This window comes from Phyllostomus hastatus, unplaced genomic scaffold (genome assembly GCF_019186645.2).
Source record: "Phyllostomus hastatus isolate PE091 unplaced genomic scaffold, TTU_PhHast_1.1 phas_scaffold_129, whole genome shotgun sequence".
NCBI lineage: Eukaryota > Metazoa > Chordata > Mammalia > Chiroptera > Phyllostomidae > Phyllostomus > Phyllostomus hastatus.
This window is the reverse complement of record NW_025334009.1, coordinates 30,715,933-30,852,556: the sequence shown is the minus strand read 5'-3', so window position 1 is coordinate 30,852,556 and position 136,624 is coordinate 30,715,933. Positions and strand designations below refer to the sequence as shown.

At 51.1% G+C, this 136,624-nt stretch overlaps 1 protein-coding gene across 2 annotated transcripts; it reads left to right on the top strand.

Moving 5' to 3' along the window:
- Positions 1 to 47,331: 47,331 nt before the first annotated feature.
- SLCO2A1 (solute carrier organic anion transporter family member 2A1) lies at positions 47,332 to 124,196 on the top strand. Of its 2 annotated transcripts, none has more exons than XM_045857408.1 (14): positions 47,332 to 47,574; positions 84,136 to 84,273; positions 89,464 to 89,626; positions 104,321 to 104,548; positions 105,418 to 105,516; positions 106,983 to 107,119; positions 108,939 to 109,014; positions 109,514 to 109,678; positions 110,684 to 110,873; positions 112,591 to 112,756; positions 115,100 to 115,263; positions 118,692 to 118,756; positions 121,136 to 121,259; positions 122,185 to 124,196. In XM_045857408.1, exons 1-14 carry the CDS (start codon positions 47,362 to 47,364, stop codon positions 122,303 to 122,305), a joined length of 2,049 nt encoding a protein of 682 aa, XP_045713364.1. In that variant the 5' UTR covers positions 47,332 to 47,361; the 3' UTR covers positions 122,306 to 124,196. The 2 variants fall into 2 exon arrangements, with proteins under 2 accessions (XP_045713364.1, XP_045713365.1); XM_045857409.1 differs by lacking the exon at positions 47,332 to 47,574 and adding an exon at positions 48,579 to 49,037.
- Positions 124,197 to 136,624: the final 12,428 nt, after the last annotated feature.

Sequence of the window (136,624 nt, the reverse complement as noted above, 5' to 3'; positions counted from 1 at the left end):
GCTGCCTCATTGAAACAACCTTCCTCCTGGGCCTACCATGCTGTGGTTTGGGAGGTCTTACTGTCTTCAAGGTACCCTGCCTGGGGATCCTTTCCCCCACACCCCCAGCATTTGCGATCCTGTTAGAAGGTATGCCCAGAACAGTGGGATTGGCCTGGGGGGCCCCTGGGGTGCGAGTCCTTGGACACTTACACCACAGAATGGGTACCAGCAAGGGGACACTGCTCTCTCCAGCCTATGATTACGTCCTCTGAGCCGAGGGTCCCCCTTCTTTTGAGGTCTCTGGAAATCGAGGGAAAGCTTTCGCATTAGCTTTGAATCCCAGGTCTCACCAGTTGTACAATTCTGGACTAGTCCATTCGGCTTCCTTTCTATTTTAATATGTATTGATTGATTTAAAGAGAGAGAGGAAGGGGGACAGAGAGAGGAACATTGATTTGTTGTTCCACTTACTTATGCATTCACTGGCTGACCAGAGATCAAACCCACAACCTTGAAATATCACAACGATGCCCTAAACGGCAACTACCCGGCCAGGGTACGTTCACCATTCTGAGCCTCAGTTTCCTTGTTGGTAAAAGGTGAGTATAGTTCCTGGCGCTTGGGTGAGCGGGTACAGCAAACATTCCACAAGCTGGATTGGCCCTAGGAGAGGCTGGGAGGGTGGCTGCCCTGGTTGCCCTGAACCAGGGCTCCATGGTGCAGTGGGGGGAGCTTGGAGGGGGCACCTTTTAACCTCAGACAGCACGAGGCTCAGTTACCTGCTTTGCCACCAACCTACTGGCTATGCCTGCACTTTGTACAATTTCTGAAACTGTTTCCTCACCTCTGAAAGGGATGGTCACAGGCCTACTGCAAAGAGGTGCCAGAGGGCTCAATGAGCAGGTGTCTGTCAAGGCCTAGAGCTGGGGACACAAGTGCTGCCCATCTGGTGCTGGCGCACTAACACACCTGATGCCAGGTGAGGGGCAGGCTGCTGGCATGCAGCACAGGGAGCTCCTGTCCTTGCTCCTGCCAGCCTAGGGCTCGGCTCAGCGATTTCAGGGTCAGCGACTGGAGAGAAGCAGGAGGGGAGTGCCTTTTTTCTTTTGTGGCTAAAGCCTGCGTCCGAGAGAATATTGTGTGTAGGGGGTGGGTGCCAGGTGTCATAACCCTAGGAGATGCTCTGGGGGTCTTACAGGGATCCCTGAAATTGGCAGTGTCTGGCTGGGCCTGCGCCCCTCCTACAATTCTGATTGGCTCAGCACTGTGTCCTGTGACCACTCGCCTACTGCCTCTGGGTTCACCTCTAAGAATTATTTGCTTAACACTCTTGTTTAAAAGCCAATTAAAGACCTATTCAGAAGAGAACTGCTAACAGGGAGTGCAGCCCAGATGGGGAGCTCACCCTGCCATCACTGTTCACTGCTCCGCTGTTCCCTGTGAACCAACACATCATCCTTGTGGTTTTCCAGGGTGAGGGGCAGAAATCTGGGGCTGCTGCGTCTAGAGGGGCCTCTGATGCTGGGACAAACAGCGTATGCAATCCCACCCGAAGAACCTCAGGCGTTCTGTGAGAATGGCAGCTGAGATTACCCAGGGGCAGGACAGGAAGGCAGAAGCCAGGGGCAGGAATGCATGCATTGAGCTGTGTCCTGCACAGAGAGGCAGCCCCCAGAGCTATGTGGGGCTTTTTTTGCTGCTAGTATAATAGCATCTGACATCAGCTGAGGCCTGGGATGTGCTCAAGCCTGTGAATGATCTCACCTGGGCCCCCTGTCAGCCCCTCAAGTCAGCACTGACGATGTTCCCTCCTTCGTGGAAAGATTGGTTTGAGAGGTGAGGCGGGCTGTGAGAGGCGGAGGGACTCCACCTGGCTGTTGGAGCGGCCTCACTCCTACCTTGCCTACCTAAGCCTGTGTGTCTGGGGGTTTCCCTCTTCCTGTCGTCAGCACCTACAATGTCCAGCTGGCATTTTGACTGGACTAGTAGTGAATCTGTAGTTCAAATGGGGGAGAATGGACATCTTCACGATGTAGGGTCTCCCAGCCCATGAACCCGGGACAGCTCTTTGTTTCTCTAGGTTTTCTTTAGTTTCTCTCTTTTTTAAAAAAAGATTTTATTTATTTATTTTTAGAGAGGGAAGGGAGGGAGATAGAGAGAGAGAGAGAAACATCAATGTGCAGTTGCTGAGGGTTATGGCCTGCAACCCAGGCATGTACCCTGGCTGGGAATAGAACCTGCAACACTTTGGTTCACAGTCCATGCTCAATCCACTGAGCTACGCCAGCCAGGTAGTTTCTCTCTTTTTTAAAAAAGAAGGATTTTATTTATTTTATTTTTAGACAGAGGGGAAGAGAGGGAGAGAAACATCAGTGTGTGGTTGCCTGTCACGTGACCTCTACTGGGCACCTGACCTGCAAACCAGGCATGTGCCCTGACTGGGAATTGAACCAATGACCCTTTGGTTAGCAGGCCGGGTGCTCAATCCACTGAGCCACACCAGCTAGGGTGGTTTTCTTTAGTTTCTCTTAATAATATTTTGTGATTTTTAGTAAATAGGACTTGTATGTACATATTTTGTTAAATTTATTTCTAAATATTTCTTATTTCATAATACTATTATAATTGGTAATTTTCTTAAATTTTATGTTCCAATTCATTTCTGGTAATAGAAATAAAATAGATTTTTAAAAATGTTTAATTTATTTGTTTTTAGAGAGAGGGGAAGGGAGGGAGAAAGAGAGGGAGAGAAATATTGATGTGAGTGAGAAACATCGACTGTATTACCTCTTGTAGGTGCCCCTACCAGGGACTGAACCTGTAACCCAGGCATGTGCCCTGACCGGGAATTGAACCTGAAACCTTCCACTTTGTGGGACGACGCCCAACCAGCTGAGCCACACTAGTCAGGGTGAAATAAAATAGATTTTTGCGTATTGACCTTGTATCCTGTAACCTCTCTATAATTCTCTTATTGCTTCTATTCACTGTTTTTGGTAGATTTCCTTAGGGTTTTCAACATATATGAGCATGTCATCTGCACATAAATGCAGTTTTACTTCTCCCTTTCTAATCTTTATCCTTTTACTTCTCTTTTTTGCCTTATTGCCTCGGGTAGTAGTACTTCCAGTATTATGCTGAGTAGAAATGGTGAGAAATACAGCTTACAGTAATTATTGGCTTCTTTCTTACTTCCCTGCATCGTGCAGTTATTAGGTCACATTTATTCTTCCTTAGAAATACACCAGCAGTCTGATGACCTCTCATGCACTCCCTGGAGTGGGCTGGGTACATGCGTCTGCAGAGCCAGAAAGCCGGGCTCCAGTCTTGACTTCCCCAGTTACTGGCAGTGTGTATGTGGGCAGCTCACTAACCTCTCTGACTCAGTTTTCTGACTTACAAAAAGAGCGTGGTTATCACTCGTAGTTATAATCACACCTACTTTATTGTTTGTTGGTGTTGGTGAGGACCAAGCCCTGGCTCCTGGGAAGTGCACCTCAAATTTCTCTATTGAGTAGCCCCTAAGTGGTCTCACACTTCCAGCCCGTCAGCCTATTCCCAGTATCCAGATGGATCCCATTAAAAGCTAAGTCAGAACTTATCACTCTCCAGGTCAACACCCCATCCACCCACCCAACCACAGCGGTTCCCATTTCATTCAGAGTGAAAGTCAAAGGCTTTCCAATCGCTGTTAATCCTGGGGGTGGAGGTTTCTTGGAAGCCCCCACCTCGCTGCTCAGACTGCAAGGAGTGGACTGCAGGGTACGTGGTATCTCCACAGAGAGTTGGGTGCGGTTTCGGGGGCAGGCAAATGTGACTTCCCTTTCCCATCATGGAGTTGCCCTGCCCTCCAGGAAGTGGGTTCTTTTCCAGCCCGAGCTCCTGGTTTCCGCTTGAGGTAACAGGGTCTGGCCACTGCCACAGGCCAGTCTTAAACAAGCATGGGCACAAAGCCCATTTCCAAAGGCCAGACCAGCAAGCTGGGAAGAGGCCAGAGGGCTCAGCCTGCCTGGGAGCCAAGCTGGCTGACTTCTCGGTGAGAGTGGCATGTCTGGATGGTCCTGGGGTCAGAGCAGCACAGCGGCCGGTCCCTTTGCTTTGGAGGAAGAGAGGTGTCTGTCTGTCTGTGCCATCTGTGGGTCAGGGTCGAGCCTGGTGTTTGAATGTTCTCCCTCCATATTCGGGGCCCCAGAGGCTGTACTGGAAAGGCCCATGTGCTGGGTGCCAGGGACACAGTGGTGAATAAGACACAGCCCTCCCTCACAGCCCTCATCATTTAGAGGGGAGGCAGACACGTAAATGGCCAGTGGGCAAGGATTGGGGCAGCAAGAACTCGGGGGAGGGGCCCCACCTGATGCTGGGGATGCGGCAGGCAATCAGGGAAGCCTGCTGGGGGGAAGGTCACACCTAGTTTCTCAGGCATAAAAGTTGCACCAGTCTTCACTGATATAGTTAGGGATGGAGACGCAGAGGATTTCCTTTCCCACAGTTCTGATAAGACTAGTGCTGTGACCTACTTCTTACCACACCTGCACGGACGTCACCTGGCCACTCCATATGAGTCAGCATGGCTGGCTGGAAGACTGGCCCAGAGTTGTGGCACTCTCATCCCCCCTAGCCCAGCAGAGAGGAACAGGGTCCTGAGGGGCACTGGGTGTCCACTGTGCACCCCATGCTGGGCTGGCCCAGAGACATGTGGTCACTCATTGCTCGTCTGCAGCACTGCTCTGCAGGTCAGTATCATTACTTCCATTTCAGAGATGAGCAAACTGAGGGGTTGCATTTATCCCTGCGTTTTGTCTGTCCCTGGCCATACAGCTAGAGAGAGGCCAAGGCTGTATTTGCACAAAGATCTGTCAGCTTCCAAAAGGTGAGCCCTTCCCACAGAACTCAGGATCTATTTCCATGCCCTCGGATACTCCCAAGCACAGAACGGTGACACTGGCTGTCTCCCTCACACAGCCTCCGACATTGAAGTCTGAGCAGCTAGGGCTATAACTCAGAGAGCTGATGTAGGCAGATTCTTACTCAGCCTCAAGAGGAGATTTGGGTGGGCCAGTTCCTGCGACAGACAAAACTGGGGCGAGGTCTAGGCCCCTCACTGCCTGCCTGGCGCTGTCATTGGCCAGTCACAGGGGAGACAGGCAGACCCACCGAAGCCCCTGCCCCAAAGAGGCTGCCTCACTGCTGGTAATACACTCAGCCCCCCCCCCGCCCCCCCATTAAGGGCAGTTTCCTGGTCTCGAGGGAGCCCTTCCCTGGTGCTGGCAGTCAGGGGCTCTTATTAAATCCCTCACCTCAAAGCCCTGAGGCAGTCAGAATTCCTGTCCTTATTTTATAGAAGAAAAGGAGGCCCAGAGAGGTTAATTTTTCAAGGGCTCAGTGTCGGATTTGAAACCAAATTGACCCCAAGTCTGTGTTCTTACCCCTCAGCCTGGTTCCCCCTGCCCCCTCTCCCGTCCTCTGACACCATCAGGGGCTGGGGACACAGGTGCTCCAGAACGAACACTGCCCCACTCAGGGCTGTCCTCCGGGCAGCGGCCCTCTGCCCTGTGCCAGGCCAAGGAATCTGTGTGTAATCTTGGAGACAAGGACAGTTAGCAGGACACTGTGTTAAGGCAGGTGGCTAGGATGTCTCATGGCCAGAGGCCCTCCTGCCAGCCCGCCTTCTTACCACCTTTCCACATTTCTGCTCAAGAGAAGTTGGGAGCAGGGGCTGTTAGAGCTAGGCTAGGCTCCCCAGTCCTGAAAGCACAAGGTAATCCCCTGACCCAGGTCCCACCCCTTGCCTTTTTCCCACTATTCATTCACCTTCTGTCACTCAGGCCTCTGTGGCAGGTCCCCTGCTGTCGCTGCTGCAGCACAGGATTCAGGGGTGGGGCAGTGCAAGCGACGGGCCCTCAGGAACCCAGATAGCTGAGTGGATGCGGTGGGGCAGTGGGAGCAGGCCGCTCTGGCAGAGCCAGCGTGGGGTGCCAGTGTGTGTGTGTTTGCTAGTCTGACCCAGTGTCCCTGCCTTTGGCTGGCCCCTCTTCGATCTGACTCCCGGCTGAGGTCCCCATCTCTGCCCTACGGGGACCAGGGTGGGAGGCAAGGGGAGTGTTGGAGAAAGGCTAGGAGTGTGCGGGGCTCTACGTGCCTCTGAGGGAGGGGCGCTGGGGTTGCTGGACTCTCAGGGGTTTCCCGGGGACATGGTGACCCTGCAGACCTCAATCTTCCTCCTGTGCTCCCACTTCGAAAGTGGGAGTGGGGGCAGCTGAGAGGAGTTGAGGGTGGCAGAGCTTCTCCAGGGCACAGTTCTGCCAGCTTTCTCACCCACAGACCTTCCAGTGGGGCGGATTTCCTGTTTGATCACTCCTCCCCTTTGCAGGGGCCTGTGTCCTGGGAGACCTTCGTTTTTCTCACCCCTCCTGCTCCCATTGTGTGGCCAGCACACCTTCCTGGGCAGGAGCTTGGGTGCTGGGAGAGGGCTCCTGTGATCAGGAAGGTTTGGAAACACTGGGATGCTGACAGGGAGCTTCCTGCCGGTCACCTCGCTGAGCCCTGGTGAGGGTGCCCCAGGCTCTGTGCCCTGATGTGGGTGTCCAGGTCTATGCTCTGGTTCTGTCTGGCCCCTCACACGTCAAGTTCTGTTACATTTAAATAGAAGCCGTAAGCGGCAGGACAGTGTCATGGGCACTGAAGTTCAGCCAGAGTGTTTTCAGAATGAGTGAATCAGGAACTGCCTGGCCCCTCTCCCTCTTCCTGGCGCTGCTTGCCCCAGCACACTGATGGCCTCTGAATGGGGGCCTGCTGGCCACCTGCCAGACCCAACTTTTACTTCTGCGAGTCCTTGTAGACTGTGCCCTCTTTGGGGGAGATCTGAGCCTGTGCTTTTCCTTCTGCCACATGCTGTCACCCTCCACTCTGTCCCCTCCCAATCCACGTGCACCTCCTCATCCTTCTTCCTTCAAGGACAGCAGCCTGCAAAGGACGAGGGGCACTCAGGTAGTTCCAGCCTCACCAGCCCGCCCAGGAGGCCAGCAAGTTGCCGGACCTGATGTGGGTTTGTTGCTGAGTCCTTGGGAACACACAGGAGGCTGCCTTTCCCAGCAAGGGTGGCAAAGGAAGACCCATCCGGAGACCCAGAGGAGGAAAACTGAGGGTGGAGGGCTGGACCCATGCTGGTGAGGGGCTCAAAGATCACGGCCCTTCCCCATGGTCTGGGAGGACTAGGGCCACTTCCTTTTGAGCAAATGCATGGCAGGGTCAGGAGCCTGGCTCCTTCCCACACTGTGTCATATGGCAGTGCCTGCAGGCCAGGACACAGGAGCTGGAGAGAGAGGGGCAGAGAGAGAAAGGACCAACATGAGTAAGCTGGGCCCAGGGGGCCCCAAGGGCAGGATTCCGGTGCAGGCTGGGAGGCACAGTGAGGGCACCTAGTGGATTCAGAGAGGAGCTGGGACATCACCCGAGGGGCAGCCTCCTGCTGCCTGACTCCCAGCCCAGTGGGCTCTGGGCTTCTCAAGACTGTTTCCTCCCTTCCGCTATTCAAAAATCTGATGTCTTTCTCATGATTCACAGTCCTTTTACCTTCTCTTCATGCGAATGACTTCCAGAAAGTAAGTTGAAAGCAGATTGTTTACTTAGGTTTGGGTGTGGGACAAAATGTGTCCCGCACTTTGTTTGGGGTGAAATTCCACAGCCTTTATAAAATCAGCCTCATTTCAACAGGTTTCATTCCTTCTCCTCACATTTGATGGACTGTTCTAATCCTCTCAAATACATAATTATTCTATGTTTGGATTTCCTCAGCTGCATATTTAGGAAGCCCAGGAATAGTACCATGTTGCTTAAAAATACATGCATTTTTTTGCTATGGAAAATTTCAATCACACATGTAAAGAAAATAGTAAAACAAATACCCATGTGTCCACGAGCAGCTTTAATAATTCCTAACATGTGACAGGTCTGGTTTCATCTCCAGTCCCCACTCCCACTCCTGACCCATGTCATTTCATCTGTGAGTTCTCAACCTTTTTTCCTCAAAAACATAACCACGTGCTACTGTAACACCTAAAAGTTCACAAGTATTCCTTACTATCACCAAATATCCCACCACGTTTAAATCCCCCAGTTGCCTTTCATTAATGGCTTTTACAGATGGTTTGTTTAAATCAGGATCCCAAGACAGTTCACATATGGGTTGCATCTGGTTAACATGCCTCTAGTGCTCCTGTCCTAACCGGCAGCTCTGCCTCCCACTTTGTTTTCCCCTGGTCATTTCTTTACTGAAGAACCCAAGTCGTCTGTCCTGCAGAGTTGCCCATATTCTGGATTGGGTTGGCTGTGCCCTCTTGGGAACATCAGCATATTCTCCATTCCCTGCCTTGCCTGTGAATGGCAGTTAGAGCTGGAGGTTTAATCAAATTCATGGGCAATTTTCTATAAGAACATTTCATAGATGGTGTAATTTAATTCTTATCCCAGCAGGAGTCACACAATTGTTGTCACAAATCTGTTGTCTGTTTTTTGGGGAAACATTCCTGACAGAGTGATGCACCGTCAAATTTGCCATCAACATTTTAGCTAGTGGTTTTAAAAGACAGCCACTAATGACCATTATCCAGATTCCATATTACATTAAATTATGCAAAATGATGACTTTCAAATTTTACCCATCCCTTCTGAATTTATTCAAATTTTTCTCTAAAGAACTTTCCTACATCAACCATTGAGTTACCCTGAAATACAGTGTGTACAGAAACTGCAATAAATTCTTAAAAAACTTTTTTTTTACCAATTTCCAAACTAATAAGCTGGTATTCTAATAACTGCCCATGGTGACTGGTGAAATGATAGGTACCTGGGACCTTGGTTTCCTAAGAGCCACCAAGTGAGCCTGCCACACTTTCAGGGAGGTCAGCAGAAGACACACAACTCCTGGGTCTGAGACCAAAGACATTTACTCATCAAACAGCATGAACTTCATGTTCAGGTCAGTTCCCCTTGTTTCCCAAGTCCCTGGGTGGATGCTCCACATGCAGTGGGTTGCATCAGAGCTGAGAAACACAGAACTTTGAGGCTGAGGACTCACTGTTGTGCTGCAGGGAGACATTACTCAGACCTGAGGGGGAGTTTACTCTCTGCCAATGGAACACTGATAACGGGCCTGGGGGAAGAGAGGCCGGGGCCTCGTGTTCCTCACACTCCCCACGAGAGCACGTAAAGGTGCTGAGGACCATGGCCTGAATCCAATGGTTTCTGTCTTTGTATTATGTATGAACTCAGTTATTTTTATTTATTTCCTTCCTTCTGTTCCAAATCATTGATTTGAATCCCAGCTTCTTCCCCTTCACTATTGGTTCCCTGTGGATTTTTCTTTATTTCACTTAGTGTAGCTTTGATTCCTTCCCTTATGTTTTTGCCATACTCAGTACGTTCTCTCAGCATCCTGATCACCAGCGTTTTGAAATCTGCATCTGATAAGTTGTCTATCTCCATTTCTTTTTTTTTTTAAGATTTTATTTATTTATTTTTAGAGAGGGAAGGGAGGGAGAGAGAGAGAAACATCACTGCGCGGTTGCTGGGGGCCGTGGCCTGCAACCCAGGCATGTACCCTGACTGGGAATCGAACCTGCGACACTTTGGTTTGCAGCCCACGCTCAGTCCACTGAGCTATGCCAGCCAGGGCCTTCTCCATTTCATTTAGTTCTTTTTCTGGGCTTTTGTTCTGTTCTTTCATTTGGGCCATATTTCTCTGTCTCCCTCCAATTTGGCAGCCTCCCTGTGTTTGTTTCTGTGTATTAGGTAGAGCTGCTTTGACTCCCTGTCTTAGCGCACCTGTTACATCGTGTGGGGTGGAGCGCCCCTCAGCTGTTGCCCTGGTGGTGATTCCCAGAGTGGGTGGGTTTGCATATGTTCTAAGTCTGTGCAGGCCCCTTAATCAAACTCGCCTGCAAAACCAGCAGTTTCTCCCACCGCCATAAGCCCCATTGGTTTTTCCAACCAGAAATTGTGAGGTTTTATCATCCCAGCACTGAAATGCTGGGTTGTGTGGGGCTGGAATTGCTCACTTCCAAGGTGTGCCTTCCGATTTCTATCCACCACGCCCAAATGTGGGACTGACCACTCTGCTGCCACCACCACCACCACTTCACGCCACACCTTGTCCTCTCCTCCCTGACTCCCCATCTCCGCCCCTCCTGCCTGTCTGGATGAATTCGGCTTCTTGAAATCCTTGGTTGTTGGACTTCTATACAGTATGATTTTCTGGCAGTTCTGGGTGTTTGTTCTGTTTTGAGGTTAGTTGGGACTCTTCCTGTGGTTGTGTGAGGAGGAGAAACATGTCTCCCTACACCTCCATCTTGACCAGAAGTCAGATTGCTGTATTTTAAAGCCACTTTGATAATTCTTTGTATGGCTAAGCCACCAACTCGATATCCAGTTAGGTTCATTTTTTTTAAATTTTATGTTTTATTTTTTTCTGTGTGCATTTCTCCTGAATTAATTTTGTGTAAGTATTCTGTAAAACATCTGCATGATTCCAAGTCAAAGCTATAAAGTCAGGTAAGCTCAGAGAAATTCAGCATCCATTCTGTTCCCCTAAACCCTTTACCCTCCCTCTCCATACAGGAGGCCATTTGCATTTTCTCTTCAGCTGTTCCTGCTTTTGCTTTAAAAATATAGGCAAACATGAAATGTGAATATTTCTCAAGTCCTTATATATCAACACAAGATATTGTATTATACACATGATCCTGCACCTTGCCTTTTTTCATTTAACACTGTATTTTGTACCCGTAGATTATACTGTGTGTAGAAACTCTCCTTACTCCTTTTTATAGACACATAGCACTCCATTACACTGACATGCTGTGGCTTATTAAACCAGCCCCCAGTTGCTGAAAATGTGGATTTCCTGTCTTCTGCTGTTATAAGAGTGCCTCAGTAAATCATCTTGCAATATGTCATTTTTTAATTTTTGTTAGTATCTTAGAGGTAGATTCCTAGAAGTAGGATTGCTGAGTGAAGGCATAAACATGTAATTTTGCCAGATATGGCCAAGTCATTATCATTGAATATATTTAAAGAGTGATGTGGTTGTTTTATTTAAACTCAGATTATACACACACCCACACATATACATATATATACATATATACACACACTCATATATATGTGTGTATATATATACATATATATAGAGAGAGAGAGAGAGAAAGAGAGAGCAATTTAAGCATATGATAAAATACTTGAGCGATGCAGACCCCGGCTCGTGGGGTCTTCCACATTGTGGATGAGATACGAGACAAATTCACACGGACTACCGAGTCCTGTGGAGGGAAAGGGACAGCATGGCTTTTCTCTCAAGAGGAGCAAAATCTGCGGCCCCTGCCGGGACCGGCCTTTATTGGGTTTCCCCACCCATTACATGATGGTCCTCATTTACTATGCACAGGTTGGCTTTAGGTGGTTACCTTTTACAGAAGACAAAGGAGATGATGCCACCAATCACATCACAGAAGAAGGATATTTGCAAATGAAAAGGGAAAAGTAGTTGAACTGGTTACACTTGTCTTTGGAAGGTTCAGCATGGATTTTAGGAAGTTACTTTGCAGTAAACGTTTGCTGCCTCAATTCAGGGTGAGGGAGTTTTAGCAAAAGCAAGTCTCAAAGTGGCCTAGGCACATTGCAGGCCTGATTCCTCACGGGAGAACCTATCCGTGGGTCCTGTGCATCTGCAAGTGGGAGCTGGGCCCAGGCCACACAGAATGGTCTCCTACACTTTACAGTTTAATTTTGAGAAAGCACAAAGCTTTTCAAAAACATTTTAGGGTTTCCCGAGCAAAATTTTGAGACAGGTGGTGTAAGAGAGTATAGAATAACTGGTTTCCATTTGTGCTGCTCCTGCGTGAAAGGTGAAGTTTTGCTATCAGGTAGACCTGTGTCCCCTGCCCCCTCTCTGCTGGCTGAGTGACCCTGCACACATCTTCAATGTCTCTGCGACTCATGGGGAAGGCACTCTCGGATAGTGTGAGTGAGCTAAGGCATGAAAAGCCCCTGGCACAGAGCCTGGAGCAGGTGGACCACCATGTGGGAGAAGTTATAATTGCCTTGTTCTCGCCAAAACCTCACTGCCCCTCCCCATCCTCATGGGTCTGAGTGGAAGAGGCAGCTATGTTGGGGCTGAATGATCAGGCAGTAGGTTGAGCAACTTGTCCTAGTTTGCCCCGAACCTTTCTTGTTTTAGCTCTGAAAGTTCCATGCTCTGGGAAGCCCCTCGGTCCCAGGCAAACTGGGATAGTTGGTCACCCTCTTGGAAAGACAGGCGTGTGATGAGGGCCACAGGAACATCTGACGGAAGTTGGAGACAGCTCCACCCGACTGTTCTCAGAAGGCCACATGGCAGAACAGCCACAGTCACAGGGGGACCAGAAATGATTTGAAGTTAAAAGGGAGCCCTCACCTTGAAAAGCTGAACTGCCAGGGAAATGCAGGGGTACCTGGTTCCTTTCTTCTAGTCTGGGGCTGGGAATAGCTTTTCGTAAGGCCTTTAGATTTTGGGTATCGACTGTGACTGAAACCCCCCTTGCTTGCCCCAGAATGGCTGAGGTTAATACTTTCTTGCTAACAATAACAAGATGTATAGTTAGCCTACTCACTGTTATAGAAAGCAGTCCCATGAAACCATGTTTAGTCATCTCTAGTCACTGGGGTAAGTCATTGTTTAATATTGACCAAACAAGTGAGAACATTAGTAACTGACAGCCTGGGATTCAGGATTCCCTGCAGGAATTTTCATGCCAGATTTGTGTCATTTGGCTCCAATTATTTCAACATTTTCATAAAAGAAAAATGTCCTCCCATATTGCGGGATGCCCCAAGATTGCCAAGAAGTAGGCCCACTCAGCCGGAAAGTGAGGGAATGCGCCAGGACCCACTGACCCTCCTCTGCTGTTCTGGCTGCTGAGCCTCCCCAGGAGCACGGCCTGCCTCAGCTCTCTCACTGCTGCTGGGGCCAAGGAACAGTCTCAGGGCGGGGCGTGCCAGATACTCAGAGGTCTTAGCCCTGATGGACTTATAAATGAGTCATGCAACCAAATCTCGTTGATTGCCTCTGAAATTGTAATTTCATGTTCAGTATAGTTTACCAGTTCTTCAAGGGCACTCTGTCCTCGGGAAGGGCCTGCAGTCGCCTATGGCCCATTATTCACTCCCCTGCATCCTCTGATCTGACCACCATTCCATTCTTGACCGCTCCCCATTTTCAAGCACCTGATGTCCCATCATCTCTGTGGGAGATGTTTGGCCACTTGTGGTGGCCTGCCACCCAACAGTGTCCAGTAAAGTAAAGTGAGTGACACTTTCCCACCTTGGGCACCCCTAATAGGGCTCACCACAGGCCTGCGCAGGATGCCCACTCCCTGCCCAGTATCACCCAGGCGCAGCTGAGGTGGGCACCACTCCCTTGAAGGGTACTTCCTCTCCTGGGACCTTGATTCCCCAACAGAAACATTCAAGCAGTGAGCAAATATTTGGACTTCAGCCCCCTCCACCTGTGACTCTGGCAGAGGCTCAGGTGTGACCTGGCTCTCCAGGCCCCCCACCTCCCGGGCTCCCACGTGCCTTCCAGCCGGAGCTGGTGGTGTGCCTCGGCCTGCAGCACTTAGGTGCCTCAGTGGTGAGGAAGGTCTGTGGGCCACCACTCTTGGAAACTTGCTCATGAAGCAGTCTGGTTCCTCCGAGTCTAGGAATTTAAATTGTTTTGTATTAATTTTTTATTTTCATTAAGTAATATATGCATATATAAACCTGGAACAAAATTCAAAATGTGTATTAAACCCTGTGAAAATGAAGGCTGTGTCCCACTCTGGTCCCCAACCCCAGGCCAGCCCCGCCTTTGTTTCCTTCCAGAGGAATCTGCACATCCATTATTATGGTGACTTAACATCACAAACCGACTCCACCTACCTACACGCTATTCCTCCTATGAACATATCTCTTAGAGTCTCAGCGGTTCTGATGGGAGGAAGTAGCTGGGTGTTTTGTTGGTGAGAACAAGGACGCACTCAAAGGGACTTGTTTTAAGGTGGGAGGCTGACCTGCAGGGCTCTGCCACCAGGAGGTGGGGCAGCCTGTGAGTTTCCTTCCGGGTCTCCCAGTGCCATTGCTGGCCTGTTGTTGGGAGGAACAGTTTTAAAGTCCATTGCTCTATGTGTCATTCAAGCGTGTCTTCTCTGTGAGTGTGAGAGTGTGTGTGTGTAAGTGCAAAAATGCATGCGTGTGTGATGCTGTCTGCATGTGTATTTCTGACACCCTCACCTTGTGCACAGTGTGAGAGGGTGGGGAAATCAGGCCTCGTTGGCCTTCTGGCACCGAGTGCAGGGCCAGCAGCTGCTCCAGGGCATCTGACCATCTCTTCCTAGTCCCCCAGCACGAATCCTACACTTTAGCCAAGCTCAGCCATTGTTTCCCAGATTATCAGTGGTTGTTCAAGAAACAGTTTGTTGTTTCTTGTTGGATTTCGTTTCTTCTACCTGGAATATCCTCCCTGGTTCATTATCGCCTGTGGAAGGCATGAGCACGCGTTCTGGCCCTCCTTCTCTGGAATGCTTTCCCAGAGCTGCTGGACCTGCCAGAGGCCACTGAAGGTCTTCTTCTGTCTCACAGAGCACGGCCTGGACCCCAGCACTTACAGCAACCTTACCCTGACCCTAATCCCAACCCTGACATTGATGCCAGAGACACAACATTATCTGGGTGGCACCGTCCCACCCCGTCCTGATGGGTCCCATGGCACCTGGAGCCAGAGGGCCGGGACAAGCCTGGACCTTCACCCCCAGGTCTGCAGTCTTTCCATGGGATCCGTGCTCTCTGAGCTGGGAACCCTCAGCGGGTAATTTCTTTTTCTTGCTATCTCCTGGTTAGTCTTTTCTCTAAACTCCTGAGAAAGAAGGAGCTGGAGACCAATATGAGATTGGCCCTCAGATCCCCACCATGCACTCACGTGGCCTGACCCCATCAGCTGTGAGCAGAGGAGAGGGATCACAGCTGTCAGGAGCTGCCCTCTCGGCGCTCACTCATTTAACCACCACTCACTCAGCTTATTGATGGGGCTCCTTCCATGGGCTGCTGGGTGGTGGGGATAGAGCTGTGAACAACACCATGTCCAGGCCTGAGGACCTGATGTCCTAGGGAGGGAGACCAAGGATAAACAGATAAGCAATAAACATATAGCTAATGCGTCAGCAATGCTGTGAAGCAAACAGAGGCTGTGAGGGCGTGCAGTGGGGTGGACACTGCTGGTTTGTCGGGATGGTCAGGGAAGGCCTGTCTGGTGAAGGGGTCCAAGTGAGGAGGACTGTTTGGGAGCAGAGTGGGGGGTGGGGGCAGAGGGAGCAGCTGGGCTGTGCTGGGGGCCTTCAGGGGAGAGGAAGGGCCCAATGGGCTTGGGAGGAGGGAGTGAGGGGGCAGTCATAAGAGATGAGGTTCAAGGTAAGAGTGCTTGGGTTGGGGTGGAGCAGGCAGCAAATTGTTCAGGCCACAGAAAGGACTTTGGATTTTACTCTGTGTGTGCCGGGAAGGGTCCTCTGGACTCTGGAACATTCTAGAAGAGTGACAACATCAGAGTTACATTTTAAAATGACTGTTCTGCAGCTGTATAGAGAATGGGTTGTGGATGGGGCAGAGGCAGAAGCTGGGAGACCAGTGAGGAGCCCACAGCAATGACCCAGATAGGAGAAGATGATGCATGGGCTGGAGGAGCAGCCAGGCAGGTGATGGAGGTTAGCTGATTCTGGACCAATACCGAAGGAAGGAAGAGCCAGCAGGAAGTGTTGATGGATGAGGTGTGGGAAGTGTGAGAGGGAGAGAGGAACCCGTGGAACCCCAAGGTTTTTGTCACTGGCACCCGGAAAGTAGAGGCGGGGAAGGCAGTGGGAGAGGCAGCTGCTGAGATGTCAAGGTCGGACCCTAGGCGAACAGCCATATGTTGGTGGTGGTTAGAGACATAGGCCTGAGGAAAACCCGAAGTCTGGCTCCCATCCAGGGCCCACAGTGCAGTAGAGCCCCCACTGGTGTAGGGCACCTTGCAGGGCTGCTCTCATCCCCCTGACAGCCTGACCAAGCCTGTCCTGTCTTGGCAAGAACAGCATCCATAGCAAGTTGACCAGTTGTCATAGTTAGACCAAAATTCCCCAATCTGATACTAGACTCTGCTAGTTGGCTACTTTGCTAAGTGCTCACTTTGGTTATAAAGAAACAGCCCAGCTTCCATCCTCAACTGAAGAACATGAGGGATTCTGACACCCGCCATTGTTGTGGGAAATGGCCACACTGTGTCCTTCAAAACAGCAGAGCCCGCTAAAATGTAAACAGCACCCTTTCCCCTTGGGTGTCCTGGCTGGGACATCCCTCACCCCTCCCACTAGGTCTCTGCACATTGAATATCTTCTCCAAGGGGCGGCTCCTCCCCTGAAGTCAGAGGTCAGGGCTGAGCCCAGAGTTCCTGTAGCTCCCAGGCAGGACTGTGGCTTCCGGTGAGGAAGTGGGAGGGCCTTTGCAGGTCTCTCTGCAAGCCCGGGGAGCAGAGAGATCCTCAAGTGTCTGAGTCTCTGGACACTGTTGCTTGAGGCTTTGTTCTGGCCACTTAGCCATGCCTCCCAAGAGGCTGACCACTGCCTGGTGGGTGCTTCTGCCCTCCTCCTCAAAGAATCATGTCAGGGCTGTGGACCATGAAGGACGACGAGGACCCAGTAATCTGGAGGCCAACAGGTGTCCTCCAGTGGCCACTTCTGATTGGCAGGCTGCTGGACTCTGCAGGAATATAATGATATGGTGGCTACCATTTACTGAGGACTCACCATGCACCTGACACCATTTTAAACACTTGGCATGGACTACATCACCTAATTCTTACAGCTGCTACTAAGGTAGGTGATGATGTTGTTACCATTTTACAGTTGAGGAAATCTAGGCTTGCTGGAATTGGGCACTGGGCCTGAGGTCACGCAGTCTGGGACTGGTGGGGCCAGGGTGGAAGACTGTGCAACCCAATGGGACAGCCCTTGTGGGGATGGCTGCCCTGGGCAAGGTAGGAGAGTGCCAGCAAGCGGGGCATCAGCCATCTTGGCACCACAGCACAGAGGCCTTGAAAACACAGGAAAGCCAGCTCCAGGTTCAAGGGCGAATGGGGACAGTCCCTGCACTCGGGGAGCTTGTGTCCTAACAGAGCAAAGACCATGGGCTAAGCCCACCACCCTGACCAGTGCCCCGGCCCAGTCATTGTTCTATAATGTCCCCGCCATGGGCAAGAGTGAAGAAATGACTTCTGCTGGGATGCTAACAGTATGGGCTGAGCTACCTGCCTTTTGGGGCTTGGACGCTATAAAACCCTTCCGTATCTTGGTTAACTGTGAACTTGAGGGTGGGGGATGAATCATGGGTGCTATTGACTGTTTTGCTCACAGGCCAAGCATGGGGCCTGGCACATTGTAGGTGTCTGGTAAGACTCAACTGAATGACTAACGTAGATCATTGAGGGCAGGGGGCAGGGAGCTGCCATACCATCAGCATGGCCTCCCTGCACCTGGGTCACCTACGTGAGGCTGCTGAACGCACAGGTGGGTCCTGTTGATGACTCATCAGGGCCTGTCCCGTGTCCTTGGGAAGGGGTGGTACTTTTGCAATAATCCCCAGTGTTAGAAGCCACGGATGAATGTGCCTCTGAGCACCGGCCCAGAGCCCACCAATGAGGCTCTTAGAGGAGTGCATGGGAGGTGGGGGGGTGGGGGAGAGCCTCTGAAGATGGACAGGAAGGCTTGAGGCCCACTCCAGGCAGTGTTCAGACCAGACAGAAGACTTAGAGAGGGGAGTGTGCCTGCGATGTCCAGAGGCTCTTTCAAAGCAGCCAGTCTCCTGTGAACAGATGTTCAAGACTTTCTTAGGTGTGATGTGCCCAACCCGGCCAGGAACGGCAGGGCACACAGGGCCATGGCTCTCAGGACAGCCCAGCCTACCTTCCTGCCCTCCGAAGGGGTCAGGGAGAACTGCAGGCCTTAGGAGACATTGGGAATAAGTCTTGCTTTCATCCATGAATATTTAATGAGTGCCTACTTTGTCCATGCACGGAGCAGATCAAGCCCCTGCTTGCAGAGCCCACACACCAGAGTATGATAAATCCCCTTCCCCCGATACAGGGCAAAGGCTCACCAGAGGGGCTGTGTCTCTGCTGCAGCCGAGAGGGCGAGGGCTGCTGGGGAGACAGATGGGAATGGAGAGGCAGGCCGTCAGCAGCGCAGTGAGGCGCAGCCCAGCCAGCAGCTCACGGACTCTCTTCGCTACAGATTTTTGTTTTTAAAGAATCTTACCTGGAACCCTATATAAACAGCATTTTATTAAAATAACTTCATTTGATGCCTTCCTGATTGTGGCATTTACTTACTAAGTCAATGGTGAGATCAATAAGGCAGTTTTGATCAATATAATCACTTAAAATCCAGGGTTAGGGAAATCAGCCAGAGTCTTGTGCAACCTAGGTACCGAATGACTCCCCATGTGTCAGGGTTTCTTCCGCTCAGCGCTGTTAACATTTGGGGCCAGGTAGTTCGTTGTCATGGAGGCCTTTCCTGTGCATTGTAGGATGTCTAGCAACATCCTTGGTCTCTAGCCACTAAATACAAGTAGCAACATTCCCCTCAGTAGTGAGAACCAAAAATGTCTCCAGACATTGCCAGGTGCCCCTCGGGGCAGGGGGTGGAGGGTGGAAAAATTGCTCCAGCGGAGAGCCACTGCTGTCAGTTTTGATTGCAAAAGTACCTGCAATTGACAAGAGGGGCTTGTTTGTTTGTTTAATCAGCTCTCTTGACACTTCTAGGACCCCCTTTAAATTAAATACAAGTTTCACTGTAAGGTCTGCACAAAAAGCAAGTTAATGAAACCACCCAAGTTAATGTGCTGTTGGCAGTTCTCAATGTACTAAATTTGTATGTGTTCCATTTGTGTGGGTGTGCTGTTTTTATTAACAATTTTGAACAACAGTTAAATCTTCATATTAAAAGCATTCAAACCAAATGTTGGCAGACCCCCTAACCAGGGGTGTCCAACCCCATGGCCCACAGGCCCAATGCAGCCCAGGATGGCTGTGAATGCTGCCCAGCACAAAATCGTAAAATTACTCAAAACATTATGAGATTTTTTTGTGACTATGTGTTGCAGTGCATTTAATGTGGCCCAAGACAACTCTTCTCCCGTTGTGGTGCAGAGACGCCTCTGCTAGCCGTCTGGGAGGCAGGTCCGAAGACTCCAGGTTCAGCGGCTGTAAAGAGGCCGGAGCTGCTGCCGGTGCGGGCTGGGGGAAGGACAGGGTCACTGCAACTTCTTTCGCCCCAAAGACGCCGAGGTTTTGTCAGACAAAACCCGCAGGAGGCAGGGAGGGCACTCGGAGGACTGGGGGCCTCTCAAGACAGGACCCCGAGCTGGAGACAAGACAAAGAAGATGGACTTGAGGGGGGCGAACAGAAGGAAAAAGGGTCTGTTGCCCCATGCAGTTTTAAGAAAGGGCCCCGTAACCTTGGTGATGCAGGGCCAGGAGGTTAAACCCAGAATAATCATAATGAAAACAATCTGTTTGCACTATCTGATGCTTCCAGAAATTCCTGGGAGCAAGTCCAAGGTAGAGAATCCCAGCGGAAGTGCTGCTGGTTGGAACGGGGAGGGTGGCGGTGGATGAGGGGGCGGAGGAGGGCACCTTTCCCAGCTCCCCAGGGTAGGGGGTGCTGGCCACCCTGGGGGCAGTGGGGTGGGGGGCCCCGCAGGCTGCAGAGGCGACAGCTGGCTTTAATGTTCCAGAGAAAATCATTCTCCACTGGAATCAATTTGTTCTCCCTTCTCTGAAATCAGGAGCCAATCCCAAGGCCTGTTCCTGCAAAGTTGGGGTAAATACGGTGGGACAGCCGACCACAGGCCAGTACTCACCACACCCGTGGGATCAGTAATAGACACAGCAAAACATGGCAGAGGCCCTACCGAGGAACCGACAACTACCCATGGCCACGGTCTCAGCTTCTGGGGCAGTTCTGGAGGGAGCTGGGACACGCCCCCTGGAGTGCAGGGACCTGGCTTGCAGGGCACCCTGGGTCCCTTTCTCGCCTCCTTCACCGCAGTCACTTTGAGAAATCTCGTTCTTGTAACACGACTGACTGCTTTCCACTGTCAGCTTTGGGTGCCGAGAGAGACCTCAGTGATGTCTCAGTCCAGCTCCTCATTTAACAGACGGAGACTCTGAGGCCCAGCACCGTGTCTTTCCGAGGTTGTGGCCCAGTGTCTTGACCACCAGCTCAGTGCTCTCTGAAACCACCGCCTGCTTACTGCTGGGGGAGGGCGATTGGTCCAGAGTGTCCCAGCTTTACCCTCCACCCTGCCGTCTCTGATGCACACGTGTGTGTGTGTGTGTGTGTGTGTGCGCGCGCACATGTGCTCGCGCCCTGGTATGACTGAGAGAGTGAATATGGTGCCTAGACATCTGTAGACAGCTGACTACCACTGTATGGACAGACACTGTGTGACGCCTGGGACCAGGTATGGGCTGGAGAGGGGCTGTGTGCCAGGGTGAACGCTGAGACTCAGGCAGCCTTACATGGGACCCTGGAGAGTCCCTGGTGCTCTATGACCGGAGTGGTGCTGGGTAGGGGCCGGCTGGTCAGAGAAGGTGACCCAGGAAAGGTCCTCAAAGGACACTCAGAATGTCAGTTGCTAATGAGGGGCCTGGAAACATCCCTTCCCCCCGACACACACACACCACAGGAGGAATAAGGGCTGCGAGGTGAGAAAAGAGAAAAATTTGGTGAAGGTCGAACAGTCCATGTTGACTGTGGGGTAGGGTTTATTTGGGGAGCAAAAAGTCAGCTGCCAGACATTGATTGAACACCAACTGTGTGCAGAGGCTGTGCTAGGCACCAAAGACAAAGGTAGAAGAGTCTTGAGAGTTTTCCAAGCATCAGTTCCCTTCCTTTTTCCAGCACACTTGCAGGAGCCCTGCTCTGTGACGCACCCAGGGTTCTGAGAAGATGAGGCATGGCCCACGCCCTGGAGAACTCGCGGACCTCGGGCAGACACAAACGGCTGCCTGGGAGGGCACCTGCCTCATTCCAAATCCCTAACCCTGACTCCCACAGGCCCACCCCCAGGGGTCCTGAAGCCTGCATCCTTGAGCATCCCCCACCCCAGGGAGTGTCTGAACTCCCAGCATGTGCGTGTGCACTCCCTGTGCCCATGGAAGTTTCTCAGAGGACTCCTTGAAAGCCACCAGCCCTCTTGCAAACCCAAGCCTTGGTCTGACAGGAGAAACTTCAAAGCTCAGCCTGCCTGCAGGCAAGGACCCCGGGGCAGCTGCACCCACCCTCAGGGGTGCATAGGAGCTCTCCAGACCTTGCCTGGCTCATTCCTCTGTCCCCGCTGTGCCCCAGGGCAGAAGAGCCCCTGCTCAGCAAACTGCTGTTCCACACAGAAGGCTATCAGCAGTGAACCTCAGGATCTGCACCCACATCGCTGCCGGTGACGGGAGACTGATAAGAAAGAGTCTTGCCTCCCATTTGGAAAGCACCTTACATGTTCCCACCTCAAACCTCCCCTCTGGCGTTGGCAGAGAAGCTATGGTTTCCATTGTGTAGAGGAGGCCACTGAGGCTCAGAGAGGGCAAGTAGGAGTCTGGACTCCCCCTGAGGCGGTGGGCCCCCTTTGAGGTGGGTGGGCTCCCTCTGAGGCAGGTGGGTCCCCTCTGAGGCAGGTTCTCTCACAGGCTGAGGCCCTGCTTTGCAGCTTTCCTCACAGCCTCACCTTTTCCAGCGGGGGGAGGGGGACATCTCTCAGAGGACACATGTGCCCTGCTCCTTTGTGACAGGAGTGGTTTCCGAAACTAACTGTAAAGTTTCCTGGAAGGCGGTCCAGGGCCTGCGACTTCAAAGGCCATGCAGGGCCCTGCCCAGGAAGCACTGAGCCCACACTTCCCCAGGACGACCCATGACCCACGTGCTGACCCTGGCCTCAGGGACCTTCCTCTCCTCATTAGGGACCGATGCTGGGGTGGGTGGAGGATGCTCTGGGAAGAGCCCAAGCCCTTCTGGGAATCTTCCTAAGAGAAGTGGACACTCCTATGTGCCCAGCCCAGCGCCGGGCCCCACTCCCCCTTTGCCTTCAGCAGGGCACTGGCTCTGGAAAGAATGCATCTTACTTAGCTCTTGAGTCTTGCAGGAGGCAAAGGTCAGCACATTCCAGGGCTCAGCCTTTCCACCCCAGAGCAGACAGAAGGCCTCTATCTCCCCCTGAGCTGTGTCAGAAGCTGGTAGTGGACAGGTGTGGGGACCAGCAGCCTCCTCTCTACCAGGCAAAGTGCTTGCAGCTGCTGGCCTCAGCTGAGCAGGAACTGACCTGGGAGCCCCTTCCCCAAGGGTACAGTGAGGCCCCCGACCACTGCCTGTTCCCAATGCCTGGACCCCAGTCATTGAACTGGCTGGGGGAAGAGCTTGCTTCTCTGCTAGTGGACAGGACACACAGGTCTTGGTCCCGCCTCCCTCTCTGGACATCTCAAGTCATCCTGCTTGGTCTCCCTCAAGGCACACAGGCCTTCTCTGTTCCTCATAGCCTCTGCCCCACTCTCTCCTCGTTTCCCTGGGATGCCTTCATGGGCCCTGGGTGGCTGGTCCCTCCCTCATAGGTTTTGGCCCCTTTTCCCCCAGAGTGTTCCTCATGCTCAGGGTCAATGACCTGAGGTTGATCGATGAACCTTCCCTCTCCAGCCACAGGAAGGCTAGGACAGTGCCAGGCCAGATGCAGTAGGAGCCACTCTACTGTGTTACTGGGAAGTTGAATGTTTTAGCAAGATTGGGGTTTCCAGCAGGTGCCGCAGCGAGACCCTGCACACACCTGGAGTGGGAGGAGGCATGCAGGGCCCAGAGAAGGTCACATGGGACAGGTCAGGGCAGGGGAGCTTGTGGGGCCCACACAGAGTGCAGGCTGGGGTGGGGTGTCAAGGGCAGCGCTGGATGAGGAGCTCAGAGGGGCAGCTGGTCCAAACGGTAGGAAATGTCGTCCAATAGGTTTGACGGGAGAAGAGAGCGCTGTGGAGGGGACAGTGCCCAGCAGGGGACAGCCAAAGCCTCTGTGCAGTGTCAGCAAGGGTCTCCACCTTGCCGCAGAACTTCCTCCTTGTGGGGAGATGGCAGTGGGTTCAAGTCCGCTCCCCACCTTCCTCTGGAGACCCACTTTCCTCATCTGTAATGTGCGGACGACAGACCCAACTGTCAGGGTTACTGGGAGGCCAGCTGAGGGAAACGCCTTGGAAAGGTGAATCACACGTCATTGTGCTTTTTCCTTCCCTATAGAGTTGCAGGCCAGAAGGGAGGCCAGGGGGAACGGAGCCCTCCTGACCCATGGAGAGTGGTCATCGCTATCTGGGCAACTGCCGTTCAGCTGATGGTAAAAGGTTGCAGACTCTGTTCCTGTGACTCATGGCTCTGGGAAGAAAGCAGAAGCAGGCTCCTGAGAACTGTGCAGAGGTGGGGAGAGTTTCTCTTGTCCTCCCAGCCCTGTCATTCACAAGCATGCAGCAAGCTCTCCCAGGCACCGGGCACTGAGCAAATGCATGCAGACGCATGACACAGCTCTACCCTCCGCAGGCTCCCTCTCCAGGGCCCAGAGAGGCCCAGCCCTAAAGGAAAGCAGACTTGGGAGTGAGGCTATATTTTCTCGACAGCTGACCCTAGTGACATCTTAGTGTGGGAGAGCCAGGGCCTAGTCATCACTTCCACTTGCTTTCTGGAGATCCGGCCACTCCCTGGCTTTCAGGTCTGCATGTCTCCAGCCCAGACTCTCCAAAAATCCAGACTCCCACAGCCAGCTGCCCCCATCCTTTCCCACATGGCAACCAGTTGATGGCTTGTACGTCCAATCTGTCCACCGGTCGAGTCAGCTCTACCTTAAATAGATGCAGAAACGAATCGATAGTGGCGGAAAGCAGACCTGTGGTTGCCTGGAGTGTCGAGTGAGAGAGATGACAAAGGGACACCAGGACACTTCTGGAGGTGAAGGAAATGTTCAGTATCTCTACTGTGGAGAGGATTTGATGGGTGTGTATGTATGTCAGAACATCAAAGTGTACGCATTGTGTGCAGTTTAATGTACAGAATGGGATGCAACTCCCGCAAATAATAGGACGAGGAGAGTGAGTGCCTCCGTACTTGATTCAGGTGTGCAGCTGACCGAGGAAATCTTTTCTTCCCTCCTCGGAGGGAAATGCCTGGTGCCAAATGCCGTGAGTTTGGAAGAACGTTGCAGAGGAGCGAGGGGACCTGGTCTCAGCCCAGCTTGTTCCTTTCCTAGCGGGGGGCCATGGGCCACCGACTTCACCTCTCATACCACTGGTTTCTCATCTATGAAGTGAGACAAGGATACTGTAGACTTCAGGGAGTTGGAAGGGTTGAGGGAGAAAGCACGTGTGAACATCCTTGTGGGAATGCGGGGCTGCCTTTGTGGGTGGGGTGGCTCTTGCTGGCGGCTGGGATGCAGGGCGGCTGGTCCCGCATACGACCTTGCTCACACGGCAGGTGTTTGGGGTGAACTGTGTTCCCTGAAATTCACATGCCCAGCACACCACACAGCGCAATTATACCTGGAGACAGAGTCTTTAAAGTGGTAATTAAATCAAGCGACATCACTGCCCTGACCCACTGGTGTGGCTCAGTTGGTTGGGCATCATTCCTCAAATCAAAAGGCCACCAATTCGATTCCTGGTCAGGGTACATGCCCGGGTTGTGGGTTCAGTCCCTGGTCAGGGTGTGTATAGGAGACAACTGGTCAATATTTCTCTCTTACTCTTTCTCTTTCCCTTACCCTCTCTCTAAAAATAAATAAATGAAATCTTAACAAAAAAGAAAACAAAAAACCAATCAACTAACCAAATAAAACAATGTCATTAGTGTGGGCTCTAATTCTGTATGACTAGTGTCTTACAGTACTAGGAATTCGGGACGTACACACAGATAGAAGACGACACATCAAGGAGAGAGGCCCTGGAAGAATCCAACCCTGCCAACACCTTGATCTCAGACTCCCAGCCTCCAGAATTGTGAGAGCATGCATTTCAGTTGCTGAAGCCCAGCCGGCGGTGCTCTGTGACAGCAGCCCCTGGCAACAAGTGCGGTAGGTCTGGATGGGATTCAGTGAGCGGTAGCAGAAAGCCGAGAGCTGAGCTTGTCTGCTCCTCTCCTTCTCGGAACTCCTCCGGCCCACACATGCATGCACATGTATGTGCTCACATGCACACTTTGGCCCCAGACATCGGTCCTCCAGTGCCCTGTGTCCACCCCCTACCTCCCCGGGCCTTGGAGGTGTCTGGCTAGGTCCCTCAGCCTGAAAGTAGCTCAGGAGGAGTCCTGATAGCCCCTGGGGAACCATCTCTGGGCAGAGACCCTCAGGGACACACTCTGTTGAGGTTCCATGAGGAGGGGTTTCTGGAAGGGTCTTGGTCTCATTGAGATAGAAGATGCCGTCTCTGCTGGACTTTTTTTGTGTGTTTTTTTTTTCTTCTGTCAGTTGGAGGAGAGAAGACATCTATACCCTCTGGAACAGGCTGGACAAATGCCCAGGGCCCTGTGCCCAAACCCCTCTCCTGTCACACATTCTGGAGGTCCTGTCAGGGTGTGCCGGGCTGGCGGGGGCAGGGAGTGTTTGTGTCAGGAGGTTGCCTCCAAGGCACAGCAGCTCAGATTGCACCCCCCCCCACCAAACTTTGAGAGCTGGGGGCCCCAGAGCCACCAGGGACATCCTCACTCCTCTCCCTAGGGATGCCGACCACGGAGCCAGCTCGTTTCCAGATGCCCTTTGCTTGCACTGGGCTTTCTTAGTCATGAAATGCACTGGGGTCTGCTGGCCTCCCCCAGAGCCACCCCACCCTGTCCCCCTTTCAGGCCACTGTGCCCCCTTAACTGCTTCAGTTGACAATACAGGAGAATGGTCAGGGAAGTGAGACCCACACATCCATGCTGTGACCACTGACCCTCCCTGAAAAACTTCCATGTTGGGTATTGGGGCAGAAATCCTGTGAAACCATGGTAGAAAACCTCGTTTCTTTCTTCCGAAAAGAAAGGGAGAAGAAAATAAACAAAACACGTTTTTCTCGGCAAAACAAGGCCACCCACGCACGCTCCCCTTCCAACTCTAGGCCTGCCTGGCGAACTGAAAGCTGGCCGCGCTCCTGCAAGTGTCACCCTGCAGTAGTGTTGGAGGTGATCTCCTCGAGGGACCCACTGCCCACTTAGGAAAGGGGAGCTCGGGGTCCAGGCCAACAGTCCCCCAACCTGGCACATGCCCCACGCCAGCACACCTGGGGCCCGTGAGCAGAGGGGTCTGAATTCCAGCCCCACAGCCCGGCTCCCTGTTGCCTGCTCTGTTGAAGAACTGAAGGTCAGCTGCCCTTGGGCAACTTGGGGGACAGGCCCCGAAGGAACTAACTGTCCCCTCCAAGCCCAGGCCCCACAGTAGCTGCTGGCATGTGGGGTTTCAGATCCACAGGCAACCTGTTTGACCTTAGACTGGTGCTCAGAATTCAGACTGTAGCTTTGGGTGTGAATATTTGGTCTCGATCAAGCTCGTTCTGTGAAGGGATTTGGACTTTCACTCCTTCCTTCATGCTTCTCCATAAACATGGTTGTCTTCTAACAGAAGCTGGACAACACGCAGATGTCAAGGTCTGTGGCCTCTAATCTGTTTGTGCAAAGGGTCAAATGAAAATGGGCTTTTCCTGACAGTTCCAAGGGTGGATTAGCAGCCTGGGCTTGTGGGTGTTATAGGGCTGAGTGACCTTGAGACCCCATCTTCTGTTTCTCTGGCAGCAGGAAGGCCCCCCCGCCCTGCATGTCTGAGGAGTCCCCGAAGGCCCCTGAGTTTGGACTACCCTCGGCACCCCAAGCTGGGAAGTCCCAGGAGAAGGAAGCCACATGTGCCCTAGGTCTGCCCGCATTTGTGGCCAGTCCCATGAGGATGCCCAAGTTCACTGGAACCCACTGCCAGGGAATTTCCTTCTGCTTCACATTAAAGGGAAGGCACATAACTAATCAGGAATATATTTTAAATGCCTCTTTAAGGAGTTTCCTCATTGACACCACATATTAGCCCTCTTCGCCTCCTGCTTTGTTGCCTGTTCCAGTGGGATTTCAGAGTGATGTCCCAGGAATCAGAAAATCCTAATTTTTAAAAAATTCAATTATGCTTATTAGATGAATCTTACAAAGCCAGAAAATGAAAAATATGTTCAGTAATGCTTTCCAATAACAGCATTTGAAACCACACTGGAGATTCTGTAGTCAGTAGAGTGTCTGCCCCACCCACGGGGGCTCCTATATTGACCTACTGTGGCTGGCTGCCCCGGCTGCAGCTGTCTGTCCCACCCAAGGCAGCTGCTCGCTGGTGAGAAAGAAAGGAGCTGAGCGCACAGTCTAGCCAGCACTGTGCTCTCAGAGTGGATCCGCACTGGCTGGAAGAGAGGGAGAGGTGCTGCAGAGGTGTGGGGGAGTCATCGTGAGAGAATGGCAGATCCAGGGTGGGAGCCCCCGACGCCAAACTCAAGGGGCAACAGCATTGGCTTCGCCTTGGTAGAGCAGTTCTCGTGAGCTACATTTACACTGCGGGCTCTGCACTATCAGCTGCACTACTAGCTGTGGGGCTTCGGGCAAGGCACAAACCTCTCTAACCCTCCTCTGCCGCCTCCTCCAGTGGACAATGGTGAGAGCCTCTTCCATAGGGCTTTGAGCATCTCATGATGATGCACACAGAGCATCTGTCACAGGTGGGCCCAGGTAACCAGGTTCTTGGTGATCGTGGACAAAGAATTGAACCAAACACACAGAGTTTATAGCAGAAAGAGAGCAGATTTATTAAGCGATAGTACACTCCACAGAACATGAGAATGGGCCAACTCTGAGCAGAGACTGACCTCTGGGGCTGGAGGAATTCTGTTCTTATAGGGCAGATATTTCCTGGCTGGTTTGGTGGGGTTTTACTGTACACGTGCAAGTAGTTATATTACTTTGAAGCTACTGTGCATGTGGTCTCCCATGATTTTCCTTGATTAGCCACCGGGGAAGGGGGACCCACAATGTTAATTTATTATAATGCTATTATAATGAAGCAGGGGTTGTGTAGCATCTTCTGCGTAGATGCATTCATGAGTCACCATGAGTCAGTGCTTTTCCAGAAAGCGGGAATGACCAGTCTGAGAACAGGGTCTCTGTCCTGTATCCATGTTCTTTATCTTAGCCTTGGGGCATCTCCGGAGTTTCCTCCTTCCAGACTCTCTCCTGACTCACACCTAGCACCATGCCTGGGACCCAGGCAGGGCAAGCACTCAACAAACACTCACTGTCATCATTGTTAAGGCTGCCTTAGTACTAAATCTAAACCTGAGCCCTGACTGCAGGGCACTGCTGGGGTCCTGCCGATGTATCTCTGTCTGTCTGTCCTTTCTTCCTCTCTAATAAACAGCCATCACTCTACTAACATGAGTGTGTCTGTGTTTCTTGCAGCTTGGAAGAGCCTCTTTAACATGGAAATACAAAGAATTATGTCGATTTGCCAGAGCCCAGGAGGCCAGGATGCCTGGCTCCCCCAGCTCTGTGCATCAGACACGTGGGAGAAGCAGGGGGCAGGGGGTGGCTTGGTGGGCAGTGGGTCTCAGTGCCCGTTGGGTCAGTGCCAACAATGAAATGCAGTTATGGTGCCGCCCAGCTGGTGGAGAGAGGGCACCGATGTCCCAGTCCATCCAGAAAAGGAACAGCAGCACCCCAGGGGCCTCATGTCCATCAGCAGTGAGGCCATGCATCTCTGTGAGAGTGTGTGTGTGTGTGTGTGTGAACTGGGCATGAGAGTGGACAGGGATGGACAGGTGTGCTTGTGCAAGGATGGATGTGTGTAAGGGCAGGGCTGGACGGATGAGGGGTGGGCTGTCTTGTGCCTGGGAGAGCTGGACAGAGTGCCCTGAGTGTGTGTGCCTGAGGATGGGTAATGTGCACATGAGTGAGTGCAGTCCTGTGTGCAGAGGGACATGCGTGTGACTACATGTGTGTGTGGCAAATGTGTGAGGAAACAACCCTTTGCCTGCAGGGTCTTAGCTGGCCTCAGTGCTGAATGGGCGCGGCAGGCCCACTGACCCCCTGGCTGACAGGGCTGCAGTGACAGCCTTTCTGGAGCCTGCCACGTCCCAGGAACAAGAACCATGCAGGAATGAGGAAGTCTCAAAGGTTTCTGTGTGTTTTCATTTCAAAGGACACAAAGTAACCTTTGCATCTCACTTGGACTTGCTACTGCTTCTTTGTCCCTCCCCCAGGGAGGGGGAGAGGTAACTTTAACGTTTCTTCCAGTTGTTTTTACTTTCAAATTTCCTTGATTAAACACCGAGAAAGGCAAGGCAGCGGCAGTGGGATGTGCCACACAGGTGCCGTAGCGAGGTCCTTGGCTAAGGGCCATCCTGCACGGAGACTGTGGGCTCAGGAACCAGCCTTGGGTGCATACCAACCAATGGCTGCGAGAGGCCCACCCGACCGACCTGGCAGGGAGGCTGGGACTTCCCAGGGCACACCACACTGTGGCTCTCTGGGCCCTCTCACTTGTGCTGCTGAGACAACAGTGCCCAAGAGGCGGGGTTTGTCCAAAGTATCACAGAGACGAACACGGGAGCTGGGACCGGAGCCAGCTGTCAGGCCTGGTGTCGGTGGAGAACATCTGGCCGATTGGCCGACAGCAGGTAAAGGTGGGAGCTGACAGTCTGTGCCAGACAGTGTGGCTCCCCACACCTTTGTCTACCCATGCGACATTTTGGACATACTTATTACTAAAAAAATACTTGTTGTTTATTGGAAATTCACGTTGACCTGGGTGGGCATCCAGCATTTTATCTGGCAACCCTCACTGGGTGTGTGCTGTCCAGCGTCAGAGGCTCTGCAAGGAACCTGTAACTAGTAGTAAAGAACTGAGGACTGTCACTGACCGACAGGTGAGGACCGACTCGGCCTCTCCTGGAATCGTGCCTCTCTCTCAGGTTCTGCAACAGGAAATGCACACAGTCTCTGGCCAGTCTTACTGATGCCCAGACTCTCGGTGTCCTGGAGGTCACTTCAGTGCATTAGCTTATGTGGCAGTTACCAGCTGCATAGCGCTCCAGGCTTTCTGCCCTACCATTTCTTCTGCTTTTCTTTCTCTTCTGTGCTTATTGCTATGGGCTGAGTGTTTGTGTCTGCCTCAAAAGCACATGCGGAAACCTAACCCACAAAGGATGTGTTTTGGGACTGGTCATGAGGGTGGAGCCCTTGTGAATGAGATTAGCACCCTTCCAGAGGGGACACCAGAGAGCTCTCCTACCCCTTCCGCCAATGAGGACACAGCAAGAAGACAGCTGCCTGTGAAGCAGGAAGTGGGTCCTCACCAGGCACTCAATTTGCTGGTGCCCTGATCTGGAGTTTTCTGCCTCCAGAACTTCGAGGAAGACATTTCTGTGGTTTGTAAGCCAGCCAGGCTGAAGTATGTTGTTGTGTCAGCCCGAGTGGACTGGGACACTCATGAGTACATTTTTAGAAAGGACGAGGTAAGCCTGAAGATGAGAGTTTGGCAAGAACACCCAGCTTGACATTGAACTTGGGCAAGGACGATGCTGTGAACATCTTTGTGAGTGATTCCCACATAAGAGCAGAGCTGGACTTTGGTCTGACAATATCCAGGTTAATGACATCATCACGCATATCTGTAAATTAAGTAATAAATAAGGTTTCTTTACTCAGCCTTCAGTGGCACTTTGAAGCCCCATTAATAACTTGTGGGCTGGAGATACACAAACAAAACCAATGTGTATAGCAAAATTATTCAGTATTTGAAAACTTAGATTAATCTTGTTCATTTATCCTGCAAACGGTCACATTTGAGGCTGACTTGTTTACTCATCTGCTTGTGAAATGCTTTGGGACGATTGCTCCAAATATGATGCCTGCAGAACGCTCTACCCCACTGCCCTGCCCAGTGTCTGGGGATGTGTCAGCAGCTCGGTCTGCCCTGGGAGGGGACCACGGATTGCATTCCTGCCTGCTCCCCAGCTTGGAGTGCGGCCAGTAGCCACATTTCCCTTGACATGAGCCTTGGCTGATATCACTGGCTCACAAACCTGCTAGAACCTTGTGCTTCTCCTCATCAGTTTCCTGAGGCGCCAGGTCACAAGCTGGATAGATGTTGCAAACACTAGTGGGAAAGATCGGAGCCACACTGCCTTTTATTTGTGCAGACGAAGGGCCACGACGGGAGGGCAGCAGGCGGACCTGGCCTCAGCAGGCTGGATGAACAGACTTCCTGCCGGCTCTGCGCTCAGGGGCTCTGCTCCAAGAAGTCATTCTGACATCTGAGCCCAGAGAGGAGAACCTGGGCCTGTGACTTTGGGACACTCAGCCCGGCTGGACAGCACTGCCTGGCCCCACGCAGGCAGCATGAGCCATGTGTGCCCCACCTGGCTGGATGGGGGGAGGGGGCGGAGGGGACAACTCCCATCTCCTGGAGCAACACATGGGGGTTCTTCTGAAACCAGAAAAGCCAGCATTCATGCTGCCTGTCACTACCAGATCCAGTAAGCAGAGACAGGGATTGAACCTTTATGGGTGCTTTATTCGGATGGTCGACGATCTGAGAAGATGGCAGGTTTGTACCCTGATAGATTGTCTTAAATTCCATTTTAATCTGGCCGTTTTTATAAGGAGAAAAAGTGTGAGTAAGGGGATTGGAATTCAGGGAAAAAGTTAATCAGATAAAAAGCTGCAACATTCTTTCATCTGTGCCTTGGGCTGTGGTCTTTTTCTTGCCTTGGGTGGTGGGCGTCTCACCCTGGAGTACTCAGGGCGCCATCTTGACGGCTTGCAGTCCTCCTGGGGCACAAAGGTGGGACTGCTTATGGTCTCCTGGAGTCAGGGTGGGTCAGACCTTTGGTTCAGGAAACAATAGCTTTTTACATGCATTGATTGCCAAGCTTATTAGCTATTACCTGAAACTAAGGTTTTTCCAACATTTGAGTCCCCATCATTTCCACGGCCCAGGACCTGGGACAACATTGCTCAAAGAAAGGAGGAACACTTGGCGTGATTTTAGGTACACAAACTTGGCATTTTTGTAAGTAGTTATAACATTCTTTCAAATTTATTCAGAACTAGAAAAATGTGACCCGAACTCCACAACAATCGCTTGTTATGCCACGGCATGCTATAGAGCGATTCCTTTAAGTTCTGCCGCATCATCACATTACTTAGCCACTCTGAGCAGGTGATCGGCCTGCCCAGAGAGCCTGTGCCTTCCTTAAGTCAAGGGACTGTGCTGTGTCGCTGAAAACATGGCTTTGAGAGCCTGGCCAACAAGGCGAGTCAGCCCAAACAGAAGCAGAACTGTGAGAGGATCTCCCCCACTCTTGGCTCCATGAGGCAGGCTTGTTTTACATATTGGCGACTAAACCAGCTCTTTAAAAAAACTTTTTCATCTGCCTTTTATTGACCCCTGGCCCCCACTCATTGCTCTACTTTGTCCTTTAGGGCTCCTTTGAGGCCCCAAATCTTCTGAGGCTTGGGGCCCGGGGGCACCACTTGACAGGACATCACAAGGAGAGGGGCACCTGCCTTGTGGCTTCTGGAGCCTTAAATCTCCAAAGAAGGGGAGGCTGCCCTTACATCCAAGTGGGGGGCCATCAGAAGGTGAGGTGGGACCAGTGGCAGGAGGGCTGGGTTGGCTGGGTGGACAGGGAGCCCGTGGCCGGGGAATTTCACTTGTGCCTTGCTGAGCGAACACTCTATTGTTCCCAAGTGCAGGATGGAAGACGATTTGTTTTTTGTCCCATCCGAGAACTTTAAAAAGGGAAGAGTTAAAAGAAACAGGAAGAACTCAGTTTACATAAGAGTAGCTAGGATCTCGTAAGATCTTCTGGAATGCGCAGCTTATCTTGGAATAAATGCATTCATTTATTCAACAAATATTTATTGAGCATCTTTTGAGTGCCGAGCCACGATCCAGAACTGCTCTGTGGGCTTTGTGAATGTGTGGTTGTTTTGAATGATTGAATCAGATATGGGTCTCGGTAAGGAAGCCAGTATCCATTTTATTACAGTATTTACCAAAAAAAAAAATATTTTTAGCCTTCATCCAAAGAAATGCAACCCCTGCTCTGGCAGCTTCATATGTTCAAGAACACACACGCGTCAGCCCTCTGAAAATGAGCCCCCTTCTTCCTGTGCAGATATGATCGCCCTTGTAGACTGTGGGTAACAGGGCTGGCATTTGGCAGGGGGCTCCAGGTAAAGGCCCTTTATTTAGTCCTCAAGCAGACAGGGAGCAGAGAGGAAGGAGCTGGGTGGTTCTGAGGCTCTGCGCCTGGGGAGCGATGCTGGCCTCACTGCTGAGACTGTCCTCACACTTCTAGCTCAGCAAATGGGTTCACACCATTGCCTCTCAGGGGCTGGCATCTGCTCTGTGTGGATAGCGCTTTTGACTCTCAGCCCCAAATGGGGGTGCTGGGGAGGGAGTTCAAGGCTGCTAGAGGAAACTGAGAAAGAACTCCAAATGTAACTGGTAACATTCTTAGGCCTTTGCGGAAGCATGGCTTTGTGCTCTTTTAAAACACACATGGATGGGGCACAGAGAAAATGTAGCTGTCAAATAGGAACGTCTGGCCCTGGTCAGCTGGCTCAGTTGGTTGGAGCATGATCATCCTGTACACCAGAAGGTTGCCAGTTCAATCCCTGGTCAGGGCACATACCTAGGCTGAGGGTTTAATCCTCAGCTAGGGCACATACGGAGGCAATCGATTGATGTTTCTCACTCTCAAACTCTCCTTCTCTCCCTTCCTCCCTCTGTAAAATCAAGAAACATATCTTTGGGTGAAGATTTAAAAAAAATAAATAAGCTGAGGTTTTAATAAAAAAAAAAAGGAAGGTCTCCATCTAACCTGGGAGCAGGCAGAAGCCCCTCCAACGGCCTCCGTGCCACTGCCCTGCGCCGCGCACACCCCTGATGATTTTCTGCTCTCCAGCCATACAAACAATGACCAAGGGTAAGCCGGAAAATGAGCCAAGAGTGAGTTCAGGCACATGAGCAGGCCAATGGTTCGGGACTCGCCCTTGTCCCTGAGCCACGGTGGAGGGCCAAACCATCCCTCCAGCTCAGGGTGGAGCAGCCCACGTCTGTGAGAGCCCACTGAGGCACTTCCCTCTAAAACAGTGGTTTTCAAAGCGTGGTCACCAGGCCAGCAGCAGCATCACCTGGGAACTGTTAGAAACACAAATTCCCAGCCCCCTCATCCCCCACCCCCAGGCCCCCTGCCTGAGAAGCCTAGGGACCTGTTTCCAATGCACCCTCCCCTGTGACAGCCACTGTTCTACAAGGACAACTTGTGTCACCTACACATGAGGACACCAGATCCCAAGGTTCAGCGAGTGACCTGAAGCTCTGGATTTCCCCAGGGTGCTGCTGCTGCCTGCTGGCCTCTCTGTTTACCAACATTCCCAGAAGCTCCTCGGTGGTAAGAGAAGCCGAGCAGCAGAGGTGACTGGACCCTGAAACCTGCTCCTAGGGAGACCGCCTGGATCAGCTGTCTGTATGACCCGGGACGCTGTCAGGGACAGGTGGAAGAAGGAGGGCTTTGCAAGGTATACCAAGCTCAGGGAAGAGACAGATGGCCTGTTTGCTAGGGGTCTGAATCTTGTGTAATTGCCACAAGAGCTACATAGGATGTACTTGAGGTCTCAGACCCACTCAAGTGGAGAGAAGCAGCTGGAGCAGAGGATGTTCTGACAGCTTTCCCCCCTCTTCCATCATGGAGTCTGAATGGCTCCCCCCCCCGCCCCCATCCACTGTAGTGAAGCTGTCCTGTGGAGAGAGAATGACCCAGACTCACACCCCATGCAATCTGTGAAAGTTTACAAGGGTGTGAACACGTGGGCCTCACTAACTTCCGGGGGAAATGGGAACCTGAGGGAGACAGAAGGAGTTTTAAGAAGACAGAAGGGGAGGGGAGCGTTTGAGGGTAACATGAGGTGCAGAGAGGGGGCCATGTGGTCAGGTAAGGCCCATAGTGGGGAAACCGCAGTGTGGGCAGTGAGTCCCCACTCCTGACACCTAGCCTGGCTCCAGGAGGAGGAGTTATCTTAGTCTGGGACGCACTGTGCCATGAGCGTTATTGCAGCTGCTTGGCAGTGAAGAGTGTGCGGGTCTGGCGGAAGACTCAAAGATCTCTGGCTTGGAGTTGCTGGGGAGCGGAAGGGTGAGGAGGTCTGGAGAGAAGGGTGGATGCACTCAGCTCAACTGCAGGCATCTGGAAGATGCCCGGGTGAGAGGTGCAGAGGCCCCTGGGTGCAGGGCTTGGAGGGCAGAGAGGATCTAGGTTAGAGAGCATTGGTGTGGATCCCTAGCGGCCACAGGTGGTAGGGAGCTGAGGTGGTGGAGTGAGACACTGGATTGGAGCCCCAGAGCACTTGGTGTCCGAGGGGTGGCTGCTGCACCACGGGTGCTGTACTGATTCTCGGGCCGCAATGTGCAGCAGGAACATAGCGCCACGGCTGAGAACCAGGCGGTGTCGTGGCGGGAGAAGCCGGACGGTGGTGTGTAGACCTGGGAGAAGCAGCTAGGCTGTGGAGGGACAGCACCGTGAGCGGAACCCAGGTGTCCCGGGCACACAGGAACACAAACACGGCCCTCTGAGAGCTTGTCAAGGGCAATTCCGCCGGGACGGTGAAACCTTGAAGCCAGAGCGCAGTGGTTTGAGCCGTGAACGGTAAGGGAGAAAAACAGAAATGATCTAAGGAAGTTCGACCATAAAAGAGGACAAAGAACAGAGCAGTGGCAAGCGGAAGCCAAGGGGTGAAGAGTCTCTCTGTTATTACTGTGGGGGAACGTGGAAACGTAAGCAAATTTGCCGCAGGGAGAAGTTCGAAATAGAAAAAGAGTTGAAGGTGCCGGGGCGAGGGAGGAAATGTGAAGGAGCAAATGACTGCCCCCTAACGCAAAAGGGGGCGGACCCAGAGCACAGGCCAGGGTGTCGGTCACCCTCAGACAAGAAGAGAGACAGCTCCTCCAAGGACTTCTCTGGGTTCTGGGCTGAAAGGAAGTGGAAGCAGGTGGGGACAGACGGGTGGGAGAATCCAAGGCGTTAAAGCACTGAGTTTCCTCTGTGAAGGGCGAGGTTGGAATGGGCCCAGAGTAGCCTGCCTGCGTTCCAGAGGTGGAGCGGCTTCTGGGGGAGGAGGCAGAGGCCGATGTGACCAGTTGGTGAAGACCTCCAAAGTGGTGGAGGTCAAGGACTGAGGGTGTGGGGACGGGTGTGATCACGTGGTGTGGGTGGAGGCCGAGAGGAAGAGCTCTGGGTCAGAGCAGCAGCCTTGAAGGATGAGCAGAGGGACCCAGAGAGGGATGGATGACGGAAATGAGGAAGAGGCTGAGGGGACCTGAGCTGGATGCCTGAGCCTCACAAGAGGCAGGGCTCAAGGAGCCGAGGCATGGAAGCATCCTCAGGAACCCAGGAGGAAGTCCCCAGGCAGGCAGCCCACGCCCGCCCCACCCACTGCCCCATCCTGGGAGTTGGAGAAGGAGCAGCTCTGCTGAGGAGGGCACAGAGAGTGGGCCCTTGAGTGCTGCCATTCCAGCGGAGAGGTAGGTGGAAGGAGCAGAGGGGACAGAGGCTGAGGAGCTGGGGGATGGGGACAAGACCCAGGGCATCTCTGTACTCCAAGGTTGTGGGTTCGATCCCTGATCAGGGCACATATAAGAATCAACCAATGGATGCATGAATGGGTAGAAGGGCAAGTCAGTGTTTCTCTCTCTCTCTCTCTCTTCTTTCTCTCTCTCCCTGTCTAAAATTAATAAGTAAAAATTAAAAAAAAAAAAAGAAAAAGAAAACCCAGAGTTTCAGGTGGGCAGGGAGGGTCTAGTAGGCATAGGGCAGTGAGAGTGGTAGGTCTGGGAGGAAACTTGGAGCGGCCTGGGGGTGGAGGAGCTTGAGCCACGTCCCAGACCAGGATGGGGCCTGGCTGCGGGACTGGGTGGGCCCAGGCTGGAACCACAGGGCTCAAAGGCTCGGCAGGGCTAGCTGATGCTCTGCAAGCTCTGAGGCTGGGGAGGAGGCAGGTGCAGAGGGGCCCTATCCCATTTCCTGAGTTATGATGGGTACATCCCCCAATGAAGCCTTGCATGGCTACATTCTTGGTGCCCTCAATGCCCTCTTCCCTCTTTCAGCCTGGATAAGGCCCACCCATCTTAATGGAGGCCACACCCTCTCTACAAGCATTTCCCGATCATCCTGATACATAATTTTGTACGTATAGACTCAGATACATTTTGTGGGTCTTTTCTGATTATACACCAATCAAATATTTATCACATATGTTTTATGTGGATGTTACTATGTCAATACATGATGCATATTATAAATACATAAAAATAGAAATTAAAATTATGAGACAGAAAATAGCTCCAAATAGAAGTGGTGATGTATCCTGCCCACTGCCCTTGGGATGGTCCTGGACCCTGACCAGGGCACACCAGTTCCCCTTCCGGACTGCCGAGCTGTGTCATGAGCTGCCGCGGTATGCTGTTGTCTCATGTTGCCTCCGTGTCTGCTTTGTGAACAAGAATCAAGTCATGTGCACAGCAGGTGCTCAGTAAATATTTGTGAAAGGGGTAAATAAACAAGCCACCCAGGAATGTTTGGGAGTACAGGGAGTGTCCCAGCATGACCAATGGCAAGGTCTTTGGAATCCGATGGGTTGTATGTAGTTCAAGTTCCAACTCTGCCCCTCACTAGCCCCATGACAGAGGGCAAGTTCTTAGGCTCCCTGAACCTCAGTTTCCACCCCCACCCCCAGTGAAAGGGGCTCAATGACTGGGGCCCCCGCAGGCTGTTGTGAGGATGCAGCACACGGCACAGGAACTGTGTTCTCAGTGATTCTCAGTGAGGGGACCACCATGGAGCAGCAGCGCGTCCGCGCATGCGCCTGTCTGATGTGAGCGCTCCATGTAGCCGAGCGCCTACACGAGGGTAAGGCGTGAATGTGAGTTTCAGCAGAGGTCAAGTCCGGGCTGGACCAGGAGCGGCTTCCCTGCCACCCATCCAGACAAGGGATTGATTTGGTTTCTGTTCTGAAAATGGTACTCATGGAAAATCGCTATGTGACTGAGTGATTACTTTCTCCTTTTGTTTTTCATCAAGTTTATAATATTTGATTCATTATAAAGCAATATCTATCATAAAAATTAGAAAGATGTTGAAAAATAAGATTTAAAAAAAAACCCTCATATTTCCACCATGGAAAGATCATCTTTATTAACATTTGGGTATATTTTCTTTTAGTCTTTTTTAAAAAATAATTCTCACCCAAGAATATGCTTACTGATTTTACAGATAGAGAGAGAGAGAGAGATCAATGCAAGAGAGAAACCCTCACCGGGGATCAAACCCACAACCTGGGTATGTGCTCTGACTGGGAATTGCAACTTTTTGGTGAACAGAACAACATTCCAACCAACTGAGCCACTCAGCCAGGGCTATTTTCTTTTAGTTTTAAAAAATTCACCCTGGCTGATGTGGCTCAGTGGACTGATTGGCGGCCTATGAACTGAAAGGCTGCCGGTTCAATTCCTAGTCAGGGCACATGCCGGGGTCGCAGGCCAGGTTTCCGGTTGGAGGCCTTGTGAGAGGCAACTGATATCTCTCACACACTGATGTTTCTCTCCCTCTCTTTCTTCTTCCCTTCCCCTCTCTCTAAGAGTAAACTAATCAAACCTTTTTTAAAAAGTTTCTGCATATCAGCTTTTTGAAAAACATAATCATGAGTATTTTGTGTGTGTGTGTAATCTATAAATTTTTCTGATTTTTTTTTTACTTCATGACAAGCATTTTTCTCATCATCACACATTCTTCATGAGCATAATTTCCAGTGGCTGTTTACATGCATGAAGCTGTTTCTCCACGTGTTTTCAGAGCCCTCAGCCGCTCGGCCATCTCCCCGCAGTGCTGGGCAGTCCTGCCTGTGGCCTTGTGCCTTTGGGGCTTGACCCCAGCAATACGGCAGAAGTGCCTGCTCCACACGAGGGGCCCAGCAGAGGGACAAGGTCTGTGTTCTGAAGACCTGGGTGCCAGGCCGCACTAACCTCTCACAGGGGTGAGCCCCTGACCTCCCAGCTTCAGTTTCCCTTCCTCAGAACAGGGGTAATAACAACTTGGCCCACCTTGTATGACAGCTGTGAGATTCGGTGAGACCCTGGCTCCAAGGCCACCCTGGGAATTGCCTGGTGTTGTCCAAACCTTGGTCTATGGATGCATCGGAATTCTTCAGATGCCAGCTCTAAGGGGAGGAAATCCAGCTCAATGGAACTTAAACCATAAAGAGGATCTAGTGGCTTGTCGAATTGCCAAGTCCAGAGGCAGAGGCCCAAGGGGACCCAGAGCCTGAAGGACATAGGCACAGGTCTCCGCCCCACATTCCTGTCCCTTCAGTGGCCCCATCCTGGGGCAGAGTCTCCCTGAAAACTCCGGATCCCTGCACTGAAGGAGGTGCCCCCACCGCCACACGTTGTCCTCCTCACTGCTTCAGCAAAGGGCCCTCAGGGCCAGCCTGGCCCCGTGCCCCTCCCACTCTGGTGAGGTCGGCCCACCCAGCATCAGCACCTGAGAGCGGGGACATGGTATTGCAAAGGAAGGTCAGGTGCTTTCACCAGAAATGGTTCAGACTCAGGGCGGGGCCAATGGCAGACGTCCACCTCATGGACCATCACTCCTAACACTGGGGCCCGAGGTTCTCAGAGCTGGTGAGGCTGGGTACCCCTGGGAGTTTTTGTCTCTGCACACCGGTGTAAGAGAGCTTTGGTCTCCCCAGCCCCAGGTCCGAATACTCCCTAAGCACCTTCTTCAGCCTCCTCTCCTGCTGGCTGCATAGGCAAGCTGTGAACATTCTCTACATGAATCCCCAGCAGTGGGGCCACACCCCCAGGAGCTCCCTCCCTGCGACCCATGAACTGGGAGGAGGCCTGACTCCCAGTGACCTCATCAGGTGACTCAGCACATGGTGAACATGTCCTAGGGTGTGTTAGGGACCCCAGGCTCAGGGACCTACAGACCTTTTATAGGCCCCAAACTTTACATCTGAGAAAGCAGAGCTGATGTGGCTACCTGGGGGCGGGCACAGGTAGAGGACAGAGCTGAAGAACAGGTGATTATCAGAGTCCTCACTGGCTGCTGGGCTGGCCTGGGAGCTGGGGCAGTCCTGGCATCCTCCCCCAACCTTTGTTCAGTTGGGAAATAAGGTATGAAAGTCATAAGCCCCACCAGCCCCTCATACCTGAGCTGGGCAGAAGCAGGCTCCTCTGACAGCTGGGCCCCTGCTCGGTCCCCTGCAGGCAGCATCCAGCTCACTCACCTGTGTTTGCATTTGGTCCCTGCCCTGAAGTCGCACAATCCAGCTGATATGGGGTCAGTCCACACAGTGTGGGGAGGGTGTGTGCGCAGCAGGCAGGATGCTCGCTCCTCCTCCTCAGTTAGAGAGAAACAGGCCTCAGAATCCTCTTGGGAGCCAAGGAGTGGGTACCAAGGGTGCAAGGGACGAAAACAGAGAGTGGGAGTCCTTTCTGGTGAGGAAGCTGCAGACTAGAGCACGTAAAGGGGTGAGACACAAGACTGAGGAAAGAGGAGATTCTTCCAGAAGTGAGGGGCTGTGTCAGGTGGGAATGGGAGCCCAGGCCTAGATCCAGGACCAGGGAGAGGGCACGGGGCAGGATACAGGTGCCCCAGGGTGACCATCAGAGTAACACAAGCCATGGGGAGCTTTAGAAAACGGAGGAGATGCTCATGAACCTCCCTCACTAGGGCTTCCCTGAGCAGACCCTGCTATGGACAAGGAAAGGGAGAGGTGAGGGTGGGAGGGAGGGGCACCTCTGAGCAGGAAATGCCAAGAGGACTTTAAGGAAGTCTGTCTGTGGGGGCGGGGGTGTGTGTGTGTGTGTGTGTGTGTGTGTGTGTGTGCATGCTGCAGCCATGGACTTGGGCTCCCAGGAAACAGGGGCGGCACTCCAGGGCTGTGCACATAGAGGGCAGGAGAGAGGACAGCAGAGCCCGGGAGGAGGCCAAAGGGATCCTGCAGTTGCCCTCTGGATCCCCAGCTCCACCCCCGACATTATATGAGGGTGGGGCTCCAGCGAAGCTTGCTTAGGGATAAGTGTAGACTTGCTCCTGCTTTCTACCACTCTGTTGCACCCTTCATGCTTTCAATGACCTCTGGCCTGGGATGACAGGTGACAGCCCCCTGACCCCAGATTCAGCTTCCCTAGGTGGGGCTTGGATTAAGTGTCTCCTCAGGCCCACTAAGGGGAAGCACCTGGGGAGATGCCCTTACGTAGAAAGCAGGGCCTCCTAAGGAGAGAAGCAGGGACAGCTGAGGAGGGGACTGGGGACCACAAGGAAGCACTGTTGAACTTGAAGAAAACAACAGTAACGATGGTGACCGTTACCGAGGACTTGGAGTCCAATTCTCTCCTCACACAGTTCTAAGAGGCGACTGCTGCCCAGAGAGGTTAAGTGACTTGCCCTAGGTCGCACAGCTAGTAACCTAGAGCAGGGAGAGAACAAGAGGAGAACCCCCACTGGACCATGAAGTCCAGTGCCTTGATTATGCAGGTGAGGAATCCAGCTCTCTCTAGAAAGGGGCCCATACAAGGCCTCCAACCTACAGTACTGGGGGCTGAGTTCCTTCTCCAGAACTAGGGGTAGAGGACACAGGTTTGGACCAAGGCAGCCACACCCCATGGCATCCTTGGGTCAGCTCCTAGTTGGCTGTCTGAGCTCCAGGGCTTTGTCTAGGTTACTGGGGTCAAGGGAGACTTCAGTGCCTGGGTAGACTCTACAGCTGGAATAGTCACACCGATCCCCCTGGGGTGCTGGTCTCCCTCTACAGGTACACAGAGGGGTGTCACAGGTGAGGAAGAAGAGACCGAAGAGGTGTAAATTCAGCATAAGGAATAACTATCACAGAGGACACTTTCTGGAGGCATTCAGATTACACTGCTGGCAATCAGTTGTGAGGCAAAGAACTTTTGCAAAAAGTTACCTATCAGGCCACTATTTGTTCAATGCAGGGATGAGAGACTTCTCCAACGTTCAGTATGAGCAGAGGTTTGAATAGCTGCTGGTTGCTCATGAAGCCATTCAGAGAGATATGGATGCACCCGCCTCAACATGGAACAATGCTTATTGTAAAAGAGTAGGAGATGAGCGGTATGCTATGATTTTTTTTTAAAGATGTGATTATGGGAAAGAATTAGAAAAAAATAGAAAATCGAAATAGTGATCTGGAGTAATGAGTGAACTGAATATTTTCTCTCTCCTAGGAGAGTTAAAAAACACAGTTTAAGCATTTTTGAAAGAGTATAAAGATTGCCCTGACTGGTGTGGCTCAGTGGATTGAGTGCCAGCCTGCAAACCAAAGGGTCGCCGGTTTGATTCCCAGTTTGATGCCTGGGTTGTGGGCCAGGTCCCTAAAGTGGGGCATGCAAGAGGCCACCACACATTGATGTTTCTCTCCTTCTCTTTCCCTCTCCCTTCCCCTCTCTAAAAATAAATAAATAAATAAATTTTTAAAGAGTATAAAGATTAACAAAGTTGAAAAACAAACATCATGGCAAAGAGACCAAGTGCTGATTTTCTGTTTACTTGGCAACATCCAGATGACAGGATCCAGAGGGACCCAGGCCTGCACGTGGCCAAGGACAACAACTCAGGGGCTCACTGAGTGTGTGTTGCGTGACCCCAGCAGGACCTGGAGGCGGAGGCGAAGTCCGAGCTCTGATTATCAAGAGGGTTGGTGATGAGCTCGAGATGACCTGAACGGGGTGGGTGGAGTGCAGGGGACTGAGCCAGGCTGGGGCCCCCTGCCCACAGGGAGGAGGCCACTGAGACAGCAGATGTGGGAGAGGTGCAGGGCCAGGCCTGCTGGGGGTTCATTTTCCTACCCCTGCTCACCTCCTGCCAAAGCTGTGAGTGGCATCCACTGGGCGGGACGTGAAGCTGGGGCAGGACAGCCAGGCCTTGAGTAGTCTTTCCTGGAGGAAAATGGAAATCTCATCGCTGTGCACCCTGCCCTGTGCCATTGGGGGACCCCAGGTAACATGCAGGGGGACCAGAGTCCCAGGAGACAGGACACCCTGGTGCCCCTCCCTCCCCTCACAGCATCCTCTCAGGGCAGAAGGGGCAAAGTCAGCCTCAGGCCCTGAGAGGGAGGCGTGGAGGGATAAGGGCGTGTGGCGGATGCTGCAGGGGTGGCACGTGCACAGTAGAGAAGAGCAGGATGGAGAGTGGTTTTGAAGCTGGCGCCAGGAGTACCCAGTGGCCCAAGCTCAGGCGCTCATTTAGGGCTGGGTGTGGTGCTGGCAGCAGAGGTTCCAGGGCCCAGGGGTGGGCACCAAGGTGGGCCTCAGACCCCCCAAGGGTCATCCTGTGGATGGGATTGGACTGGGCCTGCCTGAGGCTGCGGCTCAGGCTCTGGGAAACAAGAGCCCCAGGCGCGAGGCTCTGCACCTGGCTGCAGGGGTTTGAGTCCTGGCTCTGCCACTTACTACCAATGTGGCCTTCAGCAAGTTATTTTAGCCTCTGTGTGCCCCAGGTGCTCCAAATGGAAAATGGCACTAACACAAGTCACCCTTTTCCTTGGGTTGCTTTGAGGATTAAACTCACCGACACTGCAGCAGTCCCAGGCACAGATCGTCAGCATTGTGTGTTTGTTAAGCATAAACTAGTGACCAGGGCAGCCCACAGGGACAGCCTGCTGCCCCCACTCCCCATGGACAGTGGCACAGTGGTGGAGCCCTTGCCTGCTGAGAGGCCCTCCACCTGGCAGCAGTAACAGTCACTGCGGGACCCCTCATACCTGCTGGGGCACAAGGACCCAGGAGGCCAGAGTTAATCCATGATGACATTCAAGTATCCAAAGTGCCAACAGACCAGCACCAGCTGCTTCAGGACTGGAGAGTGTGGCCCATGGACTGCTAAACACACCCAGGGGCCATGGGCAGCCACCAGTCAGGACAGGCTGATGAAGAGAGGTGGGGTGGGGGTGGTCAGAGGAGATGAGCCTGGAAACACAGGCAGTGGATGGGCGGAGAGTGATGGAGACAGCAATGGCCTGGAGGCCTCAGGACAACAAGGCCTCCCCCAGTCCCTGGGTCTTTCTGGCATTCATTTCAGCTCATTTCTACTTTCCTAAACATTTTTAAGCCACAGGATATGCTGGGCCAAATGATGGACACAAGGAGGATTAACACAGAACTTGGTCCCAAGGAGCTCACCTCTGAGCCGAAGGAGAGAGAAAGGGTTGGTCCCGCCTGGCACCACAGCAGTGGCCAGCCCTCGGAGGTGGACATTAACATCTCCACCTTAAAAAGGACTGAGGACCCGAGAGGTTAAGCAAGCCACCTCAGGAGACACAGCTGACGTGAAGGGTGATCCGAATCCCCTGTCTGACCAGAAGGTCTGTGTACTCAGCCGCTTCACATATTGTCTGCACCATGACCTGTGATAATAAAGGGAAGAGCCCTGAGCCTGTTCACTCACCTGTAAAACGGAAACAATGACCTCCGGGTCCTGAGTGACAAGGGATAATGTGTATAACAGGTCTGTACCAGTGCAAGACATGTTTCTACACTTGTGAAGGGGCCAAAACAGGTAGTCACAGGAGCTGCTCTGGAAGAGCAGACACCAAGCACTATGAGGCAGCAGCCCAGGCAGGGCGAGCAGCGAGCACAAGCCTGGAGGTGTGAGCTGTGCGGGGACCAAGAAAGCCAGGGACAGTTTGGCAGAGAGGACAGCCTGAAGCTGCCCAGCTCCTCCCTCTCGTCCTCCTTCCCTCCGCAGCACCTGGGAAGTGGCTGGTGGCTTTCTCCTTTCCAGTTCCTCTTCCACCCCTTTATCTGGGCGTCTGCACACATCACCTGTGGGATACTCTTGCCAAGGTCCTCAGTGCCAGCCTGTCGCCAGCCCAGGGGTCATCCTCAGGTCTCATCTTACCTCCCCAGCAACCTACCTGTGTTCTTGGGACCTCCTTCTCTTTGAAACACCACCCCTGGGCTGCTATACCTCCCTCCACGGTGGACTCTCCCCTCCGTCTCCTTTGCTGGCTCCATCCCCTGTGCCACCCCGGATATTGCTGTGGCTGGTCCTGGATCTATTTCTTGTCAACACATTCTCACTGGCAGATCCATCCATTCTCAAGGCTTACTCATCGCCTCTGTAGGGGGTGTCCCAGTTGCTACCTCTAGCCCAGTGGTCGCCTGAGCCCTGGATCCCCACACACCTGCCTTGCATGTACCCCAGGCAGTCTGAACTCAAAGTGAGCCCAGGGGACTCAGTGCATTCCCCCCATAGCTGCTGCTCCTTCTGGGCTCCTTCTGCCAGGGGTTGGCCTCACCCGTGCAGCTTGCCCAAGACAGATCCTGGGAATCATCCCTAATGTATCCCTCACTAACACCTGGATGTCCTCTCCTTTCAACATCTCAGCACCTTTCTCTCCTTCCCTGCTGCACAACAGGTGTCATTTTAGCTCCTGGGTTTCCTTCCACAGACTGCCCCTTTGCACTCTTATCCAAATGCCAGAGAGGTGTCTGTGAAATGCAAATCTGACCAGGTCACCCCCATTCAGAAGCCTTTAATGGCTCTCCTTGCTTTTCGAAATAAGACATACACTTCATAGCATGACACTCGGTATTCCAGCCTCTTCACTGCACACCTTCCCACTGTCCCTGGGTCTCATGCTCCAGCCAGATTGAAACCATGGAGAAGACTTGCCTTCACCACATTCCTCCTAATCCTCTAGTCCTTAGGGCTCAGTATGAGAGTCACCTCCTCCAGGAAGCCTTCCTGCTACCCCAGGATGAGGCAGGGCTGCTTTGTGCACAACAGCTCTCTTCCTACACTGCACTGATGCTTTCCCTTCTCACTTCCCATATGAGACCATGCCGTCTTTGAAGTCAGGGATTGTCCTTGCGGTTTGTTTTTCTACGGTGCTAAGAAATATTTGCTGAAATCAAAGGATCTGGGAAGGGTTTTGGAAGCAGACCCTGAGGTGCCTTTAGGGAAATGGGTACTCCATGTGAAGACGCTGAAAGTCAAAAACACAATATACTTTCTTCCTTTTCTCCTAACAGAGATGCAGGGTTTTTTGTTGTTGTTGTTCGGGAGGCAGAAGTAGCGTTAACTGCATTCCTTAGCCTCCTTTGCACAGGGTAGCCACGTGACCCAGTGTGGGCCAACAAGACTTAGTGAAAAGTAGCTAAGCATGTTTGGGGGAGAGCTGCTTCCCTGATGTAAGCACAGGCCTTTCCTATATTTCCTGTCTTTCATTTCCTTCCTGGAGTGAGGAGAGGAGGCTGGAGGTGGAACAGCCATCTTGGGATGATGAGCCAGCCTTGAGGATGAGAGCCACACACCAAGGAATCCTGCAGGGGCCTCGGTCATGGCCACTCTAGACTAGCTACTAGCAGGCTTCTTATTATGAGAGGCAAATAAATCTCACTGAAGCCACTTTGCTTAGGTTTCCATTACATTTAGCTGAACTCCACCCAGTAAAATAAAGGCAGGTGAAGGCAGATAACCACCTGCAAGCATTTCGGCATTGGCCCTTCCTTTGAAGAAGATGCTGGTCCTGACAGTGAGAGGAGGGCAAAGTTAATGGAGCAGGATGAGTTGAGGGTTGGAGAAGCTGCGCCTGCCTGGGATTCCATCAGAGGGCCCTGGCAAGGCTTCAGGGTTTGAGAAACAGGCTTTGGTCAACGGCAGCCCTAATGTGCCTGTGACCTTGGCCTTCTTTCTTCTCTGCTTGGTTTCACTTGTGAAATGAGGCTGCTGGAATAGATAACTTTTCAAAGGGCACAGGGCTCAAGTCTGGGTTTTAGAGTCAGACAAAGCTGGGTTCAAGTTCCAGCTCCATCACTTAGTAGCTATGTGGTCTAGTCTTCCTGGCACTTTTTTAAGTTGACCTACATAGCACCATCACCTGTGAAATCCAGACGGCAATAGCACCTGTAATTTTGGGGTGAGTGCTGGGTTCTGTGGAGTCACACGGACGTGGATGTTCAGCAGAATGCCTGGCACAATCCACCGGGGATGTCACAGCTCAGTGCTCAGTACACTTTGAGTGCTCCATCGTGGCAGTTGTCCTTGTGTTCCAAGTTTTCTAAGAGGGCAGAGTGGTGACCTGGAGTTTCACGCCTGCCCTGGCTCTCGGGCTGACGCCGGGCTCAGGAAAGCCTCTCCGGATGGCCTGTGCTCTGTGGTGGGTGAAGTGGCCAGAGGCTGCCCACTGGCCCATGGCTTTTCCTTCGGCACTGCATGCTGTTGTGTCCAGGGCCCTAGGACCACAGGACACGACAGCATGGTGGATGGGAGATAGGAGAAGCCCCAGGACACAGGACAGCCCAAACCAGGCCCAGGAAGGCATCAGGTGTTGGGTAGAAAAAGAAACCTACGTAGTCCATCCATCCTGCGGCCTTCGTTGTAACCAACACTTCCTGGTATTGATGGTGAGCTCGCTGGTGCTTTTCCTGCAAGTAGGGTGGGCTTGCCAAGCTTGGCTTTGCAGGGGACTACGGGAATTAGGGGAGCTGGAAAAATACCCCTGCCACTGGCTTCCTTACTGCAGCTGCTTTTAATAGAACTTTCTTATTTTTCTCTTGAAAAGCCTCACCTATCTCTTTGACACACTGAGAATCCTGGTGGGAAAAAAATCTTGGGGGAAAAAATAAAGCCGCTGCTCTACGCCAGCCCTGAAAAGGAGGTCAGTGGGGTGCGTCCGTTTGCTTGGTCACCCCCTCTCCCCATCTCCCGCGCAGCACTCCAGGCCAGCCCGGCAGAGCTGATTCTTGACAGCGTCTGCAGTTTACCTTGGCTCCGGTCCACTGAGTCTGGCCCAGCCCGGGGCGGCCCCCACTTCTCCACCTTGTTACCGGCCCCCCTCGCCAGCGCAAAGAACAGTTTAAATATAAATCAGTCCTTGACACAAACAGAACCTCGGCGAGCCTCAGAGCCATCACCGGAACTGAGTGAGAGTCCAGGTTCTCTTTCGGCAAGTGCAAACAAGCAGAGACTGGCTCAGTAAATCTCTCCGAGTGCATCGGGAGGGGCGCGGGGGCTCCCCTCTCCTCCAGAAACCGCGGCTCGCCTCCAACACCCCCGACTCCCGTTGGCCCCTCCGGAACCCCTCTGTCCTTCTCTGGCTTCCTCCTGCCCCCATAGCCCTGCGGACCCCTTCTTTGGTCCCCTTCGGTCTCGCGCCAGTGTGTTCCCTCCTGCACCAACCCCCGCCCCGCCAGTCCCACCGGGGGACCCCACCCATCCTCCTACAGCCTCCTGCCCCTCCAGCCACTATCTCCCCCCACCCCACCCCGGCCCGCCACACCCCCAACCTCCTCCCCGCGGGCGGGACCTTCACCAGAGGCGATCAAGCCTCGCGGGTCCCAGCAGAGCTCCTGGAGCAGAGACGGAATCCCCGGCCGGAGCGAAGCCCAGCCAGGCGGTCCGCGGCGTCACACCTGTCCCAGCGGTGGCAGCCGCGGGGCGGGGCGGGGGCTCACAGAGCCTTTGACAAGCTAGGAGAAGGAGGAGGGAGAGCGCGTTTCATCGTAGGCGGCGCCAGCAGCCGCGGCGGCCACTTATAAAACTTCTAGGCGCGCACCCTCTGGCTCAGTCTCGGCTCTGCGGAACTCCTCAGGCCACCGCAGTCACGCACGCCACCCCTCCGCCGGGCCGCACCAGCCCGACTCCCGGCTCTTGCTCTACTGGCCTCCCGCCCCGGGTCCTGCCGCCAACGCCCTAACCAGACCGGACAGGACGCCGCCCCACGCCACCGCTGTCTTTCGATCCCGCCACAGCCCCGCCGTTGCCCCCCACCATGGGGCTCTTGCCCGAGCTTGGTGCGCGACAGGGCAGCGGCGCCTCCTCGGGCCCAGCCGGTCGCTGTCCCCGCTCTATCTTCAGCAACATTAAGGTGAGCGGAGAACCGGACACCGTCCGGACCCGAGCAGCGCCGGGCGCACCTTTCCTGGAGCCCAGGAGGCTGTGGATGCGCCCAGGACTCCCCGCTCCAACTTGGGTGCCGCGCTCCGGGATGCATCCCCCGGATCTGGCACGGCGGGCGAGGGGACGCCTGGACAGGCGAACGCGTGCGGGGGTGTGTGTGTGTGCGTGTCGTACAGGACAGTCAAGTACCTGCTTATCAGGAAAACTCTATTCAGATCTTAGCACCAGCCCAGGGAGTTGTTCTGTTCTTTGATTGAAAAAGAACGTCTCGTGGAGCACTTTTCGAGACCTCTTGCAGGCAGTTACTTCCCAAGTGGGGTGTGCTTGGAGGCGCACGCCCTACCGGGGAAGGCTGTGGTCCCTCCCAAACGGAGGAGGTGAGGGCCCAGCTCATCTGTGGTGGGCATGGGAGGGGATGTTCTCCTTCCTCGGGCTTTTCTCTCCCCAGGAGCAGCAGCATGGGGGCTCCGCTACCTCCCTGCCTGCAATGTTCAGAATTCCCCCAGGATGGCTCTCAGTCCCATGCATTCGGGCCAGCTTTCCAGGTCCGGACATGGCCCCAGGCAAGCGGTGGGTTCTGACAGTCTGTTCGGTGAGGGCTAGACGAGTTCCAGGGAGTGGGTGAAGGCCGGGGTGGAGCAGCTGCGTGGTGAGGACAGTTTCTTCTCCAGGGGTCAGAAATGCTGTCCACTCCATCATGTGTCTAGGAGGACTCGAAAAGGTTGAGTCCGCCCTCAGGGTCTTTTGCCTGTTCTGGCTGGTCAAAGCAAGTGAGAACGCCCCTGCTGAGGGGGCAAAGCCGGTGAGAGTGTGGGAGGTTGCAGAGCCCACATCAGGGCTCCTCGGGGTCAGGGTGGGGATCGTGGGGCAGGGCAGGTGTTTCAGACAACCATACAATCAGATGGGGCTAAGTAGAGCCTCCAGTAGGGCAACGGTGGGGGAACCCAGATGTGAGCATCCAACAGAAAGGGATCTGGAGGTCACAGTGGATCTCACCTACCATGTTCTGCTGTGTACAGTGCACAATTTTTGCCCAAATTTTGAGGGAAAATAAGGATGTGCATTACAGTATATGTGGGTATAATAAATTCATATTCCTGTGTATAATGCACACAGAAATGTGGGTGCGCGTTATATATGGCAAAATACGGTATACGCTTATATTGTTGGCAGTGGACCAGGATCCTCATTCCTGCTTCTGCTGTCTCCCCACACAACAATATATACAGGCTGAACTGATGCCATGGTTGGATATAAATAAGACACACAAATTTTGAGATTATTTAAGATAATCCTCAGATGTCCTCACCTTTGGCCAGACTTGGAGAAGAACGCTGTGTGTGGTTTTGATCCCACCATTTAAAAGAGTCTTGGAGAAGTTTCAACAGAGAGGGGCGGAAATTTTGGTGTTTACAACTTAGGAGATGGGAGGAAATGGTGGGGGAAATGGTTGGGTGGTCTGAAAAGAGAGGGTCTCAGGAGGGAGCCAGGGTGGGGGCAACTTCCACTATTTCCATGCTTAGACCCTCCCCGAGTCCCTAAAAAAATGCATGTGTAGCAGCAGTTTCTTTGAAGACCTGTAAGAATAAGACAATTTCTCACGTGCTGATGCTTTAGCCACGCATGCCTGGGGCCTGGACCCAGGCCAATTGGCCTCCTAAAGTCTCATACCAGCTGAAAGTTTTTCTTCACTCTAAAACCCAGATTTTCTTAATTATTGCCTCTGTTGATCCATTGTAATTCTAAGAGTTTGACAAAGACTTCATTTGGCTTCCTGTAACAGTCTGAGACCAAGTACAAGGTTGGATAATCTTAAGGCAAATATAGGGCCTGGAATGTCATTGGTTGAACTTACTGGAAGCCTGTTCTTCCAGGGGATGCTACTGGCCATCTAGGGGCTTTGCTGTTTGATGGGAGATTTTGTCCTCTCTGTGAGAGGTTGGGTGGCCTCCCTGCACCCTCCCAGTGGGGTACGTGTGACATGTGATATATGTGACATGGGGTGGGGGAGAACAGGGGTACCCATCCATTTCCTAGGTTCCTTGTTGCTGGGACAGGTGCACCATTTACTTTGTGACATTTCTGCAAACCCCCACACACTGTATGGTTTAGGGCAGGGGTGTCGAACTCATTTTCACCGGGGCCACATCAGCCTTGTGGTTGCCTTCAAAGGGCCGAATGTAATTTTAGGACTGTATAATGTAACTACTCCTCAACTAGAGGCAAGGAGCTTGGCGCTGCCGCTGGGTAAGAAACAAGGAGGAGGGCCCGATTCAGCCCACAGGCCTTGTGTTTGCCACCTGTGCCCTAAAGGCTGTGCACCCTGGCCCTCACCACCACACAGTGCACTCAGCTCCAGGTTGGCACTTGGGGACACCATGGCTATGCCTGTTTCCAGTGGTCAGGGCTCTCTCCAGGCCTGGCAACCCACACAGCCCGGCCACGACCAGGGCACTGCAGGGGCTGTAGTGTGGCTGCTCCCAGTTGCTAACAGGCTCCTACCTCTCCTTCTTCATAACTCCTCATCTAAGGAGCCCAGCTGCTGTCACTCTCAGGGTGAGTTTTTCTGCCTTCTTCTGCAGGAGTAAACACAACGGCAGCTAGTTTAGAGACAGCCTGTTGTCTCTGGCTTTGCAGGATTCTTAAAAAGTAGGGGGCCTGCTCACCAGTCACTGTCAGAGACAGCGTTCGGTGTCCAGAGCTCTAAAACTCTAAATTAAAAATGGGTTCATTCAACAATTACTGGGGCGGTGGTTGAGGGGGGCGAGGTAGGAAGGAGCCTTTGTGGCTAATTCATCCTGGCAGCCTCACAAAGATCTGTTTCTGCTTAAAGTGAAACTTCTGGGGCCAAACTGAGGTTATCTTGTGAAAGGAGTGGCTGACTGATGACCGCTGCCCAAATTTCAGGCACTGACACACCCAGGGCCCCAGTGGAGTGAAACAGTGTATAGCCAGTGAGTAAGAGAACATCCTGTGGAGGCGGAGGAAGGGACAGGGAATAGCAGTGGGATGAGAAGGAGAGATGAATCTGGCCTGAGTGGCCCTGGTGACCTCTGACCTGGGAGGGAAAATGAAGGAGGGGTACTTGTCCCTGGCCTGTGGCCTTAGCTTCCTGAGGTCCCTGAGGCCCAACCAGGGGCTTACCCTCCCAGTTTCCAGAGGAAAGCGCTATATCCCAGCAACCTGTAATGTGTGCTCAGGAAAACAGACTGAACAGGATGCTCAGGGCCAAAGAATTTCTTAAGTGAGCCCATGGGGTAAGACATGCCCTCTCCCCATCAGGGGTGGTTTCTCTGACTCTGAGGACGGCATTTGTTCTGTTTTCCTGGCATGTGTCCCAGCCTTGCCCCATTTGAGGGGGTACAATGGGAGAACAATGGGAATGGATGGGGTGGGGGCCACTGGTCACTCGGACCCCTTCCTCCTGTCAATGCTCCAGGACTTTCTTAGCTTTAATTTCTCTCCTGGTGATGAATTTGTGACCTATACTGCCACAGAACAAATACCACAGGTAGCTCATTCCATCTCTCTGATCATTGTCTTTTGCCTGTGACAGTGACTACTCTTCTTTCCACTCTGGGAGGCCCAGATGCTGGGATGTTGGGATGGGGTGTGGGTTCCCCTCACCTTCTTCTGTTCTGCTTGGGGGATAGGTTCTGGTCCACACACAGGAAGATGGGTGGCCCCCCAGTGCAGGCCTCACCCCCTCCTTGTTCTCCGTCTCTCTGGTTTTGACCGCCTCCTGCCTGTATTTTACCCGCTCTCTGTCTGTGGAGGCGCTGGCCTGCAGGGAGCCCCAGTTATGTGCCAAAGCCCGAGAGATAGTAATGGCGGAGCTGAGAAGCCAGGGCTGCGCCTGGGCGAGTGGGCCCACCACAGGACCTTGTGTGGGGCTGGGCTAGTTCGGCCCTCATTCTGCTTTATAAGTTCCCTGACATGTCCCTGGGCACTGCGCTCTCTGTTTCTGTTGAAGAAGGTGTGGAGAAGTAGCTGTGTGCATTTGCACATGTCTTTACCCCACAGGCCCAGGACAGGTGTGTTGTCACTGAGGTGCTTGGTCTCCTTATGAGGGACCATGGGGGAAAGCTGGGTTCTTAGTACCAGGCAAAGCTTAATTTATTTCTGAGTTTTTTAAAAATTTATTTTGAAACAATTATAGATTCACAGGGAAAATCGTACTGAGAGGTCCTGTGTACCTTTCACCCAGTTTCTCCCAATGGTTCCATCTTGTAAAACTACAGGACAGGGCCGAGAGCAGGAAGAAGACATTGCTATAAAGTGTATCTAGAGCTCCATGCCATTTTATCAAATGTGTAGCTTCATGGACCCACCAGCCCACCACTTCAAGACACAGAACTATTCCATTGCCACAGAGATCTCCTTTATCGTCACACCCGTCCCCTTTTGGCTGCTAGTCCCAATGCCTCGCAGCAACTCATCTGTTCTCCATGACTGTAATTTTGTCATTTGGAGAATGTTTTATAAATGGAATCACACAGTGTATGACCTTCTGGGGTTGGTTTTTTAAATTCAGCACAAGGTCTTGAGGTCTGCCCAGGTCGCTACATGCATCCACCATTTGTTCCTTTTCGTTGCTGGGTAGTTTCCCATGGCACGGACCTGCCGTGATTTGTCTAGCCAATCACCTGTGCAAGGACATCTGGGTTGTTTCCAGCTGGGGGCTGTTACAGATAAAGCTGCTAGGAACGGTTGTGACAGGTTTTTGTGGGGACATACATTCTCATGTCTTTGGTGTGAATGTCTGGGAGTGCATTTGCTGGGTCCCAGGTAGCTGCATGTTGATTTCTTGTTGGAGACACTGGCAGACGATTTCCAGAGTGGCCGTACCACTGTACATTTCCCCAGCAATGTACGAGAGATGCAGTTCCTCTATATGCTTGCCGGCATTTGGTGGTGTCACTACTTTTTATTTTAGTTATTCTAATAGGTGTGTAGTAACTTCTCATCATGGTCTTAATTTATATTTCCCTAATGGCTAGGGATGTGGAACATCTTTTCATGTATTTATTTGCCATGTGCATATTCTTTTATTGAAATGTCTGCTCATATTACTTTATTCATTTTTAATTAGATTTTTTAAACTATTGTTTTGAGAGTTCTCTACACTCATAAGTCCTTTGTTGGGCATGTAGTTGACAAATATTTTCTCCGGTAGCTTTTCATCCTCTTAAGATCTTTCAAAGAGAAAAAGGTTTTGATGCTGATAAAGTCTAACTCACCATTTTTAAATATTCTGGATCCTGCTTTTGGTGCAATGTATAAGAACTCTTCACTGAACCCTAAACCCCTGAAAGTTTTCTTATTTTGCATTGAAATCTGTGATTCACTTTGAGTTAATTTTTGTAGAAGTGTGAGGTTTAGGTCAAAGTTAATTTTTTTTTTTTTGCAGAGAGGGGCTATGGTTATCCAATTACTCCTGCACCATTTGTTGCAAAGACCAACCATTTTCTACTGAATTGCCTTTGCAGCTTGGTTGAAAATCAGCTGGCCTCACTTATTTGGGCCTGCTCTGGGTTTTCCATTCTGCTCCACTGATGTCTGTGTGTATCTCTGCAATGCCACACTGTCTTGATTACTGTAGCTGTATGGCAAGTCTTGAAATCAGATAAAAGCTTGATTTTTATTCTGCAGTGTTATATGTTTATCTTGTACATGCCAAGTTTTATAAGCCATTCAATTTCCCTTCTACTGTACTTTGCCTTTTAGGAAGATTTAAGGACAGATTTACAGCTCGCTTTTAATAATTGGATGGGAGTTTACACCTAATGTGTGTTCCAGCTTTTCTTCTGAACTTTGCTTAATGGTTATCTTTTCCTTTGAACTTGATTTTTTAAAAAGATTTTATTTATTTATTTTTAGAGAGAAGAAAGGGAGGGAGACAGAGAGGGAGAGAAACATCAATGTGTGGTTTGCCTCTCACATGCCCCCCACTGGGGCCCTGGCCCAAAACCCAGGCGTGTGCCCTGACTGGGAATTGAACCAGGTTCAATCTACTGAGCCACACCAGCCAAGGCTGAACTTGATTTTTAAGTTCCTAACTTGATTTTTATGTTCCTAAACTACAATATAACAGCCCACAAAGGAGGTATCAGCATCTCCATTTAAAGCAGAATTTTCCATCCGAAACCTTTTCGCTCCCCAGATCTCTTCTTCCCGTGAGTGCAGAGTGCCAGTCAGTTCTGTAATCTCTAGCCCGGTGGGGTGGGGAAACCTTTGGGCCTGATCTCAGTGATCCCTGAGGTCCTTTCAAGTTCTCAGATTCTCATCTCATCGCTGTTCTGTTGCTGATTGAGATGAGAATAGGAGCAGGGCCATCTTGGTCTGGGCTTAGCTGGGAGATCTGCCTGCTGTGAAACCTGGCGAAAGCAGAAGGTGCTGCCTGCCAGGTTGTCTTGGACCAGCCCCCAGCTCTCGCTCTCGGTTTGAGGGCCTGGATTCCCTGGGTGTGTCTCACTGTTTGGGATGGATTGAAGTTGACCAGGGGTGGGGGAAGAAACCCAGGCAGGGCCCAACAGACTCCCCTGCAGGCCTGAAGGGTGGGATGATGTCACCCAGGGGGCAGCCCTCTTTCCCAGCAGAGCTGTCTTCCTGCCCTCTTCCCCCTGTTGCATGGAAATGTTAGGGATGCCCAAGGGGAGACCCTGAAGGCTCTGACACAGCACCAGCACAAGACTTGTGACCTTTGGGACACAGTCTGGTCAGCACTGGCACTGAGCCCCACAGGGCTGTTGCCTCCACCTCTAGAAATGTGGGCAAACTCACCCTTTCCTGCAGACTCAGCATGCACCTGAGTCCTCCCTGAACCTGGAGGCCTGATGACAAGCCTCACCGTGTTTACCCAAACATCAGGAACACCTATTTATTTATGTTCTGAGCAGGGCTCTGCCCCACATGCCCTTAGGAGCTGTGGCCGAGAGCACACAGCCTCGGTGAAAATGCCAAATGCCGGTGTCTGGGCAGAGCCAGTGTGGTCAGACGGCCCACATGACGCCCTGAATCCTGGAAGGGGGTGAACCAGTGTCCACACAGGGGCAGGGCAAGGGGAGGAAGCGAGTGTCTGGAGGTGTGGCCTGATGAACCGTGACTATGACATTTCTGTGATAGTTTGTTTTATTTTTGCTTTCCAATTATTTTATTGTATTTTGTTTCTATTTTTATTGTGTTTTTTTCCATTACCATTTACCCCGCCCCCCATACTCTCTTCTACCTCCACACTCTCCCCCCTACAATCACCACACTGTTGTCCATGTCCACGAGTCCACGAGTCTTTTCGCTCAATTCCTTCCACCCCCAACACCCCCACCCCACTGCTGTCAGCCTGCTCTCCGTCTATGAGTTTGTCTCTGTTTTGCTTGTTAGTTCTGTTCTTGATAGTTTCTGTTTTATCTTAAAATTAAATGAATGTTATAGTTTTCCCACAATATCTATATGCTTCCAAGTAGTATGTTGTCTTTCCCCTCAAATCTTGGCGTAACACCAATGCTCCAGGAGGCTGTCATGTGTAGCTTGTGGCTCCCAGATGCGGCTCCCAGGTGGAGCATACCCATTTTGGGAAACACATCACAAGCAGACTCACGTGAGAACTAGTTTGTCCGGTTAGTTCTCCCAGCCAGCTTGTTGGGTGCAGAGGGGACGGGTACCCAGAAAGTTTAAATGGGACAGATGCAGGGCGTGGATGTCAGATAAGTCCTGGGCTGGGCCCCTTGGGACACCCCAGGTCAAGAGTGTCCTAGAGAATGCAGTGAAGCCCCTGTGGGCCTGGGGGGAGGGGAAGGGATGGGTAGGAGGGACAGCAGGGATCTAGAGTCACATTTGTCCTGCCACCCACTGAAGAGATTTGCAAGATTGCAAGGTAGGATTAAACTGACCACTTTCTGAATCTGTTTTACAAGTCATTCCTGCCTGCTGCCTCAGGCCTTTTCGAAATCGTTCTGCTTTGCCTGTGAGTCACAGTGCCTTAGAAGTGGTGGCAGCTGAGCGTTGGTGCTGCAGCCCCGGGCCTCCCTCGTGCATATACCTTTACTGAGTGTTTCCATGTGAGGCTCTTTACCAGGTGTCACTGTTGCCACATCACAAGCAGGCTCCCTCAGAGGCTTCCAGGCTTCCAAGAAATAATTGCCTCTAAGTCCCCTGCTCCCCTGTGCGACCAGCTGCCGAGATTTGCCCAGGACTGAAGGAAGGGTTCCTGGGACCTAGGACTTTGAGAACTGGGAAAGTTCTGGGCAGATTGGGATGCATGAGTCACCCTACTGCCTCCTTTCCTGTGACATTTTACCAGAATGGAATGCCACCCTCTGACCATGGGGTGGGGGAGGCCCCCAAGGGGGGGGGGCGCTTCCCAAGAGCTGAGAGCGACAGAGCAGCAGGGCCCGTTTCTCCCTCTCGTCTGTGTGGGTGGGGAAGGCCTCCTGCCCTGTTCTGCCTTCATTGCCCGTCATGACTTTCATGACAGTCTAAACTTTTATCTAGAATCTATGCAAATGATGAGAAAACTGAGCTATAGAAAGGGGGTACTCGCTGGCTTATAGAATGATTGAATTTTAAAACTGAAAGTGACTAGAAAGCATGTCTGCTCAAAGAAGCAGGAATCCTCTGCCTACATAGCCCCTGTGACGGGGAGCTCACCACATCCCAAGGCAGGCCCAGCAGCTAACTGGTAGCACCACAGGCTTTAACCAAGTCTTCCCTGTGCTGAGCTGAAATCTGCCCTTGATCTTGCATGGAAATCCCCCAGTGTGAAGCTGGCAGAACCCCCATTTCTGGTCATTCTCCTCCCTGTTTCTCGTAGAAAGCAGTCTCCCTGTTCCCACACACTCCTGTAACTGAGGAGCTGCTCAGCAGGGTTGAAAGGAAAAGCCACCCTTCTCTAAAAGCTGAAACCAAGCCCTGAAGGTGGGTGTTACTGAGGGGTAGGTATGGTCCGGGACCTCTATTGTCCCAGAGCACAGAACTTTCTTAGCTCCTTCTGATCACTGCCAGGAGCTTGGCTGTCACTCACGAGGAGACCCCAGGCTCAGGGTTTCCTAGGACAGAGGAGACCACCCTTCGAGCCCTGCAAGTTTGTTCCATCCTCATGGGCTCCAAGGCCGGCTCCCACCCCACCTCTCACATGCTTCCTCCCTGCCTCCATCTCTGTCTGTTCTCACTGCCCAGCTCTCACTTTGCCCTGACGTGGGGAGCTTCATGGAGTGTCCCCACCAAGCAGGAAGAGCCCCAGACAGGCCGCCGAGTCCACCCTCAGCTAGATGACATCTCTCTGAAGGAAATAAAGGGGCTTGCTGGGGAGACCACGTGCTTGGACTTCATCAGTAGAGGGCCCAACAGAGACCCTTACAGAGGGATCTGATTAATGCTAGAACATACATACCTGTGGATGCAGCCCCAGCACTGCACCCCGCACGTCTGACTCATCCCAGGCTGGAGGGGCCAAATGTGTGCAGAGCCAGCCTTGTCCGTGGAGCCACCTTCACCCCTGGACCTTGTCACTGACTTGTGAAGAGAGCCTGCAGGGCCTTGTCCTCCCCTCCTCACTAGCACATTGCTCTTGCTGTAGGGAGGTGGACCTCCTGGCCTTGCTGCAGTTCAAGCCTCCTTCTTAATACTGTGTCCCAGGAAAGCCTGGGCCCCCGATCAACCTGGGAATTTAACAAATACACGTATAAAGTTAACAAGGAGCAGAGGCAGGCATTCATCAAGCCTGTTTGATTGCCTTAAAGTTACACACACTCTGAAATCCCACCCTCAGCATCAATACATATTTAGCGGCAATTAGGATTTTCTGAGCAATCATCACAGAGATGGATGCATTTCATTAGGACACATGTATGGTAACTATATGGGGGCATATGGATATTTAGTTATGAATGCAAATGCGTTTAGGGATACCCATTATGTGCCAAATTTAGTGAAGTAGTAAGTGGACAAGATTAGGTCCTTTCAGAAATGCCATCTGACTAAACCCTACCTGCAGTGCTAAGAGGTATATATTGTCCACGTTTTGCAGCAGAGGAGATTGGGGGGCAGCCCATGGGAATTGCCACCTTGCACAGTGACACAGTGAGGGCTTGTGGACTCTGTCTTAAGACTCCTCTATGGCCGCTGCCTACATCCCAGCACAAATCCCAGCTGAACCCCAGCCAGCTGAGCCAGAGCTTTGCAACTTCAGTCCTTCATGCTGACAGACACGGGTGGGGCTGCTTCTTTATCTTTACCATTTTATTTTCCCCAGCCAGAGTTTGGCCACGGTAGCTTGAAAGCCTTTGCTCCTCGGGTTTCCTCGCTGGCTGCATGTTCCCTCACCCATGGCCACAGGCTGGACCAATGCTCCAGCTGTACAGCACACAAGCATTGGGCCCAGGGACCGGTGTGGGGTGAGGACCACAGTCAACTGGCTTAGAAACACCTCCTGGAAGAATAAAGGGAAACTCAGTCAGCTGAGCAATGTTTGATCATGTGACTCCTTCACTCAGAAACGTAGAATGAGGACACGGCTTGCATATCTAACAGCTGGAGAGCCAGTAAATAGACCCTGGGGCATCCATCAGGGGAATATTTAATTACAAGTCATTTCTAAAAGTTTTATTGAGAAACGTTCAAACTTGCAGGCAGGATTTATTCTATAATATTAAGTAGAGGTGGCAGGATGGACAACATATGTAGAGATTATCCATTTTTTTTTAATTTATTGATTTGAGAGAGAGACATCAATTTGTTGTTCCACTTATTTATGCATTCATTGGTTGCTTCCTGTATGTGCCCTAACTGGATATCGAACCTGCAACTTTGGTGTATCAGGACAATGCTCTGACCATCTGAGATACCTGGCCAGGGTGAGATGATCCAAATTCTTAAGAAGGCTTGAAGAAAGTATACCGAAATGAAGATAGTTCTTTGTTTTAGAAGTCTGTAGTTTTGTGTTTCTTCTTTGTGACTTTCCATGTTTTCCATTTTTCTACCACAAACATGTCCTGTATTTAGAATTAGAAAAAACTACCAGTTAATGTCTGTGGCCACCCCTGCACCCCCCTTTGCTGGGTGCAGTGAGATAGCTCATTGTGGCAAGAGAAATGCCATGTAAAGCAGGAGGTGGCTGGTCTCCAGGTCCCTGAGGATGATGGACCAAGGATGCAGCCAGGATGGCAGCCACAGGGATGGGGTGTCTGGAAGAGCCATTCCTGCAGTGCCTGTCATGGTCCCCACTGCCCTGATACACAGGGTCCAGCAGAAGTAAGGCCTGCTTGAATGAGGTTGGTAGGGTAATGATATGGGTGTAATAATTTATAGTTTTAATTTGAATGTTTCATCTAAAATGCTGTATGGTGTGCTTGAGTGTGATATTGTTATGTTATAGAATTACATGCTTATGATTTTGTAATAAAAGACTTTATAATAAAAAGGGGGGGCATTATTCATACTGGACCCTGTATATTATCGCATTTGAGCTTATGGCTCCGCAGCAATGGAGGGAAAGTCAGATCACAATACTGTAACTCCTAAAGAGAGGTGACACTATGGAACATTTTCTCTTCTGGAAACAGTGAGAGGTGTTTGTGTCCAGGAAGCCCTTTCTGCTCTTCTGGTGCCCTCTCCCAGGGCTGGCTCAGAGTTTGGGAATCCAGACCAAAGCTCTGGCCAAACATCTCAGGGAAATGGGTGTATCTGACTGGCTTTGTGCCATTAGGGGGAGGCAGTGTGGACAGAGGCTGGGACAGGATCTGCTAAATGCCACTTGGGGTCTGGCGCTGAGCCTAGAGTTTAGCACCTGGGAGAAGGTGGGGACATCCCTGGGTGGGCTTTCACCCAGCCACTTGGTGAGCTTTGATTGGCCACCCACTGTTTGCAAGACAGTGCTCTGCTTGTGTTGTAAACAGGTTTTGAACTCCGAGGCCAGGAATGGTGTCAGAACGTCTGCATGAGACGCATCCACTTGTCCCCTCATTCACAATGGCCTGTGATTATTGATCACCTACCATCAGCCATTGGAGGTACAGTAATGAACAGAACAGAACAGAATGGGCCATGAGAGATATATGAGGACTGTCCAGAAAAAGTCCAACCATTGCTAATACGTATGACCTCTGCATAGGGTACACAACCACAAATCAGACTAGGTTTCTATCTTCCAAAGGTTCCAGTTAGTTGGGATAAGATGAATCTCAAAAAACTATAGTGAGCTATGGTCTCCATCAACATGACAGGTTCCCATAGCATGGGACCCTCCTACCACAAATACCTAGGAATGTTATGGAAAACAGAACACCAACAGATATTTAAATACATAGCTGAGCTTGAAAGAAAGAGAGTGAAAGCTTTAGGTGTAAGAAATGCAGAATGAGTTGAACACCAAAACAGTGGGTGCACCAGCTGACTCTGCAGCAGGGGTTGGGCTGGGGGTGGAATGTGTGTGGTGTGACTGGACCAGTAAAGAAACCCTGAGGAAACTCCTGGTGCATAAACCTGGGCCCCTTGGTGAGAAGGGAACTAATGAAAGTCTGCCCACCGCCCCAGGGACAGCAAAGAGGCTTATCTCTAATGGGACCTCTGGATGAAATAATTCCTTTGGGAAATCAAAACCCTAAGTCTGTGCCATATGGCAATGGAAACAGGATTTGTCCTATGCATGTGGTATGGGAATCTCTAAGCAAATAAATTAGCATAAACCATTGTTTCTAGGCTGGTGATAACGTTGTGCCATCTGGTAAACACCAGAGTAGAACCACACCGGAGGGATACTTCCACAATCCAGTCTAACTGGAATCCCCAAGAGAAGACAATGCCCATGGAAGAGGAGCTTACACGGTTACACAAGAAGGTCTTGGCCAGGTAGCTTAGTTGGTTGGAGCATTGTCCCTTTATGCCAAGCTTGTGGGTTTGATCCACTGTCAAGGCACATACAAGAAACAACCAATGAATTCATAAATAAGTGGAACAACAAATTAATGTCTTTCTCTCTCTTTCTCTCTCTCTCTCTCCTCTCCTTTCCTCTTCACTAAGATCAATTTTTAAAAAGTTATCAAAGGAAACAATGCACCTTAAGCAAAAAGCAGCAGATATACAATGAGGAAGATTAGCACTGCAAGATTTTGAGATAATGGAACATTCTAAAGAGATTATAAAAATACATTAAAATGTTTAAAGAGGTACAAGAAGAAAGATAACACCAGGAAAGAACAAATGCTAGGAAAAAGGAATAGGCAGATTTGAGAAAGACATGAGAATTCCAATAATAAAAAATACTGACGTAGAAAATAAAAACTCAGCAAATGGTTAAATAGCAGATTTGAAATCCTTAATCTCATCTACACTAACTGATAATTAGTGTGTGGAAGATAGGGTTGAAGAAGTCTCACTGAAGGCAGCACAGGAAAATAAAGAAGCAGGAACTGTGAAAGAAGGGTTAAGAGATATTTAGACAGTAAGGACCAAGTCTAAGGTGAGTCTGGAATGAGTGAGAATAGAATGAATATATGATAGGTAGTATTGGAAAAATTGTAGAGAATTTCCAGAATTCGCAAAACATATGGTACCTTGATCTAAAGACGGCACAATAAGTTCTGACGGGAATTTGCCCCCACAGCACACCTACACATCTTACACTGAAGCCAAAGAACAGAAAACTTTTCATATCCACTAAATAAATTATAGCTTACTTGTAAGAATCAATAACTAGACCAACAAGAGGCTTCTCAATATAAATCATAGATACTAGAAAATAATGGAATAATTTTCAAAATGCTAAGAGAAAATTACAACCAAATTGAAATTTTATAACTAAATATTTAATTCAAGAGGACAAAACAGAGATTTTTATACCAAGACAGAGAATTTAGTTATTGTGAATCCTCACTAAAACTATTAAAAGGTAAAATTCACAATGTAAGAAATCAAACACAGAAGGAAAGGGTAGGATGAAAAAAGTGGTAGTAATTATTGATCACAGATAGAAGGAATATTGACTGGTGAAGGGCAAAAAATATGGAAAGGAAGATTGGAGTTAAAATCTGAAGTCCTAGGTTTGTTTGGGAGGAAAGTGGAAGAATTCATTAACTTTAGTCTTTGTTAAGTCAATTATATCTGTGAAAATGTATGGGTAATCATTAAGAAAAAATACATGGACTTTATACCTTCCAAAGACGAAGGTAAAAAGTAGAGACCTAATTAAACTAACAGAAGTCTGGAACAGAGCAAATACAAGGCAAAAAACAAACAAAAAATGTCATGACAAGTAGAAGCATAATAAAATGAAGTAGATCTGTATTTCTCAGAAATCACAACACATGAAAATGGACTACTCTTACCATTTCAAAGCTAGAGAATCTCAGGCTGGATAATGAAGGAGGGGGAGAGATAGGGGGAGAGAGATAGAATGTGGTTATATGCTCTTTAAAAAAAAAGTTGAAAATCAAAGGACAAAAGAAGATATATCAGGAGAATGCCAACTAAAGAAAGATTTGTCTACCTTAACAGAAGAATGTTTCTAGAATATATAAAGATCTCTTGATAATCAATAAGAAAAAGATAAGAAACACATTAAAAAATATATGAAGGATTTGGGCAGGTGGACTGGAATGTCAACTGGGCTCTGTCTACCCTCTCTACTTTTCTCTGGATGTCACTGTTATTCTCTTCCTTTGTAAAACTTTGTCTTTTCCATGGCTCAGACATGCTCAACAACCAGCATACCTGCTGCCCTTCCAATGTGAAACAATCCTGGGGCAGGATTCTGATTGGTCATGTGCCCCTTTCTGAGGGGTTTGCTTTTCCTGACAGAGTGGGAAGGGTGTGTTTCTGGAACCATGTGATTGAGTAGGAGCCCTTCTTTAAAACAAGGGGGAGTACTATTCTCAAGGCTGAGAAGACAAGGCAATTGAGACTTCCTATGGAGAGGGAAAGAACAGACTCGAGATACCAGAAAGGAGGAGGTGTGGTCCTGCTGAGGGAAAAGAGTCAGCCTGAATGAGGGCATCAGTAGTGGGGAAGAAGGGAGGGCTTGGTATGATCCAGAGTTTGTATTACTCTTCTATTGCTGCTATAAGAATTCACCATCAATTTAGTGGCTTAAAACAACATGAATTTACTATTTTATAGTTCTGGAGGACTGAAGACCTAACATTGAAGTGTTGGTAGGGCCGTGCTTTTTTTTGGAAGCTTTAGTGGAGAATCTGTGTCCCTCCCTGCCTTTCCTAACTGCTAGAGCCCCCCACATCCCTTGGTCCATGGCACTTTCCTCCATCCTCAAAGTCAACAGCTTACCAACCTGAAATCTCTTTTCCTCTTACCTCTTTTTTTCTTAATGACACTCCTGCCTACATCTTATAAGGACCTTTGTGATTACATTGGGCACACTCAGCTGATCCAGGATAACCTACCTATTCTAGAGCCTTAATTTAATCACATCTGCAAAGTCTTTTTAGCCACATAAGGCAACGTATTTACATGTCATGAGTATTAGGACATGGACATTGGGGAGGCCATTATTGGGTCAACTTCAGGGGCCAATCAAACCAGAGCCAATAGAAAACACACACACACAGCACAGATGTATATGTATAGACATTAAGAGATTTATTACAAGGAATTAACACATAATTGTGGGGGATGGATAAGCAAATCCAAATTTCACAGGGCAGGCGGTCAGGAAAGGATGATCACAGTCACGGGCTGAGGCTGCTGTCCACGGTATCTCTTGCTCTCTCTCCTCTCTCTGTTCTGCTTCTAAGGCCTTCTGATTGATTGAATGTGGCCCATGCAGATTTTCTAGGATAATGTTCCTTACTTAAAGTCAAGTGATTATACATATTTTTAAATTACATCTGTAAACTCCTTCCACAGCAACACCTGAATGAGTCTGGCTGAATAATTGGTGACTCATCAAGAGCATTGTCCCAGGTTCAAAGGACAGTAACAAGCAGGACTAGTATGGGACAAAAAGTGGCAGCAGTTGATGGAGAGCCCCAAGAGGAGTGTACACCAATGGGCAATAGGAAACCCCAGAAGGAGTGGTGCAAAGATCAGAGGGGCTCTGCTGATGTCACTGATGGGAGGAGGGTGTGTTTAGAGGTGAGCTTCTGCTAGGAAGCCTGGAATAGGGCATTCCTTCTAATCCTTCCCAGAGTCTGCAGATCCCATGGCAAGGGTCTGCTGCCCTCCTGTACATGGCTCAGATGCCCAGCATGTCATCAGTGTCCATGTGCCCCTTCCTTATGTTGTCTTCCAGTATTGTTCTGTGACCTGAACAGTATTGTTCTGCTGCTGAGAGGTCACATGCCCCTGGGCTACAGACATGAATTTACAGTGGTGTTGGGAAGGTGAGTGAGCTCACGTCTGCTGCTCCTAGAGCTGCAGCTGGTAGTCGGTAAGTACTTGTTTAGCTAATCTTTCCTATCTAAATCATCTTATTGATGATTTCATGTGGGAGTCTCAAACCCTGCAGGTATAAATCCCAGTCAAAACCAGCCAGGTATGAATGATGAAACCACATCCCCTTGCACTTGCCTTTAAGAGCTCTAGGTGGGGCAGTGTGGAGTGCTCAGAGGAGCTGGGAGGTAGATGGAGGTGCACAGCAGGGCTAGTGGGGGCCTCGCAGCCAACCCTGACAGTACAGCCAGATGCTCACTGAGCAAGAAGACCCTGTGCCCAGAATCAGTAGATGGTCAAGGGAGAGCAGAGATTGTCTTAGTTTTACCTCTTTACTTTGGGCTAAAGCTTGGGCCTTGTCTCCAGGAAAGGGATGTCTGGAAGGAAGGATTAGGTTGGAGTTTAAGAAAACCTACTTGAGCCTAAGAATAGTTCCCAGTGTCATCTCCATGCCTGCAACATCAGCATCACAAGAGAACTTGTTAGAAATGCAGATTCTTGGGTCCCATTCAATCCAAAACTGGAGAGAGGGCCAGCCCTCTGTTTCAGCAAACCCTGTAGGTAATGCCGATGCACCCTGAAGCCTGAGCACCTCTGCTCTGAGGCAAGTCATGTATCTGGATACTGATTCACATGCAGAGATCACTGAAGTGGCTGTGATATCCTTGTCCCCAAGACATTCATTAAAGTTGGGAGATAATCATCATACTGAAATGGTTCCAAGGGAATGGAGTCACTCATGTGAAGCTGTAACTGATGGAAGAACTTTGGGGAGCATCCTTAATTGGCCAGTGAAGACCTCCTGGAGCTTCCTGCTGTGTGTGGATTGGGGCCAAGTCAAGGGCTGTGAACCTCAGGCTCCGGAGCCCTGCCTCTGGCCTGGAGGAAGGAGGATGGGGAGGATGTGGAGAACAGAACCTTCTCAGCCAGGAGGAGCCCTGAGGGCCACATGTTAGAATTCAGGGAATTTCTGGGGTTCTCTAGGCACACAGGCTTGCTGGGCTAGGCTGAGTTCCATGTCAGTCATTTTTTCCCCAGGTAGCCTGGTGATGGCAGATGTGCTCAGAGGGTGAAGTCAGTGGTGTTCTTGCTACTGATATTTATAGCTTAAGTGAAATAGTGTAGGTAAACAGGGGATTTGAGAAGTTGGCTTGCTTTCCCCCTTGCCTCCACTCCTCCCCTCATTTCCTGTGTCTAGACTGAACATACCATGCTCATAGAAGACCTTGGCATCCAGAATGACCCCTCCCAGCATTAGGAGAAATCACTGTGGCCCACTCCCCTTGTGGCTCCCTGCGGTCCTTGGCTGTAGGGAGTGCCAGAGGGTGTGGGTACCAGAGAAGGAAGTACCAGTTGCTTTTATCTCCACATAGCTTTCTGGTGGAAAAGCGGCTAACATACCTTTCCTGACCTCCTGTCTTGACCTCTCGGTGTCCTTTCCTCGGTCACCCCAACCTGGGGCTTGAGGAACTGTTTCCAGGGAAGGCTTTGGGCATTTTCTGCAGGCATTTCCAACTGAAGCCCTCTCTTCTCTCTACCTGAAGACTGGGTCCCACTCAATTTCCTTACCTTTCCCCATCCAGGCCCTGCAAATGTTCCTCCCTCTCCCCTCCTTCTCATTCTTCTGAGGAGTGGAAGGGGGAGGAAGGCAGACAGAGGGGAGGAGAGAGGGACCACCTTGGGAGATGCATAGGAAAGTCAAAGACATGAAGCTACAGAAGGTGCAGCCCTTTGTACAGAAAAGACCAGAAATGAGTTGCAATGATGGAGAGAGTAGAGTTGAAATAGAGGCTGGCCAGGGATGACCAGAGAAGACCAAGCATGTGGCCTGACCACCTGCATCCTTACGCATCCTAGTCAGCATCCTTGCTGACTAGGCCGCCCACACTGGGGCAAGGGTGGGTGAACTCCATGGGCAGACTGCTACCTATCAAAAGACTAGACAGAAGACTCCACGTGGACCAAAACATGTCTGTCATTTGAAATCAAACAGACTCCAGATCCTTCTTTCACATCAGCGTCAGACATCCCAGAGAACCTTGTCAGAGTCCCCTTTGTCCTCCTGATTCTTCTGCAGACTCAGTGGGCAAAGTTCCACTGGCATCCCCCTCAGGCTCCACTTCAGGCTCCCTCTTCGAGAGGCTGCCTGCAGCTGCACCAGAAGCTAAGAAGGCAGGAGGCTCTGACCTCAGGGAGCAGGATCAGATGGGAACAGAGATAAAGTGGTAAGACGTCACCTCACAGCTGCAGTCTTGCTCAAGGAGTGCCAACATTGGGTGGAGCCCAAAGGGGATTTATTTCCAGGCCCCAGATGCAGCTTGTGAGTCACTATTTTAATTTGAGGATTGGTCCTTGGATTCTGTATGGTCCTTTCTTCCTGGACACCTGCTGCTTAGCCTGAAACGCAGGAGTGGCTCCCTGGGTATTCCCTTGGGTCTTCTCCAGCTCATAGTCTAACTTTGCCTCCCACCACTCACCCTGCTCCCCTCTGTCGATTGAGTTCATGCTTCCTTTACCTTGCTCTTCAGATGCTCACTCACCATCCCCCACCTCTCCTCAATCATCAAATCATTATCTTCTCCAGAGCTTCTCTCCAGCCACTGGTCAGAGGCTCCTTCTACTTCCTTCCAAGACCTTTCATTGACCTTTCTGCCTCTGGTCTGTCTTCTCTTTCCTCTATCTCTCACCCTGGTACAGAATGACCTTTCTGAAAAATGTTCAGTGTGCATTATCACTGCTCAGAAATCTTCAGTGATGAATACACAGAGACAGTGTTCTCTTACTCCCCAAGCCTCTTTCTTGAGGTGGTTTTCTCCTCTCACGTAGCCGAAACTTTCTTAGACTGCCCAGACCACTTTTTGAGCCCTAATCATACTTGTGTTTTTCCATTCTTCATCTTGTCTCCAGGGCCAAGGATGACCCCTTCTTCCCTTTATACTTTCTGACATTCCCCTCATCCTCAAAAACCCAGCCCCAGCCTCACTTTCTCCAGGGCCCTGTTCCTCACCCTCTTAACGTCTTGGTGCCTCTAGCACAGTACTGTATTGCTGCCCCACCATCTGCCATGTGACCTCAAGAGTCGCTACTGCTATGGTGTACATGCACCTCATCTATAACACACTGCCTCCACGGGCTCTAGCCTGTTTGGCCCTTGGTCTCCTCTGGAACGTGCTTGGCCCATAATGATATTTAATAAGTATCTGCTTATGACATTATTTTAAATGTTTCTTTTGGGCAAAATTAGCAATAATGCACCCCTCCCCATCACCACATATACATCACCCTCAGGAAAATCTGTGAAAGTTTGCAGGCCAAGGGAATTATAAATTGTGTCTGCACCTTCACTAGAGAAGTGTGTTATTTCAGCTGTCACTGGGAAACACAGCATCCAGTGAAGAATAAGTCTTGAGTTGTGTGGTTTGAATGAAGTGATGTCTTCAGAAGTAGACCCCCGTGTAACTATGACTGCCCTGGAATCACAAGCGTGACAGCATTGGAGACAGAGGCCCACAGGTTCCTGTGGGAATGTGCCGGCAAGGGAGTGGCCTAGATAAGGGACTGAGAAGCTTTCCTGGAGAAGTCATGTTCAAACAGGACTCAAGAGAGGAGTCAGAGTTAGGCAGTGAGGCAGGGGAGAGGGCAGGAGAGGGGGCAGAGGGCAGTATGCACGAGGAGTGGGAACCTAGTTGAAGAGGCTTATATTCAAGGAATAGACCCAAGTTCAGTGTGACTGGGCTGCAGCTGTCTCCCTGAGGCAGCCATGCAAAATAAGGTGCTCTTATGGATAGGTATGCTGGTGGGCACAGGCTTAGCATGAATCCTTAAAAGTCTAGAAAAGCAAATCTGTCTAGAGCCTTGACCTTTATAAAGTCTAGAAAAATTGTTGAGGAGACAGTCTCTGGCCTGTGGAGAAATACCGGTAGAGGGACTCTGATACTTGTGAGAATTTGCCATCAGCCAAGAAGGCAGAGAATTCTGCACAATAGCTTTGAAAGTCCGGAGGGGAAATAATTACAGCTTATGGAGAGAAGAAGGAAGACCCCTTCCTTTCATGTGGGCTTCCCGTAACTATGTGGCTCATGCAGAGCAGAGGTCTATGCATTTGGGGAAAATTCTCATGGAACTTGAGCATCAGGGCCCTCCAGCTGAGGATAGAAGGCAGAAGAGCCTGGGAATGAGGAAAGGGGACCCCCAGGGTGGGGAGTGGAGCCCAAAGGTGAGACAGATCAAGGGTGGGAAGAGGAAATGGGTGACCCACACAGGAGGCCTTGGCTGTCACGGTGTGTGTCCACAGTGAACAATGAATGAGTAATGGAGAAATTAGGAAAGTAACTTGGACTTGAACAATTAAAAAACTAAAGCAACCTGCTTCCTCAGTCACCTGGAGAGCAGGAGCGAGCAGGAGCTGGAGGAAGAAATGTGGTGGGCCCAGGAAAGGCAAAGCAGGTTTCTGGTAGGATCGGCCGAGGATGTCTGGGCCAGAGGGACAGGATTCTGTTACGAACTAAACTGAGGGGATGAGGACCAAGCAGATCCCAGAGCATGTCCCTTGTGCCTCCAGTGATTGCCAGAAATCCTTGGTGCTCCTTGGCTTGTAGACACCTCTCTCCATTCTCTGCCTCCATTGTCCAGTATTTCTCCGTATCCAAATTTCCTCTTCTTCTTCTTCTTTTTTTTTTTTTTTGGTCCTTGCCCAAGGGTATGTTTATTGATTTGAGAAAGAGAGGTGGGGGTCGGGGGGGGGGTGGAGCATTGACGTGAGAGAGAAACATCAATCAGTTGCCTTTCGTACATGCCCTGACCAGGGATCAAACCCACAACCTAGATATGTGTCCTGACTGGGAATCAAACCTGCAGCCTTTTGGGGTCTAGGACGATGCTCCAACTCAGGGAAAATTTCCTCTTCTTATGAGGACACCTGTCATTGGACTAGGGCCTACTCTATTCCAGTATGACCTCTCCTCAATTTCATTACCTCTGTAAATGCCCTTTTTCCAAATAAGATTACATTCATAGGCACCAGGTGCTAGGCCTTCAACTTACCTTTTTGGAAGAACACAGTTCAACATAATATCCACCACAGATGCTGGGCAGCGTAGGTGGGAGGGAATGTCCTCAGCCTTTTGCTCTAGTTCCAGGGACAGCGGGAGTAAGGTGGGAAGAGGCATGACATCAGGCATGGGGACCATAACAGAGCGCTGCTGGGGGACCGCCTGCAGGGCTGGAAGGGAGGGGGGCTTGTGGGAGGTGAAGTGGAGGTACACGGGGCCTTGTGGAGATACATATCTTGGCTTCCCTGCCCAGAGTCATTTAAAGTAATATAATCTTTGAGTCCATATTCTTGGCATTTTGACTATTGTCAGTCAGTGAGGAAACAGAGACAACCAAGTTACATGTACCTTCTACAACCAGCAGGAGGTCAAGTGGTAGAATCTGGAGCTGAGCTCTTAGCTTACAGTTGGGGAGGGCATTTCGTTCTCGTAAGTTATCTGATAAGAAAGAGATTTGAATGTTGCTTTGTGACATCCTTCCATCTACCACCAGAAAAACAGAGGGAGGGAATAATCACAGAAGTACACCCCTAGGTAGGGCCAGTCTGCTCTGTTGCAGGATGGGGTCCCCCCACCCTGAACATCTTATCCTGGCTGCCAAGGGCCTGCTCTACCCAGAACCAAGTCTTTAGGGGACTGCCATTGCTTTTGGGACGATGAGGTCTTGGGAGGGAGCGGGTGTCTGTGAGAACAGTCCATGGTTGTGAGTCCCAGGTCCCTTGGCAGGCAAGGGAACGCCGAGGTGATGGGGATGGTGTGTGAGAATGTTCCCAGGCAGGGGAAGGTTTCTCTGCCAGTGACAGGCGTGGTACAGGAAAAACCCCCGCCCCCACAGTGAGCACACGTGCTGGGAATGGCGGGCTGAGCACACCTGTCTGTTGCACGTGTGTGCAATTCCAGAATGCTGTAGCCTTAGGGGGCCCTCTGACACCATAGCCATGAGCAGGGACAGTGTCGACAATAAGCAGGCCCATCACTGTGTGGCCAGAGTCGAGGCTGACAAGCATCCATGTGTGTCTGTGCCCTGACCTCTCATGGTAAGCAGCCTGCTCACCCTCCTCTCAAGTGTCTGCTGCTTTTGATTCTATTGTAGGTGCTTGGGACTTTGTTCTCAGCCCTCCACTGTGGCTCTGACCGGGCTGGGTGGGCTGTGGTTTATGAGACACTCGGGAGGAGCCTGGGAGAGGGAGTGGAGTGGTCCACTGCTGCTGAGGCCAGGCTGTGAGTGGGTGGGAACAGGCTGCTGAGCCGGGGCTTGCCCTGGGGAGGCCTCCTTCCTCGTCCGGCAGGACCCCCGCGTGTTCCCTCCTCAGTCTTCTTGCTGGCAGTGCCATGCAAATGCCCAGATGTCCTGCCTCGTGACTCCTCAGAATGAGTCTCCAGCCTCCTCTGCTAAAGAACCAACATGGACCCAGGGTTTCACTTCTCCCAATGGAGATATTTGGGAGCTCTGATGTGGAGCAGGCCTTGGGCATGGTTCTGACGGACATGAAGGAATTGACAAGGCTTTGCTGAGTAGTTCGCTAGCCTGTAGAACTTGGTGGGGGGAGGGGACAATAAATGAATGCAGAAGAAGGGGGAAATGACCCATTTCTACAAGGACTCTACAGTCCACTTTGGTAACTTTACATCTGCTTACTCACGGGTGACTAAGTAACCGTCGGTGCTGCTGTTTTCCTTTCGCACTGATTTGTTCGACAACAAATATTTGCCCAGCAGATTGCCTCTTCCTCATAAAGCAGCAGCTGCACTTCTGCCGTCGTCTCCCTCGTCCACCCTGCAGGCCGACTAGACAGGCACCTGTCGGGTGCCAAGATTGCTGCACTCAGGGTGGTATAATTGCAGTCTGGGCTTGATGCCCTGAAGGAACAATAGAGGACGTGTAACAGGAAGGACTTTCTTTGCCACCAGAAAGATGGGTGGGTAGAAGCTGTCCAAGGAACGGGCAGGAGTGAAGGTGGAGAGGATAGCCCCACCCCCAAAGGCTCTGAGGCCACACAGCTCTCACATGGCCATGCGTTTTCCCCTCAGATACAAACTCCAGCTGCTCATCAGCACAGATGAATGCAGGCGGCTTAGTGCCCGAGAAGAGGCCAATGAAGGTGGGAGCCCGGGGGGAGCCAAAGAGGCTCGGGCTGGAGCAGGAGGGCCCTGGAGGTGGGGATGCCCTGCCTGGTTTCCACCTGAGGTGGTGGGAGTTCACTGGAGGGCATTTTACAAGGTCAGGACAGGCCCTGGTCTCCGTTCTCAAAAGATGGCGCTGACGTGCTCTGAGCTTCCATAAAGTGAGAAACAGGCGAACTAACCTGTGTGGCTAGAATTCAGGAGAGGTGTTACCCTGCAAGTGGGCGGTGACTGAGAAGGGCACTGGGGGGCTTCGGGGAAGCTGGGAATGTGCTATTTCTTGATCTGAGTACTGGTCCCTCAGGTGGCCCCGGTCTGTGAAATGTTATCTAGCTGTGTCTGTAGGATTTTTGTGTGAACGTTGTATTTACAGATTTTTAAAAGATTGCTCTGGCTGCTGGTTACAGAACAGATTGGAGAGAAGAAGGGAAATTAGGGAAAAGGCAGGAACCTGTGATGGTGGCCAGGTGGGACCTGACCACAACCTGGGCACAGTAGAGATGGAGAGCACAGGGTGGATTCGAGGCTTGGTTTGGAGGGTGCAGCACCCACCAGTGCAAGAACTGGAACTGGGGAGACCATGCAGGGTAATGGTGATGGCTTGGGGCAGGAGTTTCAGAAACTGATCAGGAGTTGAAATTGTGGGATGGAGTTTACTGCAAGGCCTGGGGTGGAGGATGGTGGTCTGCACTCTGGCTATGGGCCACGGCTCCAGCGTGCCCCTCCCCCCCCCGCCAGGATGACCCCCTGTGTGGATGAGTAGGACACCCAGAGCAGGAGTGTGTAGAGAAATAGGCAAAAGGCCCAAGGACAGACCTGGACACCATCTGCATCCTGTGGGGAGAGAAAAAAGGGCTCCCACAAGGGTTTCTAAGAAGGAGCAGCCAGAGAGAGCAAGAACACTGGGAAGGCAAGTGACATCACTGATGGGGAGGGGGAACAGAGTGTCACATGCCGCCGCCCCTGGGTAAAATGATTGTGGGAGAGCCCATCAATCAGGCAGTTATAACTGGCCATCCTGGTGAAGACAATTTCTGTGATACCTCCTTCCCCAGCTCTCTTGAGATTGGGCAGCAGGGTGGAACAGAATGAGCATCTTATTTGGAGTCGGTTGCTGCTATCATTTACCAACTGTGTAATGTGAGACAGTTTTGTAAGCTTCCCTGAAGTCTCTTCATCCATAAACAAAAGGAATTACCAGATACTACCTCTCCAAATGGTATATGGATTAATTTTATGCAACAAATATTTGTTGAACATTTTATGTGTCAGATAGTCAGAAGGTACAGGATGACTAAGACTGACAAATGAGGAAACAGAAATTAATACACAAAAAAACAAATGAGATATGTGGAGAAAATACTCAGCCCCTCAGTATTTCCCTGGGCCATGAACCTGCCTTCTCAGACAATGGAGTCCCTCCGTCTTGGCTGGCTTCCTGGGCGTTGGCTCCCGGGGTCCTGGCTCTTCCGATAGGACGTGCCCAATCCCTACTTTCTCTCCATAAAACTAGCTTCCCCTTCCTTGAGTAGGGGAAGCAAAGGGTATAATCTCCAAACCCTTCAGGGAGGTGAAAGAAAATATTAACATCCCATCTTGTAACTGCAAAGACTTGGGAGAATATAAAATACATGAGGTTTCCATATTAACACAGTCTGAATGTTCTTTCCCTGCCAAAGCAGCTCCCCAATGGTACCTTATTACAGCCTAACAAATTACTCTTGTGACAACTTCCAAAAAAGACACATAGCACTTGTCCTCTGTGAAGGATGCTTCTCTGATTTCAGAGAAAGAAATGGCTTTGGGATTTTCAGAAGAAGTGTTTAGACACATGCTTACAAAAATGTCAACGATGAGTTTGTTTTGAAGTTTTTATTTTTCTGGGAAACCTTGGGCACCAGGCTTCCAGCTAATAAGATAAATTTGTCTAGGCTTATGGGCCCATGTTCCATTTCTTCCAGAACCTTTTTTTAAATCTATGACTTTCTGAAGATCAGACCACAGGTCTTGGTCGCCTCAGACCATCGGCTGCCCTGGGCTCCTCTGTTTCATCCTCAGGTCGGCCCAGACATCTGCCTTCGCCATCTCCAGGGCTGAAGTCAGGCACCACGGAGGAGGAAACAACAATAGAAAACAAACAGGACAGACATGCTGCGGGGTTACTGGGATAAGGAGCTAGAAAGCTCGCCTGCTTCCTTTTATGTGTCCTGTGTCCCTTCCAACGAGGACACCGCACTGGAAATCCGCGTGTTTCTTTATAGATGGTTCTGATCTTTCTACTTCTAAGGGCCCCTAGGACTCTGTCTCAGCCAAGGCCTTTTCTAATTCATAATGCAAAATGTGCATGCACTAAATAACAATAAAATCTACAGAATTGTGGAGATTGGGACTTCCATGTGAGATATATATATAAGTATATATACATATTTTATCCTCACCTGAGGACATTTTTTTTCATTGTTTTAGAGAGAAAGGAAGGGAGAGATAGAAACATCGATGTGAGAGAGAAGCATTGACTGGTTGCCTCCTGTACATACTCCGACCAGGGATTGTATGTGTCTGGACTGGGAATGGAACCCCACAGCCTAGGTATATGCCCTGACCGGAACCGAGCCCATGACCTTTCACTTACGGGATGATGCTCCAACCAACTGAGCCACCAGCCAGGGTTTCAGGTGATATTTTATCTAATGGCTGAAAGATCCTGGTTTAATCCAATTTATTTGGGACCTGGCTCCAAAGACATGCCTTGGCCAGGACCCCACGGGCTGTGTGAAGGGCGGGAGAGAGCCCACTTCAGCGTGGTGCTCCTCGGAGCCCGTGGTGGTTTCCTGTGGACTCCAGACCTTCTCAAAGCAGCTGTCACAGGCCTTAACGAGTGGCCTTTCTCGGTCTTATTAGGAGAACCCTGACAGCAGTCAGGTGGCTCTGTGGACAGCAGGGGCTAACAACGGGGCACTGGAGGGAAAAGTTAAGCTGGGCAGTGAGAACTGTCAGGGTCAGCCTCCACTGACCTCCCTCCTAGTTCTAACTCTCCAACTGCCTTCTTCAGGAACAGTGAAGCTGTGATGGAAATCTATGCTTTTCTTTTCTTTTCTTTTCAGAGTGTTCTGACTTTTATACCTCCCAGGCCCTGCCCTCCAGGACCTATCTTATCAAAGGCTTTTACTAGTTTATAATGATATTAATAATATTGAGACACCTATTATTATTGTTGCTATGAATACCACCAACTTTGACTCTAGGCTGGCTATTTTGAATCTTGAACTTTATCTTGCTCAGGCATTCTTCCTGCATGGGAACATATTTGATTTCCTGAATCACTTCTTAAAAGAGATGTCCTCCTTTGGCACCCCAGGCTGTGATTTCAGTCCAAAGTCACACCCTGCAGAAAGTACCGGAGGGTAAGCTGACTGGCTGGTTGAAGGAGGCCTTCCTTCCAGGACGCATCTGAATCTTTCTTTTCTTCTTCTTTTGGCAGGACAGGGGAAAAGGGTCCCCCTCTTCCCTGCAGCTCTGAGGGGCATCGCTGGTGGGCCTCCAAGGAGCCAACCCAGCCATTTCCCTGCCCCTTTCAAATGCCTGCCTCTCTGAGGTCATTGGGAAACTGCCAGGAGTCACCCTTTCTGAGTTCCCTTTGCCTCCATTACATCGGGGCGTCTTGAGCACCAAACTTCCCCTCCCAGTTTGTACCCATTTGGTGACCTGCCAACCAGGACTGAGAATGGGCTATGGGGGTAGAGATACTGAAAAATAGAAATGTAAGTGGAGAGAGGTAGACCCAACACCACCCTGGCCATGTGCTTTCCCTTGGAGACACACCAACCACTTTGGAAGATTCAAGTAAAATAAATGAGTTATCAGGATGCATGAGTGTGGTGGGACGGGGCAGGAAGGAGGGTGGGCTTGTGTCCACTTTTTGGTTTGACTACTTAGTCCGCTGACAAGTGTGTGCTACTGTTTCCCTCCCCACTGGAAAAGTGAGGACAGAATCATTAATTTATTTGCTAGACTTAGCATCAGGAAATAAATTGGGTTTATAATTCAAGGTGACAAGCTTAGCACATATTTGTCTTCCCTTATCTCCAACACCCTCATTAGAATGAAAGTATTCAGAGTTAAAACGTGGTGAAAACCAGTAACAGAAAAAAGAAAGGGAGAGAGGGTATTGAGTGAGTGAAAAGTCATCTGGTGAGGGTGTGTGCACCCAGGAGGGGAAGTCTGCTCCTCTGGCTCCCAGCTGGCTTGCCACCAAATGAAGCCATACAATCATGACACAGATACTGATAGAATGATTAAAAGTCGGGAGCAGTAGGGAGAGGGGTGGGAAGTGCAAGAACAAGTAGCCTAAATCTTCCTCTGTAATAATGGCTTCAGTCTCAAGGGATGAATGAAGAAATTGCAGAGCAAGCATTTTGCTTTGAGATGTGTGCAGATAACCAATAGAAACACTGAACACAGAGGTGGTCGTCCCAGTACTTTTGGTGGGCTTGATCTGAGAACAGGGCTGAGTCTCGTCATGCTAAGCTCTTTCCTATGACTCAATTTTTAAGACATATGCCTGTAATACATTGGTGGGGAAGAAAATGAAACAGTGAAACTAAGTGTGAGTGGATTTATGATTACTAAGGAGGGATTCCAGCTGACTGTGAGAAGAAGCTTCTGAATGCCAAGTGTTGCTCAAATTGAGTTGTCAGCGTAGCTGTGCTGTTCCGGGGTTTCCCACAAGATAAGCATGCCTTGGAGATGTTCCTGCCTGTCTAGGGTGCAGTCAGCTCCAGCCTAGAGAGAGAAGGAATGAAAAACTCTGGGGCCAGATTTTGACTCCCAGAGGCTGGCAACACTAAAGCAAGAAAGAGGCGCTTGGAGTCTCCTCCCTCACTCAGAGAACTGCAGTGACCCTCTGCACCCAGTACACACGAGACACTCCTGCATTGCTGGAGAAGGTGACAGTCAGGTTTCACTGTGCTCTTTCTTCTTCTCTCTCTCTTTCTCCCTCTTTCCTTTTCTTTCCTCCCTCCATCCCTTCCTTCCTCTTTCCCTTCCTACCTATTTTTTTCTTCCTTCCTTCTTTCTGAAGAATAGTTCCATTTACATTGCTGACAGATGTCATTTATGGATAGAAGCAGTTGTTCCAAGCTAAGAGGTCACAGCCTATGTCACAGTCCAGCCCCATCTCTTGCTTGTGAATGGTTTTCTCTGGACTCCTGGGATCTCTAGTGTGTTAAATGATCTCAGACCTCACATTCTAGTGGACAGAAGGCATCATGTGACTTTTCTAGAGTTTTACCTTCCCCAAGATGCATGTGGACACAATCAGCATTGGGTGACTGCAGAATCAGTGGTTAAGGAGTTAATAACCCTATGGGGATCACATTTCAGAATTTCTGCCCAGTGTCCCTATCACCATGATTACATCCCTTGGGCCATGGTTCCAATGTTTAGTTTGGAAAGAGGACCATAAACGTCTAGAGCAGAGGAAACCAGGTCTGCACTCTGACACGTCTTATCCACCCTGAGCTGGGACAGTTTCCATTCTTGTCCTATGGTTCCCCCTTTATGGTACTGTTCACGTCTCTGAACCTTCACTTGGCCTCTCAGCATCTGCTCAGCCTTTCTTAGCTCTTTGGCACAGGTGGAGAAAAGATTTCTCTTTATTAGAAGAAGGATCTTTATGACCACTCCAATTTCCCTGCCTCCTTCCTCTCCAGATTTCCTCTTCGTGCTCCTAGGTTTGAGGAAAGATGGAGCTGTGTGCCCGAGCATTTAAAGTCTTAGAGCTTCCCGCCCAACCTGGCTTGTAGGAGTGCTCTCTCCCAGCTTCTGTCTACAGCGTGTGCCTACAGACGTGGAGCTTTAATACACACAGATGCACACACACAAACTTAGATATTGACATGGTTCAGATCCTTTCAAAGTGGGCCCTTTGGATAAACAAATGTATTCCAATGACATTGCCAATGCTCCTAATATTCTTTTTTGTTAGACCTGTGAAATTCCCTTCAAAGCCTCAGAACATTATGTTGAATACCTTCATGGTTGCAAATCTTTTTAAAATTAACTTTTCATTAGATTGACTTTTTCAAGGTAGTGTTTACATACAATAAAGTGCACAGATTTTAAATGATTTGTGGGCTTGGACAAATGTATACACCTGTGTAAATATCACCACAATCAAAATATAAAATATTTCTACCACTCCAGAAAGTCCCTTCAGGCATAATACAAATCTTTAACTTTTTAGTTTGGGTTTAGAAATATCCAAAAATAAGTTAGGGTGGAGCCAAGTCAATAAGCGGGCAGCTAACTTGACGACAGCTGTTTTGTGCCTTGTAAATTCCTTGGCTCATAGACTGGTAGAAGGCCACACTGAAGGGGGAATTCATAAATGAATGAGGGCAGATCATTGGAACCAACAGCCACTCTGAGGGTGCATATTCTGGAGCAAGTGTTCATCAGTTTGCATATTTAAAGACACATTTCATTCATCTGATAATAGCTGAGCCCCAATTTCAGACGAGGCATCCAACGGGGAGGTGGCATCCTAAAATGCGTATTGTCTTTCCTCCATGAAGTCTACACCCCAGTGAGGGGAGAAGTCAAAGACTGAGAAATCAAATGCATGATGTAATTGTAGTAAGCAATAGTGCTCTCAAAAAAGAAGTAGAGTGAGGAGATAGAAAATGATGCTGTGCTATTTTAAAGAAGATGATACGGCCCACGTAATATATCTTTATTTTCTTTTTCTTTTGTGAAGAAATCGCAAGACTCAGATTCTACCATAAGCTGCTTTCTAAAAGGGACTTGATATCTTTCCCTAAAGTATATTTTGCAGAATACTAGTCATATATATTTTTTCATAAAATATATGAATATTTTTAATGTGTATATGTTCCATGGTTAAAGTATGGAGAAATTTGGATAAAACGAATTTAAGCAGGTCTTTACTGGAGGTTTCCTCGGAGTCTTTAATATGCAAACACGAATTATAAATATTCATGTGGGAAGATGATAATATGCAAACTTTTCCAAAGTTTTTTCTCCTGGGAATCCATTCAACTCAGAGAATCTCAAGCAGGTGGTATTCTGGGTACATATTGTGGGAACTTCTGTTCTAGATTTCTCATGCCACAGGAGACTTGAAAATCTCAGAGAGGCTCAGTTACTTGGGCAAGAGGAGGCAGTGGAAGAACTTAATAAATATCCTTCCAGTAAGAGGGCAGGAAGGGTACCAGGTGCTTTAGTCACATTCTCTTGTGCAGGCCTCACAACAGCAGTGAGAACAGGTGTTATCATAGCTCTGTTTACCGGGGAAACCACCATCTGAGAGGACAAATATGTAGCCGAAAGTAAGGATTTCCACCTAATAGGTTTGTTTGACTTCAAAACCCAGACTATCAAAACCCTTAACACTATACTGTCTAAATGATGGTGGATGGCAGGGTGCAACCCAGCCAGCAAACCTTTTCCTTCTCCCACCATTCCACCTACATACACTCTTAAACCCCATGGTCTCTGGGGGTGGATTTCTGGTTTTGCTTTGTGTCAGGAGTTTGCCGCTTCACCTCATGCTGGCCCTGGATCAGGTACTCCATAAGTTTGAGCAGCCTGAGTCACAGTCCCAGGGTCCCATCCACATAAGCTCAGTAGTCAGTAGGTGGAGTCACATGGCTCTGATGACCCTGAGTGACCCTGGCCAGAGAGCTCTGTGGGAACTGTCTGTTCACCTCTTTCTCTTTTCCTGGCATTTTTCTCCCTGCCCACCCCTCTCTTATAGCTGTGTATCTCGCTCCCCTCAACCTGTTGAATCCATTGGAAACAGGAGACTCAGATATGTGCCAGCACTTCTGCCAGGGCACCTGAAAGGCACCCAGACCTAATGGGGCCACGGTGGCTAACGCTGGCTGTGAGGCTGGTTCTGTGAAGGGGTGTGGGATGTCGAAAGGTGCCAGCTGACTCTAGGTGGAGTCTTCCACCTAGTATTTGTGGGGAGAAAATGGGGAATTTCTTTGTTTACTGGAAAGAGCAAAGGCATATCTTTCAGGAAAAGATCTGAGACAGTTTTTTTTTTCCTTCCACTGTCTTCACCTTCCTCTCATGAGACTGCTGGGGAATTTGGTAGAGATTAGTCACTCCTGTTAATTCATTACTGATTTAGTTAGAGGAAAGGCCTTCCCAGGCCTTTTCACTTGAGCTTCGCGCCCAGAAATTCGGGTGTTCCAAAACTGTCCTCCCTCACCATGTATCTGCCACTTCCTGGACCCCTGTCTCCATGCATGGCCCTGCCCCTTCCTGGCCCTCAGGTTGGAGCACTGGCCCTTTCCTTCCACCTTGAATCAGTGACACTGGCTGGTGCGGCTCAGTGGAGTGAGCACCGGCCTGCAAACCAAAAGGTCGCCAGTCCTATTCCCAGTCAAGGCACATGCCTGGGTTGTGGGCCAAGTCCCCAGTAGGGGGTGCATGGGAAGCAACCACACATTGATGTTTCTCTCCTTTTCTTTCTCCTTCCCTTCCCTCTGTCTAAAAATAAATAAAATTGAATCAGGGACAGCATTGTCAACTCAACCTCTGCAAGAGCCCCCTGTGGGCTCTCTTCCCAAATTCCTATTGTCCCAGCCTTTGGTCCAACCCTCACTGTCTCTCCCCCAGGCTGTTACGATAGCCCTCACTCCTCTGCTGAATGCTTACCTTAGTGCCAGCCATGTGCCAGGTTGCCTCTGTGCAGAAGTCAGCATCAGGGTGCTTGGATTTTTGTAAGCAGCCTTAAACTAGACACATAACTGAGCCCCATGCTGGGCAAAAGGACCCCTTAAGGGCAAGGAAGGGTTATCCAGACAAATAAGGGGAAGATGATTCTGTGCAGATTGTGAGCAAATACACAGGCAGTGAATGCATGCTGTGGGGAACTTGAGTAGTATGACCTTGAAAAAGTTTGAAGGGCAAGGTGTGTGGCAACAAGTGTTGCAGCTATGTAGTGCTGTGTGACAAAGCAACCCCAAACCTAAAACAATGACAGCATTGCCCTGGCTGGGTGACTCAGTTGGTCGGAACATCATTCCATACACCAAAAGGCTGTGAGTTCCATTCCTGGTCAGGGCACATACCTAGGTTGCAGTTCGGTTCCCAGTCAGGGTGCATACAGGATGCAAACAATCAGGGTGCAAACAATCGATGTTTCTCTCTCACATTGATGTTTTTTATTCCCCCTCTCTCTCGCTTCCTCTTATTCTAAAATTCATAAACATATCTTCAGGTGAGGAGTTTAAAAAAAACAATGATGGCATTTAGTTTGCTCACTAATCTGTCATCTATCCAAGGCTTAGTGAGGATAGCTTATGTCTGCTCCACTTGGCTTTGAAGGCTGGGGCTGGAATCCTCCAAGGGCTCACTCAGTAACATGATACTGGCTGCAGGCTGAAACTAGCTGGAGTTGTTGGCTGGAACGCCAGCCCTGGGCCCCTCCATGAGCAGGAGAGACTGGGCTTCCTTACAATGTGATGTCTGTGTTCTAAGGGTCCCAAGAGAGAAAGAGCCAGGAGGATTTTCTGTCGACTTTCAGGACTTAGCTTCGGAGGTCACACAACATCGTGTCTGCTTCATTTTCTTCATTTAGAAGCAAGTAGCTAAGACTGGCCATATTGAAGGGGAGGGAACAGAGACCCCACCTTTTGATGAATGAATGTCATTGTCACATCATAAGGGGTGTATGTGGGGCAGAGGATAATAGTGTAGCCATCTTTGTAAAATACAATTAGCCACTACAGAGTATGGAGCCAGACAGAGTCTGGCAAGGTCTAGGACCTGTAATGTCTTGGATACCATGCCAAGGGCGTTAGTTTTTACTTTGTAGGAAGTGGGAGCCAGTGAGAGGTATTAATTTATGTGTCACCTGCTCATAGTTTGTATCTGAGAAAGCTCTGTCTGGAGTGGGGGGTGGAAGGGTGGTGGGGCAGACAGGAGATGGGTGAGAGGCTATTGTAGTAAACTAGTGGGGGAGAAGAGGGCCTGAGGCAAGAAATAGCTGTGGAGATGAAGGGAAAGTCAAGACTGGAAGACACCAAGAAGAAATCACAGGGCTTAGCAATGGCGCCACATGCCAGGGGTGGAGGAACAGGGGCATCTAGGATTCCCAGTTTCTGGCTTGGGGACTGAGCGAAGTGATGGGGGATGAAGGAAGAACAGGAGAGGTTTGTGAGGGAGGATGAGGAGCCCTATTTGGGAAGCCATTAGTCTGAGGGGTCTGAGAGTGTTTGCATGGGCACATCCAGCAGACAGAGTGTGTGGGCATTACCCTTTGAGGGATGGCAAGACATCTAAGATCTGAATGGATTTGGCCTGGACCAGAGACTCAGGGCTTGAGCATGCTCAGATGCCCGGTGGCCATGGCAAACAATCAGGCCTGGACAGACCCCGTCATTCTCCCCCTCACTATCTGTTGGGAGCCCCAGGCTGGCCTCACAGAGGCTCTGCCCTGGATGGTGGAAGAGGGAATGTCAGCTCTGATCCCACAGCCCAGAGCAGGGCCCCTGCAGAGGGTGCAGGATTAGCTTTGCAAAGAAACAGAAATGAAGGTGGCACCCCAGTTGCTCTCCTGAGATGCCAGCCATTCAATTAAGAAAAGAACTTTGGCAAACTATGAAACGTAACAACACCCCACCCTTTTTGAAAGAAAAGTGCAGTCTCCAGAAGGGGCACCTTCCAAGGGGCTCAGGGATGTATAACTCCTGGGTCTGAACCTGCTGTGTCCCAGCCCAACAGCTGAGAACCCAGCGGGCCCAGAGCTCAACAAGGAGCTGATTCCAGATGCCGCAAACTCCTTTCCTCCCTCCCTGCTGTGTATCTGCCCCCATCACCCACAGAATTCACATTTACTCACCCCACATGACAGGGTGTCTGGGGAAGGATGGATTGCAGACACCCTGGCCGGGGCCTTCCTTAGGCCTTTTCACTCAGCCAGGGCAGGAACCAACAACCGACACAATCACCCGTATCCCTGACAAGAGGTGATAACAAGCTTGGGGACACTCATTAAAACCAGGTGATTTGGGAACCCATCCTGGTGAGTCATTGAGTATTAGGGGTGGGCCTTGGTGGGTAGGTGTTGCTGGAGGTCAGAGAATGGAGAACAGGTCAAAGGAGTGGAACAACGAGGCCCGGGGACTGCTAGTGCCCTGGGAGTGACTTGGACAGGAGGGAGGACACAGCAGCAGCCCTCGGGGCACCGGGGTGTTGACAGAAAACAAGTCAAGAATGTGGCTGATTAGTCAGGCCTTTCCCAGGGGTGCTTCTCCAACCCTGTGGTTTACTGGGTCATTTATGGCAAGAGTGTTAAGAACGCCAGGAATGGTGGAAATGGAGGGCTGATGACGCACTGAGTGACTCCCAGTGAAACCACGTTGGCATTTCACCCTCAGAACCACCTGATACAATCAGCATTCCCAAGCAACAGATGAGAAAACAGAATGGAAGGTCCCAGTGGCCAGCCAGGGCTCACTGTCCAGGTGTCTCCCCCAGGTGTTCGTGCTCTGTCATGGGCTCCTGCAGCTGTGCCAGCTCCTGTACAGCGCCTACTTCAAGAGCAGCCTCACCACCATTGAGAAGCGCTTCGGCCTCTCCAGTTCTTCCTCAGGTCTCATTTCCAGCTTGAATGAGGTAAGCAGGATGTTCCAGTACATCTGACCCCACTCGTGCACCCCGGTTATAGGGTCTGGGAGGGGGTCCAGGAAAAACAGAGGAGTGGGGATCTGGGAGAGACACATGGGGAAAGGCAACAGCCAGATGCAATGGGCATGGTGAAAGAAGCTGCATTTCCTGAGGCTTTCTGACACTGGGCACTGAGCTGAGAGCCTCAGGTGGCTCCAGGGAAAGAGATGAGGTTCCCAGGCCCAGCTCCTCTCTTCCCTTTCCACGAGATCCACTGCTCTGGGATGGAGGCATGGGCCTCCCTATCCCTGACCTGGGCCTCCTTGCCACAGCCCTGTGGCAGGTGCCCTGCTTGCTCCTCTCACCTGACACACGAGGGCACTGGGACTGCGCCAGTGTGCAGGGCTGTTGCCTCCAAACTCTGAGCTCCTAATTGAGTTGTGTGACCACCCACAAGTGCATGTGACCTCTGCCCATTCCCAGTCTGGGAGGAGATGAGCCCAGCATGCAGCTGGGGAAGCAGCACCAAGCCCAGCAGCTCCTGTCTTATGAGCGTCACAGGAGCCAGAGCTGCTCAATGGCCTTGACCCCCAAGAAGGTCAGATCTCTCTGACCTCCCAGCAATGTGGGTTTCACACTGTCCTTCAGCGACTGCACATCGAAGTTAGAGAAGGTAGATTGGGTCGGAGAGGTTGAGGGTGGGAGGTCAGAGGGCAGGGTCTCTAGGAGTCACTGGAAGCTGGTGAGAAAGAGGCATGGGAGGCAGCAGAGGCTCCAGGCAAGGAGATGGTGTTCCCAGGCCCAGCTTCTCTTCACGAGGCACACTGTTCTGGGGTGGAGGCAGTGGCCTACCCACCCTGGGAGCCCAGTTGTTTCTTTGGAACACAGTTAGATCTTCTCTTGACTTAGTGAATTCAGGTATTAATTTAGATGTAGTAATTTATAGACTGGGGCTCTCTAAATGACTTCTAATATGGAGCTATGAAGAAGGCAGGCTGTGCCCTCATACCCCCTCCAACCACCGCCTCCCAATGTCCCCATCCCCCTGCCTGCTCCCAGCTGGTGTTGCTCCTTTGCCCTTCACCCCTTGGGGATGCTTCCCTTGTGCCAGATCCCCTGCAGTCCTAGGAGGAGGGATTTCTTCACAGTCATGTTTTCCAGACAAGGAAATGTGCCTCGGAAAGCCCAAGTGCCCCTCCCAGGTCAGCCACATGTGTGTACACGGTGCAGCCAGGATCTGAGCACAGACTGTCTGGCGGCCACGTGCTGAGGCCTCCCTCTGGACCCCTAACCTGACTCTCCTACCACCACTCCCGATCTGAGCCCACAGACCTTGTCTTCCAAACACATTGCTGGAATCTCTACTGGTACCCTTCTCTGCATGCACTCCCCACCATGGGCTATTCCCCCACTCCAGTGATATACATGTACCTGTGCGCATACAGCCTTGTGGTCAATCCTGATGGCCTAATGGGCTCACGCCCCTCCTCTGAACCCCCCAGGCCTACGTGTATGCCTTCACTGCATTCTGTGTGTGTGTGTGTGTGTGTGTGTGTGTGTGTGTGAGCACGCATGTGTCTCTGTCTCTCAGGGTGTGTGTCTGGAGCTCCAAGATCCAGTACTGGGTCTTCCCCTCCATGTAGGTTGTGCTGTCCTACAGAACAGGGGCCTGGCACCCTGACACAGAATCCTGAATGTTGGCCTGTGACTGTGGTGATGCCCCTGGTACATGCTGTCCTCACTCGTGAAGGACACAGGGAAAAGAAGTCTTTGACACTCGAGTCACTGCAGTCCTATCCATGACCCTGGAAGGCACCCTAACCCACCACAGCTGTTTCCTGCCAAGCCCAAAACTCTGAATCCTTCTCAGCACAGCAGCCCAGGCACCTCTCCTGGTCAGCGTCAGAGCTGCAGTGTCACTGAGGTCATAGATGAATTGATGATCTTCCATGCTTCAATTTTCGTTTATATTTTTCTAGGCTTGGAACAAAAATGTGGCCCAGGAACAACTGGATTTTCTGGGGTTGGGGGGCAGGGAACAGCTAGCTGGGACATGTGGCAGAGCCTACAGCAGGATGTTGATTAGACAAATAAGGAACAGGATATTTCCCCAGGCTATGGTTGAATAAAAACTGAAAATAATTCACCCATTACCTCTTCTCTTTCCCAAACTCAGATTAGCTTTTCCACAGTCTGTTGTTAAACCATGCCTGTGGGTGTGTTTTGAGACAAATACCATGAGAAAGCTCATTCTTTGGACCGACAGTCCTGTGTCTGTGCCTGTCTGTGTGTCTGAGTATCTGTGCATGACTGTGTGTGTCTGTGTTCTGTGTGTGTATTTATATGTATCTACGTCTGTGTGTGTCCATGTACATCTGTGTGCGAGTATCTGTGCATGACTGTGTGTCTGTGTTCTGTGTGTGTATTTCTGTATCTATGTGTATGTATGTCTTGTGTGCATCTGTGTGTGTCTGACTACTCATGTATGACTATGTGTGTATCTGTGATCTGTTTATGTGTGTTTGTGTGTCTATGTCTGTGTGTGTCTGTGTGCATCTGTGTATGTCTGTTATGGGGGTGTGGAGAGAAGGTAAGGCAGGAATTTAGCCACAGAGCTTTCTATTTTCCTGTCGATTCTGTCCCAGGCACTTAGAAATGGACCAAGAAGTAAAGTAAGGGTCTTACCAGGAGAAGAGAGGGCAGCTAAATCAGGGGGGACCTCCTAGCCTAGCTCCAGGCTCCCAGCTTTTGTGGTAGGCAGTAGCTGCTATGGCTCCTTGAGCAGAGCAGGGTCAGGAAGAACAGTCTCGTGGAGATGAACCCTCTGGAAGAAGACACTGGGAGACACTAGCAGTGAAGAAGAGTGCATCCAGAAGTTGGCTGGGTGGGAGGCTGTGCCACTAAGCCAGGCTTGAGAGGTTGGGGGAGAAGATAGTCCCAGCAATACCCCAAAAGGAGAAAAGGCAGGATTTGGCAGCTGCCTGAGTACAAGATTGAAGGTGTTATAGACCACACCTGTCAGAAGCCTGAGGGCTGTGAGATGAGACCCAGGCCCAATGGAGGGGAAGGTGAGGCCATCTGGGCACCTGGAGTGCAGGACCAGCCTCCAGTGGGGCCCAGCGGGGCTGGGGAGAGGGACAAAGGGGAGACAGGGCTGAGTATGCGAGGCCAGTGGCAAGAGGAGGAGCTTGGCTGACAGGAGAAGACATTGGGCATCTTGCCCTGTGAAGCAGTGGCTTCTCTTAATTAATTAACGCATTATAACAATGAATTATTATTGTTAATTCTTATAAATATAAGTTATATTTCAACCACTCCTTTTTATTGAAATATACTTGACATTTAACATCACATTAGTTTCAGGTGTACAACGTAATGATTCTGTATTTGTGTATACCTTGCAAATGATCTCCTCCATAAGTCTAGTTAGCATCCAGTACTCGAGTAGTTATAGTTTTTTTCTCATGATGAGAACTTTTAAGATCTCTCTTAGAAATTTGCAAATATTCAGTACAGCGTTATTAGCTATTGTCACCAGGACTTCCTTGTATTACAATTGGAAGTTTTTATCTTTGGACTCCCTTCACCCATTTCACCCACGCCCTTCTTTTCGAAAGGTCCCACCTGAGCAGAGGCCTAACGCAGGTGAGATGAGAAGGGGGCAGCAATGCACAAAGGCCCAAGGGAGGCATGGATGTGCTGTGTTCAGAGAACAGCTGGAGACAGGGCAGCCAGAGTGGAGGGAGCAGGAGCACAGACGAGGGCAAGATCAGGGAAGGGGGCCAGGCTCCACAGGGCTTTGCAAGCTCTGGGACAGACTTTGCCTTATACTCCTGCAGGTTGGAGCCGAGGGAACATGGTCTGACTCTTCAACAGCACCTCTCTGCTGCTGAGTGGAGATTAGGCTGCAGCAAGGCAAGAGTAGAGGCAGGGAGGCCAGTGAGGAGGCAACTGCAATAATTCAGACGGGATATGGTGGGGAGGTGGGGAGAAGTGGTTGGCTTCTGAAGGGCTATTGAAGGTCTGGTGGGTGGGATTGGCTGATGGTTGGATGTGGGTGTGAAAGGGCAGGCAGGGAGGATGCTCAGATGTTCTGCTTGAAGAATGGGGCTGCCATTTACTGAGATGACGAGGTCTGGGGAGCGGGGACCAGGTTTCTGGGCAAAGACGAGGAGTGAGATTTGGAGTGCGAATTAGAAGCACGTGCAGAATGAGTAAAGCCACAGGACTGGATGAGTTCAACAAGACCAGAGCAGGGGCACGGGGACAGAGCTCGTCGAGCTGAGAGCTCAGGGTGGTGAGGAGGACTCAGCCAAGGAGGCTGAGAAGGAGCACCCGGGGAAAGGAAACTGGGAGAAGCTGGCGCCATGGAGAGCCAGTGAAAGAAGGGTTGTGGGAGTAAAGAAATGGCCGACTGAATCGAGTGGGGCCAAGAGATCAAGTAAGAAGAGAACTGAGAACTCACCGGTGAATTTGGCAATGAGGGGGCCATTGGTGATCTTGGCAAGAGCCACGGCCCCTATTTCCTGAGACAGGAGCCCTGCTTTTCCAGCCAGAGGAGACTGTGGTGTGCACAGGGCAGGGGCTATGTGGGTGCTGACACCCAGGGCCCCTCGAATCCAGGTGAACATATGTCCTGGGGCAGAAGGTCATGCCTTTGGATGCTGTTGTACTCAGAAGATCTGCCAGCACCCCTTTCACCACTTTTGACCCTGCTCCCCAAGCTGGGCCTTCGGTCCCTTCCCTGGCTCTGGGTGGGGACAGAGAACACACCTTCCAACCAGCACCAGGAACGTGGAATTAGTGGTGTGTCCAACTGGGAAGGAACTTAAGGGTGCGTTAGTCCTCGTCCCTCATTGACAGGCATGCAAGCAGGCCCAGGGAGGGCAGGGGCGTGTTGGTAGCAGAGCTGCTGGGACAAAAACCCACTCCTCCAAGAGGCTGTAGACTAGCGTAGTTAAAACTTAGTATCTGCTCAAGCCACCACCTAACCTTAGGAGCTGGGCAAGTTATTTAATACCTGGATCCCCAATTCTGCCGTCTGTAAAATGAGTGTTGTTGCGTGAGGAAACGAGATAGTGCGTGTTGCTTGGTGGTTATTCTGATAACCAAGCACATGTTTTTAGGGAGTTCAGTGAGGGAGCACGTGCCGTCTCCAGGAGTCTCTGGTCTCACTCGGCCCCTCTGCTCTCTCCGCAGATCAGCAACGCCATCCTCATTATCTTTGTCAGCTACTTTGGCAGCCGGGTGCACCGTCCGCGGCTGATTGGCATTGGAGGTCTCCTGCTAGCTTCAGGCGCCTTCGTCCTCACCCTCCCACACTTCCTGTCCGAGCCCTACCGGTACACCGCAGGCAGCGTTGGTAAGTGGCCTCCAGCCACTGCAGGCCCTGTCCGTAAATGCTCTTCCTTAGGCCACTATCTTGGGGTCGAAGATGTCTGAGGATAAATGCGCCTCCCGGGGGTGTGCTGAGGGAATAATTGATTCCTGTGTGTGTGAGTACCAGACTTAAAAAAAAAAAAGTCATATGGACAGATCAGGCTCAAGAAATGAAGCACTTCAAATGGTAGGAAGGATGCCTTTACGGGTTGCAAGACCTGCAGGAGAGACGGATCAGTGGAAGGACTGGAAACAGATGGAGCAGGAAGCAGGATGCCGAGTGATGAGAAGTCAGCTGGGTGCTGGTCATGGGAATCTGCCCCCCACCTCTCTGTAAGCCACCTGTGAACTAGTCATTTCTCAAGCGCACTGTGGCCTTGCATCCTTCTGGGCTGTCGAAGGGCCGAGTGCAGCTTCACGTAGGCAGAGGAGGAAGACAGACCTGAGCCTAGGGGTCCTGCCGTGCTCTTTCTTTCCCTCGGTCTACACGGGTCGGGGTGCGAGGCCGCCTCTGAAGGACAGTCAGGAACTGCTGGCCACACTCTCAGAGGGGGCGGTCAGTCCCACTGCACTGCTGTCTTCCCAGACCTGAGGTCCCTGCCTCTCTCCAGCAGCATGAAGACCAGTGTGATGAAACCAGCAAGGAGCCTAGGGCGCTTTGGCCAGGCCAAGGGGAGGGCATCCTGCCAGGTGCCACACATGGTGGCCTGCTTAGCCTGATGAGTCGGCTCCCCACAGCCCGGGCCGCATCCCAATGGCATTTGCCCCACACAGAGTGGCCACCACAGAGCACAGTTAAAGACAGGGGTGGGGGGCTCTGAAAGCTCTCACTCTGCTCCTTGTTAGGGACGGCCCTACGGCTTGGTTCAGCCCACCAAGATCCTCCCGCTCTTTGCCATTCCTGCCTCAACCTCAGTGCTCTGAGCCAAACTCCACTGAGAGAGAAACCCGAGGGGACTTTGAGGGGGGCCACGGCTTGCCTCTCAGGCCTGCAGGGAGGTGAACTAGCTGGGAAAGGGAACAGTTTGGTCGTGGTGCTGCTCATGTTGTGTATGTAAATTCTATTCACAACAACAGGACACAGCAGTCTCTCTCGCTTTGGCTGGGCTCAGAACAGCAGCTGGAAGTGCTCAGGGTTGCGAGACCTTCAGGACATCCTCCTGGTGCCAGCGGATGGGGTGGGGAGGACTGTGGCCCAGGAGCCCTGTCTGTGGGTCTAGCTGGGGCTATGCACCGGCTGGGTGCTGGGGGCGACAGGGGTGTGTGCCCTGCTAATATGTACAAACAAAGATGTTCACACAGTCTTACCTTTGTGGAAAATTTGAAATGCGACTCCTACTTCAAACATATTCCTCCGGGAACTTGAGTTTTGAAGTATGCAAGGTCACCAAGAACAGATGCATTTTATTAAAAGCACCCCCCACCCAAGGGTGTCATGAATCTGAATGGTTTTCTGGAGTCAGGTGGTCCGGGTCTGAATCTGGACACTGAGGTTCCCCAACACCAGGGGAACCTGGTGTAGCTCTGAGCCCCAGTTTCTCCCTGTGCGAGATGGACCTCCTCTTGCAAGGCTGAGAGGGCTGAGAGGGTGCACATTCAGAATTTAGCTGGCACGTGCTGCAACCATTTAAGTGGCGGTTCTCCTCACTGGTGGTGGTAGGGACAACCTGTGTTGTGCGGGGTACACTAGGGTTGCAGATGAGGAAGTGCCCTGCCATGTCCACATAGGGGAGCGCGTGGGGTTCCTCTCTGTGGAAGCTTAGACTGCTCTATTCCCAGATCCTCAGGCTGGACGAGCCTGGTGTGACGGGTAAGAACATGGATTCATTCCGTTCCCAGCTCAGACCATTTCTTTGCCAAAAGTCTCCTTAGGCAAGACACTATTTTGCCTTCCTGAACCTCAGCTTCCTCATTGTAAAGTGGGAACAACAATCCCTTCTCTTTCAGGGTGCTCTGGGGAGAAAATCAAAACAAAATAGTCTAGGTCAAGTGCCTGGCCCGCGTCAGCGGTTCAGCGCGCTTCCCTCCACTGCCCTTGGTGTGGTTTCTGAAATCTGTTACTCATAAGGAATGACCCCCAGACTACCGTCATGTGTTGATTGAGGATTTCTTCCCCTTGGAGTGGACACGCTCCAGAAATGAACATGGGAAATGAAGAGTAACTATGCATTTTAGGAAAACAAATTAAAGAGGGGCTGAACAGTGTGGGAATCATGGAGACCTTTCACAGCTAATTGCCGATTTTGAAAAGGCCAGGCAGGCATTTATGAATGTTTAGATTTTCCAAATGTCAGTGGGGTCCAGAAATGTGTCCTGCTGGTGTTTTTTAGAGAATAGGCAAGCTGCCTGGCCAAAGCCTCTAAGACCACTTCTGGAAGGCTCAGAGAGGTTTCTGTGCTCAGGAAACAGGCCGACACGAGACCAACTCTCCCAGGAGACAGGAGGAGAGCCTTCGGAAACCAGTGTCTGGGAAGATTAGGTGTAACCTGCAAAGAAGGCTCCTCTGCCAGGTCCGGGGGAGCCTGCCCCCATGCAGACAATGGACGTGCACAGGCAGGGAGCTTCCTGCAGGATAAGCAGGAGAGGGCGTAGCTTGTATTTTTGGAACAGCCAAGGAAAGAAAGGGAGGGAAGAGTCACTTTCCAGTCCTTTATTCACGAAGGTGCCTGACCCTCACCCCCATGCTCATTCATCCCCAGCGTGTCCCTGGAGAGGAGGGAGGTGCCGGGCATGAAAAGGGCGAGCCTTGGGCTCCTGAGTGCCTGTGTCCCTTCCTCAGTGGAGGGCACGCAGGACCTGGAATCAGCCCCCAACCCCCAGAGCAGAACCCATGGGAGCCCTGCAGGTTCTGTCCACTGAGGGAACTGCTCCCAGACTGTGAGCTCAGGGCTGTTCAGTGCTGAGCACTCAGCTGAGTGTAAGGTGAATGTGCTCAGAGGTCATGTGCAGGGAAGTGTGAGTGTGTTTATAGGGTAATCATGTGTGTGTGTGAGAGAGAGAAAGGGAGAGGTGTTTCTATGTGTATGAAGTGGAGTAGTGAGGAGGTGCACAGGTGTGGAGAGGAGTTGGGGGTACATGGGGATGGGGAGGGCAGAGTGGGCAGGAATTCAAGAGAAGTGGGTGTGTAGTGTGGGTGGGGTTCTGTGTGGAGCTGCAGAAGGTGGAGCCCGGATGTATGTGAGGGAAAAGTGTGTGTGGCGGGACTTGGGGTTTGTGTGTGGAGGTGGGGGTATATGTGGGGGTCAAGGGGAGTGTGTGTGTGTGTGTGTATGTGTGTGTGTGTGTGTTAGGAGGTGAGTGGGTGGGGGTTGGCCAGGGTGAGAGCTGCACAGCCTGGCCAGTTGGATCTGTGCAACCTGAAAAGGAAAACAACAAGAGGGGTAAAAAAAAAAAAATTATAAAACACATGGGTATTATTAAGTCAACAAAGAGAAAAATATCCTTGAACAGATGAGCACAACAAAGCCTAATGAATGAGATGTGATGTGGAACGTGTTTTTAGTGCATAGTGTAGGAAAGAATAGAAACCAACGTGGGGACATGGTAGAACCCACTAGGCTGCTGTGCTGGACATGCGGGAAAGCCAGGGAAGGGGCTGGGGCTCTGCAGCCAGGCTGGTCATCTCCATGGCAATGACATTCAGCCTCTCTGAAGGCCCCAGCAGTCATGTAACAGATGTGCTGTTAGACTCTCTTAACATCTGTTTTGTGAGCATGTGCAGTCCCCGCCTTGGCCAGCCTAGAAACATGCCTCCTTGTTCCGGCTCTCCCGCTCAGGTCTGGGCCGAAAAGTGAGTGTGGCTCCCCTCTCCGTCACACCCCTGCACACACCCCGAGGTTGTTTAGTCATTTTCTGATCCCAGGAATGTGGTTGGGTGACAGGCCTGCTTGGGGGCTGGTGGGGAAGGGAGGCCTCGGCAGCAAGCTGCATCAGGGGCCTGCTCCCCTGTGGACAGTCACTTCTCTGGGACCCCTGGCAGACTGTGTGTCTTGGGCCCACCTATGGCCATGGGGAGGGTCTCCTTGGGAGAGTCAGCACCCAGGGTGGAAAAGGAAGGCTGATTACTATGCCAGTGGCTTTGGGCACCCCAGAAAAACTGATAGATGGGGGGGAATAGCCCCCAGAAACAGGGTGCATATCTCTATCCTTCTGGGGAATGTAGTTGATTTGGTCTTTTTTTAAAGATTTTTTTTTATTTTTAGAGAGAAGGGAAGGGAAGGAGAAAGACAGGGAGAGAAACAATCTGTGTAAGAGAACATCAGTCTGTTGCCACTCTTCTCACACACCCAGCTGAGGACCTGGCCTGTAACCCAGGCATGTGCCCTGACTGGGTATCAAACCAGCGAGCTTTTGGTTTGCAGGCCGGTGCTCAATCCACTGAGCCACATCTGCCAGGGCAGGAATGTGGTTTTGAAGAAGCCATCGGTCCCTCCCTCCTGTAAGAGTCCTGGGGCTCCCCAGAGGACACAGGGAGGAACTCTGCTCTTCTTGCCACACTTGATGGAGCTGAGGCTGCTGGCTGTGCCCGGACACAGCCAACGGACCGATGGCTTGAAAGGGGAAGCACCAGACACATTGGGCACTTTGCTCCCCACCAGGAGACAGGAGACCAGTGGGAGCAAGTTCTTCCTCTCAGGAACAAAAGGACTTTTCAGGAATCAGAGTTTGGACTGGCCACCATCAGAGAGGTGTGAGGCTCAGACATCTAAACATGGGGAAAAGAGCAAAGAAAAATCAAGACTGAAGTGACAGTATTCGGAGGAGGGGCCTTTGGGAGGTGATTAGATTGTGAGGGGGAGCCCTCAGGAATGGGGTTAGTGTCCTTGTAAGAAGAGGCCAGAAAACCAGGCCACCTCCTTTGGCTGTGTGAGGCTATAAAAAAACGTCGGCAGTCTGTCGCCCTCGAGGAGCTCTCTCCAGTACCCGAGCACGCTGGCACCCTGGTCTCGGACTTCTTGCCTCCAGAGCTGTAAGAAACAGATTCCTGTTGTTTGTCACCACACGGTCTCTGATGCTTTGGTGCAGCACCCCAAACCGACTCCGTTAGCTTCTTCCTCCTCGGTGGGAGCCCCTTCTTTCAGTCCTGGGTCTAATTTTGAATTTTCAGCCTCTGAACTGTCCTATTAGCCATTCTTCCCAGCTTCATTCATAAGTTCATCAGCTGTTCCCCACTTTCACCCGAGCCCATGACAATGATGAGAGGCCCACAGCTGGGCCGCCGCCGTCTTCTAGGTCACACTGGCCCGTCAATCGGCCGCTGCACTGGGCACGCCTGGAGCCGCTTCTCCCAGCGGACTTCCCGGGCACGTGTCCGCAACTTGTCTACCAGGATATCATAACAAGCTTTGTCAAAAAGGCTTCCTTCAGTCAAGTAACACCGTGTTACGGCTTCCTGCTGGTCTGGGCGCCCTGTTAACAAAGGAAATGAGCTCGGTTTGGCATGGATGGCTCCTGATGAACTCATATTGGCCCAGCTAATTGCTTTTTTTTCTTCTTCAAAGAGCTCCACATCAGCCTAGTGACTAAATTGGTGAACAGTAAGCTCTGCCTCACTCCCAGCTGGGGGATGTGAATAAAGCACTAGGTAACAGTTTTGATGATGAGCTCAGCCAGGCAATGAACGCCTCCTTCTTTGGCCTAGGGGCAATTCCTCGGGGTACAGGCCCGTGTGTGAAGGCAAGGGTGTGTGTGGGGGAAGCCCCTTGCCAGCAGTAATGCCTAGTCTCATTGCTCTGTGCACAGAGGACTGCCCTCTGACTCCCGGCTCATGGGTCACATGGACACCTCAGTCCAAACAGGCATTTTCCTTTCTGGCCCCCTCTAGTGCCAGGGCCGCAGTGTGGGAAAGAGTGTGCAGCCTCAGCCTCAGAACTAGCCTTGGAAACTCAGTGCTGGGAGCAGAGCAGGGGAGCTCTGTCCTCCCGCCACTGCCCCCGCACTTGCTCGTTTCTGCACGGATGTGAATGACCCTTGAAGCAGCCTGCGGGCCTCACAGCTCCTCCACTACAGTCCGTCCACTGCTGGTGGCCAGCACCGATCTTACTTTTTCTACTTTCTGGATCCCGTCCAGTATGCCACTAGATATGCCACTAGAAATTACAAGGGGAGGCTTAGTCTCACTGGAATAGAACACATATTATTACAGGAACGTTATGGATCAGTAAGTCTGGGTGGACTCCCCTGGGAATGCCATCACTTCTGATGTTCGAACAGCTCTCTTTGCAAACAACTTACAGATCTCAAGTCATGAGTGAGACGGGGACAGCCTGTTCCAGGCCTGCTGGTGGGAGCAGCCAGAATTTCTGGTAAAACTGTTGAGTGGCTGGATTTAGAAGGATGAGGAAATAGGTCCTTCAGAGTGGAACATTCTGAGTGATGTTCCAGGAGTTTGCTGATAGCCCGAAGGCTTGGCACCTTGGTCATGCTTCCAGAAAATTCTCCGGAAGCACCCCTGCCTTTCCCTATTGTTCTCTCATAGATTGCTTCTGAGATGTGGGTCTTGCTGATCTCCACCTCATGTGACCCTACTCACCCATGAGCCGTGCCCCCTTCTCACTGGAGAGGATACGGTGGTGTCTGAGAACCACAACCTGAAGGAGAAGTCACTGCTGCCCTCCTATTTCCTGGCAGAGTTCTTTCTCTCCTCTGCCAGGATGATGGGAGTGACTAGTCAGAGGAAAGCCCATTGCCATGGCCTGACTATGTTGCCTGACCCTTCCAGGGTTCTCTCTCAGCCTTGTATGATACCCTGACAGCCGTCCAGCCCACCACACAGGGATCGTGTGCCCTTGAACAATGGTGAGGCCAGCCCATGGCTGACCTGGATCTGCCCCAGCTCCGTGGATTCCATTCCAGGGAAGCAGACCACCAAGCCTGCTGAGGGGTGCAGAAATTAGAACCGAGATTCTGAACATTTATGTTGTGGGGTGATGAGTCACAGGGTTGACTCCGTGCAACTGGGGTAGTGTGAAGGAAGAGGGCCCAGGCTGTTTCTAGTTAGCCCTGTGAAAACTGGCACAGCCAAACCTCTGGTGTCTTGTGGGTAAAAGAATGTGCTTTGATGAACTTAATCCTTCCAGAAGTCTGCCTCGGGGAACATGAGAAACAGACTGATATCCAGCTAATGAGTAGATTCCCCTCCCTGCCTTTCCCCGGGCCCTCCAAGATGGCGGCAGGTAGCCTTGGGTGGGCAAGCGACCTTCCGAGTCTGGTGGCTGGAACCGTCAGGCATTTTTCTTAGTTTGCATGGTAGGGAGGTCAGAGCTAGCAACCTCTGGGGAGGAGGGCGATGTGCTTCCATAAGTCCATGGAGAGTAACTGGGCACTAGGTGTTTGCTAGAATGCTTGAGAAGTGAGGGGGATGGGGGAAGAAGTTGGTTCCACTCCAGGGAGGACATAGGTGCAGTGAGGCAAAGAAAGCCCAGCCTCCCAGCTCTGAGAAAGGCTCCTGACACAGGTCTTTTTCTCCCCCTATTTCTGGCCCTTGGGCTCACCTCTCCCTGTCCCCTTATTTTATTTATTTATTTATTTTGAGAAGAGCCTAGTTAATGGTCTAAATTCTAGAAAACTTTGCTCTTACCACAATGAGGTAGCCACAGCCCCCCACTGCGGGGACTCCCAGGCATGAGCTCTCGGGAAGCCCACACTTTGTCAGTCTCACAGGCGTATCCCATTTTATTGCACTCCACTTTATTGAGCTTCACAGACATTGCATTTTTTACAAATTGAAGGCAAGACCCTCCACCAACAAAAAGATTACAACTAGCTTTATTGCCATACTCACTTTTTTGCAGTAGTCTGGCACCAAACCCACAATATCTCCAAGATATGCCTGTTCCTGTCCCCACATCAAGCCAGGGATCAGCAGGTCCTACCCACTGCCGAGCCCTGCTCTTCCTGGCCCCCGGGCTCTCTGCCTCCCTGGTTCCCTGAGGACAGTGCTCCCAGGTGAAAGAAGCATTGTCCTCTGCAGGTGACTAAAGCCCTTTCCCATCACACGTGTTGGATCCCAATCTGGGAAGGATTTGGCCCCATTCAAGGCTGGCGTAATGAAAAGAGAGTTTGTTAGAAGATCTTGTGCTGATATTGAATACAGAATAGGCAGAGGAACTCAGTAGACTTGGATTTAATTGGGACAATCGTTTTAAAACACACATTTTTAATAAAGACGGTTTCTGACAGAATCTGACATTTTAAAGGTTAATAATAGCCCCGGCCAGTGTGGCTCCATTGGCTGGAGCATCATCCCATGCACCAAAAGGTCTTGGGTTCCATTCTGGGTCAGGGCACATACCTAAGTTGTGGGTTCGTACCGGGTCTGGGAGGCAACCAATCGATGTTTCTGTCTCACATCAATGTTTCTTTGTCTCTCTCCCTTCCTTTTTCTCTAAAATCAATTTTTAAAAAGTTAATAACAGTTAAACAGTCTCCAGAGAGTTTGGCCTCCTGGACACTTCATTTGGTGGAATTACATGAATGTTTTGGCTTCGGCAAACCACACAACGTGCCATGTAAAGACTTAATAAGGGATCATGCTTGCTGGCTGGCATATGTCATCAATTTGGCTCAAATAAACTCATAAAAATCCTCTAAAAAAAGAGAAAGACTTAATAAGCCAGTTAACATTTTCATGATCTTCGATGACCATTAAATGTCCCACAAAAAAATATAATTTAGCCTGCTAAGCCAGCAGCGATGTTCTAATAAATAAGAATTTAGTAAAATAATAAGAACCAGCAAAAGCAAGAACTAGAATTCTTAAAAGCAACACTTATTCTCCGGTCCTTTCTTCCTCATGTGCTCCTAGGACCGGCCTGGCCTTGCACGTCTTACTCATGCCAGCTCCGGGCTGTGCATCAGCATCTGCACCGCCGTGGAGCCGGCCAGCTCTCCCCACCCCTCACGCATGCGTAGCATCACCTGTCTCTCGACCGGGTCATTTTCCCTCTACATTGGCCTTAAAAACTGGCCTTAATGTTTCCAGTGTGTTCCCTGCACCACCCCCTCCCCCATGTCATCACCCTTCTGGGGTTTTTCTTAGGGTACAATCCAGGCCCCCTCCCGGGGGCACACATGCCCTCCAGGAGCGACCATGCCTCACCCTGGTTGAATTTCGTGCTGACTACAGTGAGCTTCATGTTGTGTTATTGAGGGACCTCCCACACCCCAAGCCCCTTCACAGTCAGCTCTTCTCTCCTCCTCACCACCAATCTGTCTACTCCCAATTGATCCTTCCCAGCTCAAAGGTCCCTTTCTCTGGGAGTCTTTCCTCAGACCCTCCCTCCAGCAACACGGGGCTTACTGCCTCTCCCACCGGCTGCCTGACTCCCTGTTCTCTCCCTGCTTAGTGTGCATGTACTCTCACTGGGCTAGGTTTTTATTTATGATGAAATATATACAACATGAAATTTACCATTTTAACTGCATGTTACTGTACAGTTCAATGGCGTTAGTGCACTCACACTGTTGTACAACCATTATTACTACCCATCTCCGGGATATTTTCACCTTTTCCAGCTGAAACAGTACCCACTGAAACCTAACTCCCCACGCCTCCTCCTCCCAGCTGCTGGCAACCACCATTCTACGTTGTCTCTATGAATTTGTCTATTCTAAGTTCCCCGTGAGTGGAGTAATGCTGTGTTTGTGCTTTCGTATCTGGCTTCTTTCAGTTCGCATAATGTCTTCAAAGCTCATCTACTTTTTATGTAGCACATGTCAGAATTCCCTTGTTTTTAAGGGAATTCTAATATTTCATTGCATGTATATATCACATTCTGTGTAGCCATCCATCCGCTGATGGACATTTGAGTTGTTTCCACCTTTCGGCTATTGTGAATAATCCTCCATGAATGCTGGCGGACAAATACCTGTTCAAGTCCCTGCTTTCAGTCCTTTTGGCCATGTGCCCAGGAGTGTCAGTGCTGGATTAGATTGTCATTCTAACTGTTCTGAGGAACTGCCACGCTGTTTTTCACGGTGGCAGCACCATATTTCATTCCTACCAGCAATGTACAAAGGCTCTAATTTGCACATCTGACCCAACTCTTGTTTTCTGGGTTTGTTTTTTTTTTCTTTTTTTGTAATGACTGTCCAGATGGGGGTGAAGTGATATCTCACTGTGGTTTTGAGTGAACCAGGCAATACCGTGGTTGCTTCTTTGACTATCTGTGTACCACAGTAGACTAAAGCTTTGTAATGTCATCACCTGCACCTGTCTTGGTCCCCTCCACTTCTTCTCTGCCCACAGAGGGCCTGCCCACAGTCAAATATGGCCAAATAGCTGAACAGCCAGGCATGAGTAGAATTTGGTTCAGGCGTCTTTTCAGAACTCAGCATCCAAGCCATGCCCTGTGAAGCAGGAATCGGCCACAGGGCTGGGGACCAGCCTGGGCGTGCTCCATCAGTGGCTAAACTAGGAGCAAGGGCCAGTTCTTTGCCTTCAGGTGATCTTTAAACCACTCCTGTACCTAACATGGTGTGGCCTTGCCACCTCATAACCGACAAAACGACTGTCACTGTGACACACAGAGACAGAGGAGATGGGTGACTCAGTCCCACACATTGGCAAGTGACAGGAGCCCTAGGCTTTAGGGAACTTCAAATTTTTCTCACTTCTTTATACAAGATATGCTCAAAGTTGTTTGGACCTTCTGGAAGGAAATGCCATTTGAAAACTCGGCAGCATCCCTCATATTTGTGGGTCCTTCAGAAATGCACCCGCCTGGCAGACCTGGCCTAGGGAAGTGAGCAGACAAGGGTATGTGCCAGTCTGTTTGAGTGACAGCACCACAGCATTTGGTCAGTCAGTGGAGTGGTTCGGGGCGGTTTCCCAGGCCAGGCAGCCTGCACTGCTGTCATTGCTGAACATGCCCATTTGTTTTTGAGAACAGCATGGGGTCTTAGGACTTGCCTGCCACTTTCTCTAAAGGCCAGCAGAGCCCACAGTGTGTAAACGCCCATGTACCTGGGGTGTGCCATGTGGCTGCCGTGCTGAGGGCTGGGAGTGGGCAGTGAGCCTGGCGTGCTGCCTGCTGGGCCTCCAGGAGCCTCCCACTATCTGCAGAGTTTGGGCCTCTGTAGGATCCTCTGAAGTCTCTCAGAGTCAAGGTTACTGCTGTAGGATGTCATGATTCAGGACTAGAACCCAAGTCCCAAGCTCCCAGTCCAGTCCTTCCAACATCTGTTGGCCTTGCCTGCCCATAGCCACCTGGACCTTCCTGTGGGGAGTGGTGTGAGTCTGCAACACCATACCCCCATTACTGGGTGTTGGATGTAGGTCAGTGTTGGTGGTAGGATTCCCTAGTGGGGTGGAGAGTGGGCTACATAGCCCCCGTGGTCTCTGGTACAGCAGAAGTACTTCACAGTTGTGTGCTGGGCTGCCAGACCCAGTGACTGCCCTAAGACTCAGACCTTTGCAGCAGTGCGAGCCACACCAGCCTTCCCTCAAGAGGGCAGGCACAGCCGTCACACCTGTGGATGGATTGGCAGGGTCCACCTCTTCACACCTGCACTCCTTTCTGGAGCCATAGCCTCTGGCTCTTTACTTTTTTTTTTTTTAAGATTTTATTTATTTATTTTTAGAGAGAGAGGAAGGGAAGGAGAAAGAGGGAAAGAAACATCAATGTGTGGTTGCCTCTGTAGTACCCCCCACTGAGGATCCAGTCCACAACCCAGGCATGTGCCCTGATTGAGAACTGAACCAGCAACCCTTTACTTTGCAGGCTGGCACTCAATCCACTGAGCCACAGCAGCCCCCTTCTAGCTCTGTAATGACTCATGTGGAGTTTCTGTATCCAGCCACTGTATGGTCTCTGCCTCAAGGGAAACTGAGGCTCAGAAGCATTTAGAAACTATCTCAAGTTCACACAGCCACTTAGGGTTAAAACCAATTTCTTTCTTCTTTTCAAACTACTTTTTTGAGGTATAGTTGACATGCAAAAAAACCTGTACATATTTAATGCATACAATTCAGTGAGTTTGAGAATAAGCATATATACCCCTGACACCATCACCACCATCAAGGCCATAGACATGTCTATCACAACCCAAAATTTCCTCCCACACCCTCTTTTATTGTGTGTGCATGGTGGTGGGGTGGGAGGTAAAGAAGGCTTAACATAAGATCTGCCCTCTTAGCAAATTTTAAGTATACAACTCAGTACGAAGCAATGGTATCGTAAAAATCCAGAACTTATCTTGCAAACTTGAAACTTTCTACCCTTTGACCATCACCTCTGCATTCCCCTCCCCTCAGCCCCTGGCCGCCACCACTCTGCTCCTACGAGTCTGACTTTTTTAGAATCCGCACCTAAGTGAGATCATACAGTATCTGTCTTTCTGTGTCTGGCTTATTTCACTAAAACTGGTTTCTTGACTCCCTATACCATGCGTTTGTTTCATCTCATTGTCTCCAATTTCATCAAACTCCCAGCAGCCAGCCCCTTTCTAGGAGACCTCTTCTGGGGAGGAAGTAAGCGGGTCTCAGTCACCTGCAGAGTTTGGGCAGCCCAGGTGTTTGCATGCAGCCAGGCAAAGGGGGCTCCCCCAGACCCAGCTCCTCCATCCCTGCACAGTGTGGACTGTGTCTTTTCAAAGCCACCCTTTCGGGTTTGACTTTACTGTGGGCTTGGAGTCAGACACATGAGGGTTCGAATGCCCACTCTGCCTTCAACCAGCCACCTAGGTAGACCAGCAGCTGCTGTGAACAAGAGACCATGTATGTCACCGCCTCAGCAGAGTCTGCCTGTGTGATGAATAGATGCTTAACACTCCTGGCACTAGAACTGGGTCCCCTACATTACAGTTGGGGAAAGGCTCAACACCCCACTGGGGAGAGAAGGTGGGGTGGGAGACAGAGAAACACAGCTCTGGTCGAAGGTCGAGGCCGGAAAGAAGGGCAGTGGTTATGTCGGGAAGACACAGGAACTGGGAGAGACGTTGTTAAATTTTGGCTGCATGCATTAATGAAACATTTTAAATTTAAAAGCTTTGACTGATGTTTTATTTTTAAGTATCATGTGTTCATTATAGAAATGTTAGGAAATACAGAGGCACACACACACGTCACCACAGCCCCATCACTCAGAGAGCCATAATCTTCCCGAGTTTTTCTCCACTTATTCAATCAGTCCCTGTAAGTTTTCTAAATTAGGGATTATACTCTTCTCCAAACAACGAGTTATTTTTCTGAACCTCTAAGATGTTACAGCTGTCTTTCCAAGTTAATAGGGCTACATCTCGGCCCTGATTCTAAGAGGCTGCCTCCTATTTCACCATGAGGTTGGACCACCCTCTATTTGAATTCTGCATTGAAAGGTGGGACAATGGATGTGGCATGAGAGGAGAAAGGTACAGAGGGACCCTAACCCAAAACCAGGGGCTGGTCACTCTCCTGGGTGCTCCATCCTCTGCACACAACTGGTGTCAGGTTTGGATGACCTTGACCAGACAGGTGTTTTGGCCCCCTTCGGCCCTTCCTGGGACAGGCCTTTCTAGCCTGTGGGGAGCCCCCTAGGCCAGCAGTTTTCTAGCGGGTCCTATACAAACAGCAGTAGAGAGGACGGGCGATGGTGGGGCCAGGCCGGGTGCAGCATGTGCGTTGGTGCATCAGCCCCATGGTCCAGGGCAGCCCGAGCACAAGAGCACTGGACAGAGTCCAGTGTGTGGGGTGGATCTGGTCCACAGCCCTCCGTGTTCCTCTTGGTGGGATTTTGAGGCCCACCTGGTTCTGGGCTCTACCCTGTCTGAGATCATCACAAATGAGAACGAAACTGAATCCCACGAGTGCTAAATGGAAAAACCCACAGAATAAGGTCAGTAATGCCAATGGTTTCCATTGGCCTGGATGAAAAGGCAGGGAAAAAAGGCATCCCGTGGAAAGGAGCCATCAAGAACCTTCAAGATCTTGGAGGGCTGACAATACTGACTGTTTGGTGTGGGCCAAATTACAAACAGCCTAGCCATTTCTCCACCGCCACAGGCGTCACAGTGCCCACAGACCACACTGGGGTCTCTGGGACCCTCACAGAAGGATCTCAGGGTGCAGCCTGCTCCTGTGGGTACAGCCTCAGCTCTCCATCTGTAATAGGAGGGGTTGAACTAAAGGGTCTCAAAGTCCCTGCCAGCTTCCCATGATTCTTGGGAGCTGCCCAGGTTTCCTAAGGAATTAAAGGCCTTTGGCAGTAGGCTCTCCAGTGTGATCAGTGTTCATCTAGGAGCATGGCCTCTGGACGACCTCATGGGGACATGTCCCAGCCAGGATGGCACTGTCTTCTGTGGGACAGATTGACTTCTGTCCTGCTAAAGAGAGCCACAGCCTGTGGTCCTGGGCCTGCGACTGAGCACAAGGCACTGACAGCCTGGGTTTTTATCTTGGCTCCTCCTTTTCCAGCTGGGGGTTCCCTTCCTCTGGCAATGATGGTATTAGTCCCTCCATGCTCAGCTCCCTGTCTGGACCCATAGAGAAGGGAGAATGGACACCCAAGAGAGGAAGAGTCTGCCCTACCCCGAGAAAGGGCTGCGCCTGGAGCAGGGAGCCCATGTGCTCACCTTTCCCTCACCTTTGTCTCCAAGGTCACTCCCAGAAGGCCTGGGGAAAAGGCCCGGTTTGGTACGGAGGCGAGCAGTAGAACCAGGAGACCAGGGTGGCAGTGATGGGCATGTACTCTCGTTACAGGGAACAGCAGCCTCTTCCAAACTGAGCTCTGCACCCAGCGCTGGCAGGACCTGTCCCCCAGTAAGTGCCGCAGCAGCACCCAGGACACCCGGAAGGAGACCAACAGCATGTGGGGCCTCATGGTGGTCGCCCAGCTGCTGGCGGGCATTGGGACGGTACCCATTCAGCCATTCGGGATCTCCTACGTGGATGACTTCTCAGAGCCCAACAACTCACCGCTGTACATCTGTGAGTCGCAGGCTTGAAGTGAGCTGCGGGAGAGAGGGGTGCTGTGAGCAGGGCGGGGGCTGCAGTGACCCGTACCTAGGCCTCACAATGCTGCACATGAGTGCAGAGGCTTGGGGATCAGATGGACCAGATTTGAATGGCAGTTCTGGCACCTGCCCGCTGTGGGATCAGGACAGCAGGCTGAGCGGCAGGGCCCCAGGTTCCTCCTCTGCAGAATGGGGCTGACAGTGTCTATGCACTGGGCAGCTGTGGCATTACATGTGGTCGCATATGTAACCACTTAGCCCCATGACAGGCACGGGGACTCTCCTTGTCCAGCAGCAGCTCCTGGTGCTATTCAGTCCTCCAGGCCTCAGCCAGGGTGCACTTGAGCCATGCACCAATGGACTGGTGGGTCTCAAAGAAGCACATGTGAAAAAGACAGATGACTGTCAGAGTGCTCAAATCCTTCTCCTAGCTCACGCCACACTGCACATCCTTGGGGCCTACACCCTGGACATGGCAGACCTTGCCCATGGCTCTGTGGCCCCACAAGCTCCTGCCAGGGCCTCCAGCATCGTCTCTGCAGAGAGCTTTGCCCACCAGCACTGCTCGGGCGGCATGTGTAAATGCGAGGGATGCGCCTCCCTCCTGGCAAGTGGATCTCTCGGGCAGCTGCCTGGAGGAGAAACAGCTTTGGTTTCTTCCGTACATCTTAGGATGTTGAGTGGCTCTGAGATTGTCTATGGGAAATGCCATAGGTGTGGACTTGTCAGCATCAGGAGACAGATGGGGTGACATCTCAGGCATCCTTCAGCTAGGGAAAGAGCCTGAGGCTGCCACACCCACTCAGTCTCCCTCAGCCTCCTTTCCCCTGCTCTCCTTTCCAGCCATCTTATTTGCCATCTCTGTATTTGGACCGGCTTTTGGGTACCTGCTGGGCTCCGTCATGCTGCAGATCTTTGTGGACTATGGCAGGGTGGACCTAGGTGAGTGTGTGTGATGACATCCATCCCATTGCCAGTTTAATGAAACCACCCATGGTTTCCCCTACCTCCCATCCCCAGCCAATCAGGGCAGAGAATGAAGCTTCAGCTGCAAATGCTCACCACCAGGTGCATACTGCTGCTGTCCTTCAGAGAGCCGGGAGCAGATGGCGTGTGCCTCCCCTCACCATGGCACATGCTGGATTCTAGGAATGTGGGGGCACACTGCTGAAAAAAAAACACACACACTTTCTGACCTCAATAAGTTTGCAGCTCAGGTTACTTGCAGAGAAACCTTGAGATATAGCAAGGGCCTCAGGTATTGCCATCACAGATGCCTGTCTTGGTGGTGGTGTTAAAAATTATTCCTGCCAGCCAGGAGGTGTGGCTGGGAGGCAGGTATGAGCCAGACCCCCACCATGACCCCCTACCCACACCTGCACACAGATCTGAGTCTTCCCACCTCACAAAGAATATGGGCATGTGTTAAACCCACCAATGATCCACAGATTCCTATCTCCGGGACCACCAGACCATGATGTCACCTGCATGGTGTCCTCTGCCTGTACTTCAAACAAAAAGGGAAAGCCAGCAGATCTTTGTGCTTCAGTGTCAAGCCATCTTTGACCTTTCACTGGCACTTCCTGCATTGGTTCCTGACTCTCAGTTAACCCGAGGAGGACTCACAACCAAGCTCCTGGTTCACCAGGAACAGTGCCCAGGAATGCCGGCCATGGTTTGGTTGAGGGCCTTTCTGCCCCTTCTCCTCCCTCCATGCCTAGGGAGTATCTTACAAAGAGAAACACAATGCAGACTCTTAGATGTGGGCAGGAGACTTGCTAGGAGAAAGCATCTCCTTGGAGGCCAGGCATCTGACTTTGGGGAGGGCTGTTGCCTCGAGCTCCCAAGGATTATGAGGCCTCCTTCCTTCAGGACCAAATACAGCTGGGCAGCGGTAGTATTCAGTGGTCAAGAGCTCAGGTTTGAACACCCGGAAGATATAGGTTTGAAACTGATCAATAACCTTAACCTTAAATAAAGGCAAGGTCAACCTCTCTGAGCCTCAGTTTCCTGACTGGCTGGAAATGGGTGGACATAGCTCCTACCTCATAAACTTGTTGGGAGAACCCAACAGGATAAGAAACATAGATATGTGGTCTCGTGCCTGGCCTGCGTTGAGCCCCGAGAGAGTCACAGCCAAGGATTGGGAATAAACTAAGGTGAGGCCAAGGCTCTGATCCCTTCAGCCTGAGGACTCTGGTGCTGTGCTTCATGCTCAGTGGCCTCCGTTTCCTGGGAAGACCTGAATGGCCAGGATAGGGAGTGTCTTCTTGGCCAAGGTTCCAGCTCAGGGCTTTACCTCTTCTCTACCATGAGGCAAAAGTGCCTCTCATCAGAGGGTCTCTTCCCAGTAAAGTGAGATCATGTGTTCATTCAGCAAACATTTCTGTCCTTCACTTTCTCTTCAGCCTCAGTGAACTTGAGCCCTGGAGACCCCCGATGGATTGGAGCCTGGTGGCTGGGCCTGCTCATTTCCTCAGGCTTCTTGGTTCTCACCTCCTTCCCCTTTTTCTTCTTTCCTCGTGCAATGTCCAGAGGAGCAGAGGTAAGGTTCAGAGAGCCCACAACTCTACCTATAGAAGTTTAAGAAAGGGAGGTGAGAACAGCTGAGAAGTGGCAGCAAGTTAGGCAAATTCTGGGTGAAATCTAAATGGATCTCAAGATGCAGGACTTCTCAGAGGCTTTGGGAAGTGAGAGTGCAGGCAAATCTACAAAAGATGGTATCTCATCAGTGTGCCCTTCCCCGTGGTACATCCAGGGATGTAGTTCAGGAAACACTGAGCTCATCTACATTGGGATAAAAAGGGAAGAGCCAATGAAAACTGAGCATGTGACCTGGCTCAGCTGACGTTTGTGTTGCATTGGGCCCATCGTGTCTGAGCCCGAGGCACTGAGAAAGCAGGGAGTGCTCATGCTGAGGAGGGCGAGGGTGGGCTGAGGGAGAAGCACAGTTTGAGCAGACTGACCTTCCACACACCTTTCAGTCTTGTCTGTTGGGGAAGGAAATCAGAGAAGAGTGAGAATGGAAAACAGGGGCAGGAAGTGTTGGGCAGGCACTTGGATGTTAGGCTGACGGGTCTAGAACCTGTTCTGATCCCATGAAGTTCTGGGGTGCTGCAGTGATGGGGTTACCAGTCAGGTGGCAACATGGCAGTTGGGTTGAGGTTGGGGGTCAGGAAGGAGGGGAGACTGGAAATCTGAAGAGGCCAGTGTAGAGATAGGGGAGGCAGCAGAGGGCCGGGGAATAGCTGTGGCAGCTGAGGCCAGGGCAGGGATAGATGTTCTTGGAGGCTCTGCTGAGAAGGACTCGGCAGCAACCTGGATCGGAGGAGAGGAGGGGCTATAGTTAGTGCCAAGGTTTTGAACCAGATGCAGAACTTGGCATTTGGCACTGAGGTGTATGAGATCTTGGCCTAGCCTTGGGGGTACGGGCTGGGGTAGGAGGATGTGGGCCTGTTTGGGGGGAAAACTTCAGAGGTTGGCAGCACATCGTGGTGTTTTGCGGGGGGTCAAGCACACCTGTGTGTGAATCCAGCCCTGCTACTTATAAACCAGATGAGTGCTTTCAGTCATGTTTCCTTATCCCTAAGTTTCCCCTCCTTTGAAATCCTGGAGATGGAGTAGGTGTCTCAGAAGGGGGTTGTGAGTGGTGGGACCATGCGTCTGGAGCACTAGGCACAGTGCCCAACATGGAGTAAGTGCAGATGAATGGCAGCTCCTGCGCTGGGTGTTGAGTTCCGGGGGAGGAGCCTGACAGCGTCAGAGCTGAGGGGCCTCGAGTCTGAGTGGTGGTTCGGAGCCACGTCTGCTGAGTTCCAAAGAGGTAGGAGAGTTCACTGAGGTGAGGTGACACGTACGCACAGAAGGTTCAGGCCCAGGGCCAGGACAGAGCTCTGAGCAGGACCCGACTTGGGGCCCAGAAGGAAGAAGGGCCCCCATCGAGGAGAGAGAAAAAGAGAGCTGGAAGCAGAGATCTTCTAGACTAGAGTGTCTCGGAAGCCCACAGCCCCTGGACTCTGCAGACAGGGAAGAATTGTGGCCACAACAGGCAGACAAGGGTTGGGATCCAGTCAGACCCTTTTTGGCAACAGTTGGGAAGGGTAGATGTGAAATACTATGCCCAGAGACATGTTGAGAGGCATCAGCATGGAAGCACTCTGGTCCACAGCCAAAGCACTGGGCTCACTGACAGACAGGTAGCATTTACTTCAAGAGACTGTTCTTTGGACAACTCCCGCACTCACACCTGGGGCAGCTCCATGCTGCCTAGCCCTGAGCCACTGAGACCCAAAGGGTCAAGGGTCTAGGAAGCGTGGCTGCAGGGAGCCTGGGCCATTAACACTCATCTCCTTTGCTGCCTTCAGAGGTCTCCTGCCATAGCGGACGAGGCGGACGAAATGAAGGCCAAGCCAGGAGGCTCCCTGGTGGATTTCATTAAACGTAACTGACTAACCCGGCAAAGCCCTGGGTGGACTGGCTTGGGTGGGGTTGGGGGAGGGGCATCAGGGAGTACCCAAGCCCACGTGGTATTGTGTGTGATAGGGCGTTAAGAGCAGGTGGTCTATAACTGGTCCATCTCACCGGAGGGGTTCTGCCCGCAGATTCCAGCGGAGCCAGCCCCACCCATGTTCTTCTTTCTCCTCCCTTCACACGGAGGTGGCTGTCAAGTGAGGCGAATGTCTCCACTGTTAGTCTGTCTATCCACCCGCTGCCTGATTTCTTCCAGACAGTCTCATTTTATTTAACCCATGGGCATGTTGAATGAGTGTCTGAGAGGCTCAGTGCCCCTGGACAGGCCATCGAACTCTTTGGTGCCCAGGCTCTGCCCTGCGGAAGAGGAGCGCTGTGTGGAGGAAGTAGACAGGCAGTGGCCAGCGTCACTGCTCCCTGATGACTGCGGCCCTCGAAGGCCTGGCCCCTGATGGCAGTCTGTTTGCAGGCTTTCCCCGCATCTTCCTGAGGCTCCTAATGAACCCACTCTTCATGCTGGTGGTCCTGGCTCAGTGCACCTTCTCCTCCGTCATCGCGGGCCTCTCCACGTTCCTCAACAAGTTCCTGGAGAAGCAGTATGGTGCCTCCGCAGCCTACGCCAACTTCCTTATCGGTGAGTCCCGGCCAGACAGCATGCACAGGAGCTAGAGGAGGACTTGCCGAGGAGAACAAATTTTAAGGACAAGTTTCTTGGTTAGCAATCTAGAGTGCCTTTAGCAGATATCTGGGATCCCTTTCATTCCAGGCTGGGGGCTGCCTTCCTCCCTGTCAGAGGGGCTAGAAGCCTGGTAGCCCCCATCATCAGGGGCAACAGAGGAAAGAGCATTGGTTTGGTATTAGGTAAAGTGTTCCTGGTCTTGTTCCTTCTTCTCAAGGACTTGACGACATTTGCTTGGGAGGGGGGAGTGTGTGACCCAGGGGTTCTCAGCTCTGGCTGCACTTTAGGCTCCCCCGCAGAGCTTTAGATAATGCAGATGCCCAGGCCCCGCCCTCTGTCAATGAAATCAGAGTCTCTGGGTGGGGCCCAGCTTTGGGGTGTTTTGCCAGTGAGGTTGAGAAGCACTGATGTGGTCCCATCAAGTATCCAAGTGAATTACTGGGCCCAATCCACAGGTGAGCTTGACTGTATAGATGGGGCACCGTGGTCAGGGTGTGAACCCTGATGTCCTGTGTGGCCCTTGGCTGTGACCTTACTCCTCTAGCCTTAGGCCTCTGACTAGCAGGCAGAGGGCACCACCAGAGCCTTGCTTATCCCTTGTGGTCACACTGAGGATGCAATGAGGGGTAGGCAAGGAAAGGCACTAAATAAATGCTCATTCAACCCACTTCTGTCTGGCTGCAAGGGTCCCACTTCCTTCTTTATTCTTTGCACAGGCAGGATAATCTTCTAGGTCAAGATTACTCTGTAGATGTGCCTGGAAAACAGTAAATGCTCAACTAATGTCAGGCAGTACGTTGTAACGGAACCTATCAAATGTTCCTTCAGGAACTGTGCCCCTTCTTCATGGTCCAGCTCAGTGTCTGTGCCCACACACACTCCCAGGCCTGTGCACACAGACCAGCCTCTCTCTCTCTCTCTCACACACACTCTCTCACCTCTCCCCACCCCACCCTCCAGGTGCTGTGAACCTCCCCGCTGCAGCCTTGGGGATGCTGTTTGGAGGAATCCTCATGAAGCGTTTTGTTTTGTCTCTGCAAACCATTCCCCGTGTAGCTGCCATCATCATGACCATCTCCATCATCCTTTGTATCCCTCTCTTCTTCATGGGGTGCCCCACCCCGGTCGTGGCGGAGGTCTACCCACTCAGGTAATGGGAATGCGGGGTGAGAAGATACCCTTTGCTGAGGCCAGAGCCTGGATCTGGCTGCCATACCTCCTCCTTTCTGCTTCCTCAGCTCTCTTCTCTCCTTTCCCCCTTTTGATCTAATCTCTTATGTGAATACTTAAACACTGGATCTTGAATAAAATGATGAATTATAATAAATCAGAAGGTCCTACTGGGCCACCAGCAATCAAGGTGAGGGTTCTGTTTTGTCTTGATTTGTTTTTTGGGTTTTGTTTTAAATACCCAAAACTAATTATTTTGGTTTCGGGATAAATATGAGGGGCTCTGAGCCTCAGGAACCAGGAAATAGGCTATGTTTAGCACCAGCTCCATGCCAGCTAGAACTACAGAGTCTCATTGAGCTGCTGAAGAAAGACGAGAGAGGGAGACTCAAAAAGATCTGTAAAAGAACAATGAAAGTGATGGCAGACTTAAAAATAAGGGCAGGCAAGGGAGAGGGCAGGGAAACTAGGCTTGTTGGTTCACATACAGCAATAGGTCCTAATTGTAAGTCTGGCTTTCTGTTTAAGAAGAGATTTAGAAGCTTGTGAAGGGGGGACACTGAGCAGGGAGCATTTAGTTTTATTTCTAGGTGCTACCTTTCAACCTCTTCTTCTGTTAAACTTCGCCTAATGTGGTTACAGCATTTGGAGATGTCACACCTTTCAGCCTTGGTGTTTTCTCCATCTTTCTCTTTGAAATAACCTCTTCTGTCTTTGGTGGGGAAGGAGAGATGGGGTGAGCAGGAGGGGAGGATTGCTGGGAATGGGGACCCCCTGGTTGGTATCGGTCTTCTGCAGGCTGACTGTGGATTGAGAGAAGCTGGGCAGGCCCTGGACCTCTCTCTGGGGGCTTTCACTAGGAGTTACAGGAGTCAGCACAGGACTCTGTCATCAGGCTGGGTTCTAGTGTTGTCCCTGCCCTTACTAGTTGGGGAAAATTACTTAACTTATCTAATCTTCAGTGTTCTTATCCATAAAGAAGAACATTGTAATTATAGAATTACTATAATGATGTTCATGAAAAGCCCCTGGGCACCGTGCCTGGCACAGAAGAGACGCCCCGTTAATGTTAACTATCATCAGTATAACTATTTTTAGAAAAGCTCTGGCCTGTGGTTTGTCAGCCCTATCCCAACCGTCCTCAAGATCATGGATATCAGATATGAAGAATGGTGGGAATAGTGAGGTCAGCTCGTGAAATCTCGCTGGTGGAAGTTCAGGGGGACAGAGGGCCCTGGGCGACGTCTGCATAGCCCTAGAGACAGCAGCCATCTAGACCCTGGATTGCTTCAAGGGGCCCAGCCCATCCCCCAGCCTGAGCCCAGGTGGAGGAGAAGGGAAGGGGAATATTGCCTGTGACATTTGCATAGCATCTGCTGTCTCCGTCATCAGAGTCCTGGGTGGTTATTTGTCTCGACCACTTCTGCAGCAGGGGGTTTGCCAACCAAGCCCTTCTGACCAGCGGTTGGTGGGTGTGGGCTCCCAGTGGCAGAAGGAACGGAGAGGTGCTATGAGTACCAACTAGCAGCCAGTTCACCATTGGCCCCAGTAGGCATGATTCAGATCCCAGAGTAGTGCTGGCCCAAGACAGAGCCTCATAGGCATGCTGAGCAGACGGGAACTCGCACTGGGCCAGAACGGGAGATTTTCCTTTGGTCTTGCTTTGTTTGAGTCCCTGTTTCCTGTGTTTCTGGCAGCACATCAAGTTCTATATACCCGCAGCCGCCTGCCTGCCGCAGGGAGTGCTCGTGCCCGGACTCCATCTTCCACCCGGTCTGCGGAGACAATAGGGTCGAGTACCTCTCCCCGTGCCACGCGGGCTGCAGCCACGTCAACCTCAGCACCATAGCCTCCAAGCAGCGGGTAAGGGCAGGAGGAGCCCCAAAGGGTCCCCACGCTCAGTGTGTGCCCTCAAAGACGGCTCCTTGGCTCCAGGATGGGCAGGGCACCAACCACACTGTCCTTATCACTCCCATCCTGGCCTCCGGGCCTTGCTCTCCCTCTCTCTACCTGCCCTTCCCTAAGGTCACGACTAGATGCCTACAACCAGAAGTCGATTAAAGGTTGGCCAGTGTTCAACAGATGCTCATTCCTGAGGCTCAGGGCAGAAACCAGCCAGAGCACTCCTTCAGCAGAGGCCTTCCAGTCTCATCCTGATGGGTCCTAATGGGCATCTTTGGGTCCTGCCTCCTGGCTATGTACTAAAGCACATGGATAGGCCCAGAAAAATCAAGGGCAGAGGGTCCTCTGGGATGTGCACCTGGAAGGTTTGAGCTGGAAGTGGTGATCAAGGGCATTATGTTCACCCACTCAGCTCTCAGGTGTGGCCACACAGTCATACAGTTACTGAGGGGCGGATCTGAGTCTAGAACCCAGGACTCTGCCCCCATCTGGAGGTGCATCTGTTCAAGGTCATGTATTTCCTGGCCCACGTGTGCAGCCCCACGTGTGCAGCCCGCATTCACTAGTCCACTTGGAGAGGTCCTATCAGCCCTCTGAGCGCTATTGCTCCTGGCTTTCTAGGATCAGCCAGCAGCAAACTAACGTGAGTCAGTTCAACAAATAACCAACACCCGATACAGCCACGCATGCTGAGGATTCAGTGGTGAACCCATCAGACAAGGTTCTGCTCTCGTGGGGTTCACATTCTATCAAATACACGCACAATTTAGTTTTAGAAAATAACTCATGCCATCAAGAAACTTAATGGACAGAGTGTGCCTGGGGGGCCTCCCTGAGGGGGTGACATTAGAACTGAACTGCCAGTAGAAAACCCTAGAAAGACCCTAAGTAAAGCATTCCCACTAAAGGAACAGCGAGCGCAAAGCCCCCAGGCATGGATGCGCCGGGCATGGGAGAAAAGAGAGAAGGCCCAGTCTGGCGCTGAGAGAGGAGCGTCTCAGCCAGGCGGCAGGCCTGGTCTAGGAGTCAGTTGAGTGTTCTTTTTCCTAAGAGCAGTGGGAAGTCTGTGAAGCCTCCCTAAGGAGCGGAAGGCACCTCATTCCCTTGAGCCTGTATGGAGGTCATGGGCAAGGCTAACCTGCACTTGCCATCCTCCTCTCTGAGGATAAGGGAAGGCTTCTTCCATGGCCGCCTCTGTGTGCAGAGCAGCGTGAGTCTCAGGCGAGGGAGGACAGGGAGCTTGGACAAGGTGTTCCTTTAGTCACCTTCTAGCCAGAGGAGGTTTCTGTGGGTTTCTTATCTTTATTACTTACCTCTGACTCATCTACTTCCAGAAATAATCTTGACAAGTTTCCAACAACAGCACAAGTTATCACCACTAGCATACTATCAAGGAAAAAATAGAAAATTATAAGAAAAGAAATCCATGGAAGTAGCAGCCATATTATATATAACATTTCTGAGCTTCCTAGCAGTGGAAATAAAGAAGGTGCATAGATCTTGTTGTCTGGTAGAAGAAAGCACACTAGCTCACTAGTCCCAATCCTGGCTTTATAGCTGCTTCGACACTTAAATGGGCCTCGGCTAGTCCATCAGATACTGTGAAGGGGGCGGTGGCTGAGTTGTACAATAGTGTTAAGCCGTATGGACTTGCAGGCTTGAGGTGGGCACCTCCTTCTCTAGGGGCCTTCACTGGTAGGAGGATTCCTCTCTGGTAAAGATCCCGACAGATGAAGAGCTCAGTGGATTCCATTGTGTTTCCTTTGTTGTCTCCTATTTGTACCTTCCTCGCTGTCCCTGCATAAACACACAAACAGCAAAAACAGCAACTCACAAAACCATGGCAGGGAGCAGGGGGGTGAGGGGGAGGGGGGAGGGGGAGAGATAGGGAACAGAGGGGGAGTGGCTGGCTCAGAGAAGAGCCTTCCCAGCCCCTGGTCCCAAGCTGGGCGTGCATCGCTCACCTGGCAGTAGGCGCTCACCTGGCAGTAGGACCCTGCGTGTGCTGAAGTGGGTGTAACTGCTGGAGGAACCCAGCCCACACCGGGCGGCTGGTTTCGGTGAAAATGGTTTGCATGGCCCAACCAGTGGCCAGAGGTGGGATCCACGGGACACCTTGAAACACTGAGCTGATCTCTTCTCCCACCTCCGAGTCCAGCCTCACCCAGCTCCCCAGGGGACCTGGAGGGCAGAGTGTTGAAACCTGAGGGACCGTCGGGCAAGAGCCGGCGCAGGCATTTGATGTGTGTGCAGGCAACATAACGACAACACATTTTTTCTTTTTTCTTCTCTCCCCTTTTCAAGATCTACTTGAACTGCAGCTGTGTGACTGGGGGATCTGCTTCAGCAAAGACAGGATCGTGCCCCATCCCCTGTGCCCACTTCCTGCTCCCGACCATCTTCCTCATCTCCTTTGTGTCCCTCATCGCCTGCATCTCCCACAACCCCCTCTACATGATGGTTCTGCGGTGAGCACGCCTCCGTCCCTGCCTGCGCCTTTGCTTTGTGTCCAGCCACCCATTTGTCATCTCTACTCCTTTTCCTGGTCCTCAGAGCCCTTTGAACACGATGTACAATGCTCTTTGGATAAGAAATGGGGAGAGACACTAACACAACAGCACCTGGGCCCCGCCCGTGCTGGGCTTTGTGCAGAGCCCCTCACCGCTTCTCCCTCTCCCACAGCCCTGCGGTGTCCCCACTCTGCACGTGGGAGACCACTGGCCCAGGACGGCAGAGCTGGGAACAGCTGAGCCACGTGCCAAAGCCAGGCCGCCTGACTCCACAGTGCAGAAATGCCTGTCGATTCACTTATGTTTAAATCCTAGAAGAACTGAGAGGAGGGAGGAGAATTCAGTTGGATGCATGAAATTGGGGATGGAAAACTGGGACAGTTCCAGAGACAGAGCGAAAGCTCTGGGAAAGGATGAAAATGAGAAAAGTGCAGTGACTGGGAGCCAGGACTCAGTGCTCAGGTCGAAAAGGAGAGACTGGCTGAGTCGGGGGAGGGGGGAGGGCAGAGGTGTCCCATCACCACAGCACCTGGAGGAGGTCTTGAGCTTTTGACAGGGAATGACCCTTCCTTCACCTCACTCTCTGCAAAGGAGGAAACAACATTTCAACCAAATTCACCTCACCCACCCCTGCCTGCTTCCCACCTGTCCTCACCTGCTTCACAAGCAGAAAGGGAAAAACACAGAATTTCATGCTGGCTTCCAGGGCCAAAGGCCCCGCTCTGCCACACACTGGTCGGATGCCCCTGGGTGTTGCCGCTCTTGCTGCATCTCAGTTTCCTCATTTATGAAAGTGGGTTAATAATATGGACCTCAAAGTGTTGGTGGACCGGATTATATGGTAAATTGCTTTGTAAATGCAAGGTGCTCTATATATTGGTTAATTATTACTATTAACCACATAATAATAATAGTTATTATTATTAAGAGCTAGCTAGGTGCCAATGACCTATTTTCCCTAGGAGCCTAGGTGATAAAGGAAGAAGCAGAAGCAGTCACTTGTCAGGGTCTGGGATTTTACCCTCTGTACAAGTTAACTCGCAAACTCCAAGCTCCTATTCTGCTACTGTCTCAAGGATGCTGGCAGAAGACAGGACACTCCTGGGTCAAAGGCCAAGGACCTTGTTCCTCGTAGCACAGCAAGGAGCATGGACCTCATGCTGTGTCATCAGTCCTTGCCCCTCAAGTCCTAGGGGCTGACGTGGAGGTGCCCAGGGTATGTTTCCTAGGCAGCAGGTGTATGTCGCCGCTGAGGAACACTGAGCTTGGGAGAGCCACCGCTTCTGTAGACCAAGCCTGCCCTTGGTCTAGGGGGAGATTTGACCTCCTGGTTGGTTCCAGGTTGCTCGTTGCAACCACAAGCCTGAGAAGTGGTCCAGGAAAGGAGCAGCCGGGACCCTGCCTTCGCAGCATCCTCCTCAAGAGCATGTAGGGTGCCTGGAGTCCACGGCACAGTGCCTCTCCCAACACCGGTGTCACCTCTGCCACATACCGCTCCCCGTCCCGGGCATTCCTAGGACTGGCGCTTTCACCTGAGCCTCTTGAGGGGGATCCCTTCTTGCACCCCAAGTCAGATGGACCGTGATAGACACTAACCCTGAGAAAAATCTGTGGGTGGCCCTGATGAGGAGAGGGGACAGAATGAGGAAATTTCACGGGGATGGGAGGCAGTCCCTGTCAGACCACATCCTGGAGGACCTCTGTCAAACCCCAGGGACGGGGCAGTCATGGGGGAAAGCATCATTTCAACCACAGGATAGGCTTTTCCAGAAAAATCTCCCCCTTCCAAGTCTAGTCAGGGGCTGGAGTGAAACTGGAGAAGAGGGCCCAGGACCCCAAAATGGACTAAAGCTAAATCCCACTGGGAAGCTTGAAAGAATGGATGCTACTTAGTGTGAAGAAGGTGAGGCTTCAAGAGGACTTTGTAGGAGGCCTGGGCAGTGTTGTATCGGTCCTGGTCCCCAGTGGGCATGGGGCTACCGGCAGGGAGTGAAGTTTCACGGAAAACGTGGAAGAAGAGAGAGTGGCCAGAAAGCCAGCATTCATTCAGGGTTTAAGGGGACGGAGACCAAAAAGGGCTCAAGATCTCCATCAGAAGTCAAATGAGGGTGCCCAGGTCCCAGTCAGTGGAGCATCCAGGGGAGTCTGCCCAGGGATGAGGGCTGAGGCATCTGTTATGGATCAGGCCATCGGAGGGATCTGTAGGCTTAAGGGGAGCAGACATTAGACTGAGATGTGAGACCCTTCCCACTGTAGGGGAGAGTCCTCAGCAGATGCCTCAGTCCCCTGCTACACCCCAGTGAGCATTGCCCTCACCGGGCCATCCCTCACAGACGCTAGGAGAAGGTCCCTTTCCCGTTTACTTCTAGTTCCCTTCCTTGCTGTCTCCCAAGCCCCAAATGCTTTTCCCCAACAAGCAAGCACCTACAGAAGAGTGTGTGTGTTCACAGCACGAAGAAGCCAGGTGCCTCTGCTGCCCAGCTCCTAGTCCCTCACCTTGCATTTGGGGCAGGCAGCCAGGAGCAGGCCAGCCGGAGGCCCCACCCACCACTAGCCCTGGTGCATGTGGAAGCGTTCCACACCTTCTGGGATGGCCTGGCAGGACCACCTCCAGATACAGCCCCCTGTCTCTCTGAATCTCCTTTCTCAGCCAAATACTTTTCCCCTTTTGTAGGAAGAAGTGGGAGGGGCAGGACTGGCTGCCTAATTTGCAGGACCCAGTGCAAAATGAAAACGCCAGGCTCCCAGTTCCAAAACTACAAAGAAGTTTGAGACAGTCACAGCAGAGCATTAGACCACACAGCCTTGCTGAGGGGGCATCCCTTTGAGGCTGCACAGGCTGCACACCCAGAAAGCTGTCCCCAGATAGAGGATTCTTTTAGTCACACACAGAAGCCAACAGCCCAGGGCCCTAATTACACTTTGCATTGGGCTGCCTTTTATTGCTACCAAACAGGTCATCAGGCCTGCTGCTATGAAAATGTGCTTCAGCACCCTCTCCACTTCCAGCCCCTTCTGTCCATTACCCCTTGAAGGAGGCTCAGGGCAGCCCCAAAAATCAGAACACCAGCAGTTCTCAAACTTGAGGTGCATCAGAATCCCCTGGAAAGCTTCACACAACACAGATCGCTAGGCCCCACCTCCAGGGTATCTGACTGTTAGGTCCAGGGTGGGGCCTGGGAACCTGCATTTCTAACAAGTTCCCAGGGGATGTTGATGCTGCTGGTCCAGCGATCAAGGTGTGAGAACCACTAATACTAACCATGGAAGCACTTGGCCGGGGTGAACCCCATCTGCCAGTCTGCTGAGGCCGGCTGCCCGACCCCTGTCGAGGGAAGGCACAGCCCCGAGTCTTCCTGCTGCTCACTTGCTGTTTCCCTTTGCAGTGTGGTGAACCAGGAAGAAAAGTCATTTGCCATTGGGGTACAGTTCTTGCTGATGCGCCTGCTGGGTAAGTGTCTGAGGCACCCCCTTTTTGAGGAGTGGCCCTGGGACATCTGAGGGGGATGTGGTGCAGCGTGGGGATGGGGAAAGTCCTCTCTCCTCTCTGTTGTACAGAGGAGGTGTGTGTGATCCGTGCAGCCCCAAATGCCGAGACCCTCTGTTGGGCAGTTTCCTTGTTACTTATGGTTAAAAAGACTTCATCTATGGCATTAATTCCAAACTGAATTATGTAAAAAAAAGTGGACACAGCTGAGAATACCTAATAGAGAACTGAAGGCAGGTATCTTTTAATCTCTAAGAACTCTCCATCAGAATAAAACCTTACATTTCTGTCCCAGCCAGAATGATGACTGAGCCCAGCCCTGACTTCCCGCCCGTTTTACAAAATTCACTCCTCCTACTGCCCTTCAGCAAAAGTTCCTCTGTGCATGTGGGGTCCTGTGCGAGGAAGCCCTGCCTGCCATCAGGCAGCCCAGAGCTGCGCTCACGTGGTCAGTAGTGCCCACAGGAGGGCCAGCCGCCTTCGGGGAGCAGGGCACACCAGCCCTCCCCGGTGCATGGAGTGGAGCTAGGCACCCATGTGCGAGTCTCACTAGTATATTGCAGGCTCATTGCCCGAACGCATACACTGACATGTCCCTTCTTAACACATCCTGGCATTAAATAAACACATGGCACTAATACAGATACCCTTGCAGGGACACCGAGGAAAGGGACTGGATTCAACTGAAGATGTGTTTATTAAGGACCTAGTGGGTGCGCACTGCAGCGGGGAGGATGGCAATTGCAGTGGAGGGACTTCGGTTACTACCAAGTGTACTTTCCGACCTGGAACGCTGAACTCCTGCAGAGAGGCGCATTGCTCTCCAGGAGCCCGGTCTGCACTTGGCCCTGCAGCGTCTTCCATTATCATTCTGGGCTGTGCTGGGGATGTGACCTCCTGGGCCTGCTGAGTGGGAGCCTTTGCAGGGCCCTCACGCACCAAGGTCGGGTGAGGTGTTCAGATGATGAGGAATGAATCAACTTCAGTCACATTTCTTGGCCTTGGGCCACCTGCCCCTCTCGTCCCACTTCAGACCCTGTATTATAAGCACAGAAGATGCAGGGCAGCGGGATCCACCCTGTTCTGGAGGTGCCGTGGTCATGCCTGTTTTCATCTATAGCTCATTCATGACTTCCCATAAACCTCCACTGGGAAGGAAACCTTGCATTCTGCCCTGCCCGGCCAGCAGCGGGATGGGCTGCAACAGCCCCGGCCTGCCTCCTCCAGCCACTCTGCCTTTGTTTCTTTATTCGAGCTCCATGTGCGACCACGTTAGAAAACGCAGGCCTGGGGGGGATTCCATTCATCACCCAAGAATGCAATTCCACTCTGGGATTTTAAAAAAGAAAAAAGGACTTTGTACTTATAAACCCCAGCAAGTTTAAAATCACCCGCTGGGATTTGGTTGGACATTTTCTGGACTTTGTCTCTATTTAGGGAACACCATTGGAGGTCAGTCAGTCCTTGTGGCCAGTTTCAGTCTTTTTTTCACTGGGTAGAGAGGCTAGTTCCAGAAGCTTCCCACATATGGGTTGAGCCCCAAGCAGAAGACTGCAGCTTCTCACAGGGCCCTAAACAGAGTCTGGGAGCCTGTTCCCAGCACAGTGGTTCTGAGAATGGGATGGCCGGCCTGGGTGGGGACCCCTGACGGCCCCTCCCCAGTCCAGGGACTGCCTAGAACTGTAGCAAGCAATGGAGGGGCCATTCCAGGACATATAACAGCAGTAAGACATAGACCGTGCTGGACCAGGTCACTATTCAGCTTTGAGGAAGTTTGGGGGCCCTGGGGCAGAGCCTCTGAGCAGCCAGGGTGTTGCAGTTCTTCTGGGGGTGTTGCGTGAGCTTGGGATTCCAACCCCCATAAACTAGGGCTCACAGTCCAGCCCTGCCTCCTCTGACCTATGTGATAGTGAGCTCACCAAGCCACCTTCCTCCTCGTTAAAATGAGGGCACCCACCCACTTCTAACTGTTGTAAGAACCTGAGGAGCTATTACCCTGAAGAGCCCCCGCCACATGGTGGAGGTCAGCCATGTCCCCGTGGGACCAATCCCAAGTGTGGGGGCTGTGTTATCTGTGAGCAGGATCAAGGTGACCTTACTCTGCCCTAAAAGGATCGCTTGGGTCTCTCTTCTCTTCTAAGCTCTAGCGAAAGAGGAATTTGGGCTCCACAGAAAGTTATTCTGCTTCCCAAAGTCACTGTGATTCCCAGGGGCAGGGCAGAGCTGTTCTCACACCTGTGACCTGCACAGGTGTTGGGGGGCTGGCTCCCCATCCTGCTGGGCGCTTCTGCCTGCAGCTCCATGTGACCTGAGCTCTCTGAACTCTCTTCCCACCGGTGCCAGCCTGGCTGCCCTCTCCAGCCCTCTACGGCCTCACCATTGACTACTCCTGTATCCGGTGGAACTCGCAGTGCTCCGGCCAGAAAGGAGCCTGTGCCTACTACAACAACGACACTCTCCGAGACAGGTGGGCGCCCAGCATGCCGTGTGTCCCAGAGGCTGGCCCTCAAACCTGAGCAAAGGGTGGTCACCTATTGTGGTAGCTGCTGTGGGGGTTCAGGCATCTGAGACAGAAGGCCAGAGGGGTGATGCCATAGACAGGAAGCAGGGGCCCCTCTGGTGACCGGTATCTCAGGGCTCACAGAGAGTCATCCAAGTAACAAGACCCAGGGGCTGCTCTGACGTGGCCCCCAATCTGCAATCCCCATAGGCCCCTGGGAGGGACAGCAACAGAAAGAAGTGTGTCAAAAGGAAAAAGGGTGATTAGAGTCCAAGGGAGAGGCCGTGGCTGTGGAATGATGAAGCTAGGCCACCTCCCACTGCTCAGAAAGAGGTGGCCCCATCTCAGCTCCTAGAAGAGGTCAAGGACAGGCTTGCGTGGGCCTGAGCCCAGCTACAATGCCACCGAGTTTCGCGCCCCTTCTAGCCACCTCCCCTGCTGCCATCATCACACAGACCAGAAACAGCGGGGATAGGGGGTTGAGGGGCCTGGTTGCACCTGGGAACAGTGGTACAGTGGCACAGAAGGCTGGGAAAGTGGTGGACCAAGGGGGCAGAGAGAAGGTGCCCCTCTTCTTCAGGCTTATTAGGAGGACAGGACCCTCAAGGTTGGTGGGGTTGCAGTGATGCCTTTGGCCCTCTAGGGGGCGGCAGTGCAAGGATGAAGACCAGAGCATTAGGCTCTGCCTACTCACTGGGAGGCTTGTATCCCTGTGGCTCAAAGGATTGAGGAAAATGGTCCCCACCTGGGTGGTGACAGGTCCTTCCCTGAATGGTGACAACACAATCCCTGGGCCACTGTGAGAATAATGCTGCTCTTCCTGGAGGCCCTGGGACACAGGCTACAGAGCCTCCGCAGCCCCTCACCAGCCCTGTGTCCTCCTGCCCCACAGGTACCTGGGCCTGCAGGTGGGCTACAAGGTGCTGGGCACGCTGCTGCTCTTCTTCATCAGCTGGCGAGTGAAGAAGAACAAGGAATACAATGTGCAGGAGAAGGCTGCAGGCCTCATCTGACCCTTGACCCTTGGCCCTTGGCCCGGAACCCTCCAGCTTCAGAGTGTGGACCTACCTTTCCACACCTGTCTGTATTTACTAATGTCAATATGTCATTTCCTTTTTGTTTTTTAAATAAGAAAACAACCCCAGTCACCATTTGCCTTCCCTGCCTCCTCCCAAAGGCCCCTACTCAGGGTTCCTTAGGGCCCCTGTGCTCCTGGGTGAGCTGGGTGAGCACAGCTGCGGGGCTGGGTCTTCCCTGGCTCCTTGGGAGGAAGCCCCACATGCCTGCACTCTCCTCAGTGCTGGGTCCTCCAGTGAGGACGCCCCCTCAGGCAGCCCTTGCCCTGACTGGTCCTGTGGGGGGTGGTTTCTGAGCAGAGAGAGAAAAGGGGTATCTGTCCAGAGAAAGAAGGAAGTGGGCTGAGTGTGCTAGGGGATGGGGGAGCCTGACTGTAGCCCCCTTTTGTATCTGGGTTCAGCATCAGCACAGAACCCAACAGGGTCCAGTTTCCCTCCTCTTCCATCCTTGCCTCCTGCCCCAAGAGACTACTTTGGAAGCTGCCGTGTTGGGAACTATGGCCAGCAGGTCCCTCCCAGTTACCCACACTCAGGCACTGGAGCAGGCACCAAGACACCCCAAGGACGGTCCTCTAAACACTGTTCACATTAATTCTAGACCCTTCTGTACATGCGTCTGTGCATGTTTGTCTTTCTTGGGGTATGTTTCAAACTAAGAAAGCCACACCACAGTGGAGACCTGAAGAAGTCTGTGAAATTGCCGTGGTGCCCGACCCCTCCTCCCCCACAGTGTGGGGACAAGACTCCTCATCTCAAAGGGATGGGAAGACCGTCTCCAAGTTTTCCTGGGACCTGAGGAGGCAGCTTCTCACCGCTTCCCCTTCTGGACTTCAGGTGCCACTGAATAAAGAGAAGCAGCCCGGGATGCCAGCAAAGCCAGTGACAAAGCCAAGGGAAGGCCACATGCTACCGGGCTGGATGGTGAGCTGCAGCCCACAAGACAGGCTGGCGAGGCTGACTTTTGAGGTTTCAAGCACACTGGTATTCAGGGATGTTTCCTCAGCCCTGAGGGGTAGCGCCCTCTATGGGCCTGCAGTGGAAAGACACTGCAGCCTGGCGGTAGAGGTCCAGAGTTAGAAGCCAACAAAGGAGGCCTTCTATCAATAAATATATTTACTGGACTTTATGCAAGACAGTGTGAGTACACGGTTCTCCACTGGGCTTCACGGAGCTCCCACCTCTCCCCACCCACACTAGGGCCCCCTCCCAGACAGAGTGTGCTCTGCGGACAGTGGGGGGATGGGGAAGGCACAGCAGAAACCCAGAAATTGTCAATAGGATCTTGACCACCCATGCCTGCCCCTCAGACTGACCCTGCACCCGGCCCTTTGCCAGACAGGGGCCTGGCCGCACTGTGTCTTCCGGAGCAACTGGGTACGGGCCACTGCCACAGGTGGATCCCTTGAGTGCCACTGCTCTTGGAAGACTCCTCCAAAGACATATCAGAAGCCACCTCCAGAAAGGCCAAAAAATGTATGGCCGTGTCCAAACTGCCAAGAGACTGAACTCTGTGAAAGCCACTGTTACAGTGACCTTATTTCCAAAGCCAGCAGCCTTATTTCCAAAGATCTCACTCAGGGAGGAAGGCTCCATGCAGCCTCAGGGGCCAGTTTCAGCACTGAAAATGGTCCTGCTTGGAAAATGATTCCCTGCAACTAACCCTGGTCTTTCCTTCCTGCCGCAGTTTAAATTCTGAAGGCACTGCCTTCAGCTAAGCTCACGAACAGTGAATGCCAACCTTCAGATCCTGGAAGACTGGTTGCCCTCCCAAGCCTTGATTCTGCTATGATATTGCTATGAATATATTATAATTTTGCTATTGATGTAAGTGGGTCGTGAATTTGTGCTGCTATGTGTATCGGTCAGAGAGCAGGCTGAACCTGCACCTTCTGGCCGGAGGAGACGTCTGCGCCACAACCCGCAGGGGCCGTGTTCACAGGGATCAGAAATAATGCAGCTCTCAGCCCATTGACCTGGGACAGAGCAGGCAGCGCGTGCCTCTTGTTCCTTCAGGAAGCTCTGCGGGCACCTGTCAAAGGCCCACAGTGCTGGGCTCTCAGGAGGCCTGATCCCAGCCCTCGAGTTTACACCCAGAAGCAGGGTTGGTTCGTGGTGAACAGCTAAGTCCCGAATATGAAACAGAATTAATATCACAGTTATCATCGACCACTTGGTCAGTGGGGGTATCACAGCCACCCCCACCACTCCCAGAGCAGATGTTTCCTCCCGGCTGCCAGTGGGGCGTCCGATTGTGTCACCTTCATTTCGAGTCCAAGCAAAACTTGACAAACTTCTTTGACTGTCATGCTCTCATAGAGGATGTCATTGAAATGTAGATCCCCAGCCCCCTCCACTCATCCTCAGAATCTATTTATGGGGGTCTCAGGGGGCCCAGGAGTGTCACTTGTAATGGGACCCTCGTGTGAGGCCTCATGGGTGGCTGTCAAGCCCTGTGTGGTGGGTCAGCAGCACAGCACACCCTGGGGACGCCCACCTGGGCTGAGGCCATTGAGGAAGGTACAGACATGACAGGTCTTTGGCGAGCTCAAGCATGAGTGAAGGGTGACACGGAGAAGGGGTGCCTGCCCTTCTGAGTCCCTGGGTGACTGGGGTCAGGTGCTAGTGGGCACGTAAAACAGCCCAAGAGCTAACATGTGTATTAGGTTCTCACCAGCGCTGGGAATGGAATTCTCCCTCTCCAGGCCTAAGAGTACCAAATGTGTTGCAGTTATTTCTTTAAATCAGTGTTGTCTGACTTCCAGCGCTCGTCCTGCTGGCTGGCTGGAAAGTCAACATCAACCACCCTCAGAGCTGGCTCCCAGAGCCATCTGAGGGCTGCCGGGTCCTGCCGTGGTCGGGTTTTGCTTCTTCCCCAGTCTGAGGCCTCTCCCCCTGCTTCTCCCCTGAGCCTGGAGACCCTGCAGAGGCTAGAGCCCAGGGCTGGAACCACCTCCTGAGGTGCGAACCACCAATGCTGTCTTTCCTGGCCTGTCCCAGGAAGCCCACCCTCCGCTCCATTCCTCTCCTAGCCCCTCAGGGCTGAGCGAAAAAGCCAGGAAAGGAATGGTCTGCAGGAGGCTTTTTATCCCATCCTTCCTTGAACATTCTTGGCATAAAGAGGAAAATTCAGTGAGAAACAAATGCCAAAAGTCCATAAATTATTCTTTGGCTCAAAACCCTCTGGAGTGATCCTCACCATAGCCCCACAGTGGAGACCAGACTGACCTCAGGAGCCCATCTGAGGACAAGGAATCTGAAATCCAGGAAGTAACCATTGTGGCCAAGTTCGTGCAAACAATAATGGGTCAGACTTGAACTCAAACCAGGCTGTCCAGTCCTCTCCGTCTGGTCCAGCTCCAGCACCAGCTCTGTCTCCCCGACTGGAGCCATTCTGAACTTGCAGGGAGGCCCTTCTGTCCCCTCTGGAGCTCCTGGCCCATGGGAGGGAGCGAGGGGAGAGCTACTGAGGGCCATGTGGCAGAGGTAATGGAGGTGGGGAGAACTGGGTGATGTTTCATTTACCCTCCTTACTTCTTCAAGTAGCCAGGTCCTTATGAGGGCTCACTAACCAGTGCTACTTGAGCCCGGCAGCACCATGCCTTGAAGGTCGGTTGCAAAGGAAGGGACAATGAGGAAAAGGCTGTGGGGAGAAAAGGCTCTGAGTAATCCACACATAGGCTGACCTTCAAGGGAAACCCCCCACCTGGTGATGGGGTAGCAGATTCTTGTGCAGGAGACAAAGCCGTATTGTGGGTTTTTTTTCCAACCAGTCTCAAAGATGGATAGATACAGTTAAGCCAGGGCTGAATCCAGTCAGGACCAAATTGATATTAAAATATTATATTAAAGATTCCCAAGGAGATTGGCAGGGGCTGAGAGAGAGAGAGAGAGAGAGAGAGAGAGAGAGAAATCTTGTGAATCTAAGAGAGAACCCCTATCTTTTACAACAGGAATTAAATATCTAGGAGAAATGTCCACCTCCTACTAACAGCACCAGAGTCATTATAACCTTTCCTCACAGATTAAATATGTAAACAGGTCCCAGGCAAGCCCTTGGCAAATCGTGAGTGAGAGCAAGTTCTTCCCTTAGGACACACCCTGCCCATTCATCCACTCTTCACTGCTCCCCCCCCCCACCCCTGCAATGAGGCCACACTACACAGGGGTCACCCTACCCTGCTGAAGTCCTTGCCCCCAGGCATCTGCTGCACCTTGAAAACAATGACTAAAATGTGCACAGATCTTTACAGCTCACAGAGCCCATCCATTTAACCAGCTCCTTGTAAGTCAGATAGGCTTGGCCAGCGTGTGGTAACACAGCTCACTAATCTGCCACATGACACAACAGGAGTTCATATTTGCTCACCTGAAGTCCACTGCGGGTCCAGGTGAGTCTGCAGGGCAGTGGCCTCCAAATGGTGACTCAGTGATCCAGACTGTTCGGGTTGTGAGGTTCCTCCATTCCTTAACAAGCCGCTGCGATGGGTAAGGCAGGGACAGGGAGTCTCTGAAGGTCATCGACTGGGAAATAAACGTTTGGCCCAGAAGTAACATGCTTCATCTCTGCTCCCAGGCCATTGGCCAGGACTAACTGCATGTCCCATCATAATTGCCATGGGGATGGGGAAGGATGATCCTCCTGTGAGCTCCGAGGAGACAAACATCAGCCATGGGTGAGCACTAGAACCCTCTGGCACTGGGGCAAACCTGGGCAGACACAGGTGCTCACTGGGCACGGAGATCAGCTTCGTCAGGCTGTTGGTAGAGAAGGTACCGTCAGGAGAAGTTTCCCAAAGGAGGCAGCCTCAGTGGGGAGAAGATTTCCCAACAAGGTCAAGTCCACAGGCATTTTGCAGAGGGATGGGGAGAAGGTTGCCTTACAGGAGGCGGAGATGGGGTGGTGACTAAGAGAGATGTGGGGTCAGGGAAATGTTCTCTTGAGATGGGAGAGATTGTTGGGGTCAAGAGCCAAAGGATCTGGGAGGCTGAGGAGCCGAAAGAGCCTGAAGCAAGGTTTCCTTGAAGGAGGAGGGGATGAACTGACCCACAGTGGAGGGGTCTCACCCAGAGCTTCCACCATCCCTTCAAGGCTGGGGCGACCAGTCCTGTTTGTAAAAGTCAAAAACAAGGCCCCTTCCATTGTCATTTGTACCTCCATTTGTTCATTTTGTGCCCAATGTGTACAAAGACAAAAGATGACAGACACACAGGCTCCCTACCCTTCAGGGGCGTACAATCAGGAGCAAGAATGAGACCTTTACAGGGGCCAAGTACAAGTGCTGTAAGGTCATTCAGTTGAGAGATCAGAGATGGGGCTTCAACCTGGTTGGTCTTAAGGGATGGGCTGGGTTTCAAGAGACTCCATGATGCAGAAGACATTCCCGGCAAAAATAAGGCAGCAGGAAAACCTGTGCAAGTTCCGAGAAGTCACTGGACATAGAGACCATGAAGGAGAGCAGAGGTAAGGCCTGGTGAGGCAGTCGGGTCCAGCCTCAGAGGCTCCTGCGGGGTCTTGAGGGCTGGCTTACAGCAGGCCAGGAATGGTGGGGCGAGCCTGGTCCTGCTTCCCAGTCAGTACACATGACTGCCCCTTCCCACTCAGGGACTAGGAGAAGGGTCTCAGTGCCCAACCAACGAATCCCAGGCAGGCACTCCTAGCTCAGGGTTCCCTGCAGGAGCTTACACTGGGAGGGACTCCTGAGTGGGTAGTGCTATAACCTTGAGGAGCATGGGGAGCTCCCACCTCATATGCTTGCAGGAACCTCCCATCTGCAACCCCCCTCGTGGCCAGCAGCTCCAAGGCTATCCCAGCCCAAGATGGGGTGGAAGCTGCTCTGTCCCCTCCCCCTCACTCCCACCTCCTCTCTCTCCCTATCTGGAGGCTGGAACCCAGGCTTGGAGCTAGAAGTCAGAAGACTCAGTCTCAGGCAGGGTGGGGCAGCTAACTTAAAGGGACATCAGCCCAGGCCCCCAATGCGCTGCTAACTCCCTTTTATTGGCTCTGTGCTCCATCAATGTACCATACACCAGGCACCCCCTTTCATGGACACCAAATCCATAAACATGACCTTGGAGGTCCCAGGTGGGTACGAACATTTGTTTAAAACTTGGTCCTCGGCACACCTCACAGCCTGGGAGATTAGGATGAGGCAGCAGCTCTCCCTTGGGTCCATCCTGGGAAAGGACCCAGACAGGTTTCACACCGACTACTACTAGACAGCCACCTCTCCAGACACACGGAGATTCCAGGAGGGCTTCTGCAGCCCCTCGATAGCCCAGGCATTCGTTGAGCGCTCGGACAACGAACAGCTCCTAAGTGCTGTCCACAAGTTTGTGCCTTTAATCATTACCATAGCCCTACGAGATGCAGTTATCGCCATTTCACAGAACAGGAACCTGAGGCACAGCCGACGTAGGTCTTGGCTCCCGTTCTCTCATCTCTTGAAGGCAGCTGAGGTCTGCGGAGAGCAGATCAGGCGAAATGGCAGGCGGCCACCAGGGGGCGCCGCCCCATCGGCACTCACCCCGCAGCCAGACGGAGCTGGCACCACGCCTGACCGCAGGCGAAGGGACACTGGGGAGACCGGCTTTGCGTCCGCCGGTGCGCTGTGCTACCCGCCACCACTCCCACCTGACCCCACCCCCACCCCCACCCTGGCTACCTGGCCCCGAATCTCGCTTGGACAGCCTACCTTCCCTGCCTTGCGCCCTTGGTCATGGGGGGCTTCCATCACCACCCCCCACCCCCCGCGACCATTCCACTCCCGCATTCTCCTATTCTGTCCACCTCGGGATCTAGGCCCACCTGCATCTGCTCGCTGGGCAGGATCTTGAAAGATTTACCTCTCTCCCTGCCCCACGACAAAGCACCAGCCTGTTTATGTATTTTACATGACAAACGTGTAACAAACACGTTAAAGAATAAGGAAAGTAAACAAAAAGATGCCAGGAAGCACCAACAGTGGCCATGGGAATACATGCCCCCCCCCCCCCCGCACCTTCCGACCCGTTGTGGGCAGGGCTAGGGCCACCCAGGCCGCAGTGTGCTGTCATCCTCCGTTTGCTACAAGGTGGTCAGGCAGCCTCCCGTCCCTCCTTCTTCCAGGCCCCAAGGGGGCCTGGCCCTGAGTTAGCAACGGTCATCAGCAAGAAATCTACGTCTGTGTCCCCACCACTGTCCATCTTAGCAAGTGTCCACATGCCCATACTGCCACAGACTCAGGCGCTGGACAAGGGCTGGGCACCAGGCTTGTGGGGTGAGCCAAACAAATAGACTCCCTTCCCCCCGCCTGGAAATTACAATTTAGGAAGACAGGCATAACCAAGGAAGCACACCAACTGTGTGGTTGCAATGGGCTTACCAGTTACAGGTGCAATAGTGCCAGGAAGCAGAGGTGCAGACAGACAGATGGGCACCCGCATCACAAGGCAGGGGCATGTGGTGCTACCACCAAGGTGATAAAGGCCAGCTTCCTAACAGGTAAGGATCAGGGGTAGAGGAGGTAAACTCCAGCTGAACTTGAAGGAAGGGACAAGTGTGCTGATAGGGGGCCTACAATGAAGGTATTCTGGGCAGAGGGGACTGCAGGAGTGAACACTCAGAGATGAGAAAGCCTGTTGTATGTTCACCTGAAGGACAGGAGGTAGGGTAGGTAGTACACACAGTTACAAGTTGACAGAAGTGTAGGAGGAGGTAAGCTCTAGAGGGAGGGTGTACTGTGCACACCTCCTTTAGTTACTGGGGTACTTACTGCCTGTGGGTCATGGGGAGCCTATCAATAGAGGCAAGGTGCAACCAGACTTCTGGGTTTAAAAGGCCAATGGGGCAGGCATACTTGAGAAAGGGAGTCTGGCTGGCAAAAGTAGGGAGGGAGGTCAAGGGCCGAGGGCAGGACCAGCAAGCAGCAGGAGCATCCCAGACACCCACAGGCTCCGGGAGGCCAGGCTGAGTGCTGCCTGGAGAACGGGCACACTGGGGCAGATCCCTGCCCCAGAAGGTACCTTTTATAATGCAGACTGTCTGTCCCTGGGCCCAGCACACGGGTTCTAACTGGCCTACGTGACGTTGTTTTTATATTCACTACAAACATTGGGAGAGTCTGAACCATGGATTTTCTCTTGGAAAACCTGGGGCCAGCCCTCCCTCCTGATAACAAGGGACTGGAGCTGAGTAGAGGCCACCCCCTTCAGATGGTCCCTGTAGTCTTAGGGTTGCTAGGGTCCCCAGATCACCTCCTTGGCCCCTGTAGGTATTTGAATTGTCATACATATACACACCCTTTAAGAGTCGAGCTAAGTTAAGCCATGAGAAATCCAGGTGAGTGCTAGAAAGGACAGTGCAGGAGCTGGGGGCCTGGAGAAAGAGATATGGGCTGTGTTTGAGAAATAATGACTGGGGAAGATTGGCAGGGCTAAATAATGCCAGGTGGAAGGTGTGAGGAACCAGTGCTGACTGCAGAGTGAGAGTAGCACTAGCCATAAAAAAAAGATTGATAAATTGAACTACATTAAAATTAAATACTTCTTTTAATCAGAATCACCAATAAAAGAGAGAAACAGCAAGCCATAGAGAAGAGAAAAAGATTCCAGTTTACATAGCAAACAAAATATTTGTATTCTGAATTGGTACCTAAAACTCCTACACACATAAGCAAGAAAAAGATACACCCAATAGAGAAATAGGCAAAAGACTGGAAAAGATACTTCACCAAAGAGGATATTCAAATGGCCAACAGATATAATAAAATGTACTTAATTTCATCAGTCATCAAAGGAATGAAAATTAAAACTACAGCATGGTTCCACCAGAAGGGCTAAAGTTAAAAAGATGGATGGTAATAAGTGTCACCAAGAACGCAGAGCAACAGAAACTCTCATACCTTGATGGCAGAAGTGTCCACTGCTGTGATCATTTTGAAAACATTGGCATTTTCTATGAAGCCGAACACATACATGTCATCTGACCCAGAAATGCCGCTCCTAGGTGTACGCGCAGCAGAAAGACATTGCACGCATGCACCGAGAGATTCGTATAAGATGTTTCATAACAATGTTATTTTATAGTAGTCCCACCTGGGAACAATGCCACACACATCCATGAGCACTCACATACAATAGAGACTGCAATGAATTTAAATGAACTATAGTAACCACAACATCATGAATGAATCTTACAAACCTTTCGTTGAATGAAAAACTGGAACACGAAAGAATACATACCCAGAGATTCCCAAACCAGGCAAACTACACTGCTGTTATGAGTCAAAGAAGTGGTTATGTTTCAGAAGGGAGGAAAGCTTAGTAGCTGGGCAGAGCGTGAGGGAGGCTTCTGTGATCGTGTCAGTGTTCAGCTTCATGGACTCATGGTGGGCGCATTGTTTCATGGTAACACATCGAGCTGCACGGTTTTGCCTCATGTGCTCTGCATTGTAGTTCAGAGTATAAAGTATCAAAATGTTACGGGGTCTCTTAGGCAGCGCTATTATAACTGCACCGTCACCCCAAGGATAAAACACAGAATAACGCTTAAAGTAAAATCACACCTAATTAAACTTGATATCAAGTTTTGAGTAATTTTTGAGTAATAATCAATTCTCATGGTTAAGTAACATGTTGCTATCTTTTAAAATAAGCCGCCTTTGTATTGACATACCCTTAAATGGAAAGCATTTCTAATTGTAAAGCTTTTACCAACTTACCTTTACATTTATACATTTTTAATGAGGGCCATTATTACCATATTGCAAGGTACCACCTGCCCTGTATCTTATTTTAGACAGAGATGGATTCAAATCAAATGTCTGATTATTTTTAATTTAATAAAAGCAATGTTACTTTTATTCTCTCCTTTCTCAGTCTGCACTGTCTGATAGGGGGAACAACAAATTACATGAGAAAAAAATAGGATTATCATTTTCAACATCAGCATAAATTATAACAATATTTTCATCTTTATGTTTTGAAATTCACCTGGAACATAAAGTGTTGTAATTAATAGCATTTTACCCCTCCCCCCAATTACTTAGATGAATGCTTAAGCATTAATATGTAGTTTAATTTTATATTCACAAGCTACCTATGTCAAGAACAAAGTTTTGGGGTTTTTTGAAATAAAGTCTAGTCTTCTATCCACGAATTTTAAAAATTCATTTGACATGTTTACACGCATCTTAGCATTTAAAAATCACACTCCTTCACTCAGCTGTCTGTGAGACTGCAAAGATGGGCCCCTAAAGGAACAAAATGAAAACACTCGTCAAGCCTTTTGTTGTTAAGGCAGTGGGTCCAGAATCTACTGATCGCTGTGCTGTTTATCTGAAGACCCCTGGAATGTTATTCCTTATGTTTGGATCATACCCCTCTATGGTCATGATTCACGTGTGCTGAGCAAGAATCCCTGGAGGCACACCTCCTTCCTCCTCCCACCTCGAGTGCTTGGGAACATCCTTCACGCTGAACAATAGAGCCCAGCTCCACCGTCCCTGTGCGGATAGAGAGCCCAGGAGGCCCTCTCAACCCTTAAAGTAAAGTGCTGCCAGGGCTTAGTCAGGTGGGGGGATTTTCCTGGGGTGCAAAGCAGGAAGGCACACGTCCAGAGAAGGGGCTATGCATCCTGACACACACAGCAGGCACCTCCTTTTTGCTCTTGCTCATCAACTGTGGGCCGCATTGTTTAAATGTGAGTTACACTCCACATGAACACCCATGCACTATTAGGAAAAGGAAATAATCCACATTTGTGGTCAGGCTGGCTCCCATTTAAACAAGGGGTGGATGGAGGCATCAAGTCCTAGATCGGCCATTCACAAATCAACACACCCCTTCAGCCTTCCTGTCCTCACCCGGCGTCCAATAGAGCCCTCGGACCAGCAAGCATGGGCATTTTCTCGGCCTGAGGCTTTCTCCTGTTCTCCTTTAGCTGCAGAGAGGCCTCAGGAAGGGAGGCCAGCGGGTGCCCGGGGAGCCCTGAGGAGAGCCTGACCTCTGCCTTGGGCTGGGGTGTAGATGGAAGCCTGGAGGGTGGGAGCTTCACAATTCAGATCAGAGTAAATTCACGCATTCACGGCTTTCAGACAGAACCATTAATTTACACAGTGTGAGGGGAGAGAACCTTCTCTGGCTCTTCCTTCATCTTAAGACCTGTGGTAGGCTAAGGGATGGTAGGTCCGCACCCCAATCCCCTAAAACTGTGAAAGTTACTTTCTACAGCAAAGACTTTGCAGGTATCATTAAAGATCTTTGAATGGGGAGATTATCCTGGATTATCAATGTGGACCCTAAATGAAATCACAAGTGTGCTTATCGGAGGGAAGCAGAGGCAGATTGCACACAGAAGAAGAGGAGGCAATGGCACCACCGATGCAGAAACCGGACTGAAAGCGGCCACGGGGCGAGGACCAGCTAGGAGAAGCTGCAAGAGGCAAGGGGCGGGTTCTCCCCAGGATCCTCCAGAGAGAGCACTGCTCTGCCCACCACGGAATGTCAGCCCCGCAATCCTCGTTTCCAACTCCTAGCCTCTAGAATGGCCAGAATGAATTTCTGTTGTTCTCTGTTGGTCAGAACATCTTCTGATCAGATCTGTGGGGTCATTCATTACAGCAGCCGTGGGAAGCTAGCATACCTCCCCTCAGCCAGAACCCTAGCTTCTTCAAGAAAACTTCCTTGAGACAGGTTTCTAAAACCTGGTTCTTGATCCAATTGGCCAGTAGGCAGCATTTCTTGCCTATGGATGAGTTAGTGGTTATGAAGCAAAACCAGCCCCATCTAGCCCTGAGCTGGCAGGGGATTTGCTGGGCTCCCCGCACCCCACCTGACAAAGCTCCACACAAGGCGGCCGGGGAATCCATGCTCCACGACTCCACGATTGTCGTAAGAGAGACTCTATGCTTTACTTACAAGTGAATATGCTACAAATTCTTGCATAAATATTTTTAAGGAAAAAAGCCTACCATTAACTGTCTTACTCTCCAAAGACTCTCTGTAGTTTAGGCATGCTCATGTTAATTATAACAAGGTCAGAGGGGACACAGGCAAGGATTACTTGCCAAGGGGTTGTGAGCAAATTTAATTTCCTATCATAAATAGAGTTGCAACTCCAAAGGAACACTTACACGTGGTTTTATAACAAGCATCTTGATAACGACACTTTCCTTCTAACAAACATACAAAATAAAACAAGCATGGCTGTTTCTACGGCCTCGAGGTTAAGGGTTACATTCCAAAGAGAATCAACAGTAAGCCTAGAGCTAAATGGTGGGTGTTTAGAGAGCACGCTATAAACAAACTGCCCAAGGTAAGGATGACAAGATTAGGGTAAGCAGGGAATTAGTTTTTAAAAAATTTTCTGTCTTATATGAAGGAAAATGAGTATGAATTTTGTAAAAGAAATGCATATGTATTATAAATTATTCAAGCACTCACAGAGGTTAAAAATTTCAAATGCCACTGCTCATAAATAATTAGCAGTTAGAAGGGTACCATTCTAGAAGCTTACATGAGTGTGTTCCAGAAAGGCTAAATAGCTATATGGAAGTGTTTTGATATATATGTAATTGTTTTACATATACAATTTATAATGTTATTATAGTTCATTTCATTTGTATTTAAAACTTGAAAAAGAAATCCAAAGAAATCTGAAAGAATTGTGAAATTTCCAATACATATTTATTTACCTCAAGAGTGTTTGTTTTTAAAGGTCCTTCCATAATCACAAGGAGAGATTTCAGAGGAAAAAACACATGGAGATTACATGTGTTTTACATCCTATGTGTCCACTTAGGCATCACCATTCGAGTCCCTGACTTGAAAGATCAGGACCTTAGGTCCAGAACCTTCCTGGTCCCTCTCCCACACCTTCACATACTGCAATACTAATATCTAAACACATAGTAGTTATATTTTAGTTTGTAACTGTAATTTGTAAAATGTTTTGTATTAATATTATTTCACAGTTGAATATCTCAAAATCTTAACCATAGCTTCTCCACTCCTGAAATCTTCATTTTGATTTACAGAAATTTAACTTCATATAAGACCTTTATCCTTCTCAGCTCATAATATTTGTCTCTTGAATCTTTTTTCTTTTTCACATTTTAAAATTTAATCTTTATTGTATTTTTCATTATAATTTAGTCCCCTTATACCTCCTCCCCCAGCAATCACCCCACTGTTGTCCATGTCCATGAGTCCTTTTTCCTTTTTGCTCCATCCCTCCACCACCTCCCCTCCCCTCCCACTAGCTGTCATCTGTTTTCCATCTCTGAGCCTGTCTCTGTTTTGCTTGTTAGTTCAGTTTGTTCATTAGATTCCACGTATGAATGAAATCATATGGTATTTGTCCTTCTCTGGTTGGCTTATTTCACTTAGCATAATGTTCTCCAGGCCCATCCACACTGTTGCAAAGGGTAAAATTTTCTTCTTTTTTATGGCTGAGTAGAATTCCATTATGTAAATGTCCCATAGTTGTTTTATCCACTCATCTGTTGATGGACACTTGAGCTGCTTCCATATCTTCACATTTGTAAATAATGCTGCAATAAACATAATGGTGCTTATGTTCTTTCGAATTAGTGTTTTGGATCCTTTGGATATATTCCCAGAAGTGGGATCACTGGGTCAAAAGGCAGATCCATTTTTAATTTTTGAGGTATCTCCATACTGCTTTCCACAGTGGCTGCACCAATCCGCATTCCTACCAACAGTGCAAAGGGGTTCCCCTTTCTCCACATTCTCTCCAGCACTTGCTGTTTGTTGATTTGCTGATGAGAGCCATTCTGACAGGCATGAGATGGTATCTCACTGTGGTTTTAATATGTGTTTCTCTGATGATTAGTGGTGACATTGAGCATCTTTTCATATGTCTATGGGCCATCTGTATGTCCTCTTTGGAGAAGTGTCTATTCAGGTCCTTTGCCCATTTTTTAATTGGTCTGTTTGTTTGGTGTTGAGTTGGTAAGTACTTCATAAATTTTGGATATTAATGCCTTATAAGATATATTGGTGAATGTGTTCTCCCATTCTGTGGGTTGCCTTTTTAGTTTGTTGATGATTTTCTCCATTGTGCAAAAACTTTTTATAAGGCTATGTATGACAAACCCACTGCCAACATCACACTTGGTGGGCAAAAAGTATGAGTGTTCCCCTTAAGATTGGAAATGAGACAGGGATGTCTGCTTTCACCTCTCTTATTCAGCACAGTACGGGGCAACCTAGTCACAGCAATCAGACAAGAAGAAGAGATGAAAGGCATCCAAATTG

Bases quoted from the DNA above. Each gene is read 5' to 3' on its own strand.
- SLCO2A1 (XM_045857408.1), top strand. From the start codon at position 47,362: ATGGCTTTTCCTTCGGCACTGCATGCTGTTGTGTCCAGGGCCCTAGGA. The intron at 110,874-112,590 runs GTAATGGGAATG...TGTTTCTGGCAG, and splicing joins GCGGAGGTCTACCCACTCAG to CACATCAAGTTCTATATACC. The intron at 121,260-122,184 runs GTGGGCGCCCAG...CCTGCCCCACAG, and splicing joins AACGACACTCTCCGAGACAG to GTACCTGGGCCTGCAGGTGG.